At 39.2% G+C, this 142,644-nt stretch overlaps 13 protein-coding genes and 1 long non-coding RNA gene across 21 annotated transcripts in view; 8 read left to right on the top strand and 6 right to left on the bottom strand.

The window, feature by feature from the left end:
- The window catches only part of LOC103711361 (formin-like protein 18), an 8,151-nt gene extending 7,662 nt beyond the window's left edge, over positions 1–489 (top strand). For both annotated transcript variants that reach the window (XM_026806331.2, XM_017843849.3), the window contains one exon: positions 125–489. In XM_026806331.2, the coding sequence (XP_026662132.2) occupies positions 125–151 (27 nt within the window). In that variant the 3' untranslated portion in view covers positions 152–489. The remainder of the gene's footprint in view (positions 1–124) is intronic.
- An 883-nt stretch (positions 490–1,372) lies between these two features.
- LOC103711365 lies at positions 1,373–3,834 on the bottom strand. The gene is made up of 5 exons (XM_039128207.1): positions 3,473–3,834; positions 3,271–3,376; positions 3,098–3,179; positions 2,923–2,977; positions 1,373–2,790 (listed from the first exon to the last, which is right to left on the bottom strand). Exons 1-5 carry the CDS (start codon positions 3,809–3,811, stop codon positions 2,641–2,643), a joined length of 732 nt encoding a protein of 243 aa, XP_038984135.1. The 5' UTR covers positions 3,812–3,834; the 3' UTR covers positions 1,373–2,640.
- A 2,828-nt stretch (positions 3,835–6,662) lies between these two features.
- On the top strand, positions 6,663–7,870 carry LOC103711366 (cytochrome c1-like). The gene is made up of 2 exons (XM_008797476.4): positions 6,663–6,815; positions 7,212–7,870. The coding sequence occupies exons 1-2, from the start codon at positions 6,801–6,803 to the stop codon at positions 7,644–7,646; spliced, it is 450 nt and encodes a 149-aa protein (XP_008795698.2). The 5' UTR covers positions 6,663–6,800; the 3' UTR covers positions 7,647–7,870.
- Positions 7,871–16,294: 8,424 nt separating this feature from the next.
- On the bottom strand, positions 16,295–22,527 carry LOC103711367 (ADP,ATP carrier protein 1, mitochondrial-like). Of its 2 annotated transcripts, none has more exons than XM_026806332.2 (4): positions 22,380–22,527; positions 18,813–19,338; positions 17,538–17,909; positions 16,295–17,061 (listed from the first exon to the last, which is right to left on the bottom strand). In XM_026806332.2, the coding sequence occupies exons 2-4, from the start codon at positions 19,317–19,319 to the stop codon at positions 16,765–16,767; spliced, it is 1,176 nt and encodes a 391-aa protein (XP_026662133.1). In that variant the 5' UTR covers positions 19,320–19,338; positions 22,380–22,527; the 3' UTR covers positions 16,295–16,764. The 2 variants fall into 2 exon arrangements, with proteins under 2 accessions (XP_026662133.1, XP_038984134.1); XM_039128206.1 differs by having other exon boundaries at positions 22,334–22,511.
- Positions 22,528–26,372: 3,845 nt separating this feature from the next.
- On the bottom strand, positions 26,373–30,839 carry LOC103711403. Of its 3 annotated transcripts, none has more exons than XM_017843855.3 (2): positions 30,303–30,838; positions 26,373–26,658 (listed from the first exon to the last, which is right to left on the bottom strand). In XM_017843855.3, exon 1 carries the CDS (start codon positions 30,794–30,796, stop codon positions 30,305–30,307), a length of 492 nt encoding a protein of 163 aa, XP_017699344.1. In that variant the 5' UTR covers positions 30,797–30,838; the 3' UTR covers positions 26,373–26,658; positions 30,303–30,304. The 3 variants fall into 3 exon arrangements, with proteins under 3 accessions (XP_017699344.1, XP_008795756.2, XP_017699345.1); XM_008797534.4 differs by lacking the exon at positions 26,373–26,658 and adding an exon at positions 28,123–28,503 and having other exon boundaries at positions 30,303–30,835; XM_017843856.3 differs by lacking the exon at positions 26,373–26,658 and adding an exon at positions 29,411–29,728 and having other exon boundaries at positions 30,303–30,839.
- Positions 30,840–34,098: 3,259 nt separating this feature from the next.
- LOC120111421 lies at positions 34,099–35,798 on the bottom strand. Its single transcript, XR_005512614.1, has 3 exons — positions 35,520–35,798; positions 34,969–35,087; positions 34,099–34,136 (listed from the first exon to the last, which is right to left on the bottom strand). It is a non-coding gene; the product is annotated as an uncharacterized LOC120111421 (long non-coding RNA).
- A 13,453-nt stretch (positions 35,799–49,251) lies between these two features.
- Positions 49,252–51,918, top strand: LOC103711368 (zinc finger protein WIP2-like). The gene is made up of 2 exons (XM_008797478.4): positions 49,252–49,910; positions 51,173–51,918. The coding sequence occupies exons 1-2, from the start codon at positions 49,356–49,358 to the stop codon at positions 51,608–51,610; spliced, it is 993 nt and encodes a 330-aa protein (XP_008795700.1). The 5' UTR covers positions 49,252–49,355; the 3' UTR covers positions 51,611–51,918.
- Positions 51,919–64,497: 12,579 nt separating this feature from the next.
- LOC113463010 lies at positions 64,498–76,256 on the bottom strand. The gene is made up of 3 exons (XM_026806334.2): positions 75,939–76,256; positions 68,133–68,227; positions 64,498–64,771 (listed from the first exon to the last, which is right to left on the bottom strand). The coding sequence occupies exons 1-3, from the start codon at positions 76,195–76,197 to the stop codon at positions 64,634–64,636; spliced, it is 492 nt and encodes a 163-aa protein (XP_026662135.2). The 5' UTR covers positions 76,198–76,256; the 3' UTR covers positions 64,498–64,633.
- Positions 76,257–78,513: 2,257 nt separating this feature from the next.
- LOC103711369 (AUGMIN subunit 5) lies at positions 78,514–92,948 on the top strand. Its single transcript, XM_008797479.4, has 10 exons — positions 78,514–79,233; positions 79,808–80,350; positions 83,301–83,442; positions 84,157–84,333; positions 86,639–86,848; positions 88,957–89,142; positions 89,552–89,711; positions 90,892–91,087; positions 91,929–92,061; positions 92,429–92,948. Exons 1-10 carry the CDS (start codon positions 78,779–78,781, stop codon positions 92,558–92,560), a joined length of 2,334 nt encoding a protein of 777 aa, XP_008795701.2. The 5' UTR covers positions 78,514–78,778; the 3' UTR covers positions 92,561–92,948.
- Positions 92,949–94,670: 1,722 nt separating this feature from the next.
- On the top strand, positions 94,671–95,729 carry LOC103711370 (the record flags this gene model as incomplete). Its single annotated transcript, XM_008797480.4, has 1 exon — positions 94,671–95,729. A coding segment is annotated over one exon (840 nt), but the record flags the coding sequence as incomplete, so codon positions are not given.
- Positions 95,730–96,803: 1,074 nt separating this feature from the next.
- LOC103711371 (zinc finger A20 and AN1 domain-containing stress-associated protein 8-like) lies at positions 96,804–105,760 on the bottom strand. 3 transcript variants are annotated; one of them, XM_026806336.2, is made up of 4 exons: positions 105,607–105,760; positions 105,439–105,495; positions 103,704–104,158; positions 96,804–102,161 (listed from the first exon to the last, which is right to left on the bottom strand). In XM_026806336.2, exon 4 carries the CDS (start codon positions 102,121–102,123, stop codon positions 101,608–101,610), a length of 516 nt encoding a protein of 171 aa, XP_026662137.1. In that variant the 5' UTR covers positions 102,124–102,161; positions 103,704–104,158; positions 105,439–105,495; positions 105,607–105,760; the 3' UTR covers positions 96,804–101,607. The 3 variants fall into 3 exon arrangements, with proteins under 3 accessions (XP_026662137.1, XP_008795705.1, XP_008795703.1); XM_008797483.4 differs by having other exon boundaries at positions 104,084–104,158; XM_008797481.4 differs by lacking the exon at positions 103,704–104,158.
- A 1,929-nt stretch (positions 105,761–107,689) lies between these two features.
- LOC103711372 lies at positions 107,690–119,039 on the top strand. 2 transcript variants are annotated; one of them, XM_008797486.4, is made up of 10 exons: positions 107,690–108,079; positions 112,900–113,000; positions 113,116–113,503; positions 114,723–115,244; positions 115,320–115,598; positions 116,981–117,035; positions 117,487–117,548; positions 117,625–117,731; positions 117,817–117,904; positions 118,229–119,039. In XM_008797486.4, the coding sequence occupies exons 1-10, from the start codon at positions 107,942–107,944 to the stop codon at positions 118,553–118,555; spliced, it is 2,067 nt and encodes a 688-aa protein (XP_008795708.2). In that variant the 5' UTR covers positions 107,690–107,941; the 3' UTR covers positions 118,556–119,039. The 2 variants fall into 2 exon arrangements, with proteins under 2 accessions (XP_008795708.2, XP_008795707.2); XM_008797485.4 differs by having other exon boundaries at positions 114,723–115,598.
- Positions 119,040–122,891: 3,852 nt separating this feature from the next.
- On the top strand, positions 122,892–123,684 carry LOC103711373 (zinc finger A20 and AN1 domain-containing stress-associated protein 11-like). The gene has a single exon (XM_008797487.4). The coding sequence runs from the start codon at positions 123,053–123,055 to the stop codon at positions 123,524–123,526; it is 474 nt and encodes a 157-aa protein (XP_008795709.1). The 5' UTR covers positions 122,892–123,052; the 3' UTR covers positions 123,527–123,684.
- A 15,885-nt stretch (positions 123,685–139,569) lies between these two features.
- On the top strand, positions 139,570–141,387 carry LOC120111341 (serine/threonine-protein kinase UCN-like). The gene has a single exon (XM_039128205.1). It carries the CDS (start codon positions 139,740–139,742, stop codon positions 141,033–141,035), a length of 1,296 nt encoding a protein of 431 aa, XP_038984133.1. The 5' UTR covers positions 139,570–139,739; the 3' UTR covers positions 141,036–141,387.
- Positions 141,388–142,644: the final 1,257 nt, after the last annotated feature.

Below are 142,644 nucleotides of genomic sequence, written 5' to 3'. Positions count from 1 at the left end.
TAGTTGAGTTTCACCTAATTGATATGATGCATTTGTTACATTGTTCTTAGATAGTTTCAATTGGTATGATTGGCATATCTGAAGATAAAAGAAATAACCGGCTTTCTTCAATTTTTCTATGCAGATGGAAATTACAGTGACATCTGAGTGATCTAACAATATAACAGATACTGATGAAAAAAAGATCATTTTGCTGAATGTGTTTTGATTGGTTGTATTTTATTATGTTTAACAAACCTTTTATTTTATGGGCAAGATGTAGTTTACTCTTTTGTAGTGGTAAAGAAAATGTTGATAGTTGTCACAGTATCCAATTTGAGTCTTCTTGAAGAATGTCAGCCTCTAGCTTCTGTTGTTGACAATGCAAAAGAAAAGGTCCATAGCATCTTCTGGCCTTGCGACAATACATACACTACAGATGCTAGCAGTGATTTCTGTATCCAGTTTGTTAAACAATTGAAATGAATCAAAACTATGTTTTAAGAAAAAGTAATTACATCTCAAATCCCTACCCGACCCTCGTTGGAACAAAAAACAAGAAAAATGGTCTAGGAGTTGGAGGGAGAAGGTAGGGGTCCTCCAGGAGTTGGAGAAAACAGGGCAGAGAGCAAGGGAAATTTATGAGGACCTCGCATGCTCCATGCGAGGCTTTGCAATCTTACCATTGGTTATTTTCGTGTTTTAAATTTGAAATATCTAGATCAAGGCTTAACTATCTATCTATATATATATATATATATATATATATATATATATATATATTGAGGAAAATGGGATAGAAAAGAGTCTTATGGACTCTAGAAATTTTCGGCCACTAGAAATATGAGGATCATGGCTGTTGCGGAAATTAGATCTTGGCAACCAGTAGCATGTTCATCATGATCATAGTAGTCTTCTCTGCTATTAAGATGATGCAACACCAAATTATTTGAGTGGAGATAGCAGCAGCTATGGCCAAGCAAGCTTACCGTTAATTCATATAAAGTCAAATTGTAAGCAGTATAACGAAAAGAAAAGAACCAGCGGCTGGGCGAAGATAGGTTGAGAGAGGACAGCCGTCGCCGCTCGTGCCGTCTCTATTTACCGAATGGTCAGCCCGATGCCGAGTCCTAACTGGATTTGGACTTGGGATTCCAGTTATCCGTTAAGAGTTGGCTTATCCGCTCCCAAAGTTCAAGAGGTGGCTGGAAAGGGCACGCAAAGAATCGAACGAAGAGGACGCTCGATTAGACGAGAAGAATCGAAAGAGAAAGAAGTGAACAAGGAGGAGGAGCGGCTCCAAGAAGATTAGCGTCCAAGAAAGCAAAAAAGAGCAGCGAGGTGAGCCTTTCATCTTTCTTCCCTCATCCTTCTTTACTACCTCTTTCTTTCCTTTTTTTTTTTCCTTCCCTAAACGTAGGGTTCTATCTTTGTGTGATTATACTCTTCAGTTTTATGTGCTGACAAAAATTTCAGCAAACAATCCTTTCTACTAATACTCACGAAAGTTCTATTATTGCATTTATTTTCCAACGTATTGTGCTTCTAATGCTCTTCTAATGTATATAGTTGGGTTCTTGGATTTTCTTTTCAAAACATTTTAGAAATGTATATTTCAAAAGAAAGTACTTCTTCTCGATTCTTTTTCGCAAATCGTTTGAACACTCTCTTTTCATCTAAATTATTATTCTAATTTTTTATAAAATTGGATTCTTGGATTTTTTTCGAATTACGTATATGCTGTGTTTTCCTAAATTTTGGTTCTTGGTTTCAGATCATTTACAATTGTTGTGATTTTCATAAAAAAATGCGCTAGGTGAAAAATTACTTTTGTTGTTTAGGGGGGTAAATTCTAGTTCTTTTTATCATTACCATAACCTTTTTAGTTCTCTTTAAATTCCAACAATTACTTTCTACTAATGCCTTTGCAAAGACTCTTTAATTTCTTTTATTCCAAAATGTCTTATCTCCAAATGATATTTTCTAGTTATGTAAAATTGGGTTCTCTGAATTTTTTTTTTCCTCAAATCATTTAAATGCTGTGTTTTTATCAAGGACGTATTTTTTTTCAAGTCTTCATAAAATTGGGATCTTGGATTTTTTTTTTTGTCAAATCATTCTTCTATTATTTTTCATAAAAAAATATTTTCTTCTCCAAGACAACTGACATGTGAGTCAGCTGTTAGATACTAACAGTACTCCATGCATCTGCAAGCTGCTGGCATATTAGTGCTGAATTCCATATACCAGCGTGTGGTGACAGAATATGTTGACTAAAACCTCTTCTGTTGGCATAATAAGCATTTTAAGTGATCCTGTTGCTTTACCTGAATCACCAACAGTGTGAATTAAATTTATGATTTGAAGGGGCTCCAGTTTTCATTGAGGTAAAAGTAGTTTGAACTACCAACCCTGCTGGTTTTTGCAGTTGCAGTACTTCTTTTTTCTTTTTTAGTTTGATTTTTGTATGAGGTTTGAGACTGTATTATAAAGCAGGTTTAATTTACTCTAAAAAAAGATGATTTGATTTTCATAAACTCTTATCACTATTTTTACAGCTATATATATATATATGTGTGTGTGTGTGTGTGTGTGTGTGTGGAGTCAGAGACCTTTAAGCTGTCTTTTAAAGTGCATCCAAAAGGAGTCGTCAGTGTCACATTAGACAAACGTGTTCTTAAAGAAGACAAGAAATACAACCATGAATACAAGACTAAGCAAGCAGTACAGGAAAGCAACCCTGCTCTTCCCTTCGAGAACACCTGATGGTACAATCTTATCAATCATGGGCAAAAAGATTTTTTCCAGCTTCTGCAAAAAAAATAACACTCATCAGTTGCCATTAGTGAAGGGGTTCCCCTCAAAATATTTTTAGCTTTATCTTATTTCCTAATCTTTACCAGTCATAGCAGAAATTATTTAACGAGGCATCTCGATGTTTACCGGTCCAAGGAGTTCCATGCGATGATGCAGTGATCCTAAAATATTCGTCTCTTTCCTGTTATTTCTTTCATGCAATAAGGGTTAGTACGAGAAATATAGCTCTATATGATCTTGGTCGTTTTTTGTCATGAAAAACAAAAGGTTTTTAGTTCATCGACCATCAACTTTTCCTCACCTTACGAACACCATTCCATGGTAGATATGAGATGAGTAGAGGCTGCAACCAGGTAATAATGGCAAGCGACTCTCTGGCCATTCTGGAAGACAAAAATTCTCCTCCATTAAAAATCATAGCATAATGCAAAGCTACCAAGTATAGCGTGCAAAAAATTTAAGCTAAAACCAAACCTAAACAACATTTTATTCCAATATCCACTCCCACATCCTTTGCCGGCTTGATCACCAACTGTATCCGGTTTGAGAGTAAGAAAGCATAGAAGACGTCGAGCACTTTCTGCAACACACAACGCATCCGTTATTGAGAGTTCCAATACAAATCTAGTGCAAAGTTATATTAGCAGTCAGTTTGAGTAAGAGATTTACTCTTTACCTGACTCAGCTCGACAGGATCAATGGTTAAAAGAATATCCAAGTAGTCTCGACATTCATCAGCAGCCAAGTCTAATAATTCTTTGATGCGGCGATTCTTAATAGCAGAGTGCAATCTTATGACCCTCTCTATCTTGCGGAAATCTATTCCTCCGGGGCCTGATGAGGACTTGGCTCCATGTGGCACCAAGCAAGTACTTGGCTTCTTTATGGAGATGCTCTTCTTCAGTGGATTAGAAATGAAGGATTTAGGATGTGCAAGATGATGATATATGTGGGTGGTAACTAGGATTTTGCTCGTTTGGAATTGGAGGTGCGCAGTTGTGGGGAGGGTCGGCATGGTTTGGAAGCGTTTGGGTATGATTTGGGTGGATTGGAGGGGAGGGAATAGGTGTTTATGAGAGTAGGGTTAATGTTGTTAGATTTTGAAGAAAAGGAAAGGATAGGATGAAATGGAAGCAATGCTTCTCATGCATGCATGGGCAAGGCAAGCATGTTCCTTCCCCATCCTGATGGTCGTCCTGCACCCACTAAGTGGGCTAAAATCTGTGTGTCAGGCCCACTTAGGGTTCTGGTAGGCCCATGCGTGTAAGAATTAGGCCTCGTTTATGCTTTCAAACAGGCTGGGTCAGTGTTCTCGGGCCTAAACTTAGACCCATGGTCAATGCTTTTCTGTCCGCTTACATTTGGTTCCCTGGGTATTTCTGAATTCTGATTTGGCGCATGGCTTGGGGGGTATTTTTGTTGATGGACGCACTGAGTTGGGAAATTCCTAAGCTGGCTTGCTATGTCTGGCACCACATGTTCTTAATTTGGGCTGGGCTTAGAATGCAAAATGTCAACCCGTTTCTACTAGTACTGGATTTATGTTCATAGCCTAAATTGACCCAATTTAAAGTCGAATAGAGTTTTGGTACAGAGATTCCAACCTGACCTGACCTGATTGTAATCCATGTCCATAAAATGGAAAATCCAATCCAATCCTATTTCACTTGAAGCATGCTTGAATGCAGGTTCGATTAGGGTTTAATTGGCTGGACTCATTGTTGGGCTGGATAGGAATCGGCTTGCGACTTTGCCGGTTTAACATTTAACCTGACCCAATCTACTGGACTGATATGACTAATAGCTCGCACTATTTGGCTAATATAAATGCATGACAAACCAATTGATGCTATATCTTGGACACAGTTTGTATCACAGGTTTCTAAGAAGTGCAAGAACTTGCGGTGCCTTCCAATAAGCGTCCAGTAGTTCTTCAGATCCGCGTTCACCTCATTTGTGCATATAGGAAGGTCAAAAAGTATGAACAGAATTCATAGAAATCATAGGATTTAAGCTCATGTACCTGTAAACTCTGCGAAGTAAATCATGTTCTTTGTGAGAAAATAGCATGGAGTCCGCCTGGCATGACATGGGTCGTCGACCACATGCAGACATGTCATCATTCAGATCATGCCATGAAACGTGACAGATGATCAGATGATGGGCTGGGCCTCACGTCTACATTAGATTTATTTGTTAGTCGGGCTTGACGGAAGGCCCGTGGCCAGGTAAGCATCGACCCCGGAGATTTGGACGCTAATGGTGTTGGGGCCCACAACGTCCACCGCCCTCCTCAAAGTCGAATCCGATCAGACTCCCCTGTCGTTTGGTGCGAGTCCATCCTTGGGTGGGTTCAGAAAGGGTGACAAGGACACATGGTGTGACGACTACCAAACAGGGGAGAGAACAAAGCAGCTAAAATATAAAACTTTCTGAAAACAATATATTATGTGCATACTTGGCAAAGTAGCCATCGTGACATGCAGTTCAGCCACCTAATGTGTCCATTGCTAGCGGGAACATTTTAATTGTCATTAGTGTGATAATCAGATCTAACATTTAAGGATATGTTTGGTCTTTTCCGTATGACTAAACTAAAAATTCTGTAGAAATTGAACCTGTTGATTCATCTAGCTTATATTTGCTAAAAACCTATTCAAACCAGTCCAAATTATAATCTTTAAATTGCAGAAAGAAAAAAAAGATTCATGAAACACTTGTTTTCTTTCCATAAGATTTAGATTGGATGGTGTTTAGTTGATATAGAGCATGCTCAAGTAGATGGCCTAATTTGCAAATTCTACAGGCTTTCGGTCTAATTCTATGAAAATATCTAAATAGGCTCTTAAGCTTGAGAGAAATATAAACTTAAATTTAATCCTAATGCTACACAATTGGAGTTTTTGCCAGCAACTTAAGTTCAGCAATCTCATTTGTAAGTCAGAAGACCAACAAATGTGGGAGGAATTAGTGAAAGCCTATGTTGAGTCCGTCCATCTCCTTGCTTCAATCATCATTTGATTAAATTAAGTCATCCTTGGTGACAATGATGATATCGCACTTCATCAGATCCACAAGCAACCTATGTTGTTACATCTATGAATGAGTGGCCTTTTACTATAGCACCATGCAAATACATATTTTAAAGTTAACTTATTCTAAGTGAACAGAAAGTGTGCATCATCATTGCACCATATGGATAGGCTCAAAATTAACCTTAACCTGTTAATTTGTGCTATAATAACCCTTGTTTAACAGTCGGTTGAACATTTTTTTTTGGAGTTCGCAAGTTGGATACCCATGTATCTTCTTGCAGAACACTCATCATTCTTTTGGTGCAAGTTTGGTGTCATATCCTCACATGCAAGCATATGATCTTTGATCAAACAAAAAGATCTGAAACCAAACAGCAATTCACTTCTACATAATTTATGGACTCTTCCACATGATGCTGAAACGGAATTCAACACTCTTAGCACCAACAACATACACTTTCCTACGAATTTAATTTCGGATATTTCGACCAAAACATGGGTACAAATAAGAATCATGGCTTAGCTGAAGAAAAAGTTGACGACCCAAGGGCCCTCGAACGTGCATGGGCATTCAACGGGTCGCCTTTAAACCCTGCAGCACCAAGCACGACGCACCCCGAATTCACGACTCACAAGGGTTAAGAGAAGGTGTGTGAAACTGTGGCAGCGGCATCCATCATTTGGCCTTTCCTAACCCCCCCATTCCAGAATATTAAACAGCATCATATCCTTCCCCACCTAGACTCACTTTTTGCATTCCAGTGTCACGAGAGGTGAACCAATTTCAAGATTCTTCATCAATCAAACACATGACCACCATCTCTCTCTTCTTTTCTCCCCAGTTAAGCCCTCCAAACCTCTACAAATAGCTCCCCATCCCACAGCCATTCCTTCACACCAGCAACTTCGGCTTCTTTGGTCTCGTGTTGCTCTCACAACGCTAGCTACCATTAGCTCTGCTCGATCCTCATGGCCTCCGTTGAGGTAGCTCCATCGCTTTCCATTCTCTTCTTTCTCATGGTTTGCAGTAATGGATCACATGATGGTATTAACTTAGGTCCAGCTTTTATATATGTTGGATGAACAATATTTCTGAATAGGCCATGCTACAAAAGTCCATGTAGAAATGCTTGGGATCCGTCATCATATGTTCATTCTTGTCAAGTTTCAATCAAAAGTTTCTGATGTGTGTAATATGCCATCATATCAATCACATGCTAGAAAGTCCATGCATGTTACATGCTTTAATTAAACCGAGTTCATGCATGTTAAGCATCGATCGATTTTTTTTTCTTCTTCTAATCCAATGGTACATACTTCTAGCCAAATCAAAGTGAACTATATCAACTTGTGTTTAGATCTAATCATGGAATCCTGTAGGTCCAATCAGTAACTACCGCACTGGCAGAGGAGAACGTAGAAAAGCAAGCAAAGGAGACAAAGGGGGAACCAAATGAGGAAGTGGTCGACGACGCACCCCCGGCAGCAGAGGCAGCAGTCGAGGAGCCGAAGGAGGAGGCAGCAACTGATGCCGTGACCGAAGAAGTTCAGACTCCTGTGGAGGTGAAGACCGAGAAGGTGGTGGCAGAGGCCGAGCCGGCGGTGGAGGAAGCAGCAGTGGCAGAGAAGACTGAAGAGAAGCCGGCCCAAGAGGCGACACCTGAGGTTCCCACCGAGGAGCCCGTGGAGACCAAGGCCCCCGAGGAGGCACCTGTGGCTCCTGCCGAGGAGGAGGAGAAGAAGGAAGATTTGGAGGAGAAGCCAGCTGCGGAGGAAGCGAACAAGGAGGCTGCAGCTGAGAAGAGTGAGATGTAGTGTTTCCACCGTGTACCTTTGTCGATGAATGGCTGTAGATTTGGATGTTTATGCTCTTTGGAATCTGGCTACGTGTAAGGGGCTTAGTGGTACGAGAAGAATGGATAATGGTGCAAGGCCCGTGGAGGGCCAATTTAAAACTTGTAGGCTTCAGCTCGCATTCAAGTATCTGTGTTTGTATCTGGAATCCACGCTACATAGGAGGCCCAATGATTCGAGTTGCATATTTTTCCTTAATTATTTTTTTTTATTTTACTTTATTTTTTAAAAAAACTAGGATAGATTCCTCAGATCAAACTCATGTCTCTTGCATCCATGCAAGAGATCTTACTTGCTAGCACTCTCAAATTGTGCCACACGCAGGCTAGAAGCACATTTCATGAATCATATCGTATGATCACATACACCCATTTTCTTTCGAGGAAGAAATGGCATATACGTACCCATTCTCCTTAGTTCATGTGACAGAAAGTTTGTCCATCGGTGTAGTGGTGCATGGATTGATATTTATAGAACTCTCTCTCTCTCTCTCTCTCTCTCTCTCTCTCTCTCTCGGTGGCTTGGATTGGCGTTCCAAGTTGCACAATATTGGCCTAGTTTGACATGCACTAAACCTGGGTTAGCCTAGGTTCGAAGTAGCTCTTCCAATTCGACCATAATGACATCGACCCATGTTCTTGCAAGGTGCAACCTAGATATATTATAGGCAATATAATGTGATTCGAGTTTAGTTATACTGTAGAATTACTAGTTACAGCGGCATATCTTCTAGAGTTATAGCATCAATGATATGTATGTATAGATGTGTATGCATACATAGATATGCCTAATAAAACGGACGGAACTACTGAACGCATCCTCGTGCTTACATCAGTTTGTGAACCAGACAGACTATTAACGTAAACCCTTATCTCCAACTCCACGCGCCCTGCTCTCACGTATTCCCATCTCTTCCTCCAAACAAACGCACCCCTAACTCCGTCGCCATTCATGTTGCAACCGCACCCGATCGCCGTTTGAGTTTTATGTCCATCCACCGCTTTCTTTTCTGATAACTAGGACAAGGAAACGTGGCCTTTTTCTTCTTTTTTTTTTCTTTTTTGCATTCTTTTGTACAATCTCTAACAGGGAAATAATGATAAGATGGATAAGGAATTCGCGCAATCCAAATATTACCCATGTCGGATGGGATCATATCAATAAAGAAACGATATGGTTGTGTCACCAAGTGAGAATTAATCCTCACAAGGTAATGCACCTGGAATTTTTTTAATGGAAAAAAAGGGAGTTCTCGAGGGAGAGGGAGTAATTGGGGTCATTGCAATTTTTTATTATGAAAGATTTTTTTTATCCTCTATAGTTGAACACTGAAGATTAAATTTATTTAGAATTTGTAGAAATGCCAAAGCAAATCTCATAAAAATATTATTTAAAATATGGTGTCTTGATTTGGATGAAACTAGTTATTTAGGCATTTTGTAGTAGTTTATCTTCAAATAAAGAGAGCTGTGTGAAATAAAAACCTAATAAGTTAATCTTTTTTGGATTGCTGCGGTTGACGTAAATTTACACAAAACCAAGCTACTTGATACAGTGGGAAAAGAAAGGGGGAATAAGTAGCAGAAAAGCAGACCAACCGAACCACCAGCATTCCAAAAAATCATGGTTGTTTAAGTTCATCCGGGGTTCAAATCTATTAGATAATTAGTACTTTTATGAATCCCATTCCTAGACTAATAATTGATGGCAAAAAGTTTCTAAGTACAGAATATTTCTCCTGCACTCAAAGGCAATATAATCCTTCAAGTCTTTGCTCCTGGGCTTGCTTTCTATAAAGCAGAGAGGGAAAGGAAAGTCGATGCACATTCTCTGGGATTTATGGAATCCATTCTCCTAATAGTTATCTCTTGCTAATCTACCAATAAGCTTTGAGCCACTTGGTCTTAACTATCACGAATAAGTGAGAATAGCTGAATCGTGACCCATCCCACTAACCCACCTTAGCGAAAGCTTGCCTCAGAGAATAGGAAATGGGGCCACCAAAGGCCCCGGACCTTTGTTAGCCATCCGGGTGTCCACCACCACCTTCACTAGTTTCTGCTTTGAACTATTTGATCCATCCAATCCCCACATTCAAAGGCTCCTGGTTTTTCCTACCATTCCCTTCCCTCTTTGTCCACTGTTATGGCACAAGAGAAGAGAAAAGAGAGAGAGAGAGAGTACGTAGCACTGTCAACCGTATCATAATATGGTTTTATTTTTTCTTTAACTTTCAATGGCGACGTCTGAGGTTCAAATTCTATTTTCCAATCAGCCCTTCCCTTATCCGGACTTCGGCGTTTAAACTGATTTTTGAATATAATGGAATAAAATACAAGAGACTAGACTTTACTAACTTGTCTTCTCGGCAGTCTCGCTAATTTATTTATTTTTTTTTTCGTCTAACTTGCTAATTTGGTGGTGGCTTTCAATAATAATAAAAAAAATTTGCTGGCTTGCAGCATATAATGATGAACTAATTCATATTATATTATAACATATACTGTTTAAATAAAGCTTAGCTGCCGATATCAAATTCGGGCTGCTTGGCCCTGCTTTTTTTGTCCGACCTGCTGTTTTTGGAGGATAATTTACGGGAAAAGAAAAACCTTTCTTGCTGTTCATTAATTCATATACTTAATCTTGATTGCTTCCAAATTAACCCGAAAGAAGCTGTGTCTGTGTATGAAACCTAGATTTTATAAAAATATATAAAAATCTCCCAACTTTCTTAGTTTCACATATGATGGTATATATGATCTGCATACAAAACTCTCCCACAACTCATAACCATGTTACCCCCCCCCCCCCCCCCCCCCCAAAAAAAAAAGACCCCTGTAACCAGAGGAACCACCAGACCGAACAAATCCTCTTTCTTTTCCCATAACCTTCATAAAATCAATTTCAACATCAAATCTGAAATATACGACATACATAGATACATACATACATACTATATATATATATATATAGTATATATTTCTGAGAAGGAGAAGACGAAGTCAAGAAGAAATCCTACACATAGATGCGGTAGCGCATGCTGTCGCGCATCATGAGGTGGTTCATCTCGTCGGCCCTTGGACGCCGGCCGGACGTCCAGCCCGGCTCCTCCTCCTCCTCGGCCTGGCACACTAGGCACGAGGCCACCGCCAGCGACGGCGCCCGCGCCACCGCCACCAGCGCCGCCAGCCCGCCCCCCCACCCTGCAGGCCCCTGCCCCGGCCGCGCCCCCTCCTCGCCTGCGCTAGCGAGCACCCCCTCGTCCGCCACCCGCGCGCTCCTCTTCCTCGGCCACCCCAGCCTTCGCACGGCTGACAGTATCCGCCACATCTCTCCCGAACCGCAAAGATCTTTAGCTCTCTCTCTCTCTCGCTCGCTCGCTCGCTCATGGAGGAGGACATATAATGGCATGATGGGGGACGGGCACTAGCTTGAAACTTTTTCCTACATGTGGGACTGTGTGGCAACTTGCAACGAGAGGCTACTTTTGTGGGGTCTTCTTGAGAGCGCATACAAAGGATACGCTTTGCATCAAGAAACGTGCACAGTATCCAAAATATGAAAAGATGAGGTGGTGTGACGTTTGTATTTTGATTAATTGCTTCTTGATCCTAATTTGGCAGGTTTCAAGATGATCATGGCCGTTTGATGTGGGGAGTTTGGAATAGAGGAACTAGATCGCTGAGGGGTTGGGTCTGATTGCTTTATTTGGTGCCTGGAATGCTTAATATTTTTGAAATTATGGTGAGAACCGAAGGAGTGGGAGAGGAAATAGCCAGCTCCTGTTTTATTCTTCCATTGTTTAGAAGTGCTCGTTACAGTTGGTATAAGATGGTTATTATGATATTAGCAACTGCAACTGCCAAGTCCCACGATTGTCAATTTCAGAAGCAGAAAAGTGATGTTAATTTTATGTCTGACTTGGATTTGATGTGCACAGAGAAATCGATTTTTATTGAAAATATGCTGTCCAAGGTTGGTGGAGATTTCTTCTTTTTTTTTTTTTTTTTTTTTTGACACGAGGAAGCTCGTTGGCAATTTTAATTTTTCGAGTTTCAAATGCAGGTCAACCAGGATATGATTTTCTAAAAAATTGTCTAAACCTAGATGAAGTGGACGGTGGTTGTATCTTTCATGCAAAAGAAGAATTCGCCTTTCTTCCTACGTTGAATCACACAATGGTCGCTTTAAAATCTATACAAGTGGATGAATGAGGAAATTCGGAGTGTTTTGAGATCTACGCATGACTCGATTCGATGGCTGACGTCGTGAAAGAAGATCAATTATTCTTTCGTGTGAAAGATACAATCCGAACCCAAATGAACTAAAGAAAAAGTGCTTTTGCTGTAATTGCCATATTTGGAGGGTTTTTTCAATATTATCCCGCCCCATGGTTACTTCACTAGCAAATGCGTTTAAAGGTTTTTTTTTTTGGAGAAATAAGCAGTCTGTAAATAGCATTGCTCAAATTAGGTTGACACAAATCCTCTTTTGAGAAATCCATCCATGTAGATAAGGCGTGGTTGGAAAACTCTTACTAGGTTGTATGAGTAAGCTATCAGTTCAATAAAAAGACAATATGAATAAGCTAGAAGTTCTTTTTTTTTTTCTTTATGTTGTTGGAAAATGAATAATGCTACAGCCAGTTTTTGGACACCCAGAATATGCATGCATAGGAGGATTTTATATGCTAGTGGGAATTAATGTGCCATACATGGGGGTTGTTCAATGTGCACACAACCAGCACCCCAAAGCATTGTCCTTTGAAAAAAGTTGGTTGCTTTAGAATTCCTTGAGAATGATTGATGGAAAAAGATTGCCAAACTGTCATCTTGAGCTTCTTATGGGCATCCATTGTTTACCTTCCTTTTAAGAAATTTTCTTTTCCTTTTGGTTCCATCTCTAAATTATATGTATCTAGAGATAAATTATTGACTTGCACCTTGTTAATTTTCTCTTTTGCTATTGATGCTTCATTGGGAACAATTCTCCTTATAATGACTCCATCATTTAATTAATAGGCATGCACCCAAGAACACGCTTGCTTTGTAGATTATCTTTGCAATTTTTCCACATCAATTTTTTAGTTTTTACGAAACGATGGGATATTCCTTAGAGTCACAATAGATTGGGCAGCGGGTTTAATCCAAGTTTTTTAAAAACATCGGCCACTAGTTAATCTTTCACTAATCTTTCTCTCATCATTGCTTTAGATTATTGATGCATGTCTAAATTTGTGTGAAATATACTAAATTGCAGTTCCGGTAGCCATCATCTCAAACAGTATGAATACTGCATTAGATAACTGGGCCACAGAGCTCATCTACAAAAGTAAAAGGTCAAATAATAAAATACTCGAGTCGAAGCTATCTTGCAATGAGAACCTATGCTGTAGATGTGGCTGAGTGAAGCTCCAACTTTGACAAGTGATTGAGCGTATGATTGAAGATGCAGTGCACTTGAGTCATATTGGAGCCCTGAATGACCATATGGACTTTCCAATAGAATTCTTGAGAGTCAAGTCGTATCGCGCACTAACCAAGTGAGAGTAGAAAAATTAATGTTTTTGAAGAATGATTGAATGCACTTCACTTGACGAGGATGCTGGCCCCACCAACGAGTTCTTAGTGGAAGGCGTTTTGGATGAAACGCGCTACGCGGAGCTTAAAAGGTCGATCGTTCTCTAGGATTTTTCTAGCAAAGTTCTGCCTACTTCAAGGATAAGAAGAGAGGAGTCTCTTTTTGAAATAATTCACAGAATTGGAATTTTACAGAGGAGATCAGTATGGCTAGTCTATGGAGATGGCAAACACATTGAGAAATGAGTTGTTTCAAGGTCAAGACTTTCTAAACTGGATCTAGATCAATGTCTTAACCTAGAGGTTAATTTTGGATCCTAGATAGAGACTTGGTGATCCAATAACTTAAAGCATTGGCATGCTTTAATTTCCCAAGAAATCTATCCCAGACGGGTGTATCTTTCGCACAAAAAAAAAGATTCTCTTTCTTTCATGATGTCAACTGTTAAATCGCGCAATGACCTTTTGAAATATGTGCCAGGTGCGATCTAACAGTCGATACTGCAAAAAAAAGATCAATCATTTTTGGCACGAAAGATGCAACTCGAAACATAGACGGTGGATTTTGAGATTTGGAAGCAGTTGTGTAACACATTCTAAAGCTACCATTAATAGCCTAATAGGGGATGTCACTTCTGATGTATATGGCACGCAAGCCTGAAGTGGAAAGAAAATGATAACTTAAACTGCATCTTTTGCGCATAAGTCTATGATTTTATTTTTAAAACTTGGTGGGAGAATCACCATCAAGGATCAAGTCTAAAATATCTTTATAGCGAAAGTCCTGAAGAGAATGAGAACTGGCAGAAGTAACTCATTGGCAGTGCCAACTTGATCTGACTAGGAAAATTAGCTCAAAATATTGGTTTGATATGTGAACTTGAAGATTTGCTCATTATGATGAAATTCTCCCATGTCTGACCTGTTGAGCAAATCTTACTTTAGACACTAAGCGAAGACCCAGATAAAGGATTATGCTCATTTTAGTCATGCAAATTGTTTTTAGGTTATTTGTAGAAGTACTTCTGTTGCTACAAAATAACCAATCTTTTAACCTGTATGTGATATTAATAAATTTCTTCTCTTTGGTTAACTTTCTGTATTGGTCTTTTTATGAGTTTAATTTTTTGTCTTTGTTCATGAAAGGTTCCATGGATTTTGCTGAAAAGATCACTGTAGATGCGTTTATCGGTCAAGTATCTGCACTCCTTTGGAACGAAAAACAAGTGTAGGTTGACCTCCTTATCTGAACTCCTTAGTGGAGCTGCTTTTGTGCAGTTGCTATTGTGTAGATTGACCTCCTTATCTGAACTCCGTACCTGCATGAGGGTCATTCTTTCAGGGACGAGTGGATGATGCAACTTTTAGTGCAAGAAAAGACGAGAAGCTAACAGCTGAAACACAGATTTATGGCTTAACCTAATATATGAAAGAACAGCTTAATATAACTACATGCCTCGTTTATATCTGGTGAAGGTGATGCTGGAAACCTCGTTATTCATAATTTGGAACAGAAAGCAAGAGGAGAGAAGCTAATGGACTGCCGCTAAAGTTTGCTGGCATTGGAGAATTCTCCACCTTTGATGCCCACATTGGGTAAGGAAACTTTCATATTCTTGACTACAAGAATATTACGTTCTGATTTACTGCTAAATTTGATCTACAAGCTCTGAACTACATCTACGTGTGCAGGTGCTTTTGTTTTCAGGATCGAATAAACCCGACAGTAACTCAAATTTGCCCGCAAAGGAGTGAGAGTCCAGGAATCTGCAACGAGATCTCTGGATCGTATTGGCCAAATTAGAGCAGATTTTAATGTATAGATTTTTCCCTATTGGTTAAGGAATAGATGGGGTTTCACTTCATCCTAGTTTTAAGTTTCTTATGCAATTTATTTGGAATCCAAAGCTTCAATTATGCCACATTTCTCTTGCATTCGGTGATGTCTATTAAGTCCTGACATACAGAAACAAGGAGAAATAGTCGATGGGTTATGATCGAGTTAGGAAGGAGATTCATCTGAAAGTAGTGAATATACAATTATAGTTAGGTATACAAACTGTATATTGTACAAATCTATACGTTGAGTGCACATCTATTACAAAGAAATTGAGCAAAAGCTTTCATTATCAGTTGAAAATACATGAAATGGATTTTTAAGGAAATGTATTTTTAAGGAACCTGTATCACACTTTAGATTGAACATCTGTACTTAGAGCCTACGCAACCTCAATAATACTGAGTCAAGATTGCTGCTTTGTCGGATCACCATCAGTTACAACAGGTTTTCTACAATTTAAGTTCTGTTCTCAGCAGCAAACTGAATTTTGCTGGTGAACTCATCAACAGTCATGGTTCCAATCTCACCGCCAATTAAACGAATTGGTTAATGACGTAGCCAGGAGATATAAAAGTAAAGAGCCATCAATAGTCATAAAGAAAAAAAGCAATCAGGTGATACTGGCAATAGTTGTTAAATATGACATCTGTTTTCGTCTCAACTCAAAAGAGCCTTAACCGATATACTTACGAAGAACGTCAAGTTGTGTTTCAACATTGCATCTTTCATGTGTGGGTCTGGCTTCTCAAGTATATAAACACATCTGAAAGGACAAACTGCTTTTAACCGACTAGACTTGAATTTAGGCATGAGTTACTTTAATAATAACCAAAATGACTTGGCATAAACTGCTACATCGAACAAAAACAGGATATAAATCTGGTAAATCAGAAAGCATCTCATTGCTTCCCAGAGCTTCTGCAAAGTGATTGGACCAAACTTGACAGCCCGAGTCGCTAAAAAAATTCATTGCTCTCAGAAATATAACTCGAATGCCTCTAACAGAGCAAAGAATAAGAGTAGGCAGCACAAAGAACCATCATCCAGAAGGCCTAACTGAATCACAACCATGCTCACAAAACTTAAATGGGCATGCAATTCTACAGCGGCGTCCAGCCTTCCGTCTGTACCAGGAAGACTTGATCCACCATACATAACTCACAAAACCAGTAGGTGAGAATTTCCCCGTATATGATAAAATAAATCTGGAAGATTTCATTATTGTAAGATGACTTAACATAGGCTAAATGTACTTCAAGATTCATCCAGATGACAATGTCACGGTACCATGTCTAAATACTGAAAAACATGTGCGAACTTATAACTCATGACATCCCAAAAGAACAGCTGGGGATTAATGTCACACTCTTGAAAAGAAAAAAAGAACTTCCTAATGTTGTTCCATTGGAAGGTACATAGACTAGGGGGCAATGTCGCCGAAAAGGTCATCTCAACTAATGCAAGGTGCCTACCAACTACTGCAATTATAGAAGGTTTTGGAGAACAATGCTCCTCCAAAAAAATTGTTGGGATAATTTCCCTCAACAAAACTTATTAAAACTTCAAATTTAACTGGCTGGATGCCTGCAGACTCGAATAAAGAAGACCAAGTTTAGTTTTCATCACCATCTACGGAAAGAAGACTCATTCTATACCCTCGTTAAGCACCACCAGAGCCAAACTTTTTCCCGAGGACAATCAGCTGCAACTTGTCATAGCCAGCAAGAACACCAGCACCTGCAATGGCACGAAGAATATTTGCACCAGCACCCTTGAACAGGGACTTTGCCCCCTCATTCTTCAGGATCTGAGAGAAACAATCAAGAGAGCTCTTGTACTTAACCGCTTCTCCAGAGGTCATCATCATTCTTCTGCGAACGGTATCAATAGGATATGATGCAAGTCCAGCACCATTTGTGATTAACCAACCCAGTGCAAAGCTGGCGAAAAAGCTATCCTGCAATCATTTCAGCAGAGAATATGCTACTTCTTAGCACCCATGAGTGTGTAACTAATACACAGCAACAGTAATAATAAGACAAATATTGCACCAAGAGAATCTCAGTTTATGTAGGATATATACATCCTTGATTCAAATTATTCAAAATACAGCATGATTTCATAAGCAGTCCATTCTTTAGATATGCTATTAACACATAGACCACAGAATAAAATTTGAATTCTAATTCTGTAAGAAACCATCAAAAGCTGCAATTTATTTTCTTGATGTGCTGTCATGACCTTATTTTGAAGGAACAATGCCAAGCCCATACAGAGATTAAAAAGTTATTCGCACCCCATCTGTCCTCATTAGTAAGCATTACTTTGGTGAAAGTTGACATCTTTATGATGACAAGCAAATCACATATATCAAACATGAAAAATCTACAGCAGTGTCAATTAAATTAAATAAATAAAAGAAAAATGATGTACCTGAAGTTTTCCAGTAAGGACTACTGGCTTCAAAGAATCATACATTCCAAAGTAAAGACCGCGATAGACTATGATTCCAACACATGAAATGTTAAATCCACGGTAAAGGCCAGCAAGGCCATCTGATGCCAAAGTCTTCCGATAGACATCGATAAGACCATTAAATTGTCTTCCCCCTCCCTTCTTTGCTGCTTTAGCATCATTTGCCAGACGGGTACGGGCATAGTCAAGAGAGTACACAAACAGTAGAGAAGAAGCACCAGCAGCACCACCTGAAGCAAGGTTACCCGCAAACCATTTCCAGTATCCATCTCTGTCTTTCTTAAAATTGAACATCCTCTTAAAGTAATCTTTAAATGCAAAGTTCAGAGCCTGGCAAATTGTACAGTTGATGCTAATTAGAATAAAAGAGACACAAAACAGGTTGATACAAAATGTTATTGCTATTTTAAAATAAGAAAAGATCAAATTCCAAAAATTCCAAGTTTACAAGAGTACAAATTGATATGTGATCTGGTTCGTCTTCCTGTGCATGTAAGATGGTTGTTTTTCCTATTAAAATAGCATCAGTAATATGATAGTAATCTAAAACAAGATGAGAAGGATCACATTATTATTTTTTATGAAATTTAAACCTTTGACACCAATTTTGGCCTCAGTTTTAAATCTAAAAACTATAATGGCATGCACACCCTATCTGCTCAGTTATCTGGTCTGGAAAAGGGGGAGAAACCACCAAAAAAAACTCAGCAAACTATGAATTCATGCATAGTAACTATACTGTTTATTATGTGAAAAACTTGTGGAAATGTCAACAGGCCAGACCAATCAATAGGTTTACACCTATTCCCAACTAATGCATCACCACAACATACAGGATAGGGCTGGGCTATGTTTTTGTAAATCGTCACACCAATAAGCAGGCTTGTGGAAAATGACCAGGCCATAAGTGAACCTACTCTTCAACTGATAGACAAGCTAGACAGGCCATGGAAAATTTCTGACAATAGAGGGTAAAGATGAATTGCCATTTAGCCAACAATTTCCATGCCAAGCCTGGCAAGTCTAACCAGCATTGACCATGAACCTGGACTGAAAGCTCCAATTCCTTAAGAAGCATGAAGAGAAGAGATCAAAGATATAATTTTAATGTTAATATTCTTCAGTTTAGTATTTCAATTATGAGCTACAAACAATTGAGGCTCAAAAGATACATTTCCCTACAAAACATCTACTAATAAAGTCATAAAGATGGAGCTGCACACCAAAACTCACCTGAGTTGGAAAATAACGAATAACATTTGCTGTATTTCCTCTCCATAAAGAGACAAGACCTTCATCTCTGATTGTTCGACCAAAGCAGTCTCCAATTCCTTTATAAGGTTCAGAGAGACGACCAGTCTTGATCATCTCATCCTGGTTCTGGATAAGTAATTTCACACGTTCAATAGGAGCAGCAGCAGTTTTTGATACTGCAGCTGAAACACCACCCATAAGGAAATCAATAGCAAAGCCGGTAAAACCTTTTTCTGAAGGTGCATGGGCAAAAACAGGTGAAACAGGTGTCAACACAGGGTGATCATAGCTAGCACTGGAAACCTGCATCAGAGGATTCTGCAAGCCCCCGTTTACATAATTCCCTGTTGTGTATGACCTCTTGTACAAAGAGGGCATATAAGAGGTGCAGTCACGAGCCTGCATATCTTGGGAAAAGCTGGATCTAAGATGGAACTGCCCAGCAACCTTCTGGATGACAGTTGGATGGTTAACCTGATCTGCCATGGCTTGCTACCAAAAGAACCTACAAGCAACAAGCAGTAATTATGGTCACGATAGCATTCTAAAAACCTTCAAACATTTCATTTTCAAGGAATATTTTCTCTAGACTGATATAACAAAGAGCAGGCAACATCAGCAACTGTAATAAAAAAGAATAAGGGAAGTACACATTCTTTAGCATGCCCATAAGAACATAACATGTAGATAAAGAATAAAAAGCAAAATATTGCATACAAAACGTTCAGAATGAATAAAAATGTCCTCCTAGGAACCAAATCAAAGTATAGAAAGTTCACTAAAATCATGAATGTTATCAAAAGTATCTACAATACACATTCATTTTTCAAAAAAAAAAATGAAAGAACACTGAGTGCATAAAGACACAAGGTATTGATATATAATAGTTATTCTTTAAAAGTTCATTATACACAGACACATTTATCAATGCAATTCAAAAACTTAGGTGTTCCTCGAGAAGCATACATATGCATATTCTTGCAACTCACATTTTCAAGTCAATACTCATTTATGCATAGAGCATATTATTACATGCAACAAGCACTTTAATCATATCCCCCTACATTGATGGACACTCGCTTACACTCGAAATAGTGAATCCTTTAAAGATTTTAACAGAGAAAATAAAATCCACCATAAACTGCCTAAATATTATACAGAGCAAGGATCCAAGGTTAAATACTGATTCCATGCCTTCGCTTTGAACATTGACAGAGGCAAATATAAAATAATAATATCTCACTATAACATAGAAGGAAGTTATAGGCACCACATAAAAACAATATGTAGAAGTTTCAAACAAACCAATATAATTCACAACTCTCATAAATTGTATATCAGTATCAAGGTTCACAATCTCAGTATTGGACCCTATAACAGCACCATGCTGATATAGTGTTAGCATGCCTGATATGGGGATTGGCTTGGGGCACCGAGACTTGGTATGCCGCCCATATCAAGTCTTGGTTTGACACTGCCACAATACGATGCGCTCAGTACGGGATGGTACGTATTGGTACAGTCAACCTTGATCAGGATAGTAACTTGTTTTGTAAATAATGTCTCATGGCAGCTATGTTCTTTAGACTTTCTAAGTGGAGACTGGGGGAATCAAGTGATTCAAAAATAGCCCTATCACCCTTAAAATGATTGCAAGCTTCTTTGCTATTAATTTATTAAAGCCCTTAAAAGAGCATAGTGAAAAGTAAAAAATATTAAAATATGCCCAGGTGGTCATATATGTATTACAATTTTCAAAGAAACGAAAACGAAAATCTATGACACTCCAATATCAAATACTATTAGTGTAATATCACCATCATATGACCAATTTTTAATAACTAATGACAAAAGGAGGAGGTACATCAGTATAGCTTAACACCTTTTCAAAACAAGAGCACCAAGAAAAGGGAGGAAAAAAGTGATAGAAAAATGAATAAAATTGAGAATGTAATGTAAAAAAGATCAATTAGCTAAACAAAGTAAACACAAAACTCCATAATTTGTAACTAAGGCAACCTAGACCACTAAAATTTATTGCAACAGCACCACCAACAACAACCACCTATATCGGACACTCATATTACACAGGCATCTAACAGATAGCATAAAACCAAATATAATAATGATTTTATCCTACTTGCTGGACGAGTGATTATTCTTCTTACATTAATTAAGTTGCCAACCACTTGGAACCTATGTGGGTTGCTTGTATTCCATTTAAATGAAACCAAATTTGCTAGTTCGCATACTCCTTGAAAATGCAGTGGAGAAATTGCCATCTTATGGGAACTCAAATCAGGAAGACAATTTTCTTTTGTTGCAAGTTTTTTTAACTCTGTTGGAGATGTGGGGAAACTATTATGTAAAGAATAAAATACTTTAACCAGTAATAAAGAGCTGATAACACAACAAACTTCCATTGGCACAGATTAGTGATATGTATAACCTCCAAATAAAATAAGTGCATAAAAAAATCGAAAATAAATTTGAATTGTAGCCAACAATCATACGGTACATATTCATCTAGAATGATTAGTAAATCCAGACTTCCGTAATTCAGGTAAATCACTGAAAACAAACCCAAAACGTGGGGGAAAGGAGGAACTTTCCAATGCTAATCAATAAAACTAAAAATTAAAGGGACTAACAAATATATCTACGATATTACCATCCACCACACCCCGGGGGAAAAACAACTAAAGTTTTCTTGATGCCAATAGTAAGCAGATAGACTGACAAGATACGCCATCTCAAAAGGAAAAAAAACAGAGAGAAAAAATTAAAAAATAGCACTTTAGATAGTATAATTCTTGAAGCCTTTTCGTTGCAGAATGATTGGGGATTCTCCAAACTACGTAGGAAAAAGGAAACGAAATATCATACAATCTTCTCATGCTTTCGAAGGCTCGATCCAAAACGAAAGGAAAAAAGAAAAGAAAGAAAGAGCGAATCTACAAAAACCAATCTACATTCACAAAAGATAATAAAAGATCGATCACATGCTTTAAGAAAAGGACAATACAAGATCAGATAAAACACAACCCGTAAACAAATAGATCCATCAAAAAAAAATCCAAATGCCTTCATCTTATCCAGATCTCCATTGAAATCAGATCTACAAACGAAAAAGACAAGAAAAAAAAAGATTCAAATGCGAACCAACCTTCTTCGATCTGAATCAAAGATCAAAATTTCTTATCGCAGTCCGAAAAGAAAGAAAAAAGAAGACAAGAAACAGACCTCCAAAGAGAAAAGGCGATACCTATCCGCATCGATTGCTTAAATAAAGGAGATGAACCGTTATTCAGCCGCGAAAATCGGCAGATTAGACAAGAAAAAACAATATTTTTTAAGAAAATAGACGTGAGACGAAAAAAAGCCGATCGATCTGAGAGATCGAAGATCTCCAGAGCCACCGAAAAAAAAAAAACTTTGAAATATAAACACGTAGAATTAGAGCGTGAGGGAGGTTTTGGGAATGGGAATGGAGAGCTTACCCTTTTTTTTTTTGGTAAAAAATAGGAGGGGAGGGGGAGGGCTTACCCTTCGGAAGCGAAGGGTGGGAGCGTTAGGCCACTGAGGCGTCTCTCTCCCTCTGAGCGCTCTCCGCCTCTCGCTGAAAAGCAGGAGAAGCAGGAGGTGGGGAGCGAACGAGGCAGAAGAGACGAATGGGGGAGAGGCCTTCGCGGGCAGCTAGGCCTTTTATTTCCACTGGTTTGACCCCATTTAGGAAAGGTCCCGATTTCGCTCACATCGTCCGCATAATTGTTTTACACGATATCTGACATCCGCCGTCTACGATTTCATGTCGTTCGACGAGAACCGCAAGAGTGAGGTGGCCGTGTAGAAATATTTATGTTGCTTTGCGTTTAGGGGTAATAACGACGTCATGAGATGTTTTTTGATTCGCTGCGAAAGCTTAGGAACGATTTCCGGGAATGAGATTTTTTCTTACGTTTGGCCGCTGGGACGGCTCGCTCGAGTGTTTTCGGGAATACCAATTGGCGAGTTCAATTGAAATATCGGAGGAAAATATAGGAAGATTGCCGAAGAGGTACCGCGGGTGAAACGGATCGGGATTGTATCTTTCGCGCCTGAGAAAGATTCAAGCGAATTTATTACGATCCACTGCTCACTTCTAGATCTTTACGGATGAATAAATAATACAGTCTTAGATAGGGCAGGAGATCCCTTGCAAGAGTCGTGATGGACTTCTCTGTCACGTGACTGAGATCATTGCCATTGCCCGGACATCTTCACAGGAATTAGCTGGGGATATCTGAGGTTCCCATTTCACTATTACAATATCTCGAGTGACTTTTGTTTCTTGGGAACCTCCACTCTTTGGTCATCTTAAGATGAATTTTTACAGCAGTGCTTCGGCAGGAGAAGATAAAGGAGAGATTGGGTTTGTGATTCGGGATCATGCTTCCAGACTAGTCGCGGCAAGCAGGCGATGCACCGATGATATAACGACCATAAGAGTCGAGCTCAGGATAGCATGGAAGGAGTCACCTATGCGAGGAGAATCCTAGGAACAGACAACCTCATCATGGAGGGAGACTTCTTTACGGTGACCGAGTGGATTCGGGATGTCGGGCGCCAAAAAGATGGCCACCATATTCTTAAAGACATTCAGAGGTTCGTGATGGGTTGTCGTTCTATTCAAGTTGCTCATATATTTTGAAAGACAAACAGAGCTGCAGACTGGGTCGCCTCCTTTGCTGCTCACCATTCGAAAGAGATTATTTGGACTGAGCCCAACCCTGTTCCCTCACCTTTATGTAGCCTTCTTTCTATTGATGCTGAGAGTAGTATTCATGCTAGACTGACATGAGCTACCATTGTAAAAAAAAAGAAGAAGGAGAAGAAGATAGTTTTTAAATCTAACTCTATCATTCATTTATCTATTGATTTTAAAGTAATCAGTGAATGATCTAAAAATAAATTCGCATGTAGAAAGATAAATCCTATTTTTAGGCCAAAGATATATTCCGATCATGAATGGACACTGTTACGGGGGAACTTAGCCACCATGCCCCACGTGACCGGCACGCGCGCCCAGGAAGACTACGGCTGCCCCTTGATCCAGCAATCCGACCTCGGGTCGGATATCTTCGGCTCCGCAGCCCGACCCCGAGTCGGCTGCCCCTTGATCCAGCAATCCGACCTCGGGTCGGATATCTTCGGCTCCGCAGTCCGACCCCGAGTCGGCTGCCCCTTGATCCAGCAATCCGACCTCGGGTCGGATATCTCCGGCTCCGCAGTCCGACCCCGAGTCGGTTGCCCCTTGATCCAGCAATCCGACCTCGGGTCGGCAATCTCTTGACAACAACAGACTGTTCCCCTGAGGCACGCCGCGGCCCCCTGCTCCACTACTCCCTGCAACGGCCGTATCCGGCGCTGCCCCACGATCCCCTGTAACAGCCGTACAAAGCGGAGCTCCACTACGCCCTGCCATGGCCGTACCCGGCGCTGCCCCACGACGCCCTGTAACGACCATGTCAATGGCAACCCCATCGTGCCACACGATGACCAATCCCCAGAAAAACCCCCCAGCCTGATATATATGGGGCTGGGGGGGAAGGGGAGGGTAAGAAAGATTTTCCAGAGTATCATCTTACCTGCTACTTCTCATTCTCCTTCTCCTTCGATCTCTCCTGACTTGATCGTCGGAGGGCCCCCCACCACCCTGGTGGTGGTGCGAGGCTTGCTTGCAGGTTTCCTGGCGGAGGGCGGAGCGCAACCAAAGCAATTCAAAGGGAACCCCGTTCACACCGCTGTGCCAATCGTTCTCGGTTTGGACCCCCAGCAACAGACACTATCATTTTTTAAAAAAAATTGAGTTACCATCGTGATTTTTTTTTGGGTAATTAGGTTTGTCCTTGGGTTCACCCTTTAATTGCATTTTTGTGGTAATTAGATTTATTCTTTTTCTTTTTTTGGAGGGTCATTTGGATGTGTTAGTTATTATTATGACTTTTTTTTTGGGTAATTAGATTTGACCTTTTTTTATCATTGAGTTTGCCCTTTCATCGGATGAGTTGGTGGCAGATTGGATGATGATCTTGGTTGGTGGTTGGACGAATACCAAGAAAAAATTTATACCAAATACCGTATGCACTGCAACCATATCTTCTTGATATGGGCCAATTTCATATCGTCTCGTGAAGCTCTCGTGATCGTGAGCGGTGGAGGTGGGGCCGGAAACCCGTGGCGGCATTGGGAGCGAACATGGTCGCGGGGGGCGGCCATGGCTTTCGTTTCCTAAAATATTGCATTCAAAGCCTCTTGGCTTTTTTTCCCCCTTTTTATTCTCTCTTCCAACAAACTGGCTTTGCGTGGTGTGCTGGATGACGGGCGGAGGAGGCTAAACGCGTGGACCGAGATGCAATTTTTGACCCGATTCATTAGTCTAAAACCATTGACCACCAAAGTAATCCAATGAAGCATCATTCTCAAAAAGACTCGGCCAGGATGATTAAGCACATTCAGAAGGCCAGACGAGACACTGAGCATCCACTACTGCATAACATAGTATTATACTTTCTACACCGTACACGTGCTTCGTGAGACGAACAGAGCTATTGATTAGGTCGTCTCTTTTACTGTCTATCATTCAAAAGAGATTCTCTAAACTAAGCATACTTATGTTCCTTCGTCACTATACAGTTTACTTTCTAGTGATTTAGCTGATCGTGCTCATATGAAATTAGTGTGAACAGCTAATGTACTTAAAAAAAAAAAAATAGTCGCCTTAATTTGTGGGTCAGAATCACGTGGGAACGAGGTTGCTGTTTAAATTTCGCAGGTGGTGCCTGCGTAGCGACTCCGCTATGTGCAGAATATATTCTAAATTATTTGGCATGTTCTCTCGGGCACGGTAATTATATAACAAGGACGGAAAAGACTCGAGCCGAGCTCATTGACTTCCAAAGTGTCTGCATCGTGAGAATATTCAGTAGAATTTTCATGGGACGTTTGCTCGTTTACGTCTTTAAAATAAGGAATGGCATCCCTAGTCCTTTGGTTCGCATTCAAAACGAGTTAGTAGTGGGGGCAATTTCAGGTCAAGCAGACACATTAAAATACAAATCTCGACCTATAACGATCTGACAACAGGTCAAGACTTTTCTAAGTAAACCAAGTACAAGTTATCAAATCCACTCTTTACAATTCTCACTAACTAATTTCCAACATAATTTATATAATCAGCATTGAAAAAAAAGACTACCATTCAAAAAAATCTCATCAAGATCATGATTCAACACAACCTAAATTTTTTTTTGGCCCAGATAGAACTCTACCCCTGTAACCCAAGTCAGATCAAAGTTTTGACCTATACCAAACTAATTTAAAGTTCAAGTCAGAAGATTTAATCCACATCCGATCTAATTAAAAGACCCTTGACCTAAACCGAGCCCAGATAGATTTGGTTTTGCTGGTTGATATGATCTTTGCCGCCCTTACCTGTTAGTCTCCATTCCTAAACAGGAGGAAAAAAAGGGGGGGAGATAAAAGAAAGCACACTTCACACACTGCAAATTAATTCTGCGATTAAAATTCTAAATTTGTGCATTTTTGCACATAGCGGTCACCAAGATCAACCTTGTTCTGGAAGCCCGAGTCTTCTTTTGATCATCGTATCGATACATTTTGTTAATGAAATTTCCTCTTTTTCTATGGAACCAATAGTCCCTTCAATTCTAGCATCTCTAATATCATGTATGCAGCTTCAGCACAGCTATCCACAAGAATTGCAAAGCTGTCGGCTTTGGCCACAATTTGTATAATGTCCACCAATGACCAATCATCAACTATCCTGCATTATATGACAAATTCTGAATGCAATTTTTTTTCACTATTTGATCAAAATTAAGTTCGTCCGCTATTTGATTTCATAAGCAGATATTATCTAAATTAATTTTTTAATAAATGATAATAGCACAAGGCTGGCATATATCTCTGTATGCTAAAACAGAGATAGCAATTTCATTTCAGTTATTTTTCAATTTGTCATGGTAGAATGATACCAAAGTTCCCAGTCTGATTGCAGATCCTTATCCTCAAAGCCTTTAATTCTATGTATCCAATATCTTTTTCTTGTCTTATGGCACTTTCTAATAATTGACGTTTCTCAAATGTCTATTAGAGTGCGAGAAACGTAGTACAAGGAATAGAGAATTTTCTTGGGAAAAAATTACATATATATATATACATATATATAAAACAAGAACACTTGTGGAACATAGTATAAATTGGGTCCTCTGAACAACAAACTTCACCTACTACATAGCCTATGTTGTGCTAGATCTGCATCTGTTAACTATCGAAAACCGAAATTTGTGGAATATGGCTAGGATAAGTCTTGAATACTTATATTATGTATTTTATCAATAACAAAAAAAAAGTTTCATATATTTTCTAGAAATGCCTGGGACACCTTCTAAATACTTCTAGGATAATGGAGAGGGCCTTTTATATTAAATACATGTTGGCCTTTTAATGATAGACCTGATGGATGGCTACTTTTCTAAGTCTGTCATGATATTATTGCATGAGGTATCAACAACAATCCATGGATTCGAATGACGACTAAATAATGGAGTTTGTGAATGTTTATATCATTACATGAAATATGAACTGTGTTATTGTAATAACCCATTATGCTTTGTAGATTCTTTTTTAATATATTGAAAATAAATATTTATGCTTTGTTGCATCTCAGTTTAATTATATTCTATTTTTCTAGATTTGGCATATCCAAGCCATGCTGTATCTCTATGTACTATCCTCGTCCATGCTCCATGGTTCGTGGCATTCGACATGGTGATCCTCCTTGTCCACTTCAAGGGAGAATGACTTTTTACAAGGACCTCATTCTAGTGTTATACTTTTTCCTAAGTTCTAGCATTACTTCCAAGGATCTTGAAATAAGAAAACATTTATTCGATCAAATTTATTATAATTTATCACTATCTGTTTTACTAAAATATCTCCTATCGATTACAATGGGATGGCCTCTACTACTGTCAAACCATCATTTAACTGGTTTAGCCATCACGCCCCACCCTAGAGTTTGTCCTAAAAGAATCGAGGAGGATGAGTTGATGGGAAAAACAAGGCTGTATAGAAGATTCTCTGCCTCTTAAGATTTTATCAGACCTCAAGGGTTTAGGTTTGTTGGTGTAATTGAATTTGGAGGTTATCCTGATACTAATTTGAGTGGTATTGCTAGGCTTTCAGAGGACGTTCCAAATGAAAATGCAAAAGAAAGTCCCATGCATAATGTAATAAAAAAAATTGAATTTCTCAGAGTATATCTGATGCTGTTCACTGAACCCAATGGAATCCTCTTAATCCACTTATAACCTTAAACTTAGGCTTCCGTTACAAATTAACAATACACACATATATATCTACAAGGATATATTAACTAATGTTACAAGAATTGATCATGAAGTATTATCTTTACTACTAAACTTGTATCTGGTTCCTTATTAAGCAAAATAAACTTGAAATAGGATCATACTATCAACTTTGTTTGTCTTGGTTCTTGTGCAAGAGTTCAACAATACACCAACACTTTTACCGAGAATTGATGAATGGCTGTCCTCTTAGAGAAGACATTGATCTCAAATACCGGGGAAGGATTCTCTAACAATCCCTACAGAGAAAGGAAGATCATATAAATTTCATGCACCATAAAAATGTCACAGAACATAGGGAAATAGATTTAAGGTGTTGATGGGTAAGTCCGAAGTCTAACCAATCAATCAACCATCTTTGGCATCATGATTTATGCATGTGACTGAAAATGCACTTTTATAATAACCAGGCACCTCATTTTAAGAACAAGAATCGCAAGAGGGGTCATCCTATAATAACCACCTTAATTAGTTATTTTTTTCAATACATAACATGGATTACTTTGCCAATAACATCCTAGGGTTGGACTACAGCCATGTAATGTCTGAAGTAGAAAGTCAGCATCATCAGCAAGAGCTGCATGTTTTCTCTATGTGGCTGTATAACCACATATGCAGTCACCAGAATTTAAGAATTCTGCTTTGCAAGGTTTAAACACTATGATTTTGTCATAGTTTTAATAGTCTACATTGTTTAGATCACAAAGTCTTCCCAATTCAGAACAGTCCCTTCTGCCACTTCCTTCACGATTTATTTATTTATTTTTGTGACTCCACCTTTTCAATCTTCAACGAAAACGTAGAGGTCGTGTCTTCTGAAATTGCTGGTGTAAAGAGAACTCCTCAGTCTCAGACAGTTATACCTAGGTGCTCTACTATTCAATCCCTTACTAAAAGCTTGGGCTCATGGAGGGAGTATTAAGGGTGATTAATCTTGGAAAAGGTGATAACTGATGTGGTTCTGTGGATCGTAGTGAAGGCAGAGAGCTGATGAGCAAAGCTGTGAAAATCTCAACAAAGAAGAAGAAGAACTGAGAGGAAGAATTAGAGATGACGAGCTTTCATTTACCTAGCTAGCAAAGCATAAGGTTGACACAACATTTTCTTGATCCCTGATATTCTTTTGTATAAACAAAAGGGGCAGTCTTTGAGATGACACTGCCAGGACCTCAATTTTAGAACTAAGAAATAAACAGAACAGATTCAGCTGAACACCTTCAAGGAACAACATGTAAAAGAGGCTTTAGACAACAATAGTTGATACTTGACACGGTCTTGAAATTGAGAACATGCAAGAAGCATTCATAAATCAACTACAAGGCAATAAGAATAGCTTCCGATCGTACACTTTTTCTGAAGCTTGCATACTCTGAAGGAACAACCTCTAGAAGGTTTCTTTCCCCTTTTTCTTGGGAAGTCCCAGGATGAATATCTAATGCTTGTCCCCATGATGTTCAAGATGCTCTGCAAGATTATCATAAAAATACACCTCCGCATCACCAAACCAAAAACCTAAGCGCCTGTCGGCATTCTCGTCATTTTTGTGTATTTGTTTCTCCACAAATTAGTGAAATACCACATGGAGATTTGTATAGAGGATGGCCTTGCTTTTATTTTCACTCTTTTTTACAATAAATAATACTTCGCTACCAAAAAAACCTCTACAGACTTTACAAACAATTTCAAAAAAAAAAAGAGTTTCATCATACATGTCGTTCAGTCTAGATCATTTTTCTTCTTGGGTTTTTGAAAACAAGAACAAAAGGCAAAAGCAAAGGCAATACCAAAGTGGGCCCTAACTTTCAAGGGGTGCAAGGAATATCTACTGGTATCCCCTTATGATGGCACACTCCATCCATAATGCTCATTAATATGATGTGAATTAATTTATATACAAAACCATGTAAATTTTTCTTTAAATTTCTTCTTCTTTACAGGCGATATAATTGTATAAGCTACTGAAATGAGATCCGGATTCATATATAAGCTGCAACACTAGTTACTACAGAGAGAAGCAAAGAGATGAAAAAGGTCCGACCTTTAGGTCTGGCGACGGAGCCAGGTGGGATCCCAGAAGAGCAGCGAGAGGAGGGCGAGGTTGGGGACGGCGAAGACCAAGATAGGAGGGACGCGGACGCCGAGGCGGCCCCGCCTCAGCCGCCTCCGGAAGTAGGCCCGGCGCTCCTTGGGGCCCCAGCAGGGCGGTGCGGCCTCGACGGCGGAGGAAAGGACGAGGGGCGGGGGCTGCTGGAAAGGGCACTTGGAGCGCCAGGAGGAGCGGGGGAGGCAGAGGCGGGCGGCGCGGGAGAGGAAGAGGGAGAAGGACCAGCGGAGGAGAGGGGAAGGAATGGAAGAGGAGGCGGCCCGGCAGAGGAAGGGAGGGTAGTCCCAGCGGAGGAAGCAGGGGACGTGGGAGGCCACAAAGAGCTGGGAGTGGAGGGAGGGGGCGGTGGTGGGGTGGGTAAGGATGTGGGTAAGGGCTTGGATTCTTTGCTCCCAGCTCGGAGCTCCGCTTTCCTCCACCATGGCCATGAGAGGGGCAAGAAAAGGGTCGAAGGGAAGCACGGCCGCACAGGTAGATGGGGCCTTTCACTTTGGGTGCGGCTCAGCTCTCTGGGATCAGATACGTACACGCGGAAGATTTCCATTGGCTGGAAGACTGGATTAATTCGAATAATTAAACGTTCATAGGGGCCTCCTTATAACTTTAATGTACTGCGACTTAAAAGGACTCGTACATAAATAAATTCCTTAATAGATACTTTGAAGTAAATATTGCCTCGTATTTATGACACAGCGGTCCGGCAAGAAAAATTGGACAATTGACTTATTAAAACTCCCGCCAGAATAGTTAAAACTTGCGACTTAGGGACTTATACGCAATTAAACATTTCATTAAGATTTTATAAGTAATTTTGCTTCAATCCTTCCCCCTCTCCTCCCAACTTTTTCTCCTTTCTCGCCTCTTGTTGGCCTTCTCCACCTCGAATCCATGGCGACCACTGGCGTCCCTACATCCGGATCCTTCTTCAATTGCTGCCATCAACTACTCCAGTTGCCGCTGCAAAGATCTCCTTTTCCTCTCTCTCATCCCCTATGAACTCTGATCTTGAAGCTCGACCCATCATTGCCTCCACATCGGCGGCTTGAGGAAGTCTTCAATGGAAAGCTGAAATAGTGGTGGAAACCCTAAATTTTGCCATCTTTCATTGAAGGTTCCTCTTTCTCTCGGCGCCCGAGAATTCTGATCTACAAGTTCGACCAATCATCGCCTCCACATCGGTGGCTCAGGGAGTTTGCAATGGAACTATGAAATGGTGGTGAAAATCCTTAGGTTTTTCATCTTCCATTAAAAGTCTGCAACCTGCTTCCTTTCCTCTTCTATCTCGTGAAAAATGAAATCTTTTATGATCAAAGAAAATGCGCCTCACTAATCATAAATTTTTTAGTTAATAGAGCATGTGAAGTAGATCTTCGTAAATTACTCAAAAACCTTGTAGTTAATTTCTAATGGGGATGTTAATATATAAATTTATCATTTTTCCATTTTTTAAATAAAATGTGATGTTCTTCATATGGAGAAAAGTTTGAGATGGTTTTAGCATGGGTATTTGCCAGTGGAGATGGCCTTAACAAAAAGGTGTGCCTCTCGAAGAAAAGGAGCAGAAAAAAATGGAAAGTTCTATATGATAAGATACATGATAAGCGATTACTATTTAGAAAGTAAAAATAAGAGTTATCCAATTTTTTGGGGCTTGGCGGCACTCAAACCAAGGGAGCTAATCACCTGTGAGAAGATAAACTGCTTCAGTTGATGTGATCATGGTTCTCCATCAATCACCCTTCTATCTTGATAAGTGCATCATCATCATCATCATCATCATTATCATCATTATTTGGCATACACATCATTCTATCTATCTCCTAGTAGTATCTGTATCTCAACTTAAAGTGAGATGCATTAAGGAATGTTTTTGTTTGAGTAATAAAGTGTATATCCATCAAGCACCCTTCTAAAAGTACAAACCATTTCTCTATATTTGTACTCTAGTTAATTTGATTTTTAATACTATGTATGAATATATACAAGTAAAATGTGAGTACCTTTTTTACTTCAGTTATAAAGATTCTGTCCTTCTAGCGTCCTTCCTTCGTGATAGTGCCCCACATGATTTGCTACCCCTCAAAAAAAAAAAAAAAAAAGTAATGCTATACATAAGAATATGTATGCATAAAATGAGAGCATATTCTGTACCTTCTCTGTTCTATGATAAAGAGACTGCCATTGTAGGTAAGAAGGTGGGAGTTTTAAGACTCCATCCATCAAACACTTATTCTTCATGATAAATGCACCCATATTTTGTCATACTTATTTCTATTCTTGTGTAAAAAATATATACTCACAAAAAAACAATAGATCTAGGAAATCTATTTATTTCAACAATAAATAGTCTCTGTATATATGAAAAGTAGAAGTTTAAGTCAATAACAAATTTATCAGGGCATTTTAGAATATTTCTTGTGGTCGATTAAATAAAGAGTGATAAGCCAACTTATTTTTGCTTTTAGGAGCACCATAAATAAGTACCTAAGGCTAAGAAGTACTTCTTAGATTTTTTGAAATCCTTAACTTACTTCATTACGGTGCCAAAGAACAGGGTTGGCAAAATGAAGCTCGATAAGTGTGCTTTAAGACTTGCATGGATGAAGACTTCTCAAATCTATGAGGAACGAACTTGAGCAAATTATAATGTCAACGAAGAATTGTCAATCTTACAAACAAGAAAAATAGCTAGCAAGTTTAATTACTCTAGCCACTACAAACAGTAGTTTCCTAGGCAAAATCTTTTTGGTAAAAAAATTATTATCATAGTAGATCTCAAAAAGATCACAATGGTTTGTTTACGAGATTATCAGTTCAACTTGCTTTGGATGACTTGATCATCCAAGATAACCAACGTGCGGTATTTGCATCTCCTTGCCTAATTGCCAGAGGCTAAAACTGTAAAAATGGCAGAAAAGTTGCTGCTCAATTTTTAAATTTTACTATGCAAGGGGAACCATGCTGCACTTCGTAATTTCTCCTGGGATGAGATCCAATTGATCAGTCTTCCAATCAGAGCTCACCATTCATTTCTATCCATATGTCTATTTACTTAAATGTGGCCTGGTTTCAGGATACAGAAGTAGTGTTTTGTGGGATGTTTAAAATCTGGTACAATTAGAGCTATATGAATTGCCGTTTTTAACAATAAAAAAAAAAAAAAAAGTTGGTACAATTAGGATCCCAATGCTCAAGTATTCATGTAAACAGTAAATCTTTGAATTTGGATGTGGTGAAGGAGGTAACTTTTTTCTCCACATATGGATTCTCCAAAAATATGGATAAATTCAGTAGATGGGAAGTTCTGTTATGTGATACAAGTTGATGGGCAAGAAAATAAGATGGTTTTTTATTGTTGACACTTTCATCCAGGGCCCTGATGCTCAAATAGATATCTACATGATAAATATTGGAGCTTGTCCATGGGAAAGGGATTCCTTTCATTTAAAACAAGAAAAATTGGGCTCTAGTAGTGTCACGCCCCGTACCCAGCACCCGAATCCGGTACACGACCGGCCGCATGAGCTCTAGAGCAGTGCCCTAAAGATCATGCAAGGCCTAAGATAAACAAAAAAATTTTCAATAAATCCACTATTAATTTAGTAATTCAAATAGACAAATCCGATATGTCCAAATAAACAAATTAGCTCAATTAAAAGATTTTCAAATGTTCATCGACGTCAAAGAAGGATAAACAAACTAACTAACTAATGATTCTGGTACTCGCACTCTGCGTCCATCCCATCCAAATCTATGCATCCTGCAACTCTGATAAAAAGAAAGAAGAAAAAGTAGGTGAGCTCTACAGCCCAGTAAGAATTCCTACACATCCATACCAACACAATAATAATGAATTTGAAAATCCCAACAAATCAATGCACATATCATAAGATCATATACCGGCTATCAAAAGCTCGAATAATCAGTATAAATATGCAAGTCAAATGTCAACAAAAATCCAACCACTCAAGTGTGATACGTCATACGATATCTCAAAATCTTCAATTATTGTTTTCAATACTTTCCCTTTTCATTCTCTGTTAACTTGATCCGAATCAATTATCCTTCCGACTTTGGACTACATCCCGGTCACGTTTCCGGCCCGTGACGGGGCAATCGATAGTATCACATTTCCGACCTGTGACGGGGCAATCGATAGTATCACATTTCTAGCCTGTGATGGGGCAATCGATAAGATCACATTTCCAGCCTGTGACGGGGCAATCGATAATATCACATTTCCAGCCTGTGATGGGGCAATCAATACTAACGAGATAAGCCCAAAGTCTCTACTCATTTAACCAATTCACATACACACATCAATTCCTTTTTCCATCTTATATCTAGCCTAGACTAACCATGATCACGTTTCCGACCCGTGACAGGGCAATCAATATAACATGGTTAGTCCATACCATCATATCCATAAATCCAATTATGCATGTATAAGTTATACACATACATGCATCCATCATACTACCAATCACAAGCCAACACAATCAAAATATAATTTAATATAAAACTATTTTGCTTTGTCTGGATCATAGCATATCAAACATATATAGTGCAAAAATATTTATATCATGTAGGATTGACGTACAAGAATTCTTATCCTTTGTTGAAAAACTAAGACAGACTAATCACCCGCCCTCACGGCGATCTAGGAACTGGGATGCGCAGAACTCCGCTCAACGTCCTTTCGTTTAATAGATTGTTCTCCTGCAGAACCAAGACAATATTAAAAATAATCATCCAAGATAGATGACAATCCATAACCCTCAAAATTATGATCTTTCCAGATCCAAGGTTAGGGAGAGAACCCCCAACTAGAGAGAGAAAAAAAATATAATAAGAAAAGGAAAAGGGAAGAGAAGAAATCTTCCTTTCTCTCTCTCTCTCTCTTCTTCATTCTTCCCGATGGAAAGGGGGAAGATGCTTGGCAGCAAGCAGCCCATGGCCGGCGATGTCTCATGGTCGCCGGCCCATGGCGGTGCTGGCAGTGCGCCACGGCCGGCGATAGCCGGCCGGAATGGAAGAGGAAAGGCAAACCGAAACAAGGGAGTTTGGCTCACATCGATCCGGCGGCTTGCCAGCCGGATTCCCAAGGAATAGTGGCCCACGGCCAAGAGACAGGAAGGAGAGGGACCTCACCTCACCTTCGGCGAGCTCCTCCGGCGTGCCCGACGGCAAACAACCCAAGCTTCTCACAGATTTTCTTTTTCTTTTTTTTTTTTGAAAGAGCTCTCGCTTGATGCTCTAGGAGGAGAGGAATAGATTCTTTTATAGATAGAGATTGATGCAAATTAGGTAAGATTTGATCTCCCTTTTCCTCTGTTTATTTTTTTTTCTTTCCTTCCGATGGATTCGGGGAGGAGTTGAAACAGGGGAGGGAAGACTCTATTCAGGAGTCTCCCTCCCGTTTCATGTGTGTCGGGCCATCCCAGCCCCCTAAAAAAATGTGGGCCCTTACAGGTAGTAAATATACAAGCCAATTGTGCTTGTGGATATTTAATTGGAGCGAAACACATGAGCTATTTGTGGCTTTTGTAAGGTTCCATATAGGGGTGGTGGCAATTAGGTCCGGTCGGACCAGATTCAGGTTAGATCAGACACGGGAGACCAAAATTCTATTAACACAAACCCGGTCTATATATTAAACGGATCAAAAATCTAGACCTGAATCTGACCATTTTATTAAACAGATAATCCAAGCTGACCTATAACAGCTTGAATCAAGTTAAAAGGGTTAAGCATTGCCACCTCTAATTCCATTTTGATAATCACGTGGTCTTGATGTTGTCAAATCTCTGATTTTGAAAAAAAAAACATAAAAATAAAACTACCTGACTTTATTTAGCATTCTTTGTAAGAAATCAGTAGAGGGTCTTTCACTTAGATCTTTTTGATTATCATGTCTCATACCACAATATTTTTGAAGTTTGATATAATTGGACATGATGTTTAATCCATATTCATTCTAGGCGATTTTGTGTCTCAAGCCCCGTGGAGCTCATCAACCAAGACTGCATTATAGCCAACTTTATTGGCTGCTCACTTGGCAACTGGGTAGTGGGATTGATGGTGAGAAAGAGCTTAAGAGTAATCATCCTTGTCCAAGACATCTAGCTGCATTTCTTTTACCATGCAGAATTTTAAGTTATTTGATACTGTCTCAGATTTCCTAAGATGAGATGGAGGGGAGCTTATGTCATCATGAGAGACTTGCTATGCTGAAATGAAGATATGAAACTTTAACAGTGCAGGATGAGAAAATTATATATTGATTTTCCAATTTCCGAACTATATTATTCTTCTTTACTTGAAATTGCAAATACTTCTGTCAATGAGCTTGCTAGCTCAGGGATTTCTGGGATGATGGTTCTTTTGTTTCTATCATATCTTTTTACCTATTCTACTCCGTTCGTTTTTAAATCAATAAAAAAGTATACAATTCACAAAATAGGGTCTGCTGGTTTAGAAACAAATGGCCCATAACTTAGCATTTGGAGATCTTCCACAACTATGATACAAGAAAATGAGTTGATGGGAGGGATCAGAAGCATCTTGCATTATGGAAACGTATTTAGACGCAGTCTTGGGAACATTACTTAAAAGAAACTGCAAAGATTTTCTTATACCCAATTATGGTGGTGTGCTACTTGTTTAAATAGGCAGATAATAGGATGTGTAGTCACAATATGGGATGAAGAATAAAGTTTCAGATTTTTGCAACTTTATAAACACATTAAAATGACCTCATTAACAGGAAAGTTTGGGGTTCAAATTAGAGTGAAATTGATGCAAGAATAGTTTCTTTGTTTTTTCTCCTTTGGGGTCTCATCTCCTCTTCTGTATATTCATTTCAATCTATCAACGACATGAGAGGGATCCATTTTGTTCAAAAAATCAGTGGGATGTAACAAGTGAAAAATATAAAATATATAAATAAATCTACCTCATTCTATCAGCTTAAGCTTTCAACATGGTATCAGAGCAGAGGTCTTGAGTTCGAACTCTGACTCTGCACTCTTTAACCCCATTATTAAAAATTTCACATGTTAGGCTCACCCATTAAAGAAAAGTCCGGCCCACATGTGAGGGGGAGTGTTAGAAAATATAAAATATATAAATAAATCTACCTCATCCTATCAGCTTAAGCTTTTGGGATAAGTGGTGATTTCAACAGTAACACCAAGTGAAAAAAAAATATTATAATAGCTTTTATCTTCAATGTAGAGAGTAATAGGATATAGGAAGATTAGTGAATAAAGAGGAAACAAAACAATGGATGAAAATTATTTGAGGAACATATGTCAAATGAATAAATTCTATTGAAATTCACATCCATACTTGTTGCTCAGCATCCATCATCGATGTTGAGCATCGCATTTTTCCATGGGCATGATCCTCTTCTCTTTTTCCTTCAAAATGGATTCATATATGCATAAATATTTTTTTTATTTTTCTCCTTTCCTTTGTTTTCCCTTTTTAAATTGATCTTTTGAATTCATTTTGAGGCTTTTAATGCAAATAACCTCCATTTATAGTTAATATAATTTACTGAGATGCAGTGTTTTTTTTATACACATTCTTAATTGGTTTGATTTGATGATTGGGAGAATGTAGTAATTATTTTATGATTAATATGGATGCATTGCATGATGTATATGACACTTTGATGTCCATAGCTTCACTGTTAGTGGATTCATATTCTCCTGCTACTTATTTGATATTGCACTCCAATTGACCTGTAAAATGCCAACTTCATTTATTATTTCAATTAAGTGGCAGCTATATTGCCTTCTTGTTGCTTTCAATTCCTAAGCTTCGAGGCACTGATGTAATGTTAGTAGTGCTTCCATTTTGTATCGACTTATGCAGGAACAGTAGTCAAGATCGTTGAATGGGATAATTCATTAAGGTGGGGTACTTAACACGGCCTATATCTTCTGTTGGCTCCTGTATGCAGTTGCTTTCTTTGTATTAATTGATTTTATCTGATTTTTGGTGGTGCAATTTTATTATCATAGATCCATTGGTAGTCCTTTTTTTTTTTTCTGAATGAGGTCTGTACCAGTGGTTCTAGTTTATTGTTTTCTAAAGTTACCTTCAGCAGAGAGGAAATTTACAGATCATGAAAATTAACAGGCTGCAAAGTTTTTCATGTTTGTTGTTCTTTTCATGTGCTTCTGTTCTGTGGATCAAGTGGTGAGCCGTAAACTAGGATGACAAGGTAAGCAGCAATGCTTCAGCAACTTACTACTAGGAGGTATGTATCATGAGCTTGCATTTTTTTTCATCAATGTTGAGGCTTTCAATTTTTGTCATTGATAATTTGCCAGACTTATTTCTCTGTGAATAAATTGATTGTGCTCACTATTTAGTTTTTGTGATGGAAGTTTTATCACATTAATATAGTTCCTCATTACACATTGAAGTTTGATCCATCAAAGTTCAAGAGAATGTTGTGCAACCACTGAACAACTTGATGTCAACCCTCTGTAACTCTACTGGGCCAGCCATCAGTTGGCGTGTGCATGTGCCTTTGTGTGTGTGTGTGTGAGAGAGAGAGAGAGGGAGGGAGAGGCGTATGAAGACCTTCTCTGGGAAATATTAATTGGTTGGGCCTTATTTTGGAGAAATTTCTCTGTAATTGATTGACTGTACTTAATGCTAGCTAACTGTGCTTGGTTGGAATGGGATCCATGTTTAAATTTCCTTCTGTTTCTCCTTGTTTTGTTAGTTTTCCAACTTAAAATGAAGACAAGATCTGGTTGGCTTATCAATGTACAAATACAATGCCCACATGGTGGAGCATAACAGAGTATAACTTGAACCTCTCCTGCTGCATGCGTCAATAACCATGCATGTGGCTTTAAATTATATGGTCTCCTTCTTGTATTTTGTCTTCCTCTTTGAAATTTGTTCACCTCCAAAGTCAAATTTGGCGTCTGATAATGTTTCCTACTTCCTAGATTTTGTTGGTGTATATAGGCTTAAAATAGGATGGCAAGGATGATGCATTACATTGGATGAGCATGCGTTGCAGGGAGTCTGGAAGATAATATTGACATGCTTGTTATGTCGGAGGAAGGAGAGCTTTCCTTTAACATTGCTAGATTGAGGAAATCTTTGGAGCAAGGGGTTGCATCAAGTAAGATATATAAAAAAATGTTTGAAATGGCACGAACACATAAGCCACAGGTTAGAGATGGTGTGATGAAGAAAATAGTTTTGTATTAAGGAGTAGGAACAGAAATCTTTTAATAAAGTCTGCAGTGAGACATGCCTTATACAATGTTATCTTGTAGGGCTCGTTTGGTTCGCGGGAAAAGAAGGGGGGAAAGTGTGGTCAACGGGAAAGTAATGAGATGCCTCTTGTTTGGTTGGAGTTTTCAAAGGAGAGAGAAGGGAAAGTTGTATTCCCATGGGAATGTGATTCCCACATTTCATGGGAAAGTCTTTCCCATGAGAAACATGGGAAAGTTACTTTCCCATGAGGCGGGAATCACTCCATTTTTACTTTTTCCCAAAAAGTCCCTTCAGCATTAAAGAAGCATTAAAGAAGCATTAAAAATCTAATTTTTATTAAGGGCATAATAGGAATTATATATAACTTTCCTAGGAAAGTGAATGGCCAACCAAACATAATCACCTTGGAAATTTGTCACTTTCCCATGGTCAACCAAACATGCCAAAAGTATTTTCCTAGGCATTCTCTTCCTAGGAATTTGTTTCCCAGGAATCATATTCCTAGGAAGGAAAATGCTTCCCGCGAACCAAACGAGCCCGTAGGGATTAGCCTCAAAAAGACTGATGTGAAACTGATCCATAAGTTTTTGACTGCAAAATGATAAATTAATACTTTTCTTTCAATTAAAATTTTCTGAAGAGACAATACTCTTTCTCTTTCAATCATGTCAGAGGAAAAAAATCAGACCCATATGTTGGAACCTCTGCTGGCTAGCACCTACCTCTAGAAGGGATCTCAAGTTCAAACCTAAACTTTAGGAAATAACCATACAAATAAATCTACTTAATTTGCTTTCATTACCATCATTACTTGGTCATTCTAACCATTCTTGATCGTTGATTAATGGAAGATGAGATAACATGATGATCTGATGATTTCGATCGGACAAAGTAATGATAGAAGGGACCGGTATGATATGATAAGTGGGGATTGTTGCCTTTGTCATAAAAGAGTTATTAGATTGCCAATCCTTCCTACCTTCTACCACACATTTTTCTTGAGAGTTTATTGCTCATGTGATGTGTAACTGTTAGCACTGGTGATGTCTGAATCAGATGCCCTACAACATGTTTAACTTGCATTACATCTTTACCCAACAAATTATAATTAAAGACATCCGGAACTTCTGATTATCCGATTCAACGGGTTGAGCAGATTAGGTTTTTAGGTTCAAATTTTATCAAGTTTTGGGAAATCATATCCATGTAAAGCATACTACAGAATCATGTGAGGTATTTTCAGGCTACTTAGCATTGGTTGCAATTGTATGATCCATGCTTGAACTAAAATAGTCTAGGGTTCAGTCAAGCAGGCCATTGGCTCATATTTGCGCTTACGATGTTCATTTTTAAACTGGCCTTAGCTTGCATTCAAATTAACTGATGCTATCTTAATTAAGCTCAATTATAGTTTAGAAAGTCTTGAACCAAAAAGCATCACAATTTGGTTTAGATGGTCATTTTTAACTTCTAGGCTGGTTTTTGCTTGATGGAAGATTAACTAGAGTGATAGCAAGCCCAATCAGGAAGGTGCTTGTATTGTTAGATGATATTGGAATGCTCAGAACCCAAGAAAGAAGGCTAACCTATCCTTACTGCAGTGACCATAAGTTGAATTGGCCCTGAAAGTGATTGCGAGCTATCATCTCTGAAACGAATAAATGGGTGTAGGAAGACAGAGATTTGCCAACAACCCTCGGAGACAGGTTATGGGTTTGAGTCCCTTTCAATTTGGCCTCTCTTGAATACATTACACTGAGAGATGAGAATGCCCTGTTCATGTCTGATGTGACCAAGAGAGATCTCATGTGATTGATGAATGATCGACGCGGTCATCAGAGTTGATGGTGGAAGAGGATTGAGTACATCATAAGAAATGGTGTTCTCCGACAGGAGTCCAAGAGCTTGCTGAACTTATAAGCACGCTTTCAAGTGAATGACAGCCACATGCTCCATTCATGGAACCTTAGATCTCGTAACAGTGGCGAGGTCCCCCATTCTACTCCCGATATAGGACCCATAAGGCAATTATAGAGGTTGTGATGCATGGTTTATAACTCTAATTCTGAGTCTCTCTCTCTCTCTCTCTATATATATATATGTGTGTGTGTGTGTGTGTGTGTGTGTGTGTGTGTGTGTGTGTGTGTAGATGGGGGCAACTTTTCATTAGCAGATCCAACATTTCACATGATCTAACATGTGTATGGCGAGGAGATGAGGTGACGCAAAAGCTGACCGGCTTACTAGTTCCGGATGGCTCTCAGAGTTTACTATCTCAGCTGTGTGATGAAAAACCAGGATTCTCTGTTTTTAAGCAAAAAAAAAAAAAAGTAATATAAAAGAAAAGGTATAATAACAATTGCAAATAGGAAAGGAAAAATGCAAGCAAATGATGTTGGAACAAACAAGCCAATTTTGATCTAATGCAGCATCCTTTAATGATGAGGAAAAAGGAGGAAAAAAAAAGGAATAGAAATCTTTGGACACCGAGACAAAATGCTTATTTAGTTATTTATGTATGAAAATATAATAAAGCAAGGAAAGAAAAATTTGCATCAATACTGGCGTTATCTCTAAGACAATCATCGTTGTGTATATTTTAGGTTGCTCACAGATGTTTGTAGGAAGCTTAAATAACATTCATGTGCCTCAGCCAAAGATGCATCCACAAATATATAGAGCAAATATTTCTCAAAATATGGAGTGCGAATCAAACTCATATTTGAATTGAAACTAAGATATTGATATAAGTTCTTCTCTTCTGAATCAGATAGATTCACTCTTTGTGCGCCCTTGTCTAGCCCGAATGATTTTATTGATTCTTTCAATTAAATCTTCCTTCCATACTAGAGGTTCTCTGTCCTCTTTGATAACATACTCACATATGGTTGACATTGTTCCTTAGCATGAGCCTAGACATATCCATTCGACGTTATGATCGAAAATCTGCATCTAATCAACTCAAACCCCAGGCTAGCTAGAGCCCTACGCAGAAGTTGTCTCTCTTTAGCATTCTTATCTACCTTAAATATTGCGGTAGAAGAGGGCTTTGTCTGCTTATTAAAACATTGCGAATACTTTACATGATAAAATAATTACGTTACCTCCTCACCCATGCTTCCATCTGGCCTACAATAATAATTATACATGTAAACTTTGCAAGATTCTTAGATGTCATTGAGATTTAAACCCCAGGAAGGACACAAAACTACTAATCTAGAATGCACTGCCCCTCGTGCTTTCTTGGAAACACAAACGGACCGGTAACATGGAGTCAAACAAGGCACTTTTTCTTCAATTATCCTGCAAAATGGTCACTTTGCCCGCTGCCGAGTATTTTATCCGAGATTTCTGCACTTGGACGTGCCAACCCCGCCCCTGTGTGATCATTTTTTAACATAGGATTGGTTGATTTAGAGCATACTAGTATTGAAGATTTCATGCTAGTTTAGGTTGGAGGCAAGGGAAACTCGAACTTAACATAATCCACTTGCATTCAATTACTAAATCAAAAAAGCCTAGCTAGTGAGTCGTGATGCCTCTTCTATACAAATACATGTATGGAATGCGTGCGCGCAAATATGCTTAACCTGCGTACTTCTTGGTTTCAAATATTTTGACCATGTTGTTGTAATTAGAAAGTTTTCATTTAAATGATCTATCATTGATTTTAAATTATTAAATATTACTAAATTTTATTTGCAATCTAATCCTAAGCAAAACTACGGACACACATGCTTAGCATTGCTATTGACGGTGATAATTCTATCTATCTTCATTTCCAAGTGATGAGCTTCTAATTAATGGTATGATGTTTTTTTGTCGCCGCTTATTCGCATCCCTCCAAACTGGTAAATGGTACATAGAATCTTGAGTCTAGTATGTTGTATCTTTGTTCGATATTTCTTTCCTATGCTTCTCGAGCGGACACAACAAATTTTATATAAAACTACAATAAAATTGCTTTCATTTGGTAAGATATACGCGGTTGGAGAGGTTTTTTTTTTTTCATAAACAATGCTCTTAATCAATTTAGGAGTCATGCAATCTTAATCAATTTTTAGATAGGGGAAGGAACTTTAGACAGCACGATAGAAGACATTTGACTCTTCTTAATTAATTTCTAAAAAAGAGAACTGCAATGAGAGAATGGTTGAAACTACATATATATTAATTTCTCTGGTCAATTTTGTTGTCCCTTCAACTAAAATCCAACCCATCCGAGCTCCTAGAATTAATTTTATTGAAGTTGTGAATTGTGATGGCCTTTTAGCCCGTTTGCTAATACATGAATGTGGCACCATTCTTGAGCCCCGGCTTAGCTTCTTCGCAATTGGAGCAACTGGAATTGATCAGATGCCACCTTGCAGCGAGGAGACTGACAGTGCTATGACACCTCATGAATCATAAGGAACATGTTTAATCTCAATGCATTAACGCCATGCTTCACAAAATTCATAGCCATTCCCTTTAATTGCATTTGCCAGCATTCATTAATTACACTGTGTACAACATCGCAGGAGCTCTTAAGCAGTTGCCAAAGCTGTCAGTCATTTCTTGAGCAATAAAACAATCAGACATTAAAAGCTTGCTCTTCTATGGTCAGTGCAGTGTATTTCTTTTGAGAGGAAATGCACACCGTGAGCTTGCAAGCCACATCCAACTCTACAGTTTGAGAAACCAGCTCCAAGCTTCTTTAATAGCCACCAAATTAATTAGGAGTTTCTCCAGTTGACAGAATGTAAGGAATCATCTGATTCAGATTATGTGAGGTTTTAAGATAACGTTCATGCCCTCTGTAATAACACTCAAAAGAGTTTATAAGGTTTACTTTGAAAGCTTGAATTCAATTAACCAAAGTGAAAAAATCCCAGATGGTCCAGCTAGCTACTCATGATGATATGGCTGGTTTGTAAGGAGGCACAGGCAAAGTGAAAGGGAAATAAAGGATGAAAATTACGACACTTGGAGACAAGGAAGCATGTTTTTTGTACCCATGCACCTTTACACACACCACATCCACTCTAAAGAGTAGGAACACCTTGAAGAGTTCCAATATATATATTTAAATCATTCATGTGGCTACCCAATCCTGCAAAAATGGAGACATAGAGAACCACCCTCTTTCCCCTAAACCCGTTCCCCCATATTGCAGTTAATGCTTGCATAAATTAACATAGCCTCCCAAGACTACAAGATCAACTCGCACATAGGGCCCCATCCTAACATGGCTTCGGTACATCAGGTGCGCCCCACACGGCCTAGCTTTGCAGAAATATGTTGCCTTAGTATTCAAGCCCATGACAGCATATTTTGTTGTGCATCATAACACACGCTTTTGCTTCCATGCCACCTTCTTCCTCCCCTTCCCACAATCACTTGCCTTGAATGAAACAGCCTCCACCTTTGTCTTTTAATACAAGAAGCATACAACACATGACTCTCTCTCTCTCTCTCTATCTCTCTCCATCTACTGTTCCAATTCAATGGTCTCACTGTTTGTATGCTTGTATATACCCTGACCCTTGCGTGTCGGTTGGGAATATCTCCTAAAACTTTGCCGCCTCCTCCAGTTGCTACAGCAGAAGAGAACGATGCCACTGTTTGCGCTGCCGATTGCCATGGGGCGGCACAGTAGCCCGCATTAGGGATGCTTGGGAGTTGGGACCGCTGCACAGCGCCCACGGGCTCATAGCCTGGTCCCTCTTGCATGGCCATCCGATAATGATCCTCGACGGCAAGTGCTCCAGCTTCGGACCAATTATTTTGTGTACGTACGTAGTATGTAGAATCGTATTACGATATCTATGCAAAGCTGGCACCAAGCTAGGCTTCCAAAGGCTGAAATCCCGGCTATAAGTCAGTGTGCATGCAGCTGATATCGACATGAACATTTATCTCGCCAGCTTGGAAAGCTGAAGGATCCCGAAAGAACCAACAACACATCCTGGTATTTACACTGATATACAACAAATTAACTGGCTGTCGAAAATATTAGTCAAAATAGAGGGATAGATTACTACTGGAGGGTGCCAACTAGTGCAGTTGATAAAGCCTTGCTATCTTGATATAATATCAAGGATATAGGTTCGAGTACCACCCTCAAAAATGGGCATTAATAAATAAAATCTTTATTATGTATAAATTGAGAAATATCACAAAAACAGTGCCTATATATATATATATAGAGAGAGAGAGAGAGAGAGAGACTTGGTTACAAGATCAAAACCCTGGTTGGTACGGTTCATTTGTGTGAGAGAGAGATTCATGAAACATCATGTAGTGTTTCCCCCTCACTTTGACTTAGATACTTGGAATCAATGGAGTTTGATGGGAGACATCAAATTGCTTGCATTGTTTCGCCAAAAAAAACAAGCTGTTTGATACAAAATTATTGGGCAAGATCGTGGACTATATGAATATGGTGATATGTCTTTATTATGATTGTAGCATCATGGTAGTTCCATGATTTTACAGTGATGACAACCTTAAGAATTACAATCCGATAACAATTAATTTCCTTGTGATTGGTGCCGGGTTCCAATCAACTCTTCTTGTTCTTTTTTGTGTGCGCGCGCGCGTGTGCTCCTTTTTTCTTGGGTTTTTTGTGCTGGGAGAACATCAAGAGATTCTTATGTCTATAAGATTTCATGAGTTTTAGAAGCTGATATAGAAGAATAGATGGACTGCATATATAAGTCAGATGACAATGTGGTGAGTTTTCATGTAATTTGGCCAAATTGTCTGTTTGCTACGTTTCGTCAACACTTAGACCCCACATACAATATGCTAAAGCTATTTAATTTAGTTGGAACGATTAAATGATTGAACTCTGGTCCAACTCTAGCTATAGGCATTGTTGATCGAAGCATAAACATTAGTTACTATCTTTCTTATCATTAGCTAGCCGAAAGAAAATCTTATCATTAGCTTAATTCCAATAAAAGCTTTTAGAAAGCTATGTTGAAAAGAGACTAATTACTGTGAAGAAATTATGATGTGTTGTGTATCTTTAATTATTAATATCCTATAAAGGAAAATTTAACCAAATGTCCAATCATCGGTCATCAGCTACCTTTTAAGGTAACTTTGGACTGATAATGTTACGCTAAGGAAAATGCTTCTTGGGGCACCCTTTATGTGCTACAAAATGTTCATTGGGCCAACAACTGCCGATCTTGCAACTCCATGAACAACTAACCCCTGTATTTGCCGACAAATTCGATGAGATGACCAATACCCTCTTCCCTAGAGAATTGCTTATGTACATAATGGGATCCCCATAGCATTACTCTTCACTAAATGCATCTTGGATTGGTTCTTGCTCTTTTTCTTTGTTAGAGAGAGAGAGAAAAGAAAGGGTACGAACCCAAAAATTTTAATTATTATGTAATGTAATTCTAAAAATTCAATATTGATATCCTATGATGATGTTATAATATAAACTACAGTTGATTGACTCCACCTATCTTGACACGCCTCTAAAATTGCTCTCATGTTTAGCATGCCCTACTCCATTCTCTTCTTATGTGCATTGCATGTGCCAAACTCCCAAAGAACTCATCAATTTGATCTAGTTGTCCTAAGACCACTTATCTATATCTACCAAATTGGATGTTCCCATCTTCAACCAATATGCCCCACTCCATTTAATTCATGATTCAAAGGAGATGAAATAAGAGTTCATTAGCCAAAATTAGAGTATTTATTAAGTCTATAAATAAAAGAGAAACATTTGGCTATACATAGAATCATAGCTATTATGCATCTCTCTTTTGCATTGCACATATTCAACTCCCAAATAGGAGCTGATAACATTTTTCTACAATCAAAACAAAAAAAATCTAGCCACCAACATGCACACATACAAATATATATATATATATATATATATAACTATGCTTCATAAGCGAAAAGGGTATCTGCTCCTTTCAATTCCGAAATTAGTGATAGAATATTTAAATCAAAGATGCATATTGTACCACTAAAAATACCTAGAAATCAAAATTCACATTTTGTTGATTTCTAACCTATGCATCATATAGATATGATTTTCGACGGTATCTATTATCCGGTATTGTAAAATATATAATAAAGCATTTATATTAAAAAATCATCTTATTGATTATAATATATACATATATATATATATATATAAATTAAAAATCAATAAATTTTAATATTTAGACCATATCAAAAATGATGTCATATAATTTAATCATTCATTTTGCTTCCGCTTAATACATAAGTTAGATATCATCAAATACGTAATTTTTGGTTTTTAGGTATTTTCATGGTATAGATAATAATTAACTGTTTGGACGTCTCATTATTAATTTTGATATCGAGAGAAATAAATACCTTTTCTTCTCAAGAGGACAAGAATAATCATCTCTCTCCATCTAACAACTAATACATTGACTTCTAAGCTTACTAGAAGCCAGAAAGCCCTGCTCTGTATAAAACATATTTATAGATACAACTGACCTGGGCCCAATCATTGCGTGTCAAAATCAGATGTTGCCCATAAAAACTTTGGATACCATCCCTTCCATGTGTAGGTTGATTAAAAAGGATAGCCCACACCATGGGAAAAAAAAAAAAATAATCCATTGCTCTACATGCCGTGGGCCAAAGGATCACCGATACGTACTTGTTTGCTCTAAGAGACTCGTCTTGCTCGTGAGAGATTGTTTTGCTTTCCAGAATCCATAACAGGCGGAATGGAGCCGAGCTATCGGCTCGGAGCCGGGACGCGGCAGGGGTTTCAACGGTGTGAACGGGGGACGTAGGGAAGGAGTGCATGGGATCCGGACTACGGCTGGAGAGAGGATGGGCTTCGAGCGCAGGAAACGAAGAGGTGTCGGCTTCGGGATGAGGGCGTGGCGGGCTCGTCCCGAGCCGAGCCGACCGGGGCGCGCCCACCGAAGCAAATGCCGGGATGGGGAGGAACCGCCTCCCATCCCCAGCGAAACCAAGCATTCGAGGTGGAAAAGGTTTAACCCTTCAGATATAATAAACAAGCATTAAAGAAGTGGCACAGCAAAATGCTCCCTTCTCTCTCTTATATCTTTTTAGGGTGGGAGACTATGTTTAACCCTAGTCTCTAACTTTGTTTTTGCGCTAACTCCACTTCTAATCTTACTTTATTAATTTTATTCCCTTTGGTTGATTGGTTTGGATCTTTTGGTATGTATAAGGTTTTTCCCCTTCCATGTTTGGGTGGAGGTGCGAGTTTTTCTTCAGTGTACTTGAACCCCCACCCCCCACCAAAAAAAAAGAATAAAAAAATAAAAAAATAAAGAGTGTTGATATTTTGGTCCGGGCAACCGCAAAAGAGTTCTCTTGTTCCATCAAGTCCCTAGATTATTGTTATGTTTGTATCCATCCCTCTTCTTCTCCTTAATTTGCTTTTATATTTTCCCCCAACTAGATACTTTCCTTTCTCTATGTAAAAGTCATCCACTTGGTTCCTTTAATAATTTTTTAATCAGTGAACTTTTACTATCCTTTACGTACTTTGGGTTATTTTTATTGTTGTTGGTGGTGTAATACTCTCTCTAACGCGCATCCCTTCGATTCCTTATTTCTTTGATCTCCTTTTACACTTTTGTGTTGTCTTTACTTTCTGGTGGTCTATACTACTCTCTCTCTCTCTCTCTCTCTCTCTCTCTCTCTATAATAACCTTTCCGTCCACAAATCCATCCCTCTCGTCTCTTTCCAGACCTCCAGCCATGGCAGACCCCTACAGCAATTTCTTCAAAGGATACTGCAATTACTACCCTTACTCCTCCAACCCTGCAACCCCTCCAATTGCCATCCCCGCCTACAACAACTTCTACAACACGCACAGCTGCGGCAACCACAACCCCCACCTCCCAACCCCTCCCCCCTCCCCTCCCCTCAGAGAGGCTCTCCCTCTCCTTAGGCTCAGCCCAACAAGGCCCCCGGAGGAGGAGGACACCTCATGCAGCGAAGCCAAGAACAAAGCCATGAGCATTAATGATGAAGCCGATGATGGTGATGACCAGGCTGTGACTGTGGCCCTCCGCATAGGCCTCCCAAACCCCGGTGCAGCTGATCTCATCTCCACAATCTCCTCCGCCCCAGAGGACAGTGGAGACAAAGAAGCAGAAGGTGGCGATGAAGTGGCTCCTTTATGCTACCCTATAGGAAGGCTCAACAAGGGCCAGTATTGGATCCCCACCCCTTCTCAGATCCTTATTGGTCCCACCCAGTTCTCCTGCCCTGTGTGCTTGAAGACCTTCAACAGATACAACAACATGCAGGTGATCCATCTCTTCCCCCCTTCTCCTCTTTTAAGTTTTTTGTCATGGGATCTGGGGCTTTCTGTATCACACATATTTTGTGCTTTAAGGCCTTTGCATGGTAAAGAGGTGCGGGATGTTATGTGACGCCTGTCTAGATGTCTGGTGTCTGGTCTAATTGAGGCCGCGATCCATAGGACCTCCCCTTTTTATGTGATTGAACTACACTTGGGCAATGTTCCTCATGCTTTTGGCGCTTTTGGAGTTTGCGTTTTTATTAGGCTTTGCCTACTGTGAAGCTACTGAAAAGATTTCCAGTTCTTTCAGGTTGGCTCAGATCATCTATACATGGCCTGTAAAGAAAAACTGGACTGATCACTAATCTACTGATACTCCCTGACCCAGAGAAACCAGTCCTTGCCAAGACTTCTAGCTATTTCGGTGGCTTCTCCTCAGAACAACACGAGATCTGCACCCCTCCCCCACCCTCCCCTCTCTCTCTCTCTCTCTCTCTGCGTGTGTTAAGATGTTCTTTTTTTTTGCTGGATGTAAGAGGTTCTTTGCAGTGAACTTTCTTTGACACTCATAGTTTAATGCGATTCCCTACTTTCAAGTTTTTTTTGACTGATCACAAAAACCAAAATGCAACAGTTCTTATTCACCAGCAAAAGACCAAAAGAGGAGGGCATCATTTATCACCATCATTTTTGTAGAGGCCCCTCATGTCCGGAGGAATAATTCTATCTTTCTTGCCATGATAGAGTTCATATCCAAGCTTCTAAGCAAAGAGAATGTCAAAACTGCAATGACAAATATTCCAAAGAGGAACATTATATTCTTTGCGGTATTTCTTATGCAAAATAGTGCAAATACTTGTGTCATGAAAATATATCTCGTCATACTAGAAATCATATCGAAGCTTCTCGACAAAAAGAATTTGACATTCTACATCAACATCATAAATTGTTCTCAAGGGCAACAACTTAGTCCTTGCTCGAATTCCCCAGTTATTCTTATCCAAAGTCGCGGATGTGCTGTTGTCAACCTTTATTCTGGAATTCCTATCTTAGCTTCTCAACGAAAGATCAAACATAGGGGGGGGAAAACATAGTCCACATGTTAATAACCAAAGTAATCTATTGAGAAGTAATAACCTCAATATTTTTAGGAGCACTCATCTTCGGGCATATGCATAATGGATTTATAACCCTTTCTAAGGTTCTCACTAGAATAAGAAGTATCGATCTCCTGACTGCTTTTATTTCATGGGGGTGTAACAATAGATGCATATGTGGGGGCACGGATCACAATATAGGAAGGGCCCAGAATCTTTGAGGGGCATCCAGCCGACTGCAATGCTGAGGCTCCCATGCTATTGCTGCGCGCCGGGGTGCCGGAACAACATAGACCATCCAAGATCGAAGCCACTGAAGGACTTCAGGACCCTCCAGACCCACTACAAAAGGAAGCATGGGATCAAGCCCTTCATGTGCCGGAAGTGTGGCAAGGCCTTTGCAGTGAGGGGAGACTGGAGGACCCATGAGAAGAACTGTGGCAAGCTCTGGTACTGCATCTGTGGATCCGACTTCAAGCACAAGAGGTCGCTGAAGGACCACATCAAGGCCTTTGGGCATGGGCATGCAGCATATGGCATCGACTGCTTTGAAGAGGACGATGAGCCATCATCCGAGATTGAACAAGATGGTGATCCGTCGCGATGAGTGGAGGGCAGTACAGAAGAAGTGGGTTTGGAGTTGGGTATATGGTTTGATAGGTTTTAGGTGGGGAATCGCCTCTGTCAAATGTGACAAGCTCTCTTAGTATCCAGTTGATCTGGTTAATTGGGGGGTGTTCTTTGTTCCCCTTGTTCTGGTTTTAGTATCAGATGAATATAAAAGCATTGTAGGCCAATGGCTTGTAAATGGAGTTGCCTTAGTTTATCTTTCTTTGAACTTGGTTCGTGCAAGTACTAATGTACTAATTTGTTAGATGACATAGAGAGCATAGAATTGAGTTATGAGGTTCTCAAGTTTTTGGGCGACACTTCTCTTTTGCTTTCCCAGTTCCATCAGCAATGTATCCTTCTCTACTGTTGCTTGCCTGATTTAGTTGTCTTCTGTCCTTTCCTGGTCTCTCCTCTTACCCAAAACTGAGAGCTTACAGAGAGAGAAAGCAATGGTTCACCATATTGACAGTCTGTTCCTCTCAAACGTGGTCATAATTTCTTTCACCCTTTCTTTCTTTATTTTATTTTATTTTATTTTACTTTGAGTTCTACGTACATTTGCAGCACTAACACACCAATGTCAAGCCCATCTCTACTAAATGCATGCAGTTTGCTTTTGGTTCATAGGAATTGAATAGCGGATGCCCTTTTCATATCTTCTTCTTCTTTTCTTTTTTTTCCTTCCTTCAGAAGTTCTTGTGATAACTATCGAACATTCAAATCTCAACTCTGAAATACTTCTTACCTAAGAACATGTCGCTTGCATTTAGAGCTTCTATGTTGTCTTACAGCAAGAAAGGATTCTTTTTGTTTGTCAATCTTTTTTCAAAATATTTTGCTAGTTTCTCATGTTTGCAACCTTTCAGATGCCAAACTAACATTGTCAAGGCTTTTTCTTTCTTCTTCCTATAAACAGACAATTCATCTATTGAATGCTTCCGTTGTCAAATACTCTAATATCTACTTCAATTCTTTCCCATTACTCGGTATCTCATACGTCATGATACCAGAAGGACGGGATGCTACTTTTACATCGCAAGCCTAGCTCTGCGTTCTTCTTTCTCTAAGTTCCAACATTTCATTCCCACAAAAAGAATCCCATCCTTCCACCCCTTTCAGGCCTTGGATATGCCTTTCCCATAAAGGAAAGGAGGATAAGCTCTGGAGATGATTCCAGGTGTAGCAAGCTTCTCTAACAAAATAGGTATTCTTAGCCACATATTTCGTAGCCATGCGTGGATCTTTCACCAACTCAGACTTTTCTCCTTTTTTTTGAAAAAAAAATTCTACGTTCTGTCATGCCTTCCCACAACAAAATCTAACAAGTCCTGCAAGACAAAACCCACAAGTCTAGTATTCCTTACAGCACAGTTGGATACGCTTTTCAAAACCCTGCAAGCAGATCAGCTTTATGGGTGCATTTGCCTTGTGCTTCGCGATGGTGGATTTATACGCGTATTGGTTGATGGATGGAACCTATGCATGCCATCAGTTACTCAAATCTAAGTTATTAGCTTGCCAAGGACTCATTTGGTTTGCTGAGAAAGAACGAAGAAATGTATGGTCAATGAAAAAATAAAGAAATATCTTTTATTTAGTTGGAATTTTTTAAGGCGAGAGATGGAAATATAGTATTTTTATGAGAATAAGATTCCTATATTTCATGGGAAAGAAAAATTCATGGAGGACATAGAAAAGCTACTTTACCGCTGGTTAGAAATTAGAGTCTTTTTTTTTTTCAAAAGTACTCTTAAACCATCAAAACTCATGAGTAAGGTTTTTCCTTTATTAAGAGTGTGATAGGTATTTCTTACAACTTTCCTAGAAAAGTAGATGCTCAACCAATGTGCCACTTTTTCATGATCAACAAATATGTCAAAACTATTTTTCCAAGCATCATATTTCCAAGAATTATCTTCACAGAAAAAATATTTTAGTGAGAAAAAATTCTTTCAATGAACCAAACAAGTCCCAGGATAAAAGGAGGAAGAAGCGGAGGGTGTAATATATGGTATGGGAAAAAATTATATAACAAATATAACAATATGGTAGCACATTTTATGTATATTATTATATGGACTACAAGATGGAGTGGATCATCATGGCAGCTCTTTTCTTTTCTTTGGGGAGGGTGGGGGGGCTAAGAGCTATGTACAAAAGCTCATGTGTGGAAGTCAAGACTATCAGCATAGGCTCCATACTTTCTCACCTTGTCTATAATTCACAATCTAAGAGAATCATCAGATTCGATATAGATTATTTTGGCCCTACAAACAGGGCTGGACAGGGTTTATGAGTCAGATTTGCCACATTGAGAAATTAGATTGTACGCCAAAATTTTAGAGACCATAACTTAGTCATAAGTATGATGCCTGATTAATCACTATAAGGAGAACTACGCCCCTAACAATCAGAACCAAGTTCCATCATTTGGGCTCTAAAATGGACCAATCAAATTGAAAGTTTTCTTTTCAAAATTTTTTTGACCGGGTGTAACTCTCAATCCAGAAAAAAATTCGAAAGAGCGATAGAAGGTAGAGTTGAAGTATGAGTTGAGATTTACTCCTATAGAAATTTAGTTTTTTGTATTTATTTCTACTAGTTATGTCTACTTTTGGAAAACTAGTCCTATTCAAATTATGAGAGGAATTGGACTCGAATTGTGCAAAGGCGGACCGCACCATTATAAATAGAAGTACCTCAGTTTTTGATGATTAATTGATCAATAAAAGAAAAAGAGACCTAAACCCTACTTTTACCAGTTTTTCTATCTTTTCTAAAAAAAATTTAAGAGATTCGAGTCGAGTGGGTTAAGAAAATTCTCCCTTCTCTCTGATTGAATCAATTCAAGTTATCATTTTCTTTTCCAGCCCTTTTGTTCTATAACTTCTTTTCCTTCTTAATTTCTCTAATGAGATGGTAAGGTAATTGTTTGAATTTATGAAGTTGCTTTGGTTTTTTAACTTGAAACTTGAATAGGCAATAGTATAATTGAGTAAGTTATCTTGAAAAAAAGCAATTAACGACAACTACAATAACAATAACAAAATGAGGGTGAAGACTCGCTCTTGCTTGTACTACAAACTAGTGCTGGATGAAAAACCTATGATATATAACTTTTGCAATCTTGAGCATAACAAGTTATCCCATTAAGCAAGCGTAGGGGTCGGTAGCAATGGAAGTGTATACCACTTCATAGGAAAGGAAGGCTAAACAAGTTCAGAACAAACTTTGCCTCAAGTCAAACTAGTGGATATATACATTGAAAGATATCAATGCACATAGAGGATGATATCAGTGCACATGAATCTAAAACCAATGCATATATACCTGTAAGGGTAGCAGCAGAAGTGTATCTCATTCCCTTCCATGTGTGAACAATAAGAATTTAAAATAGAGCTCACAAGTAACCAAAAATCACTATTGAATAAGAGACCAAGATTGTACGTGGAAAGCTCCAAGAGGAAAAACCATGGGACTAAGTCCAAGTTTTCTCTATCTCTAAGAAATAATAGGATTACGAGATTTTTCTTCTTGGTCAAGCTAAGAATCACAAGACTAAGAGACTTTTTTTCTTGGATTAGGACATAAGGATACATCCCTCTTAGCTCACAACATCAAGAGACACCACTCTTGGATCATAACCTCTCTGGGGCACAATTTGAGGCTTCCACACATCAAGAGACAATGGCTTGCACAAGGGATTCTTCACTATACATTGGTGGATTACAACATGTAAGTTGTTGGAATGGACTTATCCAAATGGAGCTTCGCAAATCTACGTCTTTGGACTTGCGGATTTATCTTCATGAATCTGGTATCATCTCCTCCTTGCTTTCTTCCTTCTCCTTCCAAAGCCTGCAATTCGTGGGGCTTCCTTTACCAAGGTCTCCCAGCAAGAGATGAGGCCTCCTCCACCAAGGCCTCCTCACAAGAAAAGGCTCTTCCAAGAGAATAGAAGAGATCTTTTTTAATACCTTTCTGCAATCCCTCTCTTCTAACCATTCTCATAGCATGAGGGCTGAACAAGGGGTGGCTCCTCCAAAAGAAAGGGGCTCACACCACCACCAAGAAACCTTAACTTCTCCCACTTTTCCCTTATAAGATAATCTGGAATGGACTTCGATCGTGGGCTCTTCCATCCCAGACAGGGCATCACAAAATGAGATGGAATCCAACTGCAAGTCTGTCATTCTATTTAAAACTGAGAAAATGAACTACAAATTATACCATCCAGTATTCAGTGGGTTTAATTGCTGAACCTAAGACACTTCATGGCACTATACTACGCTCCTTTGGTGGAATACGTGTGTGGGCTAGGTCGAGCTTTGGCTATTCTACTTGAGACTCAAATGAAAGTACACTGGAGACCCCTCAAAAGTTTTTTTTTAAAAAAAAAAGGTATGATCAATCATGTTAGATTGTACATTGGTGCCATTGCTATATAGTATGCCTACATGCCCGTTTATATTATTGCCCAAGATTGCATTGCCCTTTGCTGTTGCCCTTTGTCCTATATACTGAGCATGATCACTGATTGTATTAAGAGTAGCACAAGTAGAAGGTCTATTTTTCAAATTAAACTATCGAGTAGAAGTTAGATACCGTTAATTTGAAGTGCTAGACAATGCTGCTTAACCCTATTCACATGCTATGTATTGATCAAGTTGTGACCTATATGCATAAGTGATTAATTATTGGTTCGATCATACCCACCGCTTAGTTGGTTGGCTAGTCCAACCTCAAAGCAACACACACAAAACCAGAGAAGTAGAAAAGACATGCAGTACACATGCGTTTGTGCATGTTGCCTCACAGTTGGACTGGTCTACAGCGCAATAGTGGACATGGTCCAACTAAAAATAATATTATATGCATGTCGATATCCTATTTAAAAAGTGGGAGCATGTTCTTCATTGCATCAATATTCTAATAATAAAAGGAGTACCTTTCTCACTAAGTCCCAACTTAACAGTATACTCTAAACCTTTCCAATATCTAGATACTATCGGGAGTGATCTTGTTGCTATTAACTTTTACGTCGAAGTGCATGACCCAATCCAAAAAAGGGTGGTCGGTTTACTCGAAATAGTTGACAAGATAGGAGAAGAGGAGAGGGAGTGGGGGAATTACAAGAGGATTGCCCACAAGAGGACATCAGAATTTATTGTCTCCCTGTCTAGTAGCTGAGGTGCTTAAAATTCCAAGGCATTTCCATCCTCCCCTATAATATCTTTGTATTATTCTCGCACTCCATTCAAATCCTTGCGAGAGCTGTAACCTTGTCAAGGAGACCAGCAAGCCATAGGAAGAAAATATTTATGCCTCTCTCTTGTGAACACCACAGCACACAGACACAAAGACAGCCCTGTCTCCCCTGATTGGAATCACGAGGCCTTGTGGAGGGAGTTGGAGGGAATCATGCTCTCATTTTCTCAAGCAACTGCCCTTCTTTGAGAGGCCCTGAAATATTTCAAATAGGCGTGGGACTTCAATAAATGACTCCTATCTGCCTACACTTAACACAAAGATAACCACCTGACAGTGGGCATTGCCCCATTGGCACATTAGTGCAAAACTTAATGGTGATTACCATAACAACATCGTTATTTTCAGATGCTATGGAAATGAGAAGTTAGGATATGTCGTTAAGTCTGCGTATGGTGATGGCTTGTGGGCAGAGAGAGTAAAATCATTGTATGGTTTCGCAGTCTGTCGACTTGGAGAAGTATAAGACAGACTAATTTGCAATGTTTAGCACGCTGGAGTGGACAGGGAAAACTAAGTTTTTGCGCAAGCGATCGATGCACATTCCCTAACAATGGTGGTTTCAGAAAGTTAATTTGATCTAAGCTTGTACCTTGGTAACAAACATAAAAAACTTACCATTGTCATCATCATCAGCATCATCCAAACCTTCTACCATCAAAGTAGGGTCGGCCAGAGTAAGAACACCATTCTAAATTAAGGTGGCTCGGTAAACAGGGTCTAACAGATTTCTCGACTAATTATTAACTAAAGTCAGCTCTCTAATAATAATATAAGTTATATATACTCGTGCACATACTCTATACACGAAAAATAATATAGGCTGATTTAGGATTATGCTAATAGAGAAAAATAATACTCGTTGATACAAGTTGTTATATGATTTTTAAAATCGCTCTAACAATATCATGCTAACAAAGAAAGATAGTACTGGCCGATACAGGATTATGCTAATAAAGAAAAATATTATGGACTGATATAGGTTGTTACACAATTCCTAAAATTATGCTAACATTATAAATACCGGACTCTTACAATATCTGAGTAATTGTTTATAGGAATCTATACCAATATGGTTGCCATGCATCGCGCACCATCATTTGGTTTAGGTACGATTAGCTGCAGGCGTAATTTGTTATATTTGATTAAGCTAAGAATCTACCTATATGTCATTGCCAAACTGTAGTTTCAGATTATGTGATGTTAATATTTCATGACATTATGCCAACTACTAGCCTTTGGTCAGTTGGCATTCCACTTCACTTGCAAGAGATGTAAGATTTGAATCTTGGAGATGGCATTCCAATCATATTTTTCTGAAAAAAAGGAAAAAATCATCATGGCATCAAAAATATCTGACAAAGCACCAATATCTGTTAATTTTTGCGATAATGTAACAAAAAGAAATAAAGTATTCGAAAGGAAAAGAAGGAACTAGGGAACAGCAGAATCCCCTCTGGACTGGTATAAAGTCTCGATCTCTCTGCAATATGCTTGATTGATCTACTCAGCCAAAATATTCATTCTTTGGATGTTACTGAGAATCTTCAACTTGTGGGCATAAAGCTAGGTCTCTATGGTGGGAATAAATGGGGGCTTGAGAGGGAAGAAAGGAAGGGCATGTGATCAAAAGACAAAAGTTGGTTCAAAGCATGACAAAAGAGCATTTCTAGGCCTCTTTTTCAATGTCCATGGGAAAAGACATGACTCGAAGTCCACAGACAAAATACTATCAGATCATCAAATCAGGAGATCATGCAAGCAAGACATGCCACCGCCTATTGAAAGATCGAGGTCTATTTGCATGAGTCTTATCTACAGAAGGAAAAGCACCCAGGATTAAAGCAAAAGAAGCCCACATCTTTTAAGGCGTATTAAAGCATACCCATTGCCATGAGTGCTAAGGATATTTCAACTTACTGAGTCTAAAGAAACTTTTGCATATATATATATAACCCCTTCTTATGTGCGAACGCTCGCAGAGCCTCGTTTCCTGATAATTACGTAAACAACTTCGTAGGAAAATGGAAAGATAAAAAAAAAGGAGCTTGCACTTCACCACCATCCCCATAACCAGGTTTGGTGCATCCTTGAAATGATTATGTCCAATGATGCATGCTAGAGACATTGCTACGTACTTGTGCAGGCTAAAAGTTCGAAAAGGTGGTTTCAGAAGTGAGTGCCCATATAAATATAAGTTAAAATATTAAGGACAGAGCTTCCCCTGCAAATCATTGCATTTATATATTTAGGTATGTATGGTTATCAGAAACCGAGTGTTTGTTGTGTAGTAATTCTGGCTTGCATGCTAGTGTAAGTGCCATTCAAGCAACGGGAAGGGCCGTGGGGAGCAAATGGGCCAGAAAATATATAATAATGATAATAATAATAATGACTAGAATTGTAAGTTAGCTGATGACTACTTATATAACTAATATTGCAACAATATTGTGCGGTCAAGGACAAAGACTTCAAAATATCTGTAGCAAAATGTGCGAAATATTAGATAGTAGATCAAATAACATGGTCATTATATTTCATATCACTTCAGCAAAATGCACATATGTAATTGGGATTTAAAATAAATGATTTCATATATATAATAAGAGTTAAGTTGTGAGGACCAATACGGGCGTATGTTTAATTAATCTCACATCGGTTAATCGTTGGAGAGATTTTGGATATTTAAACAGGATTAAAAAATTTAAGTAATATTTTTCAGCCAACCTTTTTAGATGAGATCATGAATTGTTACATAAACAACTAAATTTGATCTCAAACTTGGCTCTACTTTTTAGGCCTGGCCTTATACCCAAACAAGCCTCGAAGGCCTATTTCTAGATTAAGAGGGTAGAGCCTTCTTGATCTTAAATGGAAGAGGAAGAGTCCTCCTTCTCTGTGGACTCTGTGGGAGGCTAGAAAACTCTAGTCTCTATTCTATATAAAGGCCTTCTCTCCCCTTCACGACCCTCCGCCACCGAGCAATGCCTCTCTTTCTCTCTCTCTTTTTTCTTTGAGTTCGCAATTCTCTATTCTTGTGCTTGCCTGAAATCGGGGCCTATAGCTCAGCAGAATTGAGTAACTTAAACCATAGCTCATCTGACTAGCTGAGTTCATCTTTGTTCGAACCAACCCGATCAGTCAGGCATCGCCATCTGGCCGATCTCGTCCTTCCTCCATCCTAGTGTGGATATGAAACCATACACAATGCAATACCCTAAATTGAATCATTTTGCCCAATTTTAATCCGTTCTCAGTTCTCTTAGGTTTCGAAGTTATTGATGATCGATTTTAATAGCTTTCGGCTGATTCGAATAGTTAAACTTTGAAAGTTCAAAGCGAAAGAGATAATTAGACCTTACACTCTTAAATAAATTTCAAACATCATATATTTCCTATGCATATGGTTTGCCATTGATGATATCATATTTTCTTAAATAAAGGATCAACATATGTATTATGAAATCATGCTTTATTATGAAAAGTAATTACATGAATATTTTTAATGAAAATAACATATTTATGAAGCACGAATCTTATCATACCATTTAGTATTTTTCAATCTACTTGTGTGTATGTTTTAAGAAAAAGTATAATTATTCTTAAGGCTCTCAAATAGCTATGTATGACCCCTAGAATTGGGAAAGATCGATGACCAGAACTAGTTCTATATGAACACAAACCTCGCCAACAAGTATAAAGTTAGCATATGAAATATGATACTTTATCGATTACAAACATAAACCCTGTCATGGGTATAAAAAAGTAATCTTAACATGAATATTTGTGAGTAATGCTTTGAATTATGACATGACCAAATGACAAAAAATAATTTATGATTTTATTTGTAATATATACTTGAAACCATCTTTGCAAAATATGGATGATTTGTGCATGTATGTATGATTTACTTTTTATCATATTGCACTATAAAATGCTTTATTTTTGTAATATTTATTATTTTTTTAAATGATGCATTGTTCATAGAAAAACTAATGCTTGATCTGATAAGGAAGTGTAAGATTTACGCTGAGTTATGTAACTCACATCTCTCTTTTTTTCAGATGAATAGAGTCACTAGGAATGAAGCATAGTCCAGGCTTACAGTTCATGCTAGCAAGCTGGCAATTTTGTAGTAGAATTTTGGTTTCTTAATTTACTATGAATTTGTAGTTAGTAATTTTCTGAATTTTGAGATTGTGGGTTTTAGTATTTAAATATGAATTTAGTCAGATAATAGATTTGGATCTTTTATTTTATTTGAGATTGTGATCGTTGGCTTCATGTTATTGTAGGGTGTATCTCGGCCATATTATATCTCGGATTTGAAGCGTGATACTATTCTATATGTTTTCTAATCTCTCTTCAAACTTGACTCTACAATCTATCTCAATTGAATAAATTTTGGATGGCATCTCCTCCCTCCATCTCAAAAAAAAAAAAAAAAAAAAAAAACTCTTCCGGCTTACTTGAGATACAAGTGCATGTCACGTGCTGTATAAGCTTATGTTCTTCGAATTATAATATACGCCTAGTGGACAACAAGAGCCACCATTTTTTTTAGCCCCCCCAATGGATTGCTTCAAATCAAATCCATGATGGTGAGGCTAATAGTTGAAATGTCTCAAATGAATGGAAAGTAAACTTACGGAAATAAATTGGAATAGAACTGAACTTTTCCCTTTCAAGGGGAAGTCATTTCATGAGTCTTTACTACTGCGGAAAGAAACTTACTTTTTCTCCTTGTGTAGTGAACAAAAAAGATGTAAGTTCGTCTCCAATTCTTGAAATAATTGGAGGGTCCACATATTCTCAGACTCTCCTCGTCATCAACAGTGGGTGATTCAACTTGTCTGAACGTATACTCAGGTGTCTTTAGCCATGCATTATTGATTATTCGCCCGTAATAACGACGGTACGTGAGCAAATGGACCCCCTCCTCTAATTATTTCAGAAACCAATAAGGATACAAACTCGCAAAATAAAACAAATCAGAAAAAGACTATGCATAACGTGAGGCGGGTTCCACCAAATGTCTAATGCAACCAAATAACCGTTTGGGCCCATTTTGTCAGACTTATAATCTAAAAGATCAAATCAAGAACAATACTTGTCTCTAAGATACAATAATGCAAAAGCCGCTTGAAGAATTCAAATCCCTCTGCAGCTTCGGTATGTCTAAATTTATCACCAACAAACTTGAACTCCATGGCTGAATGCATTTTTCTTTTCCATGCAATAACTCTCTCTCCGAAATAAATTTAGGGCACATTTGGTTTGTGATCGGAGTTAGAATGACTATATTTTTCGATGTACTTGGCTCATGGCTGAAATTGAAATCGGAATCGAAATAAAATTTGAATGGTATAAGAGAGTAGAAATTGAGTTTTGGATATTATAATATTCTTATTCTTTTTCATAAAATCAGAATAGAAATAATTTTGTTTTGAAACAAAAATCATTTACTTATATTTTTTGATATATTTGGTTCGTGACTGAAATTGAAATCGGAATCCAAATAGGATTTGAACAAGTAGCAATTGAGTTTTGGAGATTGCGATATTCCTATTCTATCCATAAAATCAGAATAGAAATAAATTTCTTTTCAACAAATAGTTGAAACAAACAAAAATTCCTTATTTTTTATTTTTTATTCTGGAGTCTGGCTTATGCAACCCTAGGTGCTCATAATATTAAAGCGCGTTGTCTCGCCACGAAATCCCAAGATGCGTCAAATCGATGGCGTTGTTGCTTGGAGATTAGAGATAAAGAAAACGCCATTCTTCTGATATCAGCCTTCGCACCAATGATTAGTTTCTGGCGGACCCCAGCCTTAGCTTCTGCTACTGGCTGAGCCCATAATAGTTCATTAATTGAACAGTCAGGATCATCTGATTTCACGTGGACTCATCCACTGTGCCCCCAGGAACCGTCAGTCTCGATCCCAGAAATTGTCGGGAAGTACCCTAAAGGCCCAATAAGCCCTCCTCTATGGGGCCATCAAATGGAAGGCTCGGATTGGTGGACCCACCAGATGATTCAAGGTCCAGCCAAGGGCCCCACACGTATGACATTGGAGACAAAAAAAAAAAAACAAACTTCTGGAAAAAAAAGGTGGACAAGGTAAAAGAGATGGTCTGCCATGGTAAAAGAGATGGTCTGCATATCAAAAGTTTGGTGCTCCCAAATCTGCAGCCGTCCATGGAATCCAGACGAGTGCCGGAAAAGTGACAAACATAGGTGTTGCCTCATGGTCTAGCGAATATAAAAAGCCCAGAAGAGCCCATTAAGCCCAGGCCAAACTAAGTGCAGTGCAAGCACTGCTCCTTTGTCAGTGGGAGACCAACTGCCACAGCCAGGGATGGGCTTCATTGGTGTGAGATCTTCTACACTGCTGAAAATGTGGCAGCGTGTACTCGCTTCTGTAGTCCAGGGCATATAGTGGGTTGCCAGATTGTACCTTCGGCAAGGAAGAATGATTGATCTTCTTCGACGGCATCAACCATTAGATCACATCTTGCATGGATCTCAAAGCACTTCAAACTTCTTCATGCATCCACCTATATAGCTGTTGAGGTGATCATTATACGATCCAACAGTGGATTCATGCAAAAAAAGAAAGGTAAAGCTGGTTGCCTACATTGATTAATTGGCTTTGTTCCGTCTAAATTCATAACACCAAGGGTGGGGAGGTAGAGGGGGAGGAATCATTTCAATTTTGTGATTTATTGGAATTTGTCAGTAGTTTGTGTTTGGATTTATCAAGATGTACAAGATAAATAATACAGAAACACTTTCATGAGGACCCCAAATTCTAGCATATTTATGACTTAAACTTACCAAGCCTTGATGAAGAATCTCCTTGCTCGTTGTTTTATTTTAGGTTGAACTCAGTCTTCTGATAAATACCATTTTGTATTCTTTTTCTTTGGTATAGATCCCCCTTTTGTATTCAATGATTCTTCAATAAACGAGGTCGCTATGTTTACTAGTTAAAAGATCCACACCTGATAATTACTTAAAGTAGTTTTGGTCCTTTCCTTTTCTTTTCTTTTTATTTTCTTCCCTTTTTTCTTTTGATTGCATGAGAACCGGACTCACGCTTGTGGTTTAATAATATTTGATTCACACGAAACGACAATAAGACCACCCAAACAGCCCGGAAGTTTTTAGGCAATTCTACCCAAAGTTATGAATGATGCCTGTTATTTGTGAAGGACTGTAAGCTGCTCGTTTCCCTAGATTATTTTCTGCATGTATTTCTATAGTTCCACTTTCAAGTTAAACATTTGTTTGTTCCATCAACCCAATATTACTGGATATACATCTATATTTAACTTCATTTGCAATAACATAGAGTACGAAATCCAAAGTATGATCTCAGAGATTTTAAATTCCATCACAACCAACTGTGCTCAAACACTGATAGGGCTTTTAGTTGAATCCATATTTTACCACACATGCAACCCGTTTTTACATCATCAACATAAGAAATATGCCAACAAAATGGCAAACTGTGATTGGTGCGACGCCATCATCAAGAATAAACTTGAAAGTCAAGATCGAAAACTAGAAGTTAGCTACCAATTGGAAGAAAGCACCAATTTACGAAAATGATTCCAACTAGTCCACACTTAAAAAGCCAATCAATGATGGCCTTTCCTAACCAACATGTCGATAGAACTTAATGGTTCAGAACCCATTGCCATCCGAAGTAAAATCAAGTCAGGTTTGTGTGCGAAAGAGAGACCTAACAACCATCATTCTTGTTGACAACAATTAATTTAATGCGTACTAAATTTACAGCAAGTTTTAAGTATCGACAAACGAAGCCATGTACCAATAGAATGTCAGATGATCCAATTTTACAGAAACCAATGTCGGAGACCTGCAAAAAAGCTGTGTGTCCAGTTCCAAATAAAGTAAGTTTTATTTCAATGCACTAAAAGCATACATAGACATGGATGCACCCCCCATTCCATCACCCTCCTTTATGTCACACATGCAAACATATGGCTATAGCACTAAAAGCAAACCAGGACACACATATAGTTAAAAGTAACAGTTGCAAAACAAACACCATTCAGCATCCTTCTCAGGAAATCTACTTGACCACATATATATAACTGCATCCTAAATAATAAGAAACAGGTATATTGTAATAACACCAAATCCACTTAGAAGTAATATTAAAAGCACAAGAGCACTAGATCCCACCAAAAAAGTAATATAACAACTACATATGTGTGTACTAATTGTTTGCTGAAGATGAGGATTAAGTATCACTAATTAACTCAGAATGCATAGGAAACAAACAAATAACACAATATTCATTTCAGAGAGTTAATGTCGATGTAGAAATATTAGGATCATGAAGTAAATAGCAAAGACAGTTGGGTGGCAATAAACAGAAAATATAACAGCCCAATTGGAAGTGAGACATTAATAACTTCTAGAACAGATAATTTTTCCTCATGCCCATGAATTGTGTGACAAATGATCATGACGTTCCTAAAGTAAATGGCCCTACGAAATAGCATGTTTGGTGGGAAATCCATTTAAATCAGAGTTGAAAGAATCTTCGCAACGCTTTCAATAACAGTAACTGGAAAGCCATTTCTTTTACTCATTCCCATGAGCACCTGCTGAGGCCTTTTCTTTTGAGGGTCCATAATCAATTCAAGCTTGGAGTAAATGCATCAAAGGTGCTCTCCTTCCCAATAAAGTTGATAAGTGCTGCTTTCACCTTTATTTGATGAAAGACTTTTCTTTTAAGTGAGATCTTCTTTATCCCATGTCAGCAAGATCTAGTTCCTTCAGAAAAGGACCTAGTGTCATGATACTAAAGGGCTTTCTGACAACTCTCATCTCTTCAATGCATTAACCTATTAATATCTCATTGGACATTGAAGAATCCAATCAAATGACAAAAGCTATTTTTTCCTAAATTAGTAAAGGGAGGACCATGACTGCTTTTAGGATGGTTGATCTTCATATGAATGCATACATAATATGTCAGATATATGCAAGCAGCATTCACTGTCATTAAAATGGTTAGTGGATGAGTTATAAATCTAGATCTGTAGCAGCCCTTCCATACTCAGAGTTGAGAATATTTCCTGTAGTCATGGGGTGTGTGGAATCTTTTGAATCTCATAAATATGAGGTTTAAACAGAGTTCTATGAACTACATTCAAGTGACATAGACAATCACAAAGCAAAGGTGATGCAGAATTGGTCATAAAGAACTCTGAGGACAAAAAGAAGTTGATGAATTTAACCTTGAACAATAACTACGAGCACCTACAATAAATCAAGGCAAAATATTTTTCAACTGGATGTCCAAATGGCATGTACTATATATTGTTGAATCAATACTCACTTTTGAAGGCCATAATATTCAAATTGGATCTCCAAAAGCTGAGCTTGTATATTACTGAAAAGGTAACAACAAGCTCCATGATACCTCGATACACAAAGATGTATGGTCCTGCCTAATAGCATAGAAAACTTCATTAGAGTAGTTGAGTGTGAATTGGAAGTCAACATCTACTTGGTAGTAAGTTTAGTTCAAGCAGTCATTTTGGGTGATATAGAATTAATCATGTTTGAAGAGTCTTCATACTAGCTAAGGTCAGATAATTGGTTTCGGATAAATTATAGTCCTACTGGTTTTAATAATATTTGCTACATTCAGTCAAAGGTTTGAGATGTCTGCTAAAGCTTTTTTTCTTTTTTCAATTGATAAAGATATCTGCTAAGATTAGGAGTATATAGTTACTATACTACCGGTGACTGCTCATTAGTTATTTACTTTATTCTAGAATTTGGACTTACTCAAGTTTTCTTTTGTGTATTCAAAGTTATTGTTCCAAATGGAAAAGATCGTGATCTTCTTGCTTTTTTAACAATCCACTATAGAATAGCACATGCTGTGCCAATAGGAACAAGTCGAAAGCCATCCTCTCTGCAAATCTTCGCATAGAGGCACTCATGGATTTCCCAGTCCCAGCCCAATTATCCATTAGCAGGTTTTTCTCCTTTTTTTTTTTTTGAGAGAGAGAGAGAGAGATGGAAATCCCATCAATTCATTCCATGAGCAGGTTTAAGATCAATGCAAATCTCAAATTTCTCCATCTTCCAGGTTCATGATCAAATCATAATACTTAATGTTTTCAAAATGTATAAAAACTACACTTTATTCTTCTCTGAAACAATGGAGAAAGTAACCATGTAGGAGTGTGCCGGGAGAATTTGAAACAGAGTGTAACAATGATAGCACAGCTACATTCTATAGATCATATCAGGAAAATTATTTGGGGTATTGCTTGAACAGTTAAGTTGCTAAAATATATTCTGATAATACTCTTTTCAGAGATTGATTGTGGGGTGTACCCTGATGAAGCTTTCCAAATATTCTAGATTACCTTCCATGCTTAAGATTCGTTCATTTGGTCACTCAACCCAGCACCTGCAACTGACTTACAACCTACACATAGATACTTATTTGCAAAGCCTCTCTACAATGTGACTCCTTACCAGTCAATAAAACAGGACAATCCTTCTCTCCTTCATTACATTGAATTTCACCACACAAATTTCTCTAAACATTAAAAGCATAAAATTTCTCAACAACATCTTTATAGCATCATCAAACAAACTCTGTATACCATTATTTGTTATTTGAATCATCTTGCATCTTAACTGCTCGAAATTGACCCATTGACTTCAAATTATACATGTATCACAAATACAGGCTTCTATCATTCTAGATGGCAGGAAAAGAAAGGAATGAATACAATAAGCTCTTCATTCAAATATACAAAAAAAAAAAGGAAAACTAAGAAGAAATATATAATTAACCAGTGAAGAGCCGCTGAAGTACAGATGCGATCTGGTTTGTGATTCATGTAGTTTAATATTTAAAAGAAAAAAATCATAAGATACTAACAAAAATGAACATAAAAACAATCACATCTTGTTAGTTTGGTGGGCTGTCGTATCAATACCATCACCATCTAACTGATGTTTTGTATCTACCAAGTCTTTTAAATTATCTCTCAGTGTTTACATGTTATTCCAATCCCTCATCTTGCATTTGACATCATGCAAAGGATTATCCTTAAACTGCTATGTTGCGCATATCCACAACCAACTTATATGATCTTTTTTCTATTTGACGTCTTTGATGCAGCACATTGACTTTGTCCAATTTACTCCTTTCTAATGCAATCAATTTTTAGTCTTACCCAGCATACTGAGCAGCAATACCATTTCATTAGAACATTGAGACCGGAGTGCAAGAATGTGTCTGAAATTGCTAGAGATGAGGAAGTTGATTGAACTGCACCAGGAAGCATAGAAGACACACCAATTAGATAAAGTTATGAGCTGAACAGCTAGAAAATCACCAAATCAACTTGAATTATAAGAACATGTCGAGCTAACCAAAAGAGATGAGCAAGCTTTGAGATGCAATTGTGTAGGATCCAGAACTCTGACACTTGGATCCACGGGTGATGCATCATTTTTTAGGTCAAAAACTGCTGGAATATGGTGGTTACTACCTAGCTGGGAGGTGGATGATATGTTATCACTAATTCTTCTATTCCGCTGTAATTTCTCATTTGTTTACCACTTTCTCCCTTGCCACTTTCAATACCATCATAGAAAACTCTTTCAAATCATGATCAACTGCCCCAATCTCAACAATATCCATCAAATACTGGTTCCCATGCATACATAAATCATCATGAATATCCATGTCATGAAGAGAAGCAATGCTAGGTGATGATGCGGATGTGTGCAATCATTTGAAATCCTTCTTCCAACACACGAGTGTGCACTTGGATGGTAGCACAGTCACAAATTCTTGTAGCAAGAAGCACAGCGCATGCTGGCATAGAATACTTCTAAATTATATATATATTAAAAACAAAAAACCTGCAAATGCGCCAAACATCTTCCTCGGCAGTATTATAGGCAACCTTGTAATCCATCTTCTTGCTAACTGCTAATTCAGTTGCCTTGGCATGACAATGGGCCCATTCCTGTCAACTATGACACTAATGCATTGCATCCAGTGCTTCACTTCTACCTGAAACTCTTGAACAATGTTTGTAGTATACAACTCAGCAATCTGCTTTTCAAACTCCAGGGATCATAGATTCGGGCTTGTATATATTGAATGACAGAAATCTTCTTGAAAGTCTTGTGCATAATTGCTCCACAAAGCATTGTCATATTGCTTGACAAACATTCTGACAGAGGTTTTGAATGTCAGATAGCTATCAAAATAGTTGCACTTGCACATACTGTCTTCTGCGTAGTGGACATACTAGCCCTAAATGTGTCCTTTACATACACAGGCACCCATTCGCTCCTGTCTTCATACAATGCGAATAACCACTCATTGTCTTGAAGCTGAAGCTGCTTAATCATTTCCACCCATTTCCTTTGAAAACCGGTAACTGTTAGAGAATCATAAACAACCTCACTCAATTTATCACTGATCGCCTTTCTTTTTTCCATGTTACCTATTTTTTCAGGAAGCTTCCTCATAATATGCCAAAGGCAATATCGATGTCGAGCAAGTGGGAATACCTCTGCAACTGCTCAACCTACAGCCTTACACTGCTCAGTAATTATAGCGTTAGGTGGCTTGTGACTCAGACACCTTAGCCACTTCCTAAAAAGCCAAATGTAAGTATCTGCTGTCTCATCTGCAAGAATACCACTATATTAACAAGATAGACTGGCCATGGTTTTTGACTCCAACAAAAGGAGCAAGTCGAAACTCGAAATCACATTGTTTGATTACGTGCCTCGTGTCGAATGTTATGACATCAATTAACTACCAATATGCAGATTACAATCTAGCATTGGCCCAAAAAATATTCCTTAGCTGGCCTTCATCATCCACAGTGCATCTATAAAAGAAATTTGAATTCTGTACCTGCATGGTGTCGAGGTACTTCATTAGAGCCTCAGTATCTCCTCCAAGCCTCAACTTCCTCGCCTTATCTTCATGATCTAGGCAATCCTTTTCAGCAAATCAGAAGTTCTTATATCCAGCCCCTGCAGCGATCGCTGCAGAAATTGACTTCTTCAGAGACCTGACCACCTTATCAATTATCATTGATCTAAAGCTTCCCTTTCACTGAAGCAGGAAGCTCATGCTCCAATTCAACAACCTCCACTTTCTAACAATTCTCTAAATGATCCCTTATGATCATCATGGCCTTGCATTCTGTCTTCACTGCAGGCTTCGTTCTACACTCGATGTTTTTCTTTTTGGTAATGCTTGTTGGAGTATTTCAAAATTCCAAGCCTACCCTTCTTTTGTCTTTTGTACTTTCTTTAGTCCCACGTTGGAAAGAGATGGTCTTTATATAGTCTTCAACTTTTTAACCTGGTGAAACAAAAAAAGTAAGTAGCTCTCACGCGCACGAGCCCAATGGAGGTCCAAAGCAAAATTGGCAGATCCGATCCAGAAACGGGTTAGCCGGGCGCATCGCGCTCGATCATCGCGCGCTATTCTTTTCTTAACAATGCCAACCCACCCCCCCACCCCCCATCTATTCTTTTCCTAACAATGCTGACCCTCCTCTACAACATGTGAATGTTGACCAGTATCGATCTCCCAGAGAGTTGTCGCTTATTCTTCTTCTAACCCTGAAGTCCATGAAGTACCCAATATTGTAGGGTCACTAAAACACACCAGTCAAGTGATGGCTCAAACACCCTTGACCGATTCTACCGAAGGGAATCCCACATGAATAGGATCTCAAACAACTTAACCTCCCTCGATGATTGTAGAACCGCATGACTCTATCCTTCTGGTGTTATTGTTACGTTCTTGTTACTATCATTCACACTGTATAAACCTGATATAAATATCAGGGACTGCTGTAAACATTTTCAACACATGAAAGAATACATTCAATTTATTCTTCCAATATGGTATCAGAGCTCTAAAGTGACACACGTCAAAAATGTCCACCAGTGCATCGACAACTGAGGCTAACCCATCTACTACCGCTGCCACCTTCACGACCTCAACAACACCCTTCTCTGTCCCCTCCTTCTCCACCATGTCGCACCTTATCACGGTCAAGCTAACCCGTGAGAACTACCTCCTATGGAAAGCACAGCTTGTCCCTTACTTCTATGGACAAGATGTTTTTGGCTTTCTCGACGGCACAATCGTTGCCCCACCGCCATACCTGCCGGGCACTCTTGCATCAAATGAAAGTGCTACCATTCCTAATCCAGCATATTATCAATGGTGTAAGCAAGATCAAATGATCCTCAGTACGCTGATGGCGTCACTCTGAAGGTGTCCTTGCCCAAGTGGTAGGCTATGGCACTTCACATGCTGTTTGGAGTGCTCTCGAGCGGAGCTTCGCCGCTCACTCCCGCGCACGAGTCATACAACTCCGTACGCAATTGGCTAGTCTCAAGAAAGGTAACACCACTGTTACCGAATATTTTCAATCTCTCAAGAAACTGACTGATGAACTCGCCTCTGCCGGACATTCTATGACGGATGATGATATCCAAAGTTATATATTGGCGGGACTCGGATCCGATTATGATTCGTTTGTTACGTCGATTACTACTTGTCTGGACCCTTTGTCTCTTGAAGAAATATATTGCCATCTTCTAACCCATGAATCCAGATTAGCCGCAAATAACTCCCCTGCTGCGGCATCTACTATTTTTCTGGCATCAGCAAATATTGCGACTCGCAATAGTCAACAATCTCGGGGACGAAATGGTGGCACTCGAGGGAACTCGTTCCAAAACCGTGGACGTGGTAGAGGCTCTGGTCGCTCTAATGGGGGACGTTACCAGCAACAAACTCCTCGGGCCACATGTCAGATTTGTAACAAATCTGGACATAGTGCACTAGCCTGTTATAGAAGGTTTGATCCATCCCTACAGGACTCCAACAATGTATCACAAACTGCTGCATATCATCCCAATCCGCAGGCTCTTCTAGCTGCACAGCCACAATCCTTTGACGGCGACTGGCACCCCGACACTGGTGCTACCCACCATCTTACTGCTGATATGAACAATCTAAACATTAGGAGCGATGAGTACTCCGGTTCGGATCAAATCCAAGTGGGCAACGGAACAGGTTTGCGCATTTCTCGAATCGGCCATTCCACCATTTCAAATTCAAAAAATTCATTTCGCCTTAATAACGTCCTTCTTATCCCTAAAATTCAAAAGAATTTATTATCTGTCCAATGTTTTGCCACTGACAATAATTGCTTTTTTGAATTTCATGGCTCTTACTTTGTCATAAAGGACTACTTGGGGAATATCCTGCATCACGGCCCTCTGCGTGACGGCCTCTACTCTATGTCTCTTCCGCCAAGGTCCTCTAATGCATGGGCTTGTGTCGGCATCCGTGTCAACCTATCTGATTGGCATCATCGCCTTGGGCATGCTTCTTTTCTTATGGTCAGTCGTATTCTCTCTACCTCTGGCCTTCCCGTCTCTAACAATAAGCGGCCCCTCGTCTGCTCAGATTCTCAACTAGCGAAGAGTCATCGTCTTCCCTTTTTAAGTTCTCATAATAATTCTGTTGCTCCATTAGATCTAATATATACTGATGTTTGGGGACCCTCCTCAGAACTTTCTGTATATGGCTCTAGATATTATGTTAGTTTTGTTGATGACTATTCTAAGTTTATTTGGCTCTTTCCTTTAAAATTGAAATCTGATGTTGAATCTACTTTTTATAACTTTCAGACTTTTGTTGAACATCAATTCTCTACAAAAATTAAAGCTATACAATCTAACTGGGGTGGTGAATATCATCGCCTAAATACATATTTTCAGTCGTGCGGTATCAATCACCGTGTTGCCTGTCCACATACCCATCAACAAATGGGAAGTGTCGAACGTAGACACCATCACATAGTCGAGATGGGCCTTGCTCTCCTAGCCCAAGCTTCCCTGCCCCTGAAATACTGGGAGGATGCCTTCTTAACTGCCATCTATGTTATCAATCGTCTACGGACTCCTATTTTAAATCACAAATCTCCCTACGAACTTCTCTTTCATAAACGACCAGATTATTCCTTTTTACGTGTTTTTGGGTGGGGATGTTGGCCGTATCTTTGTTCCTATAATAAACATAAATTTGAATATCAATCTAAGACCTGTTTATTTCTTGGATACAGCACCCAACATCACAGTTACAAATGTCTTGATCTCCAATCCGATCGTATATACATTTCACAGCATGTAATATTCAATGAACATTTCTTTTCTCAGTGTACTCAGAATTCTTCCTTGTATACACACACAAATCTTTCTTCTACTATTCTACCCTCTCTATCTCTCTCTCCACAACCTACTCCTCATGCTGATTCAAATGTGCAACCCTCTTCTGTACCAACACATAGCTGTGATTCAACTAATACTCTACCTCCAAGTGTTTCAGCTTTTGTTCCAGCTACTCATAGCTCACCTAGCCCACCTAGCCCACCTGCTACTGATGCTGCTGCCTCTACTGCACCGCCAACTCCCTCCAAACCGGTAGCATTTTCTTATCATCCTATGATCACAAGGGCAAAGAGAGATATTCACAAGCCTAAGGTGCCTACTGATGGTACCATTCGGTACCCCCTTCCTCGGGCTTTACTTGCCTCTGCCTCTGCAGATGATTCTGCACCTACATGCTATACTGAGGCTGTCAAAAATCCTAATTGGAGGGCTGCCATGAACTTTGAATTTGATGCTCTATTGAAAAATGGCACTTGGTCTTTGGTTCCGTCTAATGCCTCCCGCAATGTAGTTGGTTGCAAATGGGTATTCAAAATCAAGCGCAAGGCTGATGGGTCCATTGATCGCTACAAAGCACGCCTTGTTGCTAAGGGATTTCATCAACAAGAGGGTGTGGATTTCTCAGAAACTTTTAGTCCAGTCATCAAGCCGGCCACTATACGGATGGTTCTATCTCTCGCAGTATCCCTCAATTGGTCTATTCGCCAAATTGACATTCAAAATGCCTTTTTACATGGCGATCTATCGGAGGAAGTCTATATGCAACAACCTCCGGGATTCCACCATCCTCAATTTCCAAATCACATTTGCCGGCTCCATAAGTCGCTTTACGGGCTCAAACAAGCGCCGCGAGCATGGTTCTCTCGCCTTAGTGATTATTTACTTCGGCTTGGCTTTCACGGTTCTAAAGCCGACACTTCTCTATTCATTCTCAAAAGAAGCTGTGGAGTTCTTTATGTTCTCATTTACGTGGATGACATTATTATTACTGGTTCACGTTCGTCCATGATTTCTTCCCTTATCTCTTCTTTACAATGTGTTTTTGCTGTCAAAGACCTTGGGGACTTGAGTTTCTTCTTGGGCATCGAGGTGTTATGACACTCAACTGGCATGTACCTATCCCAACGGAAGTACATTGGCGATTTGCTTCGTCGATGCAAGATGGACGGAGCCAAGCCGTGTTCTTCTGCTATAGCGACCTCGTGTTCTTTGTCTACCCACGACAGTGATTTATTTTCAGACCCTTCTTTGTACCGCAGCATCGTTGGCGGCCTACAATACTTATCTTTTACTCGGCCCGACATCGCCTTCTCGGTCAACTTGGTGTGCCGCTACATGCACCGTCCGCTACAATCCCATTGGCAAGCTGTTAAGAGGATATTGCGATATCTCAAAGGGTCTCTTTCTTTCGGTCTTGTTATCCGCAGATCACCCTCTCTATATTTACAGGCGTTCACAGATGCTATTGGGCCGGGGACCATGATGATCGACGATCTGTGAGTGCTTACTGCATTTATCTTGGTAATACACTTATCTCCAGGAATTGCAAAAAGCAACCCATAGTTGCACGCAGCACAACCGAGGCCGAGTACAAGTCATTAGCCAATGGGGCAGCCGAAGTTCACTGGCTCTCCTCCCTCCTGGCCGAACTGGGCTTCGCTCGGTTGCCTACTCCTTTGCTATGGTGTGACAATATTGGAGCCACGTATCTCTCCTCCAACCCGGTGTTTCACGCCCGCACCAAGCACATAGAGATTGATTATCATTTTGTTAGGAAGCGAGTCCACAAAAACCTATTACAAGTACGCCTCATCTCTACTCATGATCAAATTGCGGATGCTCTTACCAAACCACTCTCGACGGCTCGCTTCAATCAATTACGGCTCAAACTCAACATCGACGAGGTCCCGTTGAGTTTGCTGGGGCGTATTGAAGGGTCACTAAAACACACCAGTCAAGTGATGGAACACACCAGTCAAGTGATGGCTCAAACATCCTTGACCGATTCTACCAAAGGGAATCCCACATGAATAGGATCTCAAACAACTTAACCTCCCTCGATGATTGTAGAACCGCATGACTCTATCCTTCTGGTGTTATTGTTACGTTCTTGTTAGTATCGTTCACACTGTACAAGCCTGATATAAATATCAGGATTGCTGAACATTTTCAACACAGGAAAGAATTCATTCAATTTATTCTTCCAATACCCAAATGCCTTGTAGAATAGAAAGCCATCACTGATTTAACCAAAAAATCATATCTATCTCGGGAACCGGCACATCCACTGCGCTTGTCGGAGCATCCTTCTTTACTTCATCCAAGAATTCATTTTTGTTCCCCTTTTCTTCTCCTGTAAACAGTCTTTGCTCGCATCATTGCTCTTCTGCCTGCTCAGATTCCGGCAAGGCCAGTTAACCAAACCGCCAATTTCGAATCAAAACGGCAATGCATATAGTATTTGATGCTCACCGAAAATGCTCATACTGTCGACGCAATTGCTTGCAGGTAGAAAAAATTTACTTAGAACAAATTGAACAGAGAGATGTGAGACTCTGGTTAAACATGCGATCCCCCCAGTTTAATCAATAATCGACGCACAACTAGAAGATTGTTCTTGCAACCGTGATGGCAAGGAATTACAGAGTTATGGTCAACAAATTTCTGAAATCGAGGATTTCTTTCATGGTGCCGTCGATCGGACGAGTTTCCAAAAAAATTAAAATGAGGAGGAGGGAAAGGGGACGCACCGGATGGGCTCGCCGCTGGGCCCGTAGCCGGCTCCGTCGCCGCGGGCTCTTCCCCTACAAAACCGCGAGGCCGAGCCATATGGACCCGACCGAAATAGACCATCGTGTACTCAACAAGGTTTTTTTCTCCCTGGGCGACGCCATTGATTCCAAAGAAATATACTCTTTTTAATCCCATGGCTTTGTTGGTCCCAGGCCTTCCTCGATTCCTGATAACCTCTACGCCTTCCGGAGTTCTTATTTTTTTTTTTGTTAACATCAGAGTTCTTATCAAGTCCTCCTCGAACGCCGTGTTCGTACTCGAATTCGGCTCCCATATCTCCAATCACGATGGAAGAAACCTCGGCCAAGAGGAGATGCCTGATTCTTATCGGAATTTGATTTTTTTTTGAATTTTTTTAAATAAATATTCGTCTAAAAATTTAAATTTACATAAATATTTTTTTAAAACTTATATTTATTTTTGTATATTTATAAAATACTGTTTTTATACGAGTGCCTGTGATACAATGGTACTTCTTGTTATTTAAAAAATATTTAAATATAAGTTTAAAACTATATTTAAATAAAAAATATAAAAATTTTAATTAAAAAATAAAATAAAAATTTAAAATTATTTTTTTATTACGATCATTTTATTTTTTTTGACATCTACTCATTAAATATTTTAGTTATTTTAATTTGAAACCATTAATTTTTTTAACGGCATTAGATGGCGTGGATACATATACAAAAATAAAGATAAAAAAAAAGTAGAATAGCAAAACAAGTATTTTACGAGGATATACATATAAATATCAATTTTACGAGAATATTCATATAAAATTTGATATTTAGGTAGATATTTATAAAAAAATTTATTTATTTATTTTTTGTTTTTTTTGGTTTGTTTGTTGAATAGGATCTTCAAATAGGTTGAACGGGCTCCGGTTTGATGGGGCCCATATCGGTTTGATGTAATGGGCCCAGTTTTCTTGGGCCCGAGCGCAACCACCTTGTAGACTCTCTCCCAAAACAAATTTGAAGTGGAAGGCACGACTTTGCCAAAGGGGCATATAACAAGGAGGGCCGGCCAAATTCTCCCGTATCTGAAAGTGCATGGAAAAAGTAGCATTTATCCCCTAACATTCAATGAGCTATGATGTTTTGGCCAGAATATTTCATATATGCAAAGCCCCAAACATTCCCACTTTTATTCAATTATCTTGCATGAATACCCTGTTATTCCAAAAATTGCACAAATGGCCATGTTTCTTATATTTAGAATAAGAAGTAGTTTTGGCTATACTTGAGTGGATCTTCATTCAGATCTAGTCAAATTTAAATTAAAGAATGAAAAAATCCACATCAGTAATTCAAGCTATTGGATGTAATCTACCGTCACTAAATTGTTTACATACTAAAAATTATATGACTTGGAGATTTATAAGCTATGCAAAAAGTGATCTAAAAATTGGACAATCTTAATAATGTTAAATAAAGACTAAGAATCGAAAATAAGCATATTTGCTATAATAGTTCTTAGATCTTTAGCGACAAATCCTGTTCTTAAGTCTTTATCAGATAAAAGATATCTTAATGGATTTTAAGTATGTAGATTTCTCTCATATTTTATATGGAAGTGTAATTATAAGACGCACCAACTATAAGCATGCACATCGATAAGGAAAATGGATAAAAAATTCTAAAGATTATGCATGTTTCCCTTCTTTGGATCATAAGATGATAAAATTACTATTGAATTTACCATAAATAATCCATCTTTACAATGAAGAAGATATTAAATAGGCAATTGCCGTTGCAAAATCTTAGCAAATGCAAATGCAGAAAAAGTAGAGCATGGAGCTAACGGCTCGTTTGGTTTGTATGAAAAAAAGAGAAAAATAATGGCCAATAGAAAAACGAAAAAGACTTTTTGTTTGGTTAAAATTTTTAAAGGAAAGAAATAGAAAAATAATATTTTTAGGAAAATAAGATTCTAATGTTTCATAAAAAAAATATGAGAAATATGGAAAAAATATTTTCCGACAAGTTGAAAATTGAAATATTTTTTTTCCAAAATTATCCATCAAAATTCATAGGTAAATTTTTTTTTAAGGATGTAATAGATATTTTACACAATTTTTTTTAAAAAAATATTTGCTCAACTAAATATAAGCCACTTTAGAATTATTTTTTTAATAATCAATAAAATATATAAAATTAATTTCTTAAATATTATATATATATATATATTTCTTAAATATTATATATATATATATATATATATATATATATATATATATATATATATATATATATATTTGATGGGATAAAATTATCCTTGCGAAACAAAGGAATCTCAAGAGAAATAGTAGACGGTCGGCGCCCTAGGCGTCGAATCCTGGCCCGGCCTGACCTTAGCCCATTTCTTTCATTTTTTAAGGCTGCCAGCCGGCAGTTGACCCCAGCGTTTCCTGCCACCGGGGTACACGGCGTTTTAGAAGAAGACAGCGGATCATCACAGGTCCAACGGTCGGTGGCACCGGTTAGTTAAACCTCGACCGCGGCGTACAATCAAAGCACATCCCTCGCTCGTCCGCTTCGAAAACTCGCTCGTCCGCTTCGAAAACTCTCACCAGAAGCCCTCGCTCCTCGCTCGTTTTCAGACCGAAAACCCCATCCCAGCCTTGAAGAATCTTGCAGGCTTGCAGCGCTAGGGTTTCCATGGTGCCGCTGCCGTCCGCTCTTGTCGGATCTGGATTGCCGGCGCGGTCGTGAAACCTTCCTCTCCGATCGACTGTGGACGAGATCCGGCGGCGCTTAGGGTTTCCCGGGCGGCGATCCGGCCGGCCGGAGGAATGCAGGGCCCTGGGGGTTCCGCCCCGCGGCCGGAGGCGATCCTGGAGTGGCTTCAGAAGGAGATGGGGTACCCTTCGCCGCCGCCCTCCGCCGACCAGCTCCGCAAGATCTGCCGGGGGAACATGGCGCCGATGTGGGGCTTCCTCCTCCAGCGGGTCCGCTCGGAGCGGACGGTGGCTACGGCGCGGAGGAACATTATGGTGCACGGGGTTCCGCCGGCGGTGGATGGGGGGAGGGGGAGGAGGAGGGAGCGGGAGAAGGGAAAGTTTGAGGAGGGTTCGTCTTTGGAGTCCAGGGAGGCCGCTCTGAGGGAGAGGGATCTGGCCGAGGAGGAGGCAGAGAGGCTGAGGAACGTGGTGAGGAGGCAGCGGAAGGAGCTGAGGGCTCGGATGGTTGAGGTTGCCAGGGAGGAGTCGGAGCGGAAGAGAATGCTTGACGAGAGGTCTAATGCCAGGTAAGGAACTCAATAAGACTGAAAAAGAAAGATGGAAAAAGAAGAGATTTTTCTTATCTGTTCATTTGTTTGGTAAATTTGGTTTAGTAGAAACTGCTTAAAATCTGACTTAGGAAACTAGTAGAAGAGATGTAGTCTATAGTCTTCTTCTCTCATTGTTCTCTTTGCTGATAGATGAGATTGGTACCGGCAGGCGAGGGTTTACCAAAGAAAAATGATAAGAAATATACACTCTTTGTCCTCTAATTTACATTCTTACAGAGATCCGACAGAATGGAAGCAAAGTGGGGACGATATCTTTTTGATTAGTTCTTCCTTTTGTTTTACTCTGGTTTGAACTATATATAAAATTGGTGATTTTTTTTTTCATTTCCCTTTTCCTCCTATCTGAAATTGCCTGATAAAAAGTTGATGGCTGGGAGAATGTCCTGTGAAAGCATGCTTCCTTTGTTGGTATAGTATCTTTATGTTCTATGATTAGTGTCCATAGTGGAAACTATCAATAGTCTTTTATGCTTCATTTCTTGTGGTATTTATCTTGTTGAATTTTTTACTTTGTGTTTTAACATATCAGGCACAAGCAGGTGATGTTGGAGGCATGTGATCAGCAATGTGATGAAGCAACTAAGATATTTGCCGAGTACCAAAGACGTCTTCATCACTATGTAAATCAAGCAAGAGATGTGCGGAGGCTGACTACAGGTAGTGCTGTCGATGCAGTTGATGATCTCGATGCACATGGTGAGAAAGAGGCGGTTTACTCAACCGTCAAGGGCAATAGGTCGTCAGATGACATCATTCTCATAGAGACTTCAAGAGAAAGAAATATTCGGAAAGCATGTGAAACTCTTGCTGCTCATATGATCGAAAGAATTCGTAGTACTTTTCCAGCATATGAAGGGAGTGGCATTAGCTTGAATCCCCAGTTAGATGCTGCCAAACTTGGCCTTGATTTAGATGGTGAATTTCCTGAAGATATTAAAACAGTAGCACTAGATGCACTGAAAAATCCTTCTCTTCTACTTCAGTCAATAACTATGTATACTTCAAGGGTTAATATGCTTATTCATAGAGAAACTGAAAAGATCGACATCAGAGCTGATGCAGAACTGTTGAGGTATTTATAGCATGAAGTTTCTAATTTTGTCATTGTTTATGCTTCTTTCTATTGTTCTAGACAAGTCAAAAGCTTTCCAAAATTATAATTATAATCTTTTGCTTACATAATATATCAGTCTTCATCATAAGTATTAATAAGATATTTCTAGTAATTTTCCTGTGCAAACATTTTTTTGGTATGTGGTAGAAATGCATTCATTATTTGTGGCACCTGTCAGGCACTGTTTTGACCATAGGACGTCACATGTCATTGTATGCACTTAGTTAGCAATGAAACCACTAGCCCAAGTGGGTTCCCCATATGAATGTTCTTTGAATGACAAATCCATTATAACTATACACAGAATTAAGCAAACACTTGTTGACTTAAATTAGTGGACAAGCTAGCATAGATTTTCCCCCATCTCTCCAATGGTCCTTTTTAATGCTTTGCATTGCTGATGGCAGTCACAAGCTCAGATTAAAAAAGGTGAGGGCTGATGCCAGGTTCGTGGCTTCTTTCTTAATGTTGATGTTTTAAGCCACAAAATCTGGTATACAAGATGAGGCAACTTATTATACAGGTAAACAAGAAGGTCAAGTATGTGAGCTGCAGGTTATATCTATGTATGTTGTGAGTGAGAGGAAACTAGAATTTGCTAAGATGAGGGCGAACTAAACTACAGAGTCGGATTAAATAGGGTTGCATGAGAGTGACAATATTGCTTGCATTGTCTAATTGCAAAAATTTAAAAAAATTGCTTGTTTGTAATTACAGCAATTTATTGATCACTATAGAATGAATTGAATGTGTTTAAAAGTTATGAAATGTATCGCAAAACTACAGAATTGAAAACTTACTTAATTCAAAGATCACATTTCTTTTTTATCTCCTTTCTGCCCCTCACATTATGTGATCTCCTATTAGCAGGCAAACATCAACTATAAAAGTTCTCAACATTGGAATGTCAAATTTCTTATATAGATATAAATTTTGTTTCTGAAATCCTCCTGAAATAGGCTAAGGAAAAATGAAACAATTTGTTTTTCTTTGTCCTTAGAAATTCAATGAGGAGTTAACTGGAGAAAGACTGTAAAGATATGGTTAAGGATGACGCATAGGCATCATCTTGCAATTCAAATTATTGAGTTGATTATGAAATAAGTAGCTATATTCTTGCGTTGGATTTCACTTTTCCCCCTTCATTTCTTCTATATTCAGATTTTATTTTCTGTATAATCGAAATTGTATAGAAATGAGATATCCAAATCCAGATTCCCTTCTAAACAAGAAAGTATCAATTCCAGTTTCTTTCTCTTATCATCAATGGCATATTAGCCATATTGACCCTAGTTCTTAATTCCCAACCCAACCCTTTTGGCTCAAAATTTGGGATTTGTGCGTTAGACATATCAATTGATATATTTGGGATAATAAATCATTGAATCTAACCCCCTGCCGTCCAAGCACTCTACATCAAATTTTTCTAAGCCTAGAAAGCAAAAAAGGCCATTTTGTGGTCCTGTAATTGGAAATTAGATACTAAGATTTAACCTTTTATGACAATTCATTATCAAACTGGCTGATCCTTATCTGTCACCATGATTTTTGTTGCATGCAAACACTGTGATGTGTATGTGAGTGTTGTCTAATTTGATATTTAGATACATCTATTGCAAGTAGATGGCTATTGACCAAATATGTCTCTTGCCACCAGTTGAATATAAAATTGTCAATCATTAGAGAGAAATTCTTATGTGGAACTGATATGAAGAGCCATCACATGCTTCTTGTCTGGAAAATGTGGAAGATCTCATGAAAAAATGAAATCATGCAGGATTCATAGGGAGCATCACATGAGCTGTGAGAATCTCTTCAGTTCATTTATTCATGCTTATATTGATGCATTGAGGGTGAGGCTTTGAAGTATATATCATAACCAATTTGCCTAGAATCAATTCCTATTTCTTAGAGCCAAAGTACGAAACCCACTTAAGTTTTCTTGTTATAGCCATCTCCTTATGAATATTTGCACATGGTGATTCTAATGGAGCATGACAAATGTAACTTCAGCTTGCTGTAGGCATGCAATTACCTGCAGCATTAGTTTTATAGCATGTTTTAGTCAAAACAGTTTACTAAAAGTTTATTTATTATTGAGTTATCTCTCTCTCTCTCTCTCTCTGTGTGTGTGTGTATGTATTTACGTACGTATGTACATATGTATAGATATTCATATTGTGAGTCTAATGGAGCTTGACGAATGTAACTTCGGCTTGCTATAGGCATGCAATTACCTATGGCATTAGTTTATAACATAGACAAAATATTTTACTAAACGTTTATTTTGTTATCGAGTTCTATAGTTGTTTCTAGATATCTATATCTATATCTATCTATATATATGTATGTATGTATGCATGTATGGATGTATGTATGTAGTTTACAGAGTCAGGCTTTAGATGCTTTTGGGCATTCAAGTTAGTACTACTGGTCTCTCAAAGTTAAAACTAATTTGAACACTGCCTTAAGAAAATAACATGTAGGATACTCAATGGAATATAGCCTTAGCAATAAGTCTTATCTAATCTATATGGATCAAGATATGAATCAAGTTAAGAAAAATATAACATGTTTGTGTACAAAAAGTCCAATTGTGGATTTGTTTCTTGCTTTCTTATTGCTTATCTGACTGTGCTCGTATAACTAGGCTTGTTCATTTTCATATTCCTTCCATCCCTGCTTGTACTTACATTGATATGGTGCTTGAAGATTATAACTCTCTGTGATCTCTAATGCTCGCAGATCTACAGCCGTTTATATAGTTTCCATGCATTTGCAAAGTATCAAATAGCATGATCTATTATTAATTTGCAGGCTCCTAATTCCTTCACAGTTTGCTTGTTCATATATTATGCACTATTTACTAAATTGTCATTTGACGAAAGTTATCACCCTTTCCATATAGATACAAATATGAAAATGATAGAGTTACCGATGCTGCTTCGCCTGATGCAAGCTCACCCTTACCGTATCAAGTGTATGGCAATGGAAAGATTGGAACAGAATTGACCACAAAGGGAACTTATAATCAGCTTCTTGAAAGACAGGTATCCCTCTTTGAGTGTGACATCCTTTAATTGTCTTTAGCAAGTTTCATTTTCTTGACCTTTTGGATAGAGAACAATTAAATGTACTTATTTTTGTTATGTTCTCATTTTCAAACATGAACATATGCAACTTGTTATGAGTAACCTTTCCTGGCAGTTTGCTTTTGCAACAACACTTTCATTACTAGTTATGTTTGATTTTCTGTAATTTTTTGGAACTGTGGATTGTTTATGGTTTACATGCTTTGGCTTAAATACATTTGGGATCTTTTTTTATTAGTTATTTCGTCACCATGTATTCTCCCACCCTTAACTCCTACATCACAGAAAACTGTTTCAAATGTGTGTTGGCATGCAAGATGGTTCGCATAGAGATGAAAATTTGTTTATTTATTTCAAAAGTGAAAACCTCAACTATATACATGGGGGAGATGAGTTCAGCAGGATCTGCTTAAGTTCCCAAAAATATTTCAATATCTATAACAAACATTACAGTACAACTTGGAAAAAAGTGAAGCTAGTGAGAAATATTCAAACTGAAAATTTTTGGTTTTGTATATGATCTTTTCGTAAAGTGAGTTGTTCATGTAATTTATTTGAAATATGAAGGTTATGTTGAATCGGTTACCTTGGACCTGATAGGGTGTCATGGAAATTTTTGTCGTCAATCTTTTGTGGTGCTGAAATCCACCTCATATTTCTTTTGCTTTACAGAAAGCACATGTGCAGCAATTTGTGGCCACCGAAGATGCATTAAACAAGGCTGCGGAATCCAAGGCCTTGTGTCAAAAGCTTTTAAAACGCCTCCATGGGAGCAATGATACTGTTTCATCACAGATTCTTCCTGCTGGAGGCACCTCCCAGAACCTAGGCAATATCAGGCATTTGGAGGTATAGTGTCTTGATTAATCTGAGAGTTATTATTGTCAGTTTGTACCAAATGAGGTTGCAGTCTTGGTAATTGCATTTACATTCATAAGAGAAGTTGCTATTATATATTGGGTGGTTCTATGATCCCAATGCATTTGGTGTTTGATTTTTTTTTAAATTTCTATCGTTCTTTTAAAAGTGTCAGAATGCTAAAATTTCTTACTCTTTTGATATGCTTGTGATGATCATCATGTTGATGTTGTATTATGAATTTTTATTTATGTCAAGTGCCATATTTCAGAACATGCAAATAATTGTCTTTTGGAAATATAATTTTGGAAAATCTTGTTATCATGCATTGTATGCATGTAGTTATGTCTGCATGCATGTACATTTGCATGTTTCTTTGTTGGACCTCGAAAACTATGAACATGTGTATGAGTTAATGTCTATGCGTAGATTATGAAGTTTGCAACAAGTGGTACTTAGTTGTTATTTTCCATTCATGTTTCAACTGTATGCACTTTTATTTTGCATGTGTATTTGCTTTATTTTCTTTCCTCCCCCATGTTTAAAGGTATATTATTTTGCAGTATTAGTTATGCAATATAATGAATTGGGCTTGGGCGTTCTGTGAACTTTTTTAAACATGCTACTGCCTACTAGTCTAGAAGATTGTAGACAATTGAGGTGGCTAAGGAGCAACCCGGTGCCTAAGCTCTAGGCAGGTGCCCATGGGACAAGCATCACAAAGGACATCCCGTGAGCAATGACCTCATGAGTACCCCTCAATTCCACTGCTGACAATAACTAGAATAATGACTGGCACTGGATGAGCACCTATAGATGAGGCAACCCAGGGAAAAAAAAATCTGATCAGCAATGACCCCACAAATGCACCTCAAGTCCATTATTGGCGATGGTCGCTGTAGTGGTCATGGCAGACAGAAACAACAGAAAAGGGGGAAGATGGAGGAGTAAAGGCACAAGAGTGGACTGGGAGAACCCTCACCTGCCACCCACTGCTGCTGCTGCTGCCATTACTGGCCCTGAAACCCCACCTTCCTTGTTGCCATAGCACTTGTTTTCAGCTGCTGAAACCCTATCTATTTTTCTCCTCTCTTCTTTAAGGGAAGGATGTTGGTGGGGGGAGGGAAAGAGGTGTGTGTTGTTTGAGATCGGGAGTTTATACTATTGGACATGGTGCCCATCCTTTTCCATCCACTTCAGTGCTTGGGAAGGCCTAGCATGCATTTTGGGCAGCACGTATTTAGGTGTTTGCTTAGGGTCTGCGCAGCCCAGTCATAAGCAACGCATCAGGTGTCTGCCCCACCTAAGTTGGGTTCTTTGATGGCCACATAGGCAATCTCTTGAAAGCTTCTATTGCAAGCTGAAATGTATCAGAAGGAAACCACTAAATTAAAGGCAATTTGTGTAAGTTTAACATTGGTCGATACCAAATGCTTTTATGAAAAACACGAAAGTATCTCTTTTGGAAGATGGAAACAACCAATCAAGAAGAAAGCTTTGCATGAGAAGAAAATGGGTTTAGAAAAAAGAGAGGAAGAGGAAATGTTGAAACAAGGATATAACAACATTCAAGGAGGAAACATCATTAAAAGATAGCCGACAGAGAGATAGCAGTCTGCTCATTCTAAATTTCTTAACTTTTGAAAGCTTCATGTTCCTTTTCCAGTTATAAGGCCTATGAGACATCTTCTTCCCACTGGTTCAAGTTAAATTTTATTGAAATCTATTCCCTATCCGATTAAAGACACATGTCAAAACTCCTGAAATATCTAGGCAAGATAAATTACTTCAGTGCCATGTGAGGAACTGCATGACTAAGAGAAATATTGGGTTATATCTGATCGGCTAGAAACTTAGAATTCATTTGCCTATTTTATTGCAAAGCTGCATGTTCTGTATGCCTTTTATAAAAAAGGGGAGGCCCAATCCAGGAGGCTCTTGTCATTACGGGGTCTGTGGAGGATCAAATGTATGCAGTTTTAACCCCGCATATGGAGAGGTTGTTCCTTTCATCAGCATGTTTGTTCTAAGGATATATATATATATATATATTTTTTTGAATTCACTACAGGGATTGACCTGCTTGGGCAAGTGGCAGGCATTCATGTCGCATTGTTGTTTGTATAGCCAACTGTAACAGAAATAATTTATTCTGATCACATGGCTGCATGTATTTTCATGGTCTCATGTGCATGTTTTCTGCAATTAGTGGAATCTGTGCCTCGAACAAATATTATTGCATTCAGATGCTTTGACAATGCTCTATTCTGATCGTGATTTTTTCCCTTTTATGCAGTTAGAAGTCTGGACCAGGGAAAGAGATGTTGCTGGATTGAGGGCAAGCTTGAGAACACTGACATCCGAGGTGCAACGCTTGAATAAGTTGTGCACAGAGTGGAAAGAAGCAGAAGATTCCCTGAAGAAAAAGTGGAAAAAAATTGAAGAGTTTGATGCTCGTAGATCAGAACTGGAGTCTATTTATACTGCTCTTCTTAGGGCCAATATGGTTAGAAGGCTCGTTCTAATTTTCACCTCTTGTGGTTTTTGAGTCAAGGCTGTTCATGATTTTTGAAAAGCAATATTTCATTTTCAACTCTTGTAGCGACCCATTGATGTCTGTTCAGACTGGTCATTTATGCATAAAATGATTGTATCATTACATGATCACATATGTGGGTGAATAGTCCTACTTAAAAAGGCCTTAAAAAACTGCAAATGCTAAAGAAACTTAGATGAATCAACACCACTAATCTTCTATATTGTATAGCACTGAAAAATAAAGAGTTGATTGAAAAAGTTCTTTCCAATTTGAGTCATTCCATTATAGCCTCATTTTGTTGGTTTCCTCATGCTCTTCTAACATGAACCAGTTCTATTCTACTATTGTCTAGTTATATAAGGTCAGCTGTTTGACATAAGGCCGTGGTTGTCTGGTATATTCTTCTGTGATGCACTTGTTGGGACTATGAGCTAAATTTGTAGGTTAAAAAGGAAACAAATCCTTAACATGTCTTGTAGCTTATTTTCTTTCATCATTTCCAGTTATTCATATTGTATTCCTTACCATGTACCATCATGCTTTTGAAAACTGAGAGAACTGATTTAAAAATGATGACTTTGAAAAATGCTATTTAGCACGACTAATTCCCTGCTCTCTTCCCTATCCAACATAGCTCTACTGTGGTGCCCAGTAAATGGCCCAACCCTCACTTGAAGATCACCAACCCCTGTGTCGCGCCAATCTCCTCCTGCCACAGTGGATGGGTAAGGCAGGGGATAGAGTGGTGCTGGATAGGACTCCTCTATTGTCTATGTATTAGTGTTCTTTGGCCCTTTTGGAAATGAGACATGCAATTTCTGGTCACATTTTTTAGTTAAAGACTTTAGCTTCAGGATCGTGATTACAAGGAGCTGTTTCTACCTAGCCCTTCTCAGCCATGTGTTAGATGAAGGTTCCTGCCTGGCAATAAGAAAACATTTTAAAATTGCTTCTAAGTATTGCTTCACCAGTTTGCAATTGATTATGTAATTTAAAAGTTAGTGTTTTATTCAGGATTTATCTAAAGCTTTTTTGATTCACACACAAAAAAGGTCATCCTTTGAGGTGAATTTCTACAAATGTCATGGATGGTTAATTCAGAGCGTGGAGGAACTTATGTTTGTTAATTGCTTTACACTAAAATTTGATAGAGAAGCAAGCATGTTTGGTCGATCATGAGGGAGAAAGGTATATCAGTTTGTATATTCATGTACAACTGGATAGCAATAAAGGGCCAATGAACAAGTCCTGACCTCTCACACATGTCACAATTACTTTAACTAACATGCAGGAAGAAAAGCTTTGGTGCATGCTATGAGTAGATAAGATTGGCAGTCTGGAGAATGTAGGAGTAACAAATGGTTATATCAAAACAAAGTATGTGGAAGGATGTCATCAGGATGGGTACTCTCGTGCAAATCTGTAGCTGTCAAAGAGCTTGGACTCCATTTTCTGTTCTGCAACAGTCTAAATTCAGGCCCACGGTTAAACCTAGTGACATCCTAGGTAATGGTGTGTCCGTGTCACAAGTTGAGATGTGGATTCATATTAGATTGAAGAACAAGAGACTCACTTATTAGAGATTTTCACTACTTTGATTATTTTTATAAAAGGATGTAGAGGTAAACAACGATAGGACTGAAGCAATTGGAAATCAGCGTTTGAGTGGTAGACATCCATTAAGTTTGACTTGAAAAGAAGAATTTTATAGGAAGACATCCATGTAATCATTATATAGTGGTAGAAACTCTCAAATAGACTCTCAAATAGAGAGAAATGTTTATTTACTCTTCTAACTATCATACACCCATTCCTGAAACAGATGCTCGATTCTTGTTCTTTTTTAAATGCATAAATTTTCTTTGATTTATATAACTTTTAAACCCTATATTTATCCTCACAGCTTGCCTGGTATTTGATAGCAGACAGTGATGGTTCCTGTCTCTTGTTTATGATAGGTATTTTGATCCATAGGCTGAATATGGGAATCTTGTTGGGAGATGCAAATTTTTGTGTTTTGCTAATATTGTGCCCAGTTTTACCTTATGAAGTCAACTGATCTCTATATGCTGTAGGATGCATCGGCATTTTGGGACCAGCAACCATTAGCTGCACGGGAACATGCAGCAAGGACAATCATTCCAGCATGCACTGCTGTGGTGAACATTTCAAATAGTGCAAAGGATCTCATAGAAAAAGAAATATCTGCCTTCTATCAAAGTCTGGACAATAGTTTGTACATGATGCCAGCAACTGCACAGGTTGGTAATTTCACAAATTGTTATAGGAATAAAATATTATGAATCATGTGGCTTTTAGTGCTGCATATATTATTCTAGGGACAATGACATCTTCATGTAGCCTTCCCTAGAAAGATCATCCAAACAAATGAAAGTTGGTGTAAAATCCCCATGTAGCATTTAACAGTAGACTTCAGCCAAGAATTGGAAGCATATGTTTTGATTTTATTTTAGCTATTTATGATCCTCTCTTTCTGATATCTATGTTCCATATATTTTATCTGATTTTAATACTTGATATATTATTCTACAATTTTAGCCTTTTAGGACTTATCGGAATGATCATAATTGTCTTGTACTTGCAGAATACATCTATATATGCATCATTTCTGGAAGCTTAATGCGATATTTGTTTGCCTTACTTGAGCAGGGTCTTTTGGAGTTCATGGGTGCGAATGGTGCTACAGGACCAGATGCACTTTTAGCTGCAGAGAAGAATGCTGCTATATTGACAGCAAGAGCTGGTGCTGGAGATCCATCAGCAATTCCATCTGTATGTCGCATTTCTGCTGCTCTTCAGTATCATCCTGGTAAGCTTTCATGTGAACACCTGGGCAATGTGCCTTGATAGCATCACTAGCTCTGCATAATGATTTGCCAAGGGACCATAAGAGATTGCTCTTATGCATGGCCTTCTCTCTTTCTTTTCAAAAAAACAAAGAGGTACTACTTATTCATCCACACCCAGCCGATTATGTTGCAAGCATCAATAAAATCCTGATATCATGGATTCAATATATCCAAAATAGAATTTCAGAATTTTATCATATCATTTGCCTTGCTTCTACCATTATACTTTTTTACAACCAGACCACCCTCTTCTGCAAATTTAATTTTTTAATTCCAATATTTCTAGTAAAGAAGAGGGAAAAAATTGTTTTCTGAAAGTATATCCAAAAGCAGACTAAATAACTTGAATGCTAGAATGTTCTTATTATATAATAGAAGATCTTTCGTCTCTTTTGGTTGTATTTTTGAATGTCAAGCCAGCTCATTGCTAAACTGTTGCTTTATCGGTCAATTGTCCTGTTTCTTTCTCCTTTTTTTCTTTTTCCTTTTTTTTTTAGGTGGAGGGCAGCCCACCTGCACCATAATTAACTAGGTCCTGATACATAGAAATGCACCATCCGAGATTCGAATCCAGAACCTCTGGGTATGACCAGTGAGACAAGTCCCAGTTCATCTCAGTTACCATTAAATTGAAATATTTTTTCCATGCACTTGCAATTAGAGGCCCTAGTTGTTGTTTTATTAAAGAACTTAACATGTTATAGCTACAAAATTGGTCATCATGTGCTTACTATTGGACACTTGATGTGATGTTACCATTTGGTTGCATGCCATGGCTTAAAATTCACTGATGACTTCTCAGTGACTGCATAATTTAGGTTTTGCTTATTCTTTTGTTGATTACTTAGGTGGCACAAATGTTGACATGTTTGCATGGTTTCTCATTGTTGTATCCATTATATCCATTAATATATTATTTGCATTATTGAAGCATTTGGTATTCATGCACTGCTACCACTATTTGGATGCTAGCATTTCAATAGAATTTTGTCTGTGCAGCTTGGCGTGCTTGCTATTTCAGAGGAATTATGACTTGTAACTTGAATCATGAATTCCGTTTTGTTTTTGCGAGGGTATTATCTTTTGAGATTTATGTGTTTCTCATTTTCTTGCATTTAATGGAAGAACTTGGTCATTTAGGTGCTGAAAGTTCAGATGCTGGCCTGGCATCAGTTCTAGAGTCTATGGAATTCTGTTTAAAGCTTCGGGGTTCAGAGGCTAGTGTATTGGAGGATTTATCCAGGGCAATCAACCTAGTTCATACTCGACGCAACCTTGTTGAGAATAATCGTGTTTTACTAAACCATGCACATCGTGTACAACAAGAATATGAGAGGTATAAGTTTCTTTATTTTATTGTTCAATTCCTTTTATTGGAGGGACTAATATTGCGTATAATTATTTTGCACAATGTGTTGAAGTACTTATTATTGAAGACTCAAGCTTCAATGAAACTTGTTATTATAGTGCACCTTAATATGTTGAGACCCTAAATTTAGGTTTGAAGATTGAAACTTGTAAAAGCATAGATGTTCACTTGGGTCTGGTTCAGGTTCATAGGTCACATTTTGCCAATCACATATTGTTAAAGAACCTTCCTGGTTGGAGGTGTCTTGGTTATTTCACCCTCTTTCTTTATTTTCTTTGGTGAAATCATTCTCTCCCTATGATTCATTTAAATACCTGAAGAATAACCAGTCAAAGTTCTGTTCAAGCGCCAATTAATGGTGATGCACTTCGTATGCTTGACGATGGGCTGTCAATCAAATTAATTCTTGGAGATGTTCATATTGATATTTAAAATGGAAGTAATAAGTAAACCTGGAGTTTTACAAGTCAAAATACAAATTAGGAGCCAAAAAGAATCTAGAGATGACACAGGCAAGGAAAAACTGGAGTTATGGAATATAAAATAAAATTTCAGAGTATTTTAATTCACATCGACCTTCTTACTGGTTCAGTGGGTATCATCCTTCATATATCGGTCACCCCTGCAATATAGATAGCACCCTTGCAAAGGCTTGAGCTTGCTTTGGACTCAGAGGATTCCAGTGTTGCTCCTCAGAGCCTGTCTTTGTTTTCTTGCAGGCTGCATTTATGTTCTAAGCATGAAATTTTTCAAAGTTTATAGAGAAGCAAAATCTGAAATGAGTTCTAACTGCTTATAAACCCTGCAGGATGTCCAATTATTGTCTGAAGTTGTCCGGTGAGCAAGAGAAAGTTGTTACAGAAGGATGGCTGCCGGAACTTAGGAATGCAGTCCTGGAGGCTCAAAGATGCTTGGCAGATTGCCAACGTGTTGGGGGCTTGGTAAGCAATCCCAACCATGTGTCGTTAATTTTGTTGCGATGGTAGCTTAGAGGTGCTTATCCAAGATGTTTGGCCGCTTTGTTCTTGATGGATGCTCGCTGCTTCTTGCTGCTTTTTTCTATGGTTGAAACTGTACTTGGGGCAGCTGCAGGTTGCATCTGTAACATATCTTTTGCTTTATTAGTGCAACATTCATGGTCATATTTTTGATAGACCTGCTACTAGCTGCGGTTGCATGTCTGGCATCTTATGTGGATTAGTACGTAACTTCTTGGATCGTGCTGTGGAAGATTCTGTGGACATGCTCATGTGTGTATGGTTGGTATCTACCTATGGAAAAGTTGCATTTAATTTTTTTCATTTGCAGGTCGATGAGTGGTGGGAGCAACCAGCAGCAACAGCCGTGGACTGGGTTACAGTTGATGGGCAAACCGTGGGTGCTTGGCTCAACCTCGTCAAACAGCTTCAGATGGCATTTTATGACAAGGAGCTTTTATGAATGTTTCATTTTTGAACTTTTTAGCCAATTCCGCTGGTTTGGGTGAATCATAGTGAGTTTAATCTGCTGAAATTACCCTTGAGGGTTTCGGTTTGCCCGTCCTTGGTAGATTCTGTTATTTCTAGTGAAGATTTCGTCATGTCATTCTTCACTCTGCACTGTTGATCACTTTAACTCGTCATTAGATCCTTTGTATAGTAAACATTTGGCTGGCTGATGGAGGGGTTGGATCGACCGTACCATTTATTCCTCGTGATTTATTTTTCTTTTCTTTTTTCTTTTTTTTTGTTGTTTTTGCAGCACACGTTTTTGGTGGTACGTGTCAGTTGGTGTTCTTGTAATGTTTCTTCGTACACTTGTTCTTTAATCGAAATGATTTTTTTTTTTTCCAATTATGATTATATATGCTTCCAGTTTCTTGTCGCGAGTTCTAAAGCATCAATCATCAAGAGGCGCTTTTACTGGGGAGCTGTTAATAATTCATTTTAGAATGTGTGGATAATTGGACTGAAAATTTTATGAAATTTATAGATTGAGTTAATATAACCATCAAAATTATAAGATTACAACTGAGATAAGTCTATATTCATAAATATCTAGGACTAGTTTTAGAGTGGGTCAGTCTGAATTCCATAGGGCTGCGGCGAGGATGGTGGACAAGGGTTTGGATGGAGAAAGGTGGGGTTTGATTAAGAGCTTGTAGAACTTGCAAAAAATAAAGTAAAATACAAGGAAAAAAAATTGTACAAAAGGGGATGTGGAACCTGAGCCATCTATCTGGGATGTGTATATGTGCAGGACCGAGATGGTTCCTAATTATAGTTTAAAATAAATCAAAACCCCACATAAAATGAACGAAATTGCCTAATTTACCTTTATCCAATTGGTTTTTGCTAGTTGAGAGTCGAAAACAGAGAATTGGGTCATTTCATGCTAATTCTTTGCTGTTATAGCTGTAACTTGTGTGTGTATGATTTAAACCTACAAAGATGCGTTTCCAGGTGTTTCAATGCTGCTCGATAGGACAAATTGCTCAAAAGTCTTTGTTTCTGCTTTTTGTAATATTTATTACATTATTAATTTTTGGGCTATAAGAGGAAGAGAAAAGAAATATAGATGCACATAGCCAGCGATTTTACTCCAGTAATTTGGGAAGAAATTGTTACTACAACAACCGAAACAAGTCTACGAGGAGCTCTTAGGCAGCTCTGAGAAATTGCTACGAGGTAGCTCTGAGGTGCACATCTCGTATACGTGTTCTCAACTTCTCATGCAAAGACGGAGGTAGGATCCATCCCCTACTTCTTCCAATTTACGTCCACGCGAGACTTTGGTGATTCAGCGAAAGCTCCCTCGCGCTGCAGAAGGGGAAGAAGCAAAGGCAGAGCTAAGAAGTAGAGAAAGAAGAAGAGGAAAGGTTATTGAATACTGAGACCTCTTCCTCGGAGAGCAGTTTTTGGAGATGGACCCTAGCGAAAGACATGGCAAACATATAGGATGCAAAGATAAATTTCCAAGACAGAAGGAGTCTATGCCGTAGAAGCTTACGATCCAAACTTTTGCTCTCGTATCCCTTGTGTTAATCTCAGAACATGCAAAGGGAAACAATTTGGTTCTCACATCAAGATGCAGATGCACCTCATGGAATTTTGGAGCTGAATGCAACGATCCGATGATGTGCACCCTTATCCAGTGGGCCTAACAGGGTTTAATGCAAATCATGAAATATTCGCTAAATTAAGCTCCAAAACATCCATAGCATGGCATGTCTTCCTCATGCCCCTTGGGATTTAATTCATGATCTCATGCTATTATGACATGCTTATGGACACAGCCAGTTATAACATGCTAAATAACCAATCTACTTTGAACTAACAAATCACATTTCTTAGCAGTACTTTTGGTGCAAGAGGGTTGATAAGGTTTCCAAAAGCAAAGTAGAATGAACAACTCACATTTCTTAGTATCACCAATCTCCTCCAGGATCTTAATATCAACCTTTGTTTTTTTGAGACACGAATCTTAATATCACCATTTTAGCTCAATCGCCAGAATTCCATCATCTCAGGGTCAAACGGTAACAGACGGTTTAACTGGAAAAAATAAATAAATCGATAAAAAAAAAGCAATAGTTGTAGGCGGCTGCGTCGTTCTCCCTCTCCTCCCCCTTCCATCCACAGAAAATGGCATCCTTCCTCTCTCGCAGATTACCTCGAAGCTCCTCCTCCTAAACGCTAAAAACCCTAATCTCAGCTCCTTTACCACCCTCTTCCAGCCCAACTCTCATCTCGGAACTCTCTCCAAACCAATCCCCATTCCCTCCGATGTCACTCTCCTCTCCTCGGTTTCTCCCAACCCTAATCCAAGCTTCCTCCAGTCCTACCCAATTTCCCCCACAATCCCCACCTCACTGGCTTGCATAAGCCCCAGCATTTATGCGCTCAAATCGCACTCGGATCTCTCCAAGATCGTAACTTTCGAACAATCCAGCAGCCCCAATCCCAGGAGGACCAACAGGAGCTTCTCATCGATCCCTCCGCAGAGCTCCTCCGATGCCGGAGAGCCTCCCCGATCCCCCCCTGAATTGCAGCACCAGGAGATCACCGGTCCCACGGTGGAGCGCGACGTCTCCGCCCTCGCCCTCCTGGGCATCGCCCACCTCGGCCTCGGTGCTTGGATCGCCTACGCGGTGCGGCCCCCCGACGAGGTCTCGATCCAGGGACTCATGGCCTTCGCCTTCCCCTTCTCGCTGGCTTTCCTCATGCGCCGGAGTCTCAAGCCGATCGCTTTCTTCCGGAAGATGGAGGAGCAAGGCCGGCTTCAGATCCTCACCCTCGCTCTCCAGGCATCGAAGAGCTTGAACCTCCTGTTCCTGAGGATTCGCGTGGTCTCGACTTGTTGCATTCTGGGCATTTCCGCTGGGTGTTTGGTCACTTTCTGGTTACGGTGATGTTAATTTGTGGTCAAATGATCTTCACCATCTTGCTTCTGGTTTTGTTTTCTGAATTCGGCCTTCTAAAACATGTTGCGGGCCTGATGGATCTTTTGCGGTATACAATCATGCCATTTTTGAGGGATACTTCTGCAGCATTTTAGTTGAAATTTTCATCATGTAGTTTTAAAGTTGACACTCAAGATCCTCTGAATGCTGCAGATATTTTCCGCATCTTCTTGATATTTTATATAATCTTCGGTTCAGTGTAGCAATCAAATCGGGTCGAATCAAATACTAGTCGAGATGGATACAAAATTAGGTTAAAAATTTGTTAACCCAAAATAAATCTGTTTATTAAAAATTAAAAATTTCGATTTAGTTTGGATTATTTTATTAAAAAGATAATTTAATTCAAGATTATCACTATTATGCAGGTGCTGCCTATAAGATCTCGGCACATTCTTTAATCACGACCGTATGGCTATTAAGGTTTACAAAGTAACTAAAGATTCTTCTAGCCAAACATTGTTAAATGTTTCTATGACAACCAAAGTTGAGGTCCACATGCACCTAGAGGCAATATGATTAAAATGTCATGTCTCATACCAAACCTAGCACAAATGATTAAACAATGGATATGCTTTCAACATAAACTTACACCACAAAGTTCATGTTTTGCTTTGCTTTCATCTTGTATTTCTTGTTTTTTTTCCTTTTTCTTCTTCTTTAATTTTATCAAAAACTTCTTTCTTGCATCTCTTGCCATTTCTTACTAAAATTGTTAGAGAAAGTTTCCTACTTAGGCCATTCAATCGCCCGTGTCATACAAAGCTAAGATAGAATAAAAGATAGCTTAGACATCACGAAGTCTAATAATTTCACAAAACAGTCGCAACCATCATGTTGATTTTGCATTACATAGCGATTGCTGTTATTGAATGATAATTCCCACAAGCAGGATTAAAGTCCAGTCAAGCCCTTCATCCAAAACCAGAGGTCATACAATATCCAAGTTAAACGGATGAAATAATTCTTTTCAGAACATTTAATTGTATCAACCGGAGAACTATAGCCTAATAGCCCACATGGCACACCATTCCTGGTGCCATGGCCAAGGAACAATGCTTACTCTAAGATTGCATACATACAAACGAAGGCAATATTAGAGATTTACTAACCATCGCAAGCATTGTAAAACAGAACACAAATGCCTAAGTACCTCAAAATCAAATTAACTTATTTTGTGAACCACACGAGTACAATCGCATGAGACATCCAATGTCTCAGCACTAAAGGGAAAACACTAGATGATCTAATATCTTAAAAAATCTTGAATAGCATGATAAATCACCAGACCAAGGGAAAGAAGATTAGAGATATCTGCCACTTATTGTAGCCTGACCAAAATATTAAGCAACAAAACAAAGTTCTAATTTTCTCTCTCTCCAAAACAGGATTAAATTGATCTCCATAAAACCACTTCACTGCCCTAAATCCCTAAGACAGATGGTCATGTCAGCCAGCATGATCTTAAAACTAAACAACAGGCAAATGTCAATGCACATCTGTAACTTATGACTAGAATCAGGCATTTGTGTTGCATGTCCAATGACTCCAATTTTTCAACACCACCTCAAGGCTCGACTTCCTTTTGTTATTTATTTCCGATACTAAATAGTCCCAATGCCATACATTTCTTCTTTCTCAGCACATTTTGAAGTCTCGGATTCCTATACTCTTGAGTCCCCAGCTCCTTTCCTCTGTTCCTTCTTTCATATCCTTCCACCAGAGGCTCACATGTATAGCACAAAAAAAATATTAGTAAAATATAATTGGAAGATGATGCATTTGCATATGCAATAAAGCAATGTTCCGAAAGACACTTTATCAATGGCATCGATTTTTGACTTCAAAAATAAAGAGCTTCACCCTCTGAAGACCGCATGAACTGGATGATGCAACTGTATAAACAAACAAATTTAAATTTCCACTGAATAGTGAATCCAGTATTTAAATAGAGACAGACATCAAGCCCTTTAATAAAATGCTCAAAATCCAGATACCATATCTACGCATACATCTGTTTAGTATGAAAATCTCAATCTCTATGTGCTAAATTTCCAACCAATTAAATTCCAATGCATAATTTAAACTTCACCACATATCCCTCTCTGCAATTTCCTGTGCAACAACATCCAAGTTAGATTTGCCGTATCCTCTTATATTTTAAGAACCAGGACAGGGGATCCCAGCCGAAATTTGGGTGAGGGTGGTACTCAACCCCAGGTCCTTGATACCAATCCCAAAGACTTTACCTACTAGATGGCACCCTTAGAAGATTTTCCATATAATATCTCATCACCCAACATCCATTCCCTCGCACCTCCTTTCTTCCCTTCAGCTCTTACCACACTGCAGCCTCCCTCTAGGAAAATGACCACATCCATATGTTTCTTTTATCACTTTAGCCCATTTGTTGCCCTAATAAGCTTCCTGTTTGGTTCATACAAATTCAAAATCTTCTAGTCCTAGAATACACCCATCTCCCTCAATACTCCCCACTCCTGGCCACCATTTTAAGTAATTAAACCCACATTCCTGGAGCCAACATTAGTAAAATTCTCTATAATTTCCATAAAAGCCTAACACGTGCCCTCACATGCACAAAACTCTAAAAGAACATCACTTCATCCAGCAGACCATTTGATAATCTAATTCTAAACCAATTGAACTTCCAAGCTTCCTCTTAGGCATTCATTTGCAAAATTATGAATCTTACCACTCAATTAGCCTTAATAACCTCCCCTCAACTTCATTGTTGTTTCCTTACACTCAAAAACCACAGTATGTCGTATGACGCATTGCAGCATATATTGCAAAACAATGTTGGTAATGCAATAAGACATAAAGGATACCCAAATCAGTTGCCACATGTATCCTCAAAATCAGTTTGTTTAACAACTGTAACTGTCGAGCTAAAGTTTGACAGTCCGCAACCTCAAGACAATTACTGAAGTTCGACATTTAGCATCATATGAAAATCATAAATATATTAGTCATTGAAAACACATACAGAACAAAAAAAAATAAGATAAGCAATCCCCAAATAGAAAAACTAATGAGACACTGAGAATTTAATCCTGGTTCATACGCCATAATCCAAATTCTATCCAACACTTCATTTTATATCTTATACCTAGGTAACCATCACATATAGTATAGCGGCAATCCTTATCTCACCTATAAGTGATTAGCTTTATCTAGTATGGTACAATCTAACCATGATTGAAAATGTCTATAACTAGCTCTCTACCTGATACCAGCCCTCTAAAAGTTAACTAGTGGGCTTCCAGAACTTTAGGAAAGCAAGAAACCTGCTATGAAGCCTGAATTGAAAGTTGGCAGGGTACCAAAAACTACCTCATTGGTTATATAGTTCAAAATCATGCACTCTTACAAGGTCAGCATAGATGTCACAAGGGCCCAGACAAAGATGACAAGCAAGACTTTTAATAGTAACCAAACAGAATAAACCCAAAGTATAATCTAAGGATCCCTAAGTCAAAAACTGCATCTTTCAAATCATGGACCACCTGATTTTGCTTAAAACTCAACCTATGTTATATGTACTAGAAAACCTATATAGTCCCAACTTGAACAATGGGAAAGATGACAAACATGAACTTATTTGGATGGTTTTTTTGGAAAAGCTTTTCATTATAAATGAATGCTACAAAATGGGAAAATAAAGAATCATCATTGGGAGGTTCTCAAGTTCCATGAATAACATAAAACTTAGCAAAAATAAATCAAAGTTTGATGCATTGTTTTTGATTTGGAATTTGATATATATGCCACTCATTTGGTACATGATAATAAGATCTACAACTTTAAAGAAGGGTGATCAAGTGCAGATGGATAAAGTCGTTCTTGTTTATACAACCACGCAGAGGGAAATCGACCTCACTAAAGCACATTAAATGCCATGTTATCATCCCCCCCCCACCCCACCCCAGTGTCAGAAAAGAAAAAACCGTTACTTTTGTCCAATCACATGAGATTGTATGTGCCATCAGATATAAACATCTTAATTCACCTTGTAGTGATCATGCAAGCAATCAAGCATTAAAGTATAGGCCGCATGCACCCATAACAATATATACTAGCCTCTATAGTCAGCTTGTAAGAATAATACGATCAACGGATCTAAAGTGAGCATGATTGGACAATGTTCAAATACATGTAGCTGGTTACCTGCATGACCTGACAAGAACTCAAACTGATTTCATAAATAACCTTCAGATTTCTTGAATACCTAAGTCATGCAGTTCACGTATAGTAATCTTTTCACCCTCACCTTCATATGGTAAACCCAAAACATCATTAATACCTTCGGCTTATACACTCACAAAAGCTCACGAGATATCCCACAGAAGAATAACTTGGTAATTACTTTCCTAAAAATCTCTCTTGAAATGGATAGTCTTAGAGACCCAATTCAGTGAGAACCAACAAAAGGAACTCCATGCAACTCATTGAACTAGCCAGGCAACTTGTGTGCTGTACTAATGGTGAGAATGAAGGTGCCTCCTAGCATATGTGACCACTAAATCCCAGCATATTGATAAGAACAATCATATCTCCAAAACCAGAATTGGTAAAGAAAGCAATGTTTTACAAGGCACTAGCGCCTAGTTATAGACTATAATTCAAAGCATAACCTGTAGTTAAGGTGTAATAAGTGATGGAAAATAGCATCTAGGCAACATCCAGTACTAATTCATAAACCATTGTCATCCTCTGCACCCAAGCATTATGCAAAACCATGAAGGCAGGAGCCTATAGCAGCCAAGAAGCCATCCTACAGGCACCCAGGCAGCCATGCTCAGAAGGCTAAATAACTCAACTTCATGCAAAACCATGAAGGCAGAAGCCTATGCACTGCAAGGCTCCCCTACCTAGACAGCCGACAGGAACCCGGGCAGCCATTTTCAGAAAGCCAAATAACTCAACTTTATGCAAAACCATGAAGGCAGAAGCTCATGCATTGCCAGGCACCCTGCCTAGAAAGCCCACAGTTACCCAGGCAACCATTTTTCAGAAGGCCAAATAATTCTATCAGACACTACCATAAACTCCCTACAACACATAGAAATAGCATACCATAAAGTCCCTCCAACACATAGAGGTGGCATGCTATAAACTCCCTACGACACAGCAATAGCATAAACTGCAACCATAATGGGCAAGAAAAAACACATGATATGTTCAAGGCCGCAAATATTCAATATTTCTTCTTTACACCAGTCCAACTTGTGAAATGTAATGGGCACTAAAATAGACTACTGAGATACAGCTATAAGTGCAAATTTCTGAAATTTCATCATAGCATGCTATGAGATATAACAAGAAGAAATGAACATTATCAATACTTCATCTGATAATTTTTCTAGCTAGAGATGGCTTCATACAGACCACAGATTGCTTAAGAAGTTCTTTAGTTGCTTCATGATAGTTCTAAAATAGGTGCAACCACAGGAAGAAAACACCAACAGCACGTACAAACCAGATGAAGCAACAAATATCAGATATATGATGATATTTTTACCAGATAACAGGATTGAATAAACAATCAGGCATCAGCAATAATTCCAGAATTAGATCTAAGGATCGGGAAGAGATTAAGGTTAATCAATAAATGATCATCATTTCCAGATTATAGGACATCACCATGAATCCCAATTTTCCCTTGAAACTCCATTTTGCAGAAATAGCAATGAAACACAAAGAAGATATATACCATTCACATCACTAGGGCACTATCACTGCTGAAACACAATACAGAAGATACAACAGAAAATCATAAAGATAGCCACATCATAAGAACTTTAAATCATCCACAATGCAAATAAAAAGCTTACACATCAGAGCCAACATGGAAACCTTCTGCAACCAACAAGTTCTTGAGGCTACAAGGAAGCCACCACATCATGCCTCCATCCATTTATGGCAATAATGAATGCCCCTGAAGACAAGCAGAGAGCATGATTTGAGAAGCCATAGACAAGAAGACAAACTTTCTCAGATTCCATCAACCTTCTTGTCCACGTCTCTAGATCTTGTCAAGCTTTTCAGTTTTGATAACAGGGTTGGCTTTGGCTATAGCATCTCTGCCTGCTGTTCTGTAATCAAATGGGCAGTTATGCTCCTCAGAATAGCGATGTGTTGCACAGAAAAGATTTCCACAACGACAATTGAACCCAGTTAACCCAACTCGCTTCCTACAAGTGCTGCATCTATTTGGGCCGACCTTCACCTTTGTCTCACCACCCTCACTTATGACCGTTGAATCAGACAGATGTGCAGAGATGGTTTTTGGCTCCACTGGGCCAACAGCTACATTTGCATTCTCGGAAACTATTGGCTCTTTTCCACTGCTACTACCACTGCCATTTACAATGCCATTAATGGATGATGATGCCAGCTTGGCCTGTTCCTGCTTTAATATCAGATCCTTGTGGCACTTGGAGCACATGTTCATGGTTGCTGCACTCCCAAAGAAGCCACAGTTGTTGATGCAGAGAATTGGAGCTTCAGGAGTTTGGCATTCGGTCTTGTTGTGCTCCATATTTTCAACCCTCCTCCACCAATTGTTATCTCAAAATTCTGAAATACAATAGCAAACCATCAACAGAATCAAGACACCTCACCACAAGCACGGGAAAGCCTCTTAACCATAAATACCCTAAACCTAACATATCTTATGTTGCTACTCCAAAAAACGAAAAGAATTGACAACCTGAGAGTAAACCTAATTTTTTTCAAGACAGCCACAACTTCAATAAATAAGGCAGAACGATGGAGTTAAAAGTGTGCTCTAGGACATCAAACATCCGTTGCAACATTATATGGATTATTCTACATTGAATCTGTTTACCAAGACCAGAGATCTCAATTTCAGTTAAAGCCCGAAGCTCATATTTAAATTTTTGTTTTATAAAAAGGGGAAAAAAAGTCCCACAACCTAAACCGAGATTTGAAGACCATTTGATGGAAGCACGTGTTTCTTTTTTTTTTGGCGGGGGGAGAAGTGGGGAGCGCATTACTTGATCCAAAAAATTGAACTTTTACTAACAAAGCATATTTGATATTAGAATTTTTCTAATTTTAGTCAGAGTACATTAGAGATGAAATCAAATCAGCATACTTAACCAAGAACACTGATAAATCAGAAGGCATATTCCAAACAAACGGAATAAAAAAAGGATTTTGATGCCAGAGTCCTGATGCGGAAGCGAGAATGTCGGCTTGAGTAACGCAAACATTGGTGAGAATCCAATGCCCCGAAAACCTAAGGGTTCCTTCGCGAAGTTCGTCCACGGAGGGTGAGTCAGGGCCTAAGATCAAGGCCGAAAGGCGTAGTCGATGGACAACAGGTGAATATTCCTGTACTACCTCTTGTTGGTCCCGAGGGACGGAGAAGGCTATGTTAGCTGAAAGATGGTTATCAGTTCAAGGACGCAAGCTGACCCTGCTTTTTTAGGGTAAGAAAGGGTAGAGAAAATGCCTCGAGCCAATGCCTGAGTACCAGGCGCTACGGCGCTGAAGCAACCCATGCCATACTCCTAGAAAAAACTCGAACGACCTTCAACAAAAGGGTACCTATACCCAAAACCAACACAGGTGGGTAGGTAGAGAATACCTAGGGATCATCCCTTCTTTTTGCGCCAAAGGTCTTACATTTCTGAAGAAACTGGAGCTACATTTCTTTTCAATTTTCATTCAAGAGTTCCTATGTGTTTCCATGCCCTTTTTTTTGAGACCTCGAAAAATAATGAAATGGACAAATTCCTTTTTCTCAAGTTTTGGATCGAACTAATCCATTGATACAAATCGTTTGAATACCTAGGGATCATCCCTTCTTCTTGCGCCAAAGATCTTACATTTCCGAAGGAACTGAAGCCACATTTCTTTTCAATTTTCATTCAAGAGTTCCTATGTTTTTCCACGCCCTTTTTTTGAGACCTTGAAAAATAATGAAATGGACAAATTTCTTTTCTTAAAAATACATACAAGGAAAAAGATAATGGCAACCCCACCATTAACTACTTCATTTTCATTTATTAATTTAATAGTAATAGAAATACATATCCTACCGAGATAGAATTTGTAACTTGCTATCCTCTTGCCTAGCAGGCAAAAATTTACCTCTGTTCAAAGACTAATTCATTCGGATTGACATGAGGGTCCAACTCCCTTGCATTGCCGGAATCCATTTTGTATATTTGAAGCAGGTTGACCTCCTTGCTTCTCTCATGGTACAACCCTCTTCCCACGAGCCCTCTTTCTCCTCAGTCCACAGAGACAAAATGCAGGACTGGTGCCAACAGTTCATCACAAAAGAAAGGACTCACCGAGCCAGAATCACTAACTAATACTAATAGTAATATAATAGAATAGAAAAGAACTGTCTTTTCTGTATACTTTCTCCGATTCCATTGCTACCGCGGGCCTTACGTAATCGATCGGATCATATAGATATCCCTTCAACACAACATAAGTCATCGAAAGGATCTCAGACGACTTACCAAAGCACGAAAGCTAGGTCAGAAAATTGATTCCTATTTGAAAAGTGCATGACGCATGGATAAGCTCACGCCAACCTGTCAATTTTGGATCCAATTCAGAATTTTTCTTGGAAGGTATCGAAAAAAGAATAGAAATGCAATAATATCGATTCATACGGAAGAAAAGGTTCTCTATTGATTCAAACGCTATACCTATGGGATAGAAATAGAGAAAGAGAAAAAAAACTGAAGATTTCACATAGTACTTTTTTTTTATCAAAAAATCAATCTGATTGATTTCGTACCCTTCGTTCGATGAGAAAATGGGTTAGATTTCAGTCTATTAGAGAACTATCTCTCCAGGGATTGTAAAAGATGTTCCACTAGAAATATTCTTGTTATTGCTTCGACTCATATTCCCCAAAAAGTGGATCCCGCTCTAATAGCTCCGAATAAATTAAATACATGCATTAAGATACGAAGGCTTCTTATTCCACAACAACGAAAGCACTTTTTCATTCTTTCATATACAAATGGTACTTCGAACTTGGAACGAGCATGAAGAAATTAACGATACTTCTTTATCTTTTGAGTTGTTCTGCCGGATCGGTCGCTCAAGATCTTTGGTCTTCACCCGGACCCGATGAAAAAAATTGGATCACTTCTTATGGATTCGTTGAGAATGATTCTGATCTAGTTCATGGCCTATTAGAAGTAGAAAGCGCTCTGGTGGGATCCTTACGGACAGAAAAAGATTGCAGTCAGTTTGATAATAATCGAGTGACATTACTTCTTCGGTCCGAACCAAGGAATCAGTTAGATATGATGCAAAATGGATCTTGTTCTATCGTTGATCAGAGATTTCTATATGAAAAATACGAATCGGAGTTTGAAGAAGGGGAAGGAGCCGTCGACCCGCAACAGATAGAGGAGGATTTATTCAATCACATAGTTTGGGCTCCTAGAATATGGCGCCCTTGTGGCAATCTATTTGATTGTATCGAAAGGCCCACTGAATTGGGATTTCCCTATTGGGGCGGGTCATTTCGGGGCAAACCCGAAAGTGAAAAATTCTAAGTTTAAACCCAATATGAGTATGATTGAACCCAAATCAGTATGTCTAGGCAGGAATAAAAATTTTAAAAAGAAAACACCTTATAAAAAAAAGGAAGGACAAACCTTGTAACGAATCAGTAATTTCTTTGAAAGAACAGCATAAAATAAAAAACATAATTACCATAAAGAAACCAAATCAACACTCCTGCAGCAACAAAAAACACAATCTAAACCAAAACCAATCAACAAAAGCAAAACAAGAGAACGATCAAGCCATATAAAAGCTAATCCAAGCCCATCAGGAACAATCCAACACACACCTGTTTATCTCGGTAGGAAGGCCCTTCCGCGTTCCGAATTACGGCCTTCGTCAATTCCTGCTCCAATTACATAAACAAAGACGTGAAAACCCCCCAAATCTACCCAACTCCAGAGTCAAATCAAAGGAAAAAAGGAGGAGCAAATTAGGAAAAGTTCTGAACTCCAACCCTAAACAACAGAGTCGCCTCGATATCGTAGAATTGAGGGCAAGAAAAGAAGGCGTCGATCAGAAAGAGAGAGAATTAGGTTTGACATTGGAGAGAGCCGGGAGGCTATTTATAAGATGGATTTCTTCTGCTGCCAACACGAACCGGTGAAGTCTGCCCGCGCTGCCCGAGCGGCGTTCAATGCCGAGTAGGCGAGCGAGAGGGACGGACGGCTCTGATGCGTCCACGTCGCTGTTAGCGCGTGGGGCCGCCACGAGACTGCTTTTTTATGTTTTTGGGTAAATTCACGGGACCGCCTTACGTGGGGCGTATTACATTTGCCTTTTCCAGATCGGGCAAGTATGGAGCTGCCCGGGACTTTCTCTCCGGCCCATCTTAGAATTTTCTACGTAGATGCTCACTCCGAAATAGCCCACAGAATATTATACTTAAAAAGTAAAAAAAAATCCAGCTGCGGCCCCGGAGGCTGTGCACAGCTGAGTTGCCTAAAAAAAATTATATCTTTTACGGCGGGCACCATATGACCGTCCATCATAGATGATTGCAACCATTTATTACGGTGCTTTGAGATCAGCATTTGATGAATACTGTCTACAGAAACAAACATCGGGGTATAATTTCTCGTTGGTTAAAAGGGGTGATCATGGGCTGCACCTACACCCGTTGTATGTGAATCGTCACTGTACAAAAAAAAAAAAAAAACAATAAAACTAAGGTCACTTTATGCAAACTTAGTTTTAATACGTGTTCTTGTAAAGTGACCACAAATTTACCATGAATTTTCGGCTAAAGTAGGATAGTTTAGTAACATGTGATTATCCAGAAAAAAGCACCATTTAGCATGCAAGGTTGTAGGTGGATATTATTGAATAGATCTTTTGAGAGAGAATTCTGGAGAAAAAAAAAAGAACAACATGCAAGGTTGTACGATAATTATATTATTTTAAATATGATCCATGAAATAAAGAAATATAGGTATTACTAGCATGTATTTTGACTAATGTTTATATTATCATTATACAGGCTTGGGTGATTATATATATTCTAGCTTTTAATGCCAAGGAGATTAGGCAAAGAAAGAAGATTTAAAATTTGGATGCTTTAAATGATATGCATGTAGATACTTTGAATGACATGGATGTTTTATATATATATATATATATATATATATATATATATATATGCACACACACACAGAGATGTCAAACATTAGTCCATGAATATTTAATGTATAGAAAAAATTTGGCTTAATTATATTTTTCTACTATTTATGAAATAAAACATATTTATGATGCAGATTAAAATTATATGTGATGATATATTTTTCTCGTAACAAATTTTATTCAATTCATATATACCATCAAACTTTGCCCTACTTTTCTCCTAGTGCACAAAATAACATATCTTCATAATTTAAACTTTACGTTGCTTCATCTTAAAGACTTTCCATATATGAGACAAAAAATCATTTAGAATTCACCTCATAGAAAATTCCTACAACTTACATAAACAAAAAAAAAACATACTAAAACTACCTTAAGTATTCATTACAATTGTACAAGAGAAAATGTGCACTAATGTACATATAAAATTTTAACATAAAGGTGTAACCATTTTTTTCTCATGATAGTTTTCATTCGATTCCTGTGTAATATCAGATTTTGGCACAAACAAGGAGAGAAGTATTATTTATGATTCATCTTATAGAAAATTTCTACACCTTGGATACACAAAAAAAAGACATAATATAACTAGTTGGACATATAAATCATGAAATCTTCCAATCTCACTCTAGAGCCAAACATCTGCCTTTCACCTAAGCAGGCCGTAAGAATTTCTTACAACCCGGTTTGCAGCGGATTCACAGGACTGCCGCCCTCGCAGAAATAATTCTAGGGGTGGCACCGGAAATATGAAGCCGCTCACACGCCTCTCCCACGAATAAGGTGGTTTTTCGTGACTCTAATCTCCCCCGCAACGCCCTAGAAAGAAATCAATGTTCTCCTCTTAGCCAGGTAAATTCGTCAAAGGATTAGTGGCAAAATCGTCTAATTAAATTCCTCTACATAAGGCCTTACACCCCCTGTGAAAACGCCCGCACCGGCGCTGGTTATCCGAGCCCCGGTTGCAGCGATACTCCCCTTGCGGGGAAACGAAAAAGGTCGCCAGGGAAACGCGCGATCCAGTTCTAAATGTCCCCTTCTTTTTAATCCGAGAGCAATAAATCGCGGATCAGGGTTTCACTTCTGGTTCTTTTTGCTGTTCGTTTCTCCGTGGAAATCGCCCCAAAAGTTCCGATTTAGGGTTTTGGCGGACCTCCTCCCCGAGTCCGGAAATGGACGGGCCGGATCTTGCCGTCGATGATCGGACGTTCAAGGTCAGTTTCACCGCCGAGGGCGTGTTGAAGCTCCGGGACAGGGTGAAGGAGAAGCTGAAGGAGTTCATGGGGGATTACACCGACGACACCCTTGTGGTATGATTTCGCCTATTTCTCTTTTATATGTTCGTAAAATTTTGATTCTCTGGGAAATGTTTGAACCTCCAAGTTCTGTTTTTAATCGGTTTAATGTGTCCTGCAATAAAAAGAAGGGATTTTTGGTCGGAAAGTAGTATTTGTTCGTGTTATATGTGGTTCTAGCGATGTTTTTAAACTTCAATTTGAGATTGGGGAGATAGCTAACTAATTGAAGCGTCTAATTGGTTGAAGTTACTATATGAACTGGTTTGTTAACTTGGATGTGGTGAACTAACCAGTAATTTGGTTTATAATTTGTATTGTTCTTTCTCTCTCGCTAGACCATAATGCAGGTCATCGGAGGTCCATAAATAAACATTCAATCATCTGAGTGTTTTCCGGCTGGGCATTTTTCATGAAAAATTCAACCAATTGAAGTGGAGATGCTTTGCGGAGTGCAGGTGATCGTTGGATGCAGTGAGTGTTATGCGCTTCTTTATCTCAATATGAGCTTATTTTGGGAGGGAATGGAAAAGGCTTACTCTGAGGGAAACCATCTTCCCAAAGAAAGTTTCAAGAGACCAGAATTGCTTGTTTCAAAGGCAAGCAAATATATACATAAAGACTCATTCACATTCTAGCCCACATCCATAAAGGAAACTCAACTACAAATGCAAATAAAATTCTATCTACTTTGAGAACAACCTTATCGTGTCATATCACTCACCCATCTCCTAATATTCCAAACAACAATAGGAAACTAAAGCTTAATGCAACCAGCCAACAACACAACTGACACCATCCACAACAACAACAACAAAAAGAACCTAGTGGACTGCTACCTCAGGATAAGGTTAAAGGTTAAATAACTACATTACATGCATCAAAGGCAATGATGCTTGTGTAGTAATATGAACTCCAAATCCTTCTTAAAATGGGGACATTGGACGTAGAATGTATATGTTATTATGACAACAGATCAAGCCTAGATGCTATGGTGCCATTAGATTGTATCACTTGAATACTTGACAGGGAACATAATACCTTGGAGATAGCATAAGGGCCTCTTGTAAGGCCACAGAGTGCTCTTGATATGGTGGCAACTTTAAGTATACCCAATTTCCCACCTAAAATCTGTGCTCAGTCCTTTCCAATTTAGCCATCTGCTTTATGTGAGCTTTTGGGTGGCATGCAAATTTTCCTCGAGAATCTTTAAAAGGAGATAATGACTTTCCATTTCCTTCATTATCTAACTTTCATGATGCCACAATATGGATTAGAGACCAAGGGAAGATAGAGCATAGAATGCTTAAAATGTAGTTGTTTATGTACAAGAATGAATAGCAGTATTATACTGCAATTTTGTTGTAGGAAGCAGTTAAATCCACTCTTTTAATCATGTTTTTGTGAAACTCCTTAGATGTTTCTCTAGGTACTTTTTGTTGTTCTCATGGTTCAAGGCTTAACAATTCATTCTCATGGTTCAAGGCTTAACAATTCATTCTCATGGTTCAAGGCTTAACAATTCATACATATCCGCCAACTTTTGTCACTTTTCGCACCAACAATATTAGAGGTGAGATAGTCTTTGGCCAGAATGGATGATACAAACTTCCAACTTCTTGGCTTCTCACTTACTTCCCCTGCCCAATTTAGCTTTTTGAAATTGTGGGTAATAGTAAGATCTAACACTAACTAGTCGGGTCTTTTCCTGGTGAAGAAATTAATGGTTATGTATATGTAGCAGGGGAATGCCAATGGACTCTGCAAACACTTCATCAAATTTGGACAATATTTGGAGTCATGGATCATATCAATAGTCCAATGGAGTGTCTACCAAGTTGAATTATGAAGGATCATCGCATTGTTGCCCTTTTTTATAGTCTTTTTTGAGTTTTCTTTCCATTAGCTCCCTGGGTTACATGCCATGAAAGTGGTATGAGTTCCCATTCAAGATGAACATTATTCACAAACTTGAGTAGTCCCAGAGGATTGGCCTTAAAAATGAAGCCACTGGGTCCAAGTACGGCATAGCAGCTCGCACTCTCTTAAAGGAAACAAAATAGAAGTTAGTGGTGGTTGAGAGCCCCTGAATGGTGAGGACGACATTAGTGCACTTGCCTATGCTTGATAGTTCCTTTTATTTTTTTGGTAGATGATTGTTTCTTCATAGGAGGCAACCTTTTGATGGGAGTTGTGAGATTTTCATCGTACCTATCCTATGGTTGGTGAAATTTTGGGATCTTCAGCACGGCCTTGGCATTTGTTGGCTACCAGCTTTTCTTCTTGCAACCTTCTAGACTGCAAGTCTGTTTGGAACCTTGCAATTCAAGTTGCACTGCAATTCAAGCTTTAGTAGTTGAGTTGCAGGAGGTTCAACCTTTCATGTTTGGATTAGAGGAGGGGGAAGATGAGAGGGGAAGTGTCGGAGGAGGAGATGGGGGCGAGGAAAGAGATAAGGAAGCAACGGAAAGATGGAGGTGGAAAAGATGGTTATTGGCGACAAAGGAGGAGTTGGCTGTCAACAGCAGTGGAGAAGGAGAAGGAGGCAAGAGGGAGCAGCGAAGGGGGATGGCTGAGGAAGAGATCGAAGTAAGGAAAGGGGGGAGCAGTGGAGAATGAGATGGAGGCAAAGGGGGAGACCTACAATATCGATGATGTAGGAAAAGGAAGTAGGAGAAGGGGTGAGAGGTGAGGGCATGGTTGGAAAGAGGGGGGAGCGGTAGAACCGGAAGGTGGAAGATAGGGGGAAGGAGAGGAGATAAAGGTGAGGAAAAAGTGTAGCAGGGTGGGTAAGGCTACCGGGGTCATGGGGTGGAAAGCACTACAGCTCGTCTTGTGGTCATTTTGGCTGCAGGAAATTGAGCCTGCAGCTTGTCTCGCGGTCATTTTGGCCACAGGTTGAGTTGCAGGAAATTGGGCCTCTGTTGCTGGCCTATTGAAGCTCTATTTGCACCTCGTCTTTGAAATACGAGCTTCCAAACATCTGATGTGGGCTGGGCATGCAGCTTAACTTGCAGGTTGGTTGACCTGTAGGGCTCCAAAGAGGCCCTAATTGTAGCTGAGAGTGGCAGAGGCTGTGATATATGGACATTTGGGTGAATGTCCTTCAGATTCCTCTAAGAGGAATTGACCATGAAAGTCTTGTTTAGATCTTGCATGAAGTTGTCTAGGGCCTCAAACTGATCCTGATTATCTCGAACTTATGACACTTGCCAAAATTTCACCAAGACAAGTCTTTGATCTTCATGCTCAATGGGTCCATACAAGAATTCAAGAGCATAAGTAAATCTCCCTGCCCATTGTAAAATACCCAATTTTCCATGGAACCAATGGAATAAAGCTAGCTGGATTAATTGGTCTGTCAAATTTTGATGATAATGAAAGAATTGCTCTGTCAAATACACCCACATAGAAGAACTGGTGCTAGTGATAATGCATTGATTAAGTTTGAATAGTTCAGCTGTGCCATTGCATAAATACTCCTAACTCATTCACTAAATAAATAGTTGGTTGAAATTTCTCCCTTTCATTACACCTCCCCCCAGTGGTGTGATCATATTTGGAGTCCATAGCTTAAATCTTTCAGAGGAGTCAATCAAGGTGTTGATATTGGCAAAGCAGAGTGCTCCTTTACTTCAGCTAAGATGCAGGCTATGAAGCATGTTGGTGTCCTCCATTGAATCTGCAACTTCATCTAACTTGGTGATTCTGGTACCATCAGTTATTGCAAGATGCATTGGCTTTTGTACCAAAGATGTCATTTGCTTGTTTGTCTTATCATGATCTGTTTCGAGAGGGAATGAAAAAAGTTTTGTGGGTACCTATTTACCTAGAGAGATAGAGAGATCAATGTGTTTTTGTTAAACATAAGCAGTTATGTACATCAAAATCTTTTCACATTCTGGCGCATGTCCATTAAAAGAACTCAACTACAGCAAGAAACAAACCCAAACAGATTCCTTCTATTTTGTAGAAAACCTCAACTTGTCAGACCCACTCACCCATCTTTTAGTATACTTACCACAATGGAAACCAACTCCTAATCCCACCAGCCAATGCCCCAAGTGATAACATCCACAATTCGATCCACTACCTCATTTCAAGTGGGCTCAAGGGAAGAAGTTTATTACATGGTGCAACCAATGTTACATAATGTGTTGTGCAATATCGGCTGTCTTTGCATAATATGATTGGAGATGAGATGAGGATGTGATTAAGAAATTACGGGGTAAAAATTTGGGGGAATGTGGTTGAGAAATGAATTTGCTCGTCAAATCATATAAACAACCTCTGATGTGATGGAGAATAAATCCTGATCAAGTGTGTGCAATTAACTTGTTAGCAGGAGGTATTAATTTGAATTTAGGCATGTCAAGAAGAGCAGTGGAAGACATGAATTCACATAAATAGGACTCCACAGTAGGACTTGATTTGTTTTTGTTGGTAAAGAATGCTGTTTCAAATGGGATTAGATGAGGCACCATCAATGATTTGCTTCTGGTGGCAAACAGTAGCAGCTGAAAACATTAAAAAGACAACAACTTATAATGAACAGGATGTACTATCTTTTTATTTTTCCTCCATGTTTATGATATGCCTTCTTTCTCTGGATTATTGCATTTTTATTAATTCATTTCTTGCAGGTTCTCACTATCATTTATACATTTGTTTAATTAGTTAAGTTTTAAGAATTTTGTTAGTGCTTTTATGCTTTGGTTAGGTTTTGACACAATTGTAGTGATTGCATGAAATAAGCTTAACATAAGCATAGATTGTTTGACAAAACATTTCCACATTAAGGAGGAAAAATTTGACTTTTCAAGTTGCACTTGCAGGAATATGTCATTGTCTTGCTCAGGAATGGCAGGCGCAAAGATGAGTCCAGGAAGGAGCTGAATGTGTTTTTGGGGGATGATAGTGTCACTTTTGTATCCTGGTAAGAAAATCTCTCTTTCAGACATCTTCAGATGCAACCAGTTCTGTAGGATTGGTATAAGGGTGTGAATATTTAGCTTGCTTGAGGTGATTATGTTGAAACCATCTTGCTGCAGGCTGTGGGATCACCTCTCTTCAAATATACATCTGTATGTGCAGCCACAAGAATCTTTTCCTGATGAAGTGGTTAGGACCAGTTCCATATCGAATCAACTGCCAGGAAGACACATTTCACAACCTGGGCATCAGACTGGTAATGTGCAGACTGATTGTGAATATGAGAGAGAAAAGTTGACTAAAGTGTCGAGAAGTCGGCATGGTAGGGAGTGGAAAGGATTGGGGCATGGGCATACCGAAGTATTTCCTCTTCGAAGTGTTGTGACTGATATCTTGCACTCTGAGGAGAAAACACACCACAGAACTAATCTTGCTAGACGATCTCGTTCTCCTAAGCCTCAAGTTCACAAAAAGCGGAGCAGAGAAGATGAAGAACACCCAATTAAGGTTGGTCATGCCACCTTTCTATTAAGTTGATGGACCATGTGCATATTTGACATCTCAATAACCAATATATGGTCATAAGACATCACTTGGATCTTATATTGCCAAAAGGGAATATGTATTACATACGAATATATATTTACGGAGAAACATGTCTATATCATTTGGTGCTTATGCTCTGGGATTGCTGGAATTCGCAAAGTTACTTTGCTAAATGTCAAAGATGCTGCTAATTTATGATCATGCATGAATTTCAAGCCCAATCGCTGTTAATATGGATTTATCTTATCGTATTCAAGCTAACTGGCACTATTTTTTTTTGATAGAAAACTTTATTCTCAAATTTGTACTTTCCTGAAGCTACAATTTTCAGGATTCACATTACCACATATTATAAGTTGCATTTTTGACATGCAATATGATTTCTGGGTATTTAAAAAGCATATAAAAAAGTAAAAGAAAAGTAGCTTGCTTGTTTATTTATGTGCTTATTTGTCATTGTATATCAAGGTTTCCAAAACTAGTACTGGACCTTGTACCCTTTTTTTTGCAGGAATATTATATTGCTGGGTATCAACACAGTACCAAACTGCATCCCATACTGACACACTGTGTACCGGCACTAGAGCTGCTGGAATGGTGTGGAACCATTCGTATCATCCTGTTCCAGCAGTATTTGATACCTTGGTGTATACGTATGCATATATCTGTGCATGCATGTGTTCTCATGCACCTGTATGCATGCATGTGTATGTGGTGTATATGGTGCAGATGTGTGTTTGTATGTTTTGGGTGCATGTGGGTTGTATTATTCAAACCAAGGTTCGCCGTGCCGGTACCGGTCGGCGTACCGATGGCGGCCCGGCCCGGTCCGTACCGGTACGGCAGTCCTATCAGCCAGTTTTCCATTGAAAAGTTTTCAGTACCGGATCCCATGCTGATCCGGTACCGGTCCCAACCTGGACCGGTTCGTACCGGCCGGTACGGCATACCTTGATTCATACTCTTGTAAGACTCTCAGTATCTAATTTACATGTGCATGTGCGTGTATGTGGTGCATATTTGTGTATGTTTTGAGATGCAGGTGTGTTTTATCAGACTCTTGTAAGAATCTCAGTATGTGATTGATGAAATGAAGTTTAGGCATGTCATGAGTATTCTTTTAGGTTGCAATTCCTCTTGTAACTACCTTACTACTTATTACATTTCTGAATCATTGCAGAGAGATTCAGCTTCCCATCCAGCGATTGGTGCTCCACGCCGACTTCTCCAATTTGCTGTTCGAGATGCAGTTAGGACTGTGCATCAATCAATCTCTAAAACTGAGCCAACTTCGAAGCGACTTCGTTCTGTGGTTTCCACATCCACTACAGATTCTGTGCAGGATAAGAGACCCCAGAGAACAAAATCAGTTGCGAGAGTGCCAGGTGCCTTGTCAACTGCACTCAAAGCTGCAGCAGAAGCTGCTGAGGATGTGAAAAAGTTTAGATCTTCAAGTAGCGTTTTTGGTAGATTGGGACAAGATATTGACGCTGTGGAGACAATTAATCAGTCATCAGATTTTAGAGCACCAGAGCTGGAAGATGGAGAGGATGAAAATTTTGACCATATTCCAGCATTAAACCGAGTTCATTATCATGAAAGAAGTGATGACAACAGGGAGTTTGCTGGGGATATGACTATGGCAGAGAAGGAAACTGGGATGGATGATGATTATTCCTCAGATAATGGTGAATATGATCAAGTAGGTATTGTAACACATCATGGTTCAGATACTTCTCAAAGTGCCTCTTTTGCTCACAAGGATAAAATGTTACAGACGATGGAGTATAGTGTTGCACAGAATGCTGATGAAGTAGTTCGGAAAACAAGAGTGATGGATCAGGATCCACCTGCTAGTTCAGCAGCAATGACATCTAGCAAGATCCTGAATATCTCTGTTAACGTGAATACATGGAAACCTCCACATTACCAAGTTCCTAGGGATGTTGCTGAGGCTGAGAATCGAATAACTGTAGAGAAGAGTGAGATGAATGTAGGGAAGCCCAATGATAGACTGCAAAAGGAGAATGATGCTACCAAGTCTGAGAATATAAAAGTAAGAGGTCTTTTACTGAATAATCAGTTTTTTTTTTTTATGCAGTAAGGTAGGCATTTCTTTAGAAATTAACTTTAAAATATCTTATAGCTCTTTTCGCAAAAATTAGCCAAGGGTTGTAAAAATATTGGTATACTTATGTATTTTATAATCATATTGTTGTAGTGATATTTTCTCTGAACCAAAATCATGAAGATTTTGTAGTGGAAGATGTTTGTGCATCTACTTGAAGTCATATTTAGAAAAAGGTAAAAATTTAAAAAATCAAAAAGCATGAACTGGAGCTTTGATAAACTGCTGTGTAGATCATTGTGCAGTATTTGGATGCTGCCATCTCCTTAGCCGGACTTTTAAGAATTCTTCTGTTGCTACTGTGTCCTGCTTTCTTTTTCTAATTTTCTCGTGGATCAGTTTGCCCTTCTACTTTCATGTCTAAACAGGATGTTGTAGTTCAGCATCCTAGAATTCCTGTCTTTGGTTCTTCTATCTATTAGTGGAGCTGGGAAGATTCTGTAATTTTTCCAAACTAAAAGTTTATATCAGTATCGTGATGAGAATTTAGGCGGTGTTTTGATGCTCAGCTGCCCAATCTATATTGTATTAGTACATGGTTGGGAAACATAACTAGGACCTTTGGTTCAACTGAGAATAAGGGGAAGGGAGAGCTAAAAATGATTGAGGTCACCAATCTTGTAGTTCTGAGATTTTCTGGATACTGCAGATCACATTTTGGATCAGTTGCAGACTCTGTTCTATTGACTTGTACTCCAGCTCAAGTATATATCAATATCATCAATAGCCATTCAGCATGTTGTTCTGGATGCATCCCCCATTGATATAAATGAAATTCTATGGATATCTTGCCTGGTCGGGGTCATACCCCTAAGGCATGTGCCATAGATTCTTCTACATTATTATTTGTCAAAAATGAGAGTTGGGACACATTTGAATATCCAGTATCTTTTTAAGGTGTGACTAGAACCAAGCCAATAAATCTTCCTTAGGAGGTTACTTTTTTGGTTACTCTAGTATGCAAGGTTGAATGCAATTATGGTAAAAGGTTTATGTTTACATTTATATTTAATCTCCTTTATTTTGTATAAAATGGGTATCCTAGTTATGTTTTATTAAACTCCTGCAAACATTTTGCTGCACAGTTTGATGGTTTCTTCTCCATAGTGTAACAGAATGATCTCCATGAACCTGTTGGTGTTTGAAATATGCTTTAGAAGCATCCTGTTATGAATCAACTTGCAGTATAGTACTTTCTTTGATTCCTTTGATGTGCCTCCTTTGTTAAGGTTGAACTCTGTTTTACATACAGATAAAACCATGTCCTTATTTACCCATTTAATGAACTTTTATGTTTGCCTAAACATCAGGAAATGGAGCATGCAGATGTTCAGAAGGAGCCTCAGAGGACTACATCAACACCTGGTATGTAATGGAATTGAACCTATGAGATATAAATTGTAGCCTTTGTTAATTAAAAGATCAATGTTGGAGAGAATCTGCTGCATAATGTGGCATAATGAGATATGACATTATTCAAATTTGACTGTTCTGGTTGCATGAACTGAGGATATGTCAACATTTTTGCCGGATCGTTGTTGGTCAGGAAAAAAAAATAGGTGTCTCTATGAGGCTATCACAGTGGAATTAATGTTGTTTTTCTTTTTCATTTTTATTGTTTCATGAATAATCCAATTGTGTTCATTGGCTGCATAAAATAACAATAAGTAAGAGATAGAAGGCTCTTTTGTTCATATATGAAATGAAGTTTTACAGTAAACAGCCAGTTCCATGCCTTGAATTCTTCTCCTGTAATTTTTCTTGATTTTCTGTGTCTATACAGATTACGAAATAAACATTTTTCTCGCAATTGCAGGTTCGTATACAGCCGGCCTGCCTTCTGATGATGTTGATTCTCGAACTCTCTTTGTTAGCAATGTAAGTATCGTCTAACTTCCCTGTGCTAGAAAGATGAAACTGCACAAGTTCTTATAGTTATGTTATTGATTTGCAGGTCCACTTTGCTGCCACTAAAGATACTCTTTCTCGCCATTTCAATAAGTTTGGGGCAGTGCTAAAAGTAATAATTGTCACTGACGGTGCAACCGGCCAACCCACAGGGTATGGTTTATACAGTGGCTTATGACTATCTTCATTATTCTTCAACAACATTCTGAGTGTAGCTCTTGTTTTCCTTCCGAAACAGGTCAGCCTATGTAGAGTTCTTGAAGAAAGAATCAGCAGAGTCGGCATTATCTTTGAATGGCACGTCATTTATGTCTCGTATTCTGAAGGTAAGCTGATCAGTTGCTTAACATGTGTCAGGATAGGCATGATTTCTGGCTGTTTAGATGTTTGGCTCTTCTGTTCTATGGTATCCTCCACATGTTCAAAACAGGCTCTCTTAGTCAATCATCTATCCTTTCTAAATCCTTGAAACCTAAAATAGGGGGAAAGCAGCAAAATCAACCTGATGCAATCCATGTTGGCATCAGCAGGGTTGGATTCAAAGCACTTGCATGAAACATTTGAAGTCATCTGCATATCTTGCTTTTTGGACATTGCAAATATTAGTTGATGTCGTGGTTGCAAAATACTTGCTAATTGCTATGTTGCAGGTTGTTCGAAGAAGCTCTCATGAAGCTGCCCCGATGTTGGGTTGGCCCCGCATTGCACGGGGCTCTCCATTTGCTTCTAGGCTCGGCAGAATACCATATCCAAGGTGTGCCATTGGTGGTGCTTTCAGAGCCCGCCTCCCATTTAAACCTGGAGCCCGGAGCTTACAGTGGAAGCGTGAAGCTTTAACTGCTCAGCCCACTGAGGGCACGAAAGGTCCTCCTAATTCCTCACTTGGCTCTGGAAACAATGCGCTCTCTCCAACTGCACGAAGTCTCACCTATAACCGAACTGAACCAAAAGCAGACGGGAATACTGGTCCAGCATAGTTATTGCAAGTGAAAGAAAAGGGCAACAGGGGGTTTTGCTTGGAGACGAGGCTTCCTTTTGTGATTTAGCATGCAAAACACAGAAAGCTTCGGGTGGCATTGAAGATGGAGATGGAGGCTTTCTTATGCCTTCTTCCTTCTGGAGGAGCGTTGTTGATGGAGATTGGTAAAGAGCTTCACCTTTCAGCCTGATAGTTATAGAAATTTGAGACAAGGTTTCAATCTTTATTCCATCCCTTGTGGCATTCAAGAGCTGTGCCGAGGGTCGTCTGCGAATAAAGGGGAAAGTTTAGGAAGTCAGAGGGTGCTGGGATTAATTTTCTCATCAAACAAACAAAGCTCACCTTTTCTTTTGATATCTTCCTTAGATCATATGATTAAGTTACCCTGATTTTTCTGGTGTCATGGCTTTTTAAGTTGAGAAACTGTGAACTGGGGAATGCATCTATCTATTCAAATATATGGTTTTAGTTTAATTACTCTACATTTGGCTCACAGTAAAGTCTCGGTAGTGTATATAGAGCTTCCCAATAATTGGTTTCTTCAATCACTTGTATCCCTTCAATTACTTATTGTACATAAGTTTTATGTTCCTTGAGACGTATCAAACTCTATTGGAGGAGTAATGAAAGTGGAACAATAATTCCCACCCAAGACAGAATTTACACTGAAGAGAAGCTGTTATGAATCTTGCAATCTGCCATCTACAGTCATCCGCAGAACAAGGGCTTTTCATTTGTCTTTGTTAATGCAACTGCAGCATTGAGGTAGCGAGGAGTTTATGAGGTGTCCTAATCGTTTATTGATTTAAACTACTTCAGGGATTCTTACTGAATTATCTTCCATACAGAGATCTGGTGGAGCCCTCAGGGAAAGCAGTTGCTGGCAAAGAAAGTCAATATGAAAGATCTCACTATTGACAAAAATTTCAGAATGGTTTATAGTTCTTTTGTACCTTTGTCATCTTCTATAGCAATCAGATAAAAATGAAAACCATGTTAAATCCATCTATCTTTTAGTTTCTAGTTTTTTTTTTCCATCTAATATTGCGGTAGTATATCGTGGAATTTCCATGGAATGCCCTTTGTTTTCTTCGTTCGCGAAGGAAATGGGTGCCACGTCCGTTGTGACAAAATGCATCAAAACCAGGGGAAAAGTTAAAAGAGTTACAGTAGCAGAAATTGGTCAAGGTTGTAACAAGGTTTGCAATGAAGTAGACAGTCTGAATTCCGTCTCTTGCAGTAAAACTTTGCAGTGAATCGACCTCATATCCCTGTTGCAGGAATAAAGCTGAGGAGCTTTTTTTTTTGGTCTTTGAGCCAAGAGACTGTCAGTAGATGAATCACCTTCTATTAAATTTTTGGTGCTTGGACCGGAGATCTGAAGGAGACGCCCTTGTTACCAAGAGTCTTTCTTGCATTAGAATCCCAGATGATGAGTAAATGATTCAAAGTCTCGGTGGTGCTGTGTCGTCTCTTGCAAATGTGATCAAGCAGGCCCCACTTAGTTAACAGCTTAGCAGAGGGTAGCCTCTCCCAAACCTACTTCCATGAATCACCTTCAGCTTCCAAATCCACCCATAATTGAGTTGGTCGTCAGCTAAAGGTGACAGAGCTGATCATAGGTAGCTCTCATAATTAGCTCCCCAACGAGGTACTAGCCCTCCCACTTGTTGCATGGGGTGTTGCAAGGATTTTAGAAGTGATGCTGTCAGCGAACAACCGTTGGATGAGTTCATGATTACACTCCCCACCCTGATCAAAATGTAAGCCCACCGTGGGTCATCCAAGTTCATATAGGTAGGGGCAGCCATTCTAGAGAGTGGAATACAAGAAAACCAAGATTCTGCCAGAAGCTTTATGGATTTCTCATCCAAAAAATAAAAAGCTTTGTATATTTGCCCTCTCCAATCGCGTATTTCTACTAACTTGAACTACTTTCATATCATAGTAACAATCCATATTACAGTAAAAAGTTGTCTAGGCACAATCCATATCATGGTAGCAGAAAGCTATGCCAAATAAACTATTCATGAGTCACTGTTAAGATTTGGTATGGCTAATAATGCCCGAGAGGAAATTTTTTGATTCAAAATATATAAATATTGCATAAATTTTAAAATATATAAATAGTAATATAAATATAAATATTCAGTAAAATATATATTATATAATCTCTTATTACGACTCAATTGGTTGAGAGTTTGTACGCTGAACTCGAGTAGAGTTCCGAACCCAATTTATCAGGTTGTGTAAAATGACCGGAGTATGAGCTAGCATCATTTTTTTTTTGTTGTTGTTGTTGCTGCATGTAGTAGCATAAAAGTAAAAGGAAAATGCTAAGTGACTTGGGTGGTTTGTTCTTTCAATTCTACCATTTTTAGATTTTTTTTTGTCAAAAAACCCGCATTTCACTTACTCTTAAGAAAAAAAAGATATATAGTGATTGTTGCAACATCTCTCTCTTTGTAAATGCTAAATAGGTTATGGAATAACTATGGCATAGTTTCAAGCTAAACATATACACGTGGACATATTACTATATGCAATATGTTTCTGAACACGGGTAAACACACTAATCTATAAATGAAGTAGGGCCATCTACATATAGAAATCAATCTATGTACTCTAATAAAATGTTGGTCAGACCATGTCACACCACTTATTATATTGTTTAGTTTCAAATGAGATATAGATAAGTAGCTCTCCTCATGCCACGTTTTTTTGGTGTTTTTAAGCTGGATTCAGTCTACTATGGATCACGAAGAATCCAAATTCCACGTGCAAAAAAATTGGAGAATTACAGATCAATCACTCATCATCACCTCCGTATCCATGGATTAAAAACGTGCGACTGAACGGGACAAAACGCATGCGACTAGATCCTGAAGAGGATCTAAACTTATCATAAACGGGACGGCGTCTCCACCGTTGAACCGCCCGCCGAGTTTTCTTCTCGCTCAAGAATAACCGAGGGCGCGTGTCAATTCATGGTCGCGGCCGTACGGGATCTCTTCAGCTGGACTGGGCCGAACACGCCACACCGTACAGCCCGCCGCTCTCTCGGATGCTTGTGGGTGCCTCCGGTTTTTGGAGGGCGCGTGGCACTTGATGATTAGTTTGAAGGGAATGTCTGGTGTTCGGGAAGGTTAGGGGATAAATGGGTTGGCGCCAGCTGGATGGCACGACAACGGGCTGCCCGTGCGACACGTTGGATTGACGGCTGCGCCACGGCATCGTCGGACGGCGACAAAGTCGGTCTCCGGACGTCCACGCGGCCCCGTGATTGATAAAATATAAAAGCTAGCGGCGGTCAGATTGGGCGGCCGAGTGGCTAGGGGTAGTTCGGAGCTCCCAAATTTACGGAATTGCCCTCACCGGATTTCTCCGGTTGAGGTGGTGTACGGATTTGTCGTTCCATCAGAACTGCTCATTCTCTGGCTATCTTGTCTTGTCCGCCGGACGGCAGCCCAGCGGCCTCTGCATCTTGATGTCGACTTGTAACGGAAAGGCATTCCTCTTTTTTTTTTCCCTTGTTTTTTTTCAAAATGACGGTTTTTCTTTGCTGCATAGCAGCTACTATGTAAGTGATCAAAATTTTATGCAACATTAACTGGCTTGAATAATTTTAAATCACATGTTTGTGTTTGAAAATTGGAATGAGATATCACATCAAAAATGGATAGCCATTCTATAGAAAAAGTTCTACTCCGTAAAATTGACCAACCCCTCGCTATTTATATCTTTTTTGAATAGCATAAAAAAGCATGGCAGCTTATAAGAAAGTATGGCAATGCTATGAATTATAAACTTTTTTTCAAATAATTATTTTTTTTCCTAGAAAGCCAACAAATATGTGCCATCTTGAAGTCCAATTACAAAATAATATTTAAAATTAAAATTTATAAATATTAATTAATCCTCTCAGCTTTTCTATATGAGAAAATAATTTTTTTATTTCTATAAATAAAAAATAGGGTTGGAGGTATACTACTTTTCTCACGAAGAAGGAAGCCGTGCGACATTCCTACCGTGATTATTTTCTTGCTAAATATTACGGTCGCCGATGCATCTTATAACCTCGCTCACGAGTCACGTCGGCTCAGAGGCCGCATCGGCCGGCGGTTTGCATCCGGGTCCACCATCGTCGGCGGCACACCCGATATTTTCCGATTCAATAGTATTATATTATATAAATATCTCACGGACAATTTTGCCACCACAATACCGACATGATGTCGTGCAGGGGCGATTTCGTAAAATAAGCGCCCAATACAGGGCCAATTTCGGGATCGGACCGCGTTCCCATGGGGCTCCTTTTCCTTGCCATGACCTTCGACCCCCTCTCCCCCCACGCGGCCACCCCTTGAAAAACCCCTCTCCATCCCCTCTTCTCCTCTCCACGGCCCGCTCAAAGCCCCTCTCCTCTCGCGTTCACAGATCCTTCAATCCTCCCGAAACCCTGACCCTAACCCCAGCGAGCAATCGAAGACGAGAAATGGCCCAGAGAGAGAAGGAGCTCCAGGTCCCGGAGACCCTCACCCTCTGCGTCAACAACTGCGGCTTCTACGGCAACCCCGCCACCAACAACATGTGCCAAGCCTGCTTCCAGGCTGCCGGATTCGCCTCCCCCTCGCCGCCCTCCCGCTCCAGCCACGAGAAAGCTAGCTCCGCCCCGGCTCGGTCGCTGGATCCGGCGGCGGAAGCAGGGAGGGAAGGTGCGGAGGGGCCGGCGGGCAAGGCTGATGCTGCCGCCGCGGTGGTGTCGCCGGCGAGGCGGGTGAGCCGGTGCGCGGGTTGCCGGAAGAGGGTGGGGCTTACGGGGTTCCGGTGCCGGTGCGGTAAGCTGTTCTGCGCGCAGCACCGGTACTCGGACCGCCACGACTGCAGCTTCGACTACAAGGCAGCCGGCCGGGAAGCCATCGCCCGGGAGAACCCTGTCGTCCGAGCCGCCAAGATCGTCAAGATTTGAGGTGCTGATGTGGGGAAGAAAATTCCCCCTTTTATTATACCTTCTTCTTCGGTTAGATCTCTTCTATTTGGTAAAAATGGTGTCATGGGGATATCTCCGATATCGGAGAGACAAAGCCTGTTCCTTTTTTTTTTTATCAAATATATACAGATTAAAAAGAAAAAAAACTCATCTGGATCTTGGATTAAATTCTCGAATTTCTCGTACTTCAGTTTTTTTTTTTTTCTCGAACTTGGGTTGGCGATAAGTATGCTGCAAGCATGATTGCACGAATCACGAGGTGGGAAATGAGATTTCGTGGCGATCAGCCCGACGTCAAAATCGGGCCACGCAGCCCGTTTACGGTTTGAGGACGTGGGATATGGGGTGCGGTGGGCCGGCCTTGGAACGGACGGTCCGCCATCGTTGGACGAATGGACGGTGGTCCTTCGTCAATCTCAAATCGCAGTTGTTTCTTGACCGCATCGGTGAACATGGGCGCTTCATCCACCTTGCGGGCCGTGGACTACCCCCTGGACTCCAAACTAAGCCGTATACCCCAAAACACCGTAAAAATTCCATTCGCCAGTCATAGAATATTTGGTTGATATCAAATCATGTGGCCGAAGTTTTTCAGTCCTCCTTTTACTACCTTGAAGTGGGTCGTTTAGTCATAGAATATTAAAGCCAATTACTTAACTCTAGTTAGTTTGGAACTTTCTCGGTCCATATTTTTTGGCTGGGTAAGCCAATATTTCAGCCTAGCTCACTATGATAAGAACTTAGAGCAGTTAGAAAGTCAGAATAAGTGGGCCTTTTCAGCCTAGGAGAACTTTCAGAAACTTGACGTTGCTTTTGTTATTAGGCCAGACTTTGCCTTTATGCAGTGGGTCCAGAGACCATCAATAAGGCTCCCTATAAAAGCTTGTCAACGAGGCCATCAAAAGACCTTGCTCTGCCGCTGAAGCGGTAGCTCGGTGGAACGGAGCCTTACTTCCAACCAAATGGTTTCGAGTTCGAAACGCGCGGACGTCGATTAAATTGCGGAGACCGGATGTTCTCTGCTCGGACACGGGGTTTGGAAAAGCTACTGGTCCGCTAGTAGTCTCAGTGGTGCCAGATGTGACGTACTCACACAGAGGGTTCATGTCGGAGCCCAGAAGAGTATCCGAGTTGGACCCACGGATGGGGAGGATATGAATAAAATCGGCTGGGGTACCCAACATACGGTTATTTCTGCCTGCATCGAACATTCTTCTGGCGGAGGATGCAACCGATGACGTGGCAAATTAATTTCATTGTCTATATATGTTAGACTGGGAAGCTATCCAGTTGGCAAGAAAGCTAGCATGAGCTGTGTCTCCGTTATAACAACGTTTGTCTTTCTTTCTTTAATGGCTAAATGTGCCTCCAGAGAAGGTATGATGTAACAGGTCATAGGCTAGCAAAAAATTATTTTTGATTCTTTGAGTCCTCTACCAGTATTCAAGATATTTTTAACAAACTCCAGAAAATAATTGATGTGAGACTAAACACATGTTCATACGGATCCTCACATACTTTTTCTATTCAAGTATTGACTTTCACGTCAGACTAAGAGTCAAAATTCGTTCAAATCTAATTACAAACACAATGATCAACTTGTAGTCAGCTCAAATATATTCATGTTGCAGTGTCTTCTAGTCCACGTAGGTTATGGGCCGGATCTATTCTAATACCATTTGTAATAACCCAAGATCTTATCCAAAAAGACTCACTGGAAGATATTTTTTGAATTTTTTCATCCTTTGTGTAATAGCATAAGTATCCAAGATCTTTCCGGCGAATAACTAATGTGGGACTAAACATATATTCGCACGAGTCATCACAACTGACCCTAACCTAACCTTTAGTATCTAGTAGCTAAGATGGAGAGATGCTAGATGTGACTTGATAGTACCGTATACATTATTCCTATAATTAGATACATGATACCTGCACAACTTTATCCTACTGAAAGTAATTATTAGTTAGACTAGATTCACTACAGTATTAGTGGACCAGTCCAATAATACAGCAACACTTTTACAGACGGACAAAAAAGAAAAAGAATGCAATACACGCGTGTCTGTGAGTGTTGCTTCACAATTGAACTAATCCATAAGCTCAGTCATGGGTTAGGTCCAACTAAAAATTGGCACCCTACTAGAGGTTGCAATCTTGGAAACGGGTCAAACCCATCCAAACCGAGGTAACCTTTGTCCCACCTGACACTGTTATATTTTTGCATTTTAATTTGGACCCAAAACAAATTTAATAGATGATTCCATTAAGTCGGATCGAGTATGTCGATGACAAGGATTTTACACCTAGCAGCCCTTCGGGTCAATGCAACCATCCAACATGACTAAAACATCACTGTCAGGTTGACTTGGAACCGGGTCAGATCGGTCGCGTCTATATTTTGGATCAAATATTTGGTATTGCTTTTATTTATTTTTTTTGTTTTCAAAAATTTAGGAAGAAAAATAAAGTACAATGAACAACAATGCATGATGAACCCTCTTTTGTTTTACGAAATTATTTGTAGAATTTTCAGAGCTTTTAGAAGTATAAATTTATTGCTTTAAAACAAGAATGAAAATAAAAGCAAGGGATGGTAAAAGTTTAATGCAAATGCTTTATTCAACATTGGTCATCGTTATTGTTTCTACTCAAGATCCGTCGAATCGGTACTGAGACCCATATCGGTCGATGGGCGGGCGGGTCGACATAGAGACCTGTACCGGTCGGCGGGCGGGTCAGTACGAAGATCTTTACTGACCGGCGGGTGGGTCGGTATGGTACTATACTGACACACGGTATGCTTAGGTGTGCCTGTTCAGGACTAGCACAACTATTTTTTTTGAGTTTTCCAAGTTTAATTAATTAGTAATCAATTTTTTCAACTTTTTCAATAATTTTAAGTCTAATTTAATTTTTTTTTGATATATTTTGAAGTTTCTATGATCTTGGTTTAACCTAAATGATGCATCTTATTGTTTTAAAGCGATACAAAATATAAAATGATTGATTGGTGAGAAGTTGCATACTGCAAGAAGCAACATAAAATATCTTAAAATCAACTAGTGAGATAAAAAATATAAAATAATACAATCAATTATATATCTGTAAAGTACAACATATATACTAATATCTAAAATCTCATCGAGTGGCGATGCCTCTCACAGATATTCGGATCATTAGTATAGTCAGGAGGCATATTGACCCACCTCTCTAACTAAGCAGCATTGTAGTCTTAATTGCTTATTCCATAAGGAGCGCGCTTTGGGTTATAAGCACTCTCGAATATCTCGCTGAAGCTCTGGCTCTGAGAGGTATCCTTTAGCTGATAAAATGGCTGCGAAGGGACCTCCAAATAAACCGGCAACAAAATTTGACCTGTAAAATGTTCCGGGCTACATAGGATGGTAACCACTAAAAAATGCTTCAAACGCATCATATCCATATCCATATACATATCAGTTATAGGTTGCCTGCGTTTGCGGTTGATAGGATCTACCATACGACTCGAAACTTGATACGTCTATGGATCTTACTCCACGTGTGAGGTCATTTACAGCTGCATCGTGTCCTCCTGAATGACCTCGAGGAGCCCGTCTCCTATATGCAATTGTATCCTCATGAGTCCTATCAGATCATGCACCGTGGTTCCTATTCTATGTAGCATGCGTAAACTAAGACTCACTAGTAATCAAAGATCGACCAAATCGTGTCATTTCATAAAATCATCTATGGATCAGCAATATATTATAAAATAAAGTTCAAATCAAAAATTTTGGCCTGATCTTCTCTTATTTTACAAATTTTGAGCTATTTTTTGGAGCAAAAAAAAAATAGTAAAAGAGATAGAGAAGAGGAAGCACACCTTATTTAGGCATAGATCTTCCTTCAATCGCACTGAATCGGTGTGATTTTGCAAGTTAGAGGGAAAGGAGAGCCAGGAGACATTTAGAGTTATAGAAAAGAAATCTTTGGAAGGCCTCAGGCCTTCCCAACATCTTTTTTTTAACAAAAAACGGATTAGTTTGTGGCCAGTTTCGGCCGATTCATTCAGATTCCGGCCCTTTCCGGCCGGTTTGGGACCCGTTTCAGCCAATTCGGAGCCCGTTCCAACCGATTCGTGGCTCATTCCAACTGGTTTGGGGCTGGTCCTAATTTTAATACCCAAACCGACCCGATTTCCCACCGGGTTGGCTCGGTACGGGCCAAATCGAGAGGTTCAGTCCGATTCGGCCAACCTTGATTTTACTAATTTGTCATGAAATAAAAACATAAAAATAACAAAATAGGCACTTTGGTTTTCCTTTATAGGTAAAAGTATAACAATTGATAAACAAGGAGAAGGGGTTTTATTTGATTTGGATTTTGAAATTGGGCTAGATCAGGTGCAGACAAGCTTAGGCATATCTTTTGTTGAAAATTAGATTAAAATAGTATATGGGCCAAACCGGGACAGGTTAGAAATTATGAATCCAGACCCAAGTCGATTTTCAAATCAGATCCAATTTTCAATTACGATGTTACTAGAATTTAAAAAATGAATTAGTCCATATCTAACCGAGTGCAAACTGGTCAAGCTACAAGCAAATTCAACTCATCTAAGATGAAATATTTATGGGTTTTCATTGGTTAGAACAATAGATATTTGAGGTATTGATTGAATTTTTTCCTTGATGGAAATGTATGTGAATTATTGTAACATATTGACGAGGTCACGGGGCTGCTAATGAATGGTGGATGTAATGGGAGGAAACAATGTAATTAGATTGCAGAATTTTGTTGTATGATTGAAAGAAGGTTCATGATGTTATGGATTGATGGTGCTGACGAGCAGGCTTACCTTACCTTGAGATGACTTGATTAGGCTCAAGGATATAATTCTTTATCCCTAGTTCGTGGTTCACATGCACAGGCATAAATGGCAGAGTTACTCTAAATCTTCACATCAGTTTTTGCGAGCCGGCCCACAAGCCCAATCTATGTGCGGGCCGGTCAATAGGCCAGGACCTCACAGATGGCCCGGTTATATATGTAGATAAGTGCATGTTGGCTGCTCATATTCTATTGCTTATCGAGGCATGAGCTATTTAGGAGGCACTTTTGTTGCTATTAACCATAATATAACCATGCATGATCTCACTAAAAAAAACTAGCCGAAAGATATTATTTAAATTTATTTGCTCTATATAAATATCCAAAATCTATCAAATGCATAGCCGATGTAGGACTAGACGTATGTCTGCATGGATCCTTACACATTTTTCTATTTAAACCAAAATCTAGGACTTCATTCAAAAAAAAATAGCTGGAATATATTATTTAGATTCATTGGTTCTATATAAATATCCAAGATTTATTAATATGAGACTACACACATGTTGACATGAATCTTCACACATTCTCCTATTTAAGCTCGGCATCCTCACTAGGCAATGGGTCCAAATATAATCAAATCCAATCACAAATATCGTGGCCGCCTTATAAACAGTTGGAAGATATTAGATCCATTGATTTTATATAAGTAATCGAGATCTACCTAGTGTATATTCGATATAGGCTTAAAGATATACCTATATGGAGTCTTACGTACGCTTTTCAAGGTATTACGATCGAAAATGTTTTACTCAACCCTTATAAACATTCTACAGAAGGTTGAGCAAATCATTGGATGATTAGACCTGTTTTGCAAGGATATTACATAGTTTGTACGTCAGCTACAGCACTATATTAGTAGATATAATAGATTTGTGTCATGAATTTGTGCATGCGATCTTAGGACTTATAATTTCCTTAGCGTTCCTTGAGTTGATGTACTCAGATCAAATGGCTGTTCCGCAGGAATTCCATGCTGAATGGTTATAATGAACGTTTATTCTTAATAATAATAAAAAAACTCTGGAAACTTAGCGATCTACCAATTAGAGCCGTCCTGGCGTGCAATAATATGGCTTCCAGTTCCAATTTATTCTTAGAAGTAGGGAAATGATTGGGTTCGTGGCAGCGCATCGAGAAAGTATGATCTTACTCGAGCACCGAGAGTATATAATAAATGCGCCTTTGTTTTGTCTTGTACCCTGGACCACTCTACGTCTAATCCCCTGGGGTTCCAGGTGGGTCAGCCTGAGAACTTGAATTATTCCCATTTTTTCCTCGTTCGAGGATTTGAAAATTACTTGATTGTGTTTTTTGAATTCGCTGTTTCGTTCTCATCTAATAAAAATAGCGTACATGATCTATCAAGGAAAAAAAACTCATGAAGTGCATGTGATGTGGTCCAGAGAGAGAATCTTTCGCCCAAGTTTTGTGCCAGCATTGGGCCAATGTTATAAAAAAGAATATAATTACTGGTTGTTTCTCAACTTTTGTTTTTATGCGAATAGATGTATAAAAAAATAAAATATCAAATATTAATAATTTTAAATTATTTAGATTTTTATTTAAAATTATATATTATATATAGAGAGATTGATGAACTTGGTTGCAGGCAAGTTTACTCAGATCCGATGAAATCTAGATTGGCTAGTGAGGATCTTATATATTTGAGTCGTTGGATGTGATTATTGCTTTTCAATTGCTTACGCACAAAAAAAATCATACGATTTAAAGATCTATTAATCAAGTGATCCAAAAAAAATTATTTAATTTAATGTTATTTAGACTATCTAATTTTTTGATCACTTGATGTATAGGCTAGGATTTTTTAAATTCATGATTTTATTTGTTTGTAAGCAGTATAGAGGGAAAAATAATATCCAATAATTCGGATCATCGATGTAGAATTTCTATTATCCACTTTAGATATAATCGGATCCAAGTAAAGATCTAAGAGTATAGCTAAGTATCTCTCTCTCTCTCTCTCTCTGTGTGTGTGTGTGTGTGTGTGTGTGTGTGTGTGTGTGTGTGTGTACCACTTTATGTCATGCCCTATGAATGGCCCAAGCTCCATATATGGTATTTGATTGTGGTGACACTCATCTATCACCCGTCTCTCACCAATTCTGAACCGTAAACTAATACTAAATTTATACTTATTCATTCTATTTTAAAATCTGACACAATTCCATATATATATATATATATATATATATATATATATATATATATATATATATATATATATATATATATATATATATATATATATATATATATATATACCACCAATAAGGATTAATGTTTGCTTGGGCAGACCTTCTCGAAATAGTTTATGGGAGAAATGTTCGAGCATGAGTCTTACATGTTAGCGACATGGTAGCATCACCACATCCTTCAGCTGATCAACGGAAAGGATAACTACAAAATGAAGTTATAAAAGAAAATAATAGTTGAAGCATGGGCTCGTGCCTTAAAACTCACATAAGAACTAAACCCACCAAGCAAATGCAATCGATCTAATAGCAATCCCAGAACTAAAGCCAATTTAATTAGGTTTAGATAGATGATCAGGTTGGACTCACCCAACCAAACCGTGAACGTAAAGGGCAGTCCATCATCCTAGTTTGGAAACACTGGTGTTGCTTTTGGGCAACTATATGTCCTAATTAGACCAATGATCTTCCTAATAACCACACTAGTAAACAAAGTCAGTGTCATGGTGAGAGTTCTTTTGCTATGGCTAGATTGATCTATTAGAATGATAAAATTATTCTTGTCCAAGAGTGACCGTAGCACAAGAGAAAGGATGCCATTTATTAAGTGATACCTTTCGTTCAATGTCTCCTGTTATATCATCAAGGAACCATATTCAAATCATAATCTTTCCACCATCACTAGAACTATGATGGCCGACCATGGTTGTCGTAAGAAATCCCCCTCCCTTTGCTTTAAAGCACATCATACTTGCTGCTGCCATCCTCTTCGAGCATTGGTGGAACAACTACAAATTAAGGGAACGAAGGCAGCTTTGCCCCAACATGAGAAGTGGAGCAAGCACGACCAAATGATGGCCCACCGAGCCCCACCTCTTTTGAATCTTAACAGCTGCCTGTGGGCATCTCGTGCCAATTACACCAAAAAGGAGAATGAAGGAGAACACTAGGCCGGTCTTCGACTCTTCGTTCACCAAAAAAGTGGTGCAACTGTTAACTTTTGATTGTAGACTTCTTTTTCCTTCCCCCCCTTTTGGATAGGACCTGTGAGGGCTCGGTTCATTGACTGGCCCGCGCAAATTTTGGTCCTATGGGCCAGCCTAAGAGGCCAGCCCAACTTCTGACGTGCATTGCACATGAAGGAAAGGAGGAGGAGGACTCCAGCTGGGAGTCTCATTCTTTCCTCATCCGATTGCGATTGCGCCTGAAACTAGGGTTTCAGGGTCATCCAAATGCCAGAAGACTTAGAATTTTTGCCTATTTAAGATCCCAATCCTCCTCCTCTGAGATTCATCAAAGAATAAGACTAGATTTCTCGCGATTCAAACTTTCTTCCTGGAGTTTTTCCTCTGATTTCGGCCGAGAAGAGTTGCCAAAAAGCCTCGCCGAACTGAGGTATGAGTTCTTCATCTCCTCCTCTTTCTTCCTTAGTGTTTTGGGCCTTCATTCCCTTGGATTTGAGCTGGCAATCACTGGAGCTTCATCCGAAATAGAAAACCCCTGGTTCGGTCATCTTTCACCATGATTAGCCATCACCGACCGCCAAGTTTGGCCAGGGTTGCGATCGCCTAAGGTCACCATCGGTTGGGTAGATGGGCCACCGCTGCTAACACTGAGGGGGAAGGAAGAAGAGAGACGGAAAGAATTCTTCCCTCTTCTCTATTTTCTCTATTCTCTCTCTACTTTCTCTCTCTATTTTCTCTCTCAACTTGCTCTGTCTAGAAGACTATGGAACCCAATATCAGGTCCCATCCATCTATTCTACGAACCCGAGCTGACCGCTATAAAGAGCCCTAATCTATCCTGTGCCTGGACCGCCTATTGAACCGATCATCCCAACTTTGCTCAGTGTCCCTAAAATCCACTTATTATGAACTCTGTCTAACGATCTTGGCCCTAATCAAATCCATGCCTTCTGATTCATTGACCAAGTTGCTTAAACCTGACCCGTTCGGTGCCGCCATATTCTATCACCCGATCAACCATCTCCTTTTCTTATTATTTTAATTCGATCACCGAATAAAAATTAATTCCACTTTTAATATTTTTAATAGGGTTAAGTAATTTGCTTATTGAAGTTTGACGGTCTAAAGCAAAAGAAGTAAGCAGATTTTGCACTCTTTATTATTTTTCAAATTATTAAGTTTTTTCTGCATAAGATTCGCATGTGAAAATATCATATTTTTCTTAAAATTTTAGATCAGCATATGAGTTATAAAATAATATTTTATTATAAAAATAGTTCCATAAATATTTTAATGAAAATAATTTTGTTATGAAATATGAATTTGGTCATGCCATTTAGTGTTTCCATCTATTTATTGTGTATGTTTTAAGAAAAATATATAAGTATTTGAAAGGCTCTCAGATAGTTATGTATGGCCCTCGCTAGCGGGTATCATGGTTGGCATACGGCCCCAACAATAGTAATAGTTGGCATACGGCTCCACTAGTGGTATAATAGTTGGCATATGGCCCGCCAGCGGGTATAATAGTTGGCAAATTGTGACATACATTCGATTACGGCCCTATCACGAGTATAAAGTGACCGTAGCACGAATATCTATGAGCAATATTTTAATTCATGATAGGGTTAAATAATATAAAGAATGATTTACGAATTTATTTGTAATATAAAGTTGAAACTATATTTACAAAAAATGGATGACTTATTCATATATGATTTGCTTTACAACTTATTTTGATCTCTTATGCTATGAAATGCTTTAGTTTCGCAATAACATTTATTTTCTATAAATGATGCAATGACATGAAAAAACTTATTCTTGATCCAGTAAGATAATGTAAGATTTGCTTATTGAGCTGTGTCGCTCATAAATTTCTAGTTTTATTTTTTTTTTTCAGGCAAATAGGATCAGTAGGGATGAAGAATAGCAGGCTTGGAGTTCATGCTAGTAAGCTTCGCGATCTATATAGTAAAATTTTAGTTCTTCAGTTGATTATGAATTTGTAGCTTAGTAATTTTCTAAATTTTTAAGGATTATGAGTTTGGTTGTCCTGTTTTTGGGACGTGAGAGAGAGAGAGAGAGAGAAGGCTTTTGGAATAGGCATCATGAACATGTTAGGTTGTTCCCCAAAACCATATAAAAGAAAGCATTAAAATGGCATCCAAACTCTTTAGCAAGGCGTAGTCATGCACATGGCCTCCTCTTAGAAACAAACAGGACACGTTTTAAACTTTTATGAGCTCCATAAGCACACCAACACTCGAGAGTTTGGAGCTTTCTAGCTTTACAATCGCCGGGGGATTCTGCCAGCCAGCATGGAGATTTTAACTTTTGGCTCCATGATTAGACTTCTTTTGGTGGGATTACCAGACTGTTTTGGTGGTTGGTGCACACCAGTGGCTTTGATTTGATTTTTTTTCTAGGTGATGGCTCATTGTCATCACGAAAATCCAGATCATATATACCAAGGGAAGTGGATGTGTTCATCTTATCCTTAATAATACTATGATAGGATGTTGAGACGGGCTGTTGAGGTAGTGAGATATGATTTAGCAACTAAAGTGACTGTGATTTTAACCTAATTAGTGATGAGAGGCACAAGAAAGTGACTTAAAAGCCTCTGCAACTAATTCGGGGAAGCTATAAATTATATACATGACAATCATATGATAGGGGCTTAACAGTGGCAAGCAACAACCATGTCATAGGATAAGACACAGCTCTTAGTAAGAAATAAGAGCTAGGAATAGAATTGGCCATGCCCAAAATCACAACTACTGCTTTGTCTCTCCTATAAATGAAACCCAACCTTTTGTCTAACAGGGCATTGTCACAATTTCTGGGAATAATTCGGCAAGAGAAAATTGCAGATTGAAAACAGGAGGAATATATTCTGAAGCTTTAGTTTACGCTTTAAAGAATATGGAAAAATAGAACTGAAGCGAAAAACTTAAAAATAGATCATATATTGTACACTTTTCATATTTCATGGAATACTACTAATATGAGTAATTCAATTTAGCTGATAACGTTAGTGAGTGATATTCTGATTATGCAATGAAGCCAATACAATCCATCTGGATAACTGTATTAGAAGCATAAAGTCATCATCTTTCACCTTCTGTTGTTTTCCTCTGATGCCATGTATGTTTAAATGTGATTGTCATTGCAATGTTTGCTTTGAAAGGAATGCTAAATCAATTCCTGTGTAAACAAATTTCCAAAATTATTTCCAATGACTAGTTGGATAGTGCTTATATATTTTGCTCATCAGTTATTACTAAAGCCCATGAAATAACCAAGCAAAACAAGTCTTCAGTAGGTTTTTTGGGTGTCTCTGCCTCAGCCATGCGGTTGGTAGGAGGATGATATGGCTCAAAAGGCGAGAAAAGATATATAAGATACCATGTGTCGACTCGCAAACCAAATATCATTTTCTCACGAACGATTTATGCAGCAATGATCTAATGCTTTAGTTTGCCAAATTGAACAGATGTTTCAAATATAACTTTTGTTTTTGAGTGGAAGGAACTTTAGTCTCCTGAATTTTATTAACAGAGGAAAAATATCTACAAGAAGAAGGATATACTGAAGAGAATAGAAATTTTTGTTAATTACCAAAGGAGAAGTAAAAGCCTGATCAAGAAACAGCTTCCGACATCAGATGGATGATGCCTGTGGCTGAGCACCAAAAACGGAACCGACAAGGAGCTAATTAGAGGAGGCCTTGGATCCTGTTCCACAATTTAACATTACCTGGAAGCGCCTTCTGTCCACGGAGAATGGACCAGCTGTTGAGATGATGAAAGATTTTGTGAATGGTAGATAAGCAAGAGGAGAGCGTTTCTTTCCTTCCGACAGCACCAAATGAAGGCAGCTACGAGTAATAAGATAGGTTGCTGCACCTCTTTTCCAAAGCAAGATATCCTCTTCCAAAGGAGAGCTAATGATATACAAGTAACATGGAACCTAGCTAACAGTAAGCAACTGCATCAGAGTGACCCTAACATCACATGGCTTCAGATGGAAAGCGCATGGCATACCACGTAACTTCACATGCCATTCTGCAGGCCACTATATACGACCATATGCCCACTATTAAGCTTAGATGCTATCCTTCTTAAGTACAACATCAAAGGAACAGATTCACTGGAAGTGCTCTTAAGCTGTGGCATCCTGGAGTTCGATGCCATCTTCTTGGCTCGATGCATGTGGAAAGAGTCACCTGCATGGAGCCAAAGTGGTTCGAGAACAATGATGGGCTATAGGCCTCGGGGGTACGTCGTTCCCCTGTCTCTCCCTATTCGCACACTCCCATGGCCAACTGTACGTGGCCACAGTGGGACATCATCTTATGAGTTCTTTGATTCGAAGGCCATGCATGGAAGCCGCTAATTCATGCTGCAATGCTACGAGACACTGTTCTTGCTTGCTTGAATTACTATGGTGTAATATGGGAGAAGCTAGTTATATATAATGAGATAATGATTAATATGTGGGATAACAAATATAATCCTCAAGCTTTCATAAAACTTATCTGTTGTGAAACCTTTAATCATTTAATGGCAGACCGGCCGGCTGAGTTTCTTCTCGAAAGTTTTAACTAGTTTAGTCGTTTGAAACAACAAAAAAATATGGGGTTTTCTTAGTTTATGGTTGGTTGGATACGCATGAAGGGTGCTAATAATAGTTTAAATCGAGGGTCAATTTGATTATTCTTAAAAACTCAAGAATTCAGTCCCATTAGCTCAAGAAAGAAGAGCTAAACTATAAACTAACTTACTACTTAATTTTTGCTTTATTATCTGTCCTGTAATTTTATTTCTCCATTATGATCGGGCAATTGCTTTACAAGTACTGTAACCTCCAAGGATTGCATGGCCACCCCACTTAACACTAAGCTTAAGTCAGAAGCAATGGTTTGCTTCCATCATTTATAAGAATTTATTCCTATAATTCTGCACGCACATCTGTGAATCTATTTAGTAGTCACTATAAATTTCTTTGGTTGGTGGTTGAGATCAGTTGAGGTAGATATATAAACCTAGCTATTTGATTTGGGAGACTTTGGCATCTTCATTTACTTCCTCTTTACTGTATAATCTGACATTAAGCTTCTAATTAACTTACTTCAGGCCTCCTGCTTTTTTAATATTAATCCCCTTAAGTAGGAAATCTAGTTCATCTATCATACAAATCCAAAACCATAACTCCATTGGCTCAAAAAGGGGTGGAATGAGGAAGAACACAACTACTTTATAATATACATAGAATCCTTATATTGCCCAATGTAGGATGCATCAGTTTTATGCTGTGGCTATGGGTCAGTTGTCACACCACAGAGGTAGTCTCCAAATAGTTCTAACAATTCAAGAAATGGACCCATTTAGCCTTTGTTCAGATGATCATACATCAATTCCTAAGGTTCGAGAAAAGAAGAAACAAGACAAAAGAGGAATAGAGAATGATAAATTAACAGGAGATCACCCAATTTCAGCCTGAAATCAAGGGGGCAATTATAAAACCATTAGAAAAGGTCACCAGCTTAAAGTGACTTGCAATGTTGAATTTAAATAATAGATAACAATCGATTTAAGCAAAGTTGAGCTCACTATGTCTCGTAGTGAGTTACAGATGCCAGATGTCTACTGCTTTAAAATGACTTTAACATTAGAGATGGTGTTTCTTGGTGCCTTTCCACCATTAGAGTGAAATTTAAAACCGTAGCCACTAATAAAATAGGACACCTTTGAACCTGTAACCGGGTGTCATGGGGATATTTTGAGCTTCAAGTTTGATAAATTACACCTAGATCTTGTCGAGGCCTGGCTTGATTCATATGTTGTATCCGAATCAAGCAAATTGACTCCATTAACGCTAGTTTATGAGACGAGGCGTGCAGATGACTTTTGCAAGTGCCAAAGGTTCAGAAGAAGCCAAGCAGTGCGTGCAGTGAGTGTGGGCTGATCACCTATTTAGCAAACATGAATTAAGAATGATTGCTAAATGAAAAAACAAAAACAAAAGAAAACCTAAGTGAAGACCTATGACTTGTCTGGGTCATGCTGATTTTGTTCATAGGCTGTTAATCATAGGATAGAAGTCAACTTATTATTTCGATGCCGGTACATCAAGCATTTTAGGGTTTAGAGGATTTTAACAAAACAACATCGACAAAGGTCTTTTTTCGAGTAACTTGAAGTCGGTCGATTTGATTTCCAATAGTTTAGGTTTGATCTTAGGTAAAACCAAATAATGTCACTAAAAAACCACCTTACATCTTGTTCTTTCAGGGTCAGATTACATTAGTTAAGTTCTTTCAAATTCCTTTCTGAAACAATCATACAAACCATGCTTTTTTCTTGTATTTCAAGCTATGGTCCTCAAGGAATACCTCGTGGAAATAGACATCCGAACCTCGTGGGATAATCACCATCCTTGAGGAAATACTTTAATTAGTGAGCATCAACTAATCATTCCTTTATCATCTATTATCAACCATTCTTGTAGTTTATTCTCTACTTTTTCATAGAATTGCATTCTCTCGTTCCCTACTAGTGCTTGCAGGTTCGGCTTGGATTCGCATTACATGTGAAAAGGTGAAAGCCAAATCGATCGACCAAGGACACATTCACTTAAGGCTGCAATGATTCCAATCAAGAAGCTTTATGGATTCTATCTCTATCTAGAGAGATTTGTTTGGCCCCCGCTGAGGAACAAGCTGAAGAGTCGGGCACGCATGGGGACCGAGCTTCTTATCTTATTTTGTCCCACCCGGCCCATCCAACCAAACCATCCCAAATTTATATGTACCAAATTCGTCCCCACACGTGCCGATCCTACCTCTCTTCTAGCTCTAATCCCCTTAGTTATTGACTAATCCTAAAAATATTATGAAGCATTAAACAAGTGGGCAAATATATTAAATACATATGGGCATTGCCGCCACCATAAAATAAACATTAGAACACCTACATGAAAGGATTTTATAACTCTATTGTAGGGCATTGGTGTCGAGCCTGGTCGCTCTTTTCTGTTGGATTTGGTTTGGAGATCACAGGAGATGACCAAGCTTGATTGCTGTTTGCTTGCTTTTAATTTAGCATGCAAACTTGAACCAACATTTTTTTTTTCGCTTTTCTAAATCATTTGATTTCAAACTTCTCCATGTTCCCTTGCCTCGTGGGGCCATATATTTTCTCTATTCCACAAAAATTAGATGATGTCGCAATCCAAAAAACTCATCATTTTTGTGATGATCTATATCTTTAAACAAAAATATTTGCTCAAGCTAGTTATATGTTACTTTTTTATTTTAGCAAGTAATGCTCGAACCTACATATGATATTTCACTCTAATTCATCGGATATCTAATCCGACCCGACTCTAATGTACGGGTTTTATCCGACCCACAGCACATTTGAGACGGATGTAGGAAATGGTAAAATCCATTCAGTACCAGATCTAGATATATATAACTCTTCACAAATCTTCCTTCTTAAAAAAAAAAAAAAATTATCTAATCCAGCACATTCAACTCGTTTTATTTAACTTTATCTTTACCATCCCTCCTACGAGTCAAGCATGGAACACGCCTACCCAACTCATTCCGTTCCTACTTGAACAGTTGAACCCAATTTCCCTTTTATAAAGTTAAAGTTTCCTTTCTCACTTTCGCAGGCCAAACATTTCGCCCTCAACCTTTCTCACGTGCCAAAAAAATAAATCACCCAAGTAAGTATTTACCGTAACTTCCCCCTGAGACCTTGGATTCCACCTAAATAAAGCAAGACTTCCTGCTAATAAAAGCAAGAGGAGGCTAAATAATTAAACAGTGAATGCTAGACTACATAAACAAATGATCAACTCTTAATTATTTTTAAGACACAGAGAAAAAGATAAATCCTGAAAAGAATATATATATATATATATATAAGTCACTCCACCAAAGCCAAATCGCCATATTTTTCTCCCTCCCCCTCCACCTGGTCTCCCTCCTAAATTCCTTCTCCCGGGAAGGACACCTCTCTCTCTCTCTCGAGAAACCTCACCCTCCTCCTCCCCGGAGACACAACTATAAATACACTCAGGTACAATATAAGAGGAATTGAACGAGATTGATCACATTAATGTGATATGGAGCTGGACCTGGACAAGCTGAGTGCGGTTCGGGTCCTGGGGAGGGGGGCGATGGGCACCGTGTTCCTGGTCATCGACCCGTCGGCCCACCCTTCACGGCCGCCGGTGTTCGCCCTCAAGGTGGTGGAGAAGCACTCCCCCACCGCCAAGCCCGACGCCGACCGCCGCGCCCGCTGGGAGCTCTCCGTCCTCTCCCGCCTGGCCCCCCACCCTTTCCTCCCCTCGCTGTTGGGTTCCTTGGAGACCCCGGATTTGTTGGCCTGGGCCGTCCCCTTCTGCCCCGGCGGCGACCTCAACGCCCTCCGCTACTCTCTCTCCGACCGCATCTTCTCCCCCGCCGCCATCCGCTTCTACCTCTCCGAGATCGTCTCCGCCCTCGCCCACCTCCACTCCCTCAGCATCGTCTACCGCGACCTCAAGCCCGAGAACGTCCTCCTCCAGGCCTCCGGCCACGTCACCCTCACCGACTTCGACCTTTCCCGCCACCTCGCCCCCAAACCCCTCCCTTCCCCCTTCTCCTCCCCCGCCTTCAATGTCCCTTATATCAATCCCACCTCCCTCCCTTCGCCACCTAACAACCACCGCCGACGCCGCAACCTCACCCGGATCTTGTTCGGTGGCCACGCCAGCTCCGGCGGCGGTTCCCCCGACATCAGCGTCCACCTCCAGCAGCAGCTCAGAAAGGCCAAGTCCGCCCGCGTCTCCCCCGTCAGCCGCCGCCGCCCCAGCATCTCCGGCCCTGTCGCCAGCGCCGCGTGCGAGCGCTCCCACTCGTTCGTCGGCACCGAGGAGTACGTCTCCCCCGAGGTCGTCCGCGGCGACGGCCACGAGTTCGCCGTCGACTGGTGGGCGCTCGGCATCCTCACCTACGAGATGGCCTACGGCAGAACCCCCTTCCGCGGCCGCAACCGGAAGGAGACCTTCCGAAACGTCCTCACCCGCCAGCCGGAGTTCGCCGGACGGCAGCGCACCGACCTCATCGACCTCATCTCGCGTCTCCTAGCCAAAGACCCCACCCGGCGACTCGGGTACGCCGGCGGGGCGGAGGAGGTCAAGGCCCACGCGTTCTTCCAGGGAGTCCAGTGGGATCTTCTCGCCGACGTCAACCGCCCCCCCTTCCTCCCGCCACTAGAGGACCTGGAGGAGGAGGTGCTCGCGCCTTTCTCTGACGAGACCGCCGCTGCCGTCAGGTGCTTCGACATCCAGACCTACTTCAAGCGGATCCGGCGGAAGCAGACCTCGCCGGCGGCGCCGTCGCCGTTCTCGTCGTCAGTGTCGCTGGCGGAATTCTGACGGTTACCGTTAGGTGGCTACCTGTTCTTTTTTAACCTTCCTTTTTAAAATAAAACGGTGGACCTTCTCTCGGTATTGGGGTTGTACATAATGGAAGAGGGGCCGTGCCGTGCGGAGCCGGGTTTCATCAGTGGGGGACGCTTGTTGTAATTAGGAATAACTTTTAGTGGGTATTTCAAAAAAAATTTGGAAGACACGTTTGCTGTGCGCACGTTTGGAAGACACGTTTGCCTTCTACCGGATCCAAGCATGTTGTTTGTAATACTCCTCCATTTCTTTCGACAAATGTTTATTATTTCTTGATAATTGCAGGGATCTGTTGCCATCTCATCCCTCATTCTCGACTTTGAAATCTAGAGAGCAAATCTTACTCTTATACTTCATCAGCCACTTTTCAAACATTTGTTTGTGGCGGACGAGATCATATGTAGCTGTTATACACATAATCAAAGGAGGTATATGGAAAAGATCCTCATTAAAAAATACACTTAATCTGGGAGATGGTGGTTCATTATACAATGAAATATTGCATAGTTAACCTGCCTTTAGTTTTGCAGGTTAAAGAGTAGAGAGAATAGCATTGTAGATTACCTTTCTGTGACACCAGTTATATTTTATCAAAGCTGTGGAATATCACTTACAGGAGTTTCTCTGACAAGATTCCTACCACCTCGTGAAGCTTGATTGATGATTAGGGAGCCCGCAGGCTTGCTCTCTCGCTATCTCAAGTTGAAGGACACGGGTCCTACAGTAACCCCGCAACCAGAGTTTAGTTTGGCTTCCACGAGTAATGGAGTTACAAATTTAAACGCAGTTGACCGCTGACAAGATACAAATGTGTCACAGCGAATTCAAAAGAATAACTGCAAATTTCTTGCAGAACAAAGTACATCGAACGTTGTCAAGATGGTAAGGCTGTGGTGCAACCGAGCCATTTCCAATTACAAAAATAAAAGTTGAAGATGCTCATAGGGAACATAAAGAAGTCTCGTTGTGAATAATCGGGATGGCTAATGGACCAAAAAGGGGTGCCCCTCTTCATCTCTTGGAGGCATCTTAGGAGCTGGAGGGGGGAGCTACCGAGAGCACTTGAAAACTTGTTATTTTTTAATTTTATTAGTTGTATTCGTACTCGAATTATAAAAAAAAATTATTTTCAGCAAAAAAAATAATTAAAAAAATAATAAATTTTAATCATTTGACGGCAAGTCACTCAAAGAGAACACGGAATAGAGCAGGCAGATGGACAACAGAGATCTGTCACAGAGTGCCACAAATTGATCAGCTGAGTAAAGAAGAAAAAATAAAATTAACCATTTTGAGGGCACAGCACCCTTCGAAGATGGCAGAACCTCCGATAAATCACCTGGCGACCTCATCCCTTTTGGTGTCCCACACCCACTAGGGTCCAAAAGAGATAAAAGTGCCCTTGCACCCCCTTCTTTTTGTTCTCTTGCATCCGTTTACGTGGGTGGGGAAGAGGGTGATGTGAGGCCCTCGTATCCCACTCGAGGCAGCAAAACACCAAACTGCCCCAACCCCCATTGTACCATAGACCTGGTTTTTGGAAGTTTTTGCCTTCCTTTGTTTGGCCTGTGAGGCCCCACCA

Source organism: Phoenix dactylifera, chromosome 7 (genome assembly GCF_009389715.1).
Source record: "Phoenix dactylifera cultivar Barhee BC4 chromosome 7, palm_55x_up_171113_PBpolish2nd_filt_p, whole genome shotgun sequence".
NCBI classification, from domain to species: Eukaryota; Viridiplantae; Streptophyta; class Magnoliopsida; order Arecales; family Arecaceae; genus Phoenix; species Phoenix dactylifera.
This window is presented reverse-complemented; position numbering and strand designations above follow the sequence as displayed.

What these genes read in the sequence shown, in the direction of transcription:
- LOC103711365 (XM_039128207.1), bottom strand. Translation starts at nt 3,811, where the DNA reads ATGCCGACCCTCCCCACAACTGCGCACCTCCAATTCCAAACGAGCAAA. An exon ending in CATGGAATGGTGTTCGTAAG is followed by an intron (nt 2,978 to 3,097) that starts GTGAGGAAAAGT and finishes AAGAAATAACAG; the next exon opens with GAAAGAGACGAATATTTTAG. An exon ending in GCATGGAACTCCTTGGACCG is followed by an intron (nt 2,791 to 2,922) that starts GTAAACATCGAG and finishes TTTTTTTTGCAG; the next exon opens with AAGCTGGAAAAAATCTTTTT.
- LOC103711367 (XM_026806332.2), bottom strand. Translation starts at nt 19,319, where the DNA reads ATGGCAGATCAGGTTAACCATCCAACTGTCATCCAGAAGGTTGCTGGG. An exon ending in TTCGTTATTTTCCAACTCAG is followed by an intron (nt 17,910 to 18,812) that starts GTGAGTTTTGGT and finishes ACAATTTGCCAG; the next exon opens with GCTCTGAACTTTGCATTTAA. An exon ending in TCCTTACTGGAAAACTTCAG is followed by an intron (nt 17,062 to 17,537) that starts GTACATCATTTT and finishes AAATGATTGCAG; the next exon opens with GATAGCTTTTTCGCCAGCTT.
- LOC103711403 (XM_017843856.3), bottom strand. Translation starts at nt 30,796, where the DNA reads ATGGCCATGGTGGAGGAAAGCGGAGCTCCGAGCTGGGAGCAAAGAATC.
- LOC103711368 (XM_008797478.4), top strand. Translation starts at nt 49,356, where the DNA reads ATGGCAGACCCCTACAGCAATTTCTTCAAAGGATACTGCAATTACTAC. An exon ending in ACAGATACAACAACATGCAG is followed by an intron (nt 49,911 to 51,172) that starts GTGATCCATCTC and finishes GTGTAACAATAG; the next exon opens with ATGCATATGTGGGGGCACGG.
- LOC113463010 (XM_026806334.2), bottom strand. Translation starts at nt 76,197, where the DNA reads ATGTTAACAAAAAAAAAAATAAGAACTCCGGAAGGCGTAGAGGTTATC. An exon ending in CCCAGCGGCGAGCCCATCCG is followed by an intron (nt 68,228 to 75,938) that starts GTGCGTCCCCTT and finishes TTCCTGGTGCAG; the next exon opens with TTCAATCAACTTCCTCATCT. An exon ending in ATTGCTGCTCAGTATGCTGG is followed by an intron (nt 64,772 to 68,132) that starts GTAAGACTAAAA and finishes GCTTTTTTGCAG; the next exon opens with GTCTCCGACATTGGTTTCTG.
- LOC103711369 (XM_008797479.4), top strand. Translation starts at nt 78,779, where the DNA reads ATGCAGGGCCCTGGGGGTTCCGCCCCGCGGCCGGAGGCGATCCTGGAG. An exon ending in CTCTTCTTAGGGCCAATATG is followed by an intron (nt 86,849 to 88,956) that starts GTTAGAAGGCTC and finishes TATATGCTGTAG; the next exon opens with GATGCATCGGCATTTTGGGA. An exon ending in TGATGCCAGCAACTGCACAG is followed by an intron (nt 89,143 to 89,551) that starts GTTGGTAATTTC and finishes TTACTTGAGCAG; the next exon opens with GGTCTTTTGGAGTTCATGGG.
- LOC103711371 (XM_026806336.2), bottom strand. Translation starts at nt 102,123, where the DNA reads ATGGAGCACAACAAGACCGAATGCCAAACTCCTGAAGCTCCAATTCTC.
- LOC103711372 (XM_008797485.4), top strand. Translation starts at nt 107,942, where the DNA reads ATGGACGGGCCGGATCTTGCCGTCGATGATCGGACGTTCAAGGTCAGT. An exon ending in CCAAGTCTGAGAATATAAAA is followed by an intron (nt 115,599 to 116,980) that starts GTAAGAGGTCTT and finishes CCTAAACATCAG; the next exon opens with GAAATGGAGCATGCAGATGT. An exon ending in GAGGACTACATCAACACCTG is followed by an intron (nt 117,036 to 117,486) that starts GTATGTAATGGA and finishes TCGCAATTGCAG; the next exon opens with GTTCGTATACAGCCGGCCTG.
- LOC103711373 (XM_008797487.4), top strand. Translation starts at nt 123,053, where the DNA reads ATGGCCCAGAGAGAGAAGGAGCTCCAGGTCCCGGAGACCCTCACCCTC.
- LOC120111341 (XM_039128205.1), top strand. Translation starts at nt 139,740, where the DNA reads ATGGAGCTGGACCTGGACAAGCTGAGTGCGGTTCGGGTCCTGGGGAGG.